We start from the raw sequence: 144,179 nt of genomic DNA, 5'->3' as shown, positions 1-144,179 counted from the left end.
AGTCCTGATGTCTGGCCTGGGAGGTTGCTGAGCATGGCGAACCTGTCCCCAATACCTACGAGGGGGTGCATAGTTCACCACGCTCTGCTTCTTAACCTACCTGGCTTTTGAAGGACTGGGGAGAGGCTGGGTGGCTGACGGCCCCTCCCTTTGAGTGTGGCGCGGAAGGAACTGAACGAACGCTTCTTCTTGATTCTTCACCTCCCTAAACCTGTTGACAACCATATTAACCGAATCGCCAAACAGGCCCAATGGAGAAATAGGACAGTCTAAAAGAAACAAACGTTCCCTCTCCTTAATGCCTGTCAAATTAAGCCACAGATGCCTCTCCATGCTGACTATAGCTGACATCGATCGGCCAATGGCACAAGCTGTCTGCTTGGTCGCACGGAGGGACAAATCTGCCATTCATTCAGGCCATTACTAGGTAGCAGAAACCGTTCTGTGCTGATATTGTTTTAATTTAATTCCCTCCTTCACTACCACATTTCCTGTATCTCTCCTACACTCTGAATAGGTTGAGGTGAATAACATTGATGGACAGCATTGGGAAATCTTGTCGTACATCAGCTATGTAGGCTGCGGTCTGTCTGCGTTCTTTTCTGCCTGTACTGTCTTGTTGTTTATTTTCAGCAGGTGCTGTTCCTTCTGTTTTCATATAAATGGTTATATAATCTGCACTTTGATTCAGATTCATTTTTACACTAATCCAAAAATTGGTTGTTTAAATTTATCAAGACAGTCACAATGGATGACATAAAAAAAACAAAAAAAACATTAAAACTGATATACAGTTTGTGTGTTTTTGCAGTAACGCGAGGGCAGAAGTGTCCAATAGCATCCACGTGTCTCTGAGCGCTGCTCTGTTTCTCCTCAACCTGAGCTTCATGTTCAGCAAGTGGGCCACCACACTGACAGAGAATGAAGTGTGTGTGTTTATTGCTGTGATGATACACTACAGCCTGCTGTGTTCTTTCACCTGGATGGCAATTGAAACCTTGCACCTCTACCTTCTTCGCATCAGAGTGTTCAACATTCACATCAGACACTAGATGGTCAAGTTGTCCCTGATCGGATGGGGTGAGCATCAAATTTAACATTAACTTTTAAACTTTTTAACATTTAACATTAAGTAACATTACAAAAAGTGAAGGTGACATGTGGCTGCTGGTATGATACTCAAACCTGCAACCTTTTGGTTACGAGTCTGACTCTGTAACAATTGTGCCACGACTTCCCTTGATAATGATTTATTGAACAACTTGTAAAGTAAGTCAGTGGCAGTAAAGTAAGGCAGTGTTTGTAACATATTTAGATGTTCAAGTGCAAAGTGCAAACACTATTGTAATTGTAAGGATGTGTATTATTATTCCACTATAAAACGGTAAAACGGGGGGGGGGGTGCAAATATGTTTAAGTCATATTTCATTTCCGTCATGAACCCCGAACCGCAAGATATGAACTTGCAATTTCTGAGAAAAAAAAAAAAACATCAGAATTCTACGAAAAGTCGGAATTGTGACATATAAACTCGCAGTTTTGTGAAAAATGTCAGATATGTGAAATAAAAAGTAACAATAACAGTGTGCTTTTAATTATTTTGTATTTCTGTTATGCATACTGTGACAGTTTCGTAAAAAAAAAAAAAAAAAAAAAAAAACAGATTTACAAGATGTCAGAAGTCAGAATTGAAAATTGTAAAATCACAATTGCAAGTTTATAAGGTTGATATCACTGATAATTGACTTAAGATTTTGTTTGGGCGTAGTACCAAACTTTTCCATTTGATGATGTCTACAAAGCCCAAACTCCAATAGTGATCCATAAGAACACCAATGCACATTAAATCGATGAGAACCATGTATTTCCATACTATTCACAGTATTTATGAAGCTGAATTCAGTAATAGTATGGCCAGTATTGCAGTATTTTATTTTTACATTTACATTTAATCATTTAGCAGACGCTTTTATCCAAAGCGACTTACAAATGAGAACAATAGAAGCAGTCAGGTCAACAAGAGAACAACAACAGTATACAAGTGCCATGACAAGTCTCAGTTAATCTAGTATAGAATGCATAGCCACGTTTTTTATATATATATATATATATATATATATATATATATATATATATATATATATATATATATATATATATATATAAATGAAAAGACAAGAAAAGGAAAAGTGCTAGTATTAGTTGGTTAAGTGCAGGCGAAAAAGATGAGTCTTTAGATGTTTCTTGAAAATGAGTAAAGACTCAGCTGTACGAATTGAGATTGGGAGGTCATTCCACCAGCTGGGCACAGTCCAGGAAAAAGTCAGTGAGAGTGATTTTGAACATCTTTGGGATGGCACCACAAGGCGTCGTTCACTTGCAGAGCGCAAATTTCTGGAGGGCACATAAGATTTAACCAGTGAGTTTACTGATTGGTCACTGATGGATCTTGTCTTATTTGTGAAGAAAACTGCAAAGTCGTCCACTGTAAGAGTCAATGGAGGAGGTGGTGGTGGCAGATTTAGAAGAGAAGAGAAAGTCTTGAAGAGTGTCCGAGCGTCACAACAGCTGTTAATTTTGTTGTGGTAGTAGGATGTTTTAGCCGTGAAGACATTTGCAGAGAAGGAAGAGAGGAGAGATTGATACACACTGAGGTTGGTAGAGTTTTTATTTCAATGTTTTTATTTGTTACCAAAAAGAAAAGAAAAAAACAAACACACCTAAAGAACATGAAAGCAAATGGACATTCCTTAGTTTGTGTTAAAGATATGATCGGTCATAAATGAATATTCTGCTGATTTTTATTTTCTTTTCTTTTTTTACACTTTTTAGCTACAAAACTAGATTGAAAATAATCTTTAAACTCTTGGTATGCAAACTAACTTTTTTTTTTGCAAGTATATCTCATAATAAAGTATTGCAAGTATATTTCATAATAAAGGTCCAAACTTGCTTTATGAGTCTGATACATCCTATATCATGTCTTTTGAGTCTCATGAAAAAAAAAAGGTTAAACAATGACAGTTTGCATGTTAAGTATTACAAAAATTGTAATAAGTGTAGAAGTGTAGATTTGCTCATCCTGCATTCTCTTCCTCTTAACAGGTGTCCCTGCTGTTCTTGTTGGAAGTTTGCTATCGGTTCAGCAACTCACACATACATTCTATGGTGCCAGAAATGTGACCTTATTAAATTCGAAGGCAACAAATCCAGTGTGAGTCCTAATATTATAACAATACCTTTTCATCGTTACCTTGCTTTTAGCTCTTCTTTACTTTTAGCATTTTTTATTATATGTTCTACAGTTGCTGGATCACAGAGCCTCTCATCCTGTATGGCGTGAACCTTTCCTACTTCACCATCATATTTGTGTTCAACACAGTGGTTCTAATCACAGTGTCCAGGCAGATCTTTAAGCTAAAGAAACTGGACAACAAGAATAAGAAAATACCAGTGAAGGATACCAGCACAGTTCTGGGCCTCATGTGTCTGTATGCTGGGTAGATCATGGGGGTTGGTTTTTCTTGGCTATGGATATACCAGCTACCTGATACTCTACATATTCTGCATTTCAAATACAATTCAAGGTAGGTTTATTCTTAGACACAGAATCAGAAGAGGAAAGTATGTCTGAATACATACTGTTTTATAATATGATAATACAGTTACTTTGCACATCAACTTTATTGTTGACAGGGTTTTCTATCTTTCTGCGGATGTGTTGGGCAGCAAGGCCAGAAAAACAGAAAGAAGCTCATTCCAAGTCTTTGTCCATGGATACCTTCATCATTGAAAAACAATAGGAATAACCTATGCATAACTTTTCATTTTATAATTTTATTCATTTTATCAACCAAAATGACCAAAACTCATTAATGACATGAGTTTAAATTGTTTTATGGCTATATATATATATATATATATATATATATATATATATATATATATATATATTAAACAGGTTTAAAAACTTCTTCTTTTTAATTCGAGTTAAAATAATAACGGAGTGAATAACACCGGAAGCCTCACAAATTCAAGTTAGAAATTACCGCACTTGCACAGTAAAAAGAATTCAGTGAAATTTACGTAAAAAAAATAAAGCAGCTGTGGGTGCCAGATTTTTACCATAAAAGAAATATGGTATAAACATTTTAGGTTCAACGGTTTTAACTTGATTTACAATTAAATACCATAATTTAATTAACGGATATACTGTAATGTTAATATACCAACCTATTGAACTACTGAAATATGTTTTGTACCTTTGTAATACACTAATAACCACAATATGCAGGTGGTGAAGAGAAAGTCAGATGATGATCCAAAGCCCATCACAAGCAGCTTATAAATAATAACATTTATAGAAGGTGCACAGTGTAATTCACACAGACACTAAACACCATCATGGTAACAAACAACCCTAATAATGCACAAGTACGCTCCAGTCTACATGCTCGCTCTATGGCTTTTAAATCCGGGAACTCTGAAGCATGCAAAAAATCAAGTTATGATGTTTGCAAAAGCATTAAATCTGCCAAAGCATCCAACAGTCAACTTACTATCCTCCTCATGACAGACAGTATATTGACAGTAAATACAAAGAAAGTAGTAAGTAAGGCCAATCAAAGAATGTACTTCCTGGAGGCTAAGGAAATATGGCATGTCATCACAGATTCTCCATAACTTCTACAGAAGCACTGTGGAGAGTGTGTTAACTTGCTGCATTGCTGTGTGGTTTGGCAACAGCACAACACAGGATTGAAAGGCTTTACAGACGGTGATAAATCTGGCCTGGAAAATCACAAGAACTGATCTCCCCTCACTACAGGACATACAAAAAAAAGGATCTGCAAATGGGCTTGCAACATCATCAAGGACACCACCCATCCCGTCCACAATTTCTTCACCCTCATGAAGCCTGGCAAGTGGTACCAGAGCACTGTGGCCAGAACATCCAGACTCCAGTTTATATCCCCAGGTCATTAGACTGATAAATAGTCAAAACCCACTGCCACTTCCACCTGTATCATCAGGATAAACTCTGCACTACACCTGCTGGACCTTCATACACTCATAACGCATACACTCTTTACACTGACACTTTATCACCACATGACACAATTTGTCACTTTATTGCTACTTGCACTGCACATTTATTCTGTGAAGAATTTTTTTGTTGACAGTTTTTTTTTAATTAGCATACAGTTTTCTTTTCTTTCTCTTTCATCACTTTCTAAGCTATTATTTATATGTTTAATTTACTGTATTTTCTATATTTTTTACATACTTTGTATTGCCTGTGTAAGTTATATTTGTTCCCATTATACCCCGTCATTCTATTATGACCCATGTCATTTAGAGGAGCATGCAAAGGAAGAATCTTAATATACAAAACTGATAAAAAAAAAACAAAGAAGAAACATGGTTATTCCAACCAAAAATCATCAAATATGAAATGCAACACAGGGAATTCTGGGAATGTCAGTTTACTGTTATTCACTGTATGTCAGGAAAAGGAACAGGATCCAACTGCGGTTGAATGAATGACACGTTTATTGATAAAACTCAGAGGACTTAATCAGCTGGAGCAAAAGGCAGTCAGCACTCTGCAAGAAAGGCCAGCTTGGTGATCTATTCGACGACAGCCACACAGCAGCGGGGAACAGGTGGCGGATCATCACTGGAAGCAGTAGCCGGAGTCCGAAGGCAATGCAAAGGTAAGTAGAGTCAGCCGCCTGGTAGATGTGGGCTACTGAGTAACGAGAGGCAAGGCAGAAAAAAAAAAAAAAAGCAGGTACAGCAGATCGACTAGACAGAGGGAAAAAATACAAAAACAGAGTCAGCAAGCTATGGCTAGCAACGATAAAGCTTACATTAACAATGCTTACGTACTGACACAAGCCAGCAAACACAAGGGCATGATAAAGGGAAGATAATCAGCGTAAGACAGGGTGCAGGTGAGGGAGAAAACGTTTACAGGGATAACAAGAGGGGTGGAGAAAACATAGCGGGAATAGTGAAACACCTGGTGAGCCAGCAAAACCTAAATCATGTGCTCCAGGACAGAAAAGGCCTCAGACCCCAGTGCGATCATGACAGTACACCCTCCCCCAAGGATGCCACCAGGCGACTTAAGGGAAGGGCTTACCATGTTTACGGCGGAAGTCATCGATCAGCGACCGATCCAGAATATCCCGAGCCGGGACCCAACTCCTCTCCTCCGGACCGTAACCCTCCCAGTCCACCAGGTATTGAAAACCCCTGCCGCGACGACGAACATCTAGTAATCTCCTAACAGAATAGACAGGAGAACCATCCACTAGACGAGGGGGGGCAAGGGAAGAACTATTGGTATTAAGGGGGGACCTTAAAACTGGTTTAACCCTGGATACATGGAAAACAGGGTGAACCCGACCAAGAGAGGAGGGCAACTTGAGCCGTATCACAGCCGGATTAAAGACCTTGATGATCTGGTATGGGCCAATGAACCTGGGTGCCAATTTGCGAGAGACAGCCCTGAGAGGCAGGTCCTTGGTAGACAGCCATACCTTCTGACCACAGACATAACGGGGCACTGGAATCCGGTGGCGATCAGCCGCTGCCTTGGTCCGTCTAGAGGCCTGGGCCAGGGCCTTCCTAGCCTTCTCCAGACGCTACGACATCTTTGAACAAAGGCTAGGCAGACGGAACTGCAGCTTTGGGTTCCTGAGAGGGAAATAAGGGAGAAGAGTAACCAACAGAACATTCAAAGGGTGACATACCTGTGGATGCTTCTGGAAGAATATTATGGGAATACTCAATCCAAGTGAGCTGTTGGCTCCAGGAGGCAGGGTTACGGAATGCCATGCAGCGGAGGACTCTCTCTCGAGATCCTGATTGGCCTATTCACACTGACCGTTGGTCTGGGGATGAAACCCTGATGACAGACTTGTAGAGGCCCCAATCTGTCCACAAAATTCTTGCCAAAAGCGGGAGACAAACTGGGGACCCCTGTCAGAGACTACATCCACCGGAAGGCCATGGATACGGAAGACGTGGTCAATTACCAGTTGGGCTGTCTCCTTGGCAGAGGGGAGTTTGGGTGGGGGCACAAAATTAACCGCCTTAGAAAAGCGATCCACCACTGTGAGAATAACAGTGTAACCATTCGAGACAGGCAAGCCAGAGACAAAATCTAAGGCAATGTGTGACCAGGGATGAGAAGGAATGGGCAGGGGTTTAAGTCAATGTAGGGATGGTTAGAGACCTTGTTCTGGGCACAAACAGAACAAACCAATACAAACAGCCTGACATCATGGCGCATTGAGGGTCATCAAAATCAATGACGGATGGCAGCCAGAGATCTCCTGATTGCTGGATGGCAGGTGACCTTAGATTCATTACCCTACTGAAGGACCTCAGGGCATAACACTGCCGGCACGAACAACCGACCCACCGGACACTCAACTGGTACTTCCACCTCTCGTCCGGCATCCTCCACCCGCCGCTTGATGTCCCAGGACAGAACCCCCACCACTACTCCATCCGGGAGTATAGTCTCGGTAGGTACCACCTCTCCCGGCCCCGCTCAAACTGACGGGATAGAGTATCAGGTTTGACGTTCTTAGCCCCAGGCCAGTACGAAAGGGTGAAGTTAAAATGGTCAAAGAAGAGTGCCCAGTGGGCCTGGTGCGGACTCAGCCTCTTGGCCGAATGGATATATTCTAATTTCTTATGATCCATCCAGACTAAGAAGGGTAGCGCCGACCCCTCCAATCAGTGGCGCCACTCACCCAAGGCCAACCTCACCGCCAGCAGCTCACGATTGTCGTAGTTTCGTTCTGCAGGGTTAAGGCAAAGGGATAAATATGCACAGGGGTGCACCTTCCCATCCTTACTGGAGTGCTGGGATAAGACCGTGCCTACCCCAACTTCCGACGCGTCCACCTCAACAATGAATTGCCATTCAGGATCTGGAACAGAGAGAACAGGAGCAGAGATAAACCGGGACTTTAAATTATCAAGGCCTCCTGAGCCCGAGTACTACAGGTGAACAGTACCTTAATGGAGGTGAGCACCATTAGGGGTGCAGCTACCTGGCCAAAATTCCTGATGAATCGCCAATAAAAATTGGCAAAGCCCAAGAAACGCTGCAGAGCCCTCCTGGAGTTTGGGACTGGCCACTTGGCGACAGCCTTGACCTTGGCCTGATCAGGCTTGATCTCCCCTGCTGAGACTATAAATCCCAGAAATGAAACAGACTTGGCGTGGAACTCGCACTTCTCCGCTTTGACATAAAGCTGGTTCTCCAGAAGCCGTTGGAGGACCTGGCGCACATGCTGAGTGTGTACCTGAGAGGATGGAGAAAAGATGAGAATATCATCAAGGTACACAATGACAAATCTATTAATCATGTCTCCCAACATGCTATTGACCATGCCCTGGAAGACAGCCGGAGCATTAGTAAGCCCAAACGGAAGGACTAGGTATTCATAGCGTCCCATGGGGGTATTGAAGGCTGTCTTCCACTCATCGCCCTCACGAATACGGATGAGATGATAGGCGTTGGCATAATTGAGTGAAGACATTGGCTCCCTTCAAAAGTTCAAAGGCAGATGACATTAATGGCAAGGGGTACCTGTTCTTTATAGTTATGTCATTTAACCCTCGATAATCAATGCAAGGACGCAGAGAGTCATCCTTCTTCTTAACGAAGAAGAACCCAGCGCCAGCAGGGGAAGATGAGGGGCGGATGAGTCCGACTTTAAAGGATTCCTGAATGTACACATCCATGGCCTCTCGTTCAGGACCTGACAGGGAAAAAAGGCAACCCCGGGGTGGAAAAGTGCCTGGGAGGAGATCGGGCACAATCAAACGGCCGGTGAGGAGGCAGCGAGGTGGCCCGGTACTTGTTGAAAATCAGTCGCAGATCGAAGTACTCTGCCGGTACCCCAGTAAGGTCAGCAGCCTCCACCTGCAACAATGGAGATACAGACACAAGAGAAGAGGCAGGACCAAGGCAACATGCATGACATGACTGACTCCATGAAACAATCTGACTGCGGGACCAATCCACATGAGGGCTGTGCTGAGCCAACCAAGGATGCCCCAGAACAAGTCTGGCATGAGGGGACTTCAGAAGGTACAGCACAACTGACTCATGATGATTGCCCGAAACAACAAGACTTACACGTGGGGTGGTGTGGGTGATGGTGGCTACCGGCTGACCAGAAAGACTCCAGACCGTGACAGGAGAAGGAAGAGAAATGGCTGGAAGGAAGGAAGAGAGATGGCCCAATTCTTAGCCATGCAGTAGTCCAGGAAACTGGCTTCAGCGCCAGAATCAATAAGGGCCTTGCAGGAGTGAGCTGAGCCCTGGTACTTGGTGGCAGAGAGCTGGATACGTGACTGAGGGGAGATAAGAGGAGATATCACTCTGGGCAATCTTTGAATCACCCCTCTCACCAGCTCTTATCTCTGAAGCGGAATTACTACCTGTCAGGGGACACCTATGACCGCTGTGGCAGGGCTGGATTACTGCGGCCCAAGCGGTATATTCATTGGAGCACAGGACAAAGCTACATCTCTTCCTCGTCATCCTCCATCCCAGTTTTGAACTGCCGACGAAGGACTACAAGACTGTCATCCTCCGGGGCTGATCTTACTAACTTTTCTGCTCTGCCGTATGAGCAGCAGTTCTGTGATGCGGCGTCTAAAAGCCCTTTAAAAGCCGCATTATTGAACGCGTGCTCTGTGAATAACAAAGCTCTATTACTGGCGGATTTTATTATCGACAAGAAGATGGACTTGTTTTTCATCACGGAAACATGGCACAAACAGGACGATGGTTTTCTTTTTAATCAGCTGACTCCAGCGGGCTTTGGACTTATTGACGTTTCACGAACTACAGGTAGAGGTGGTGGAATTATAGTTCTTTACAAACTGCAATACAAGATTCACCCTGTGTCCGTTCCTCCTTTTAAAACTTTTGAATGTCTTGTTTTAAATGTGTCTGATACTCACTCTGCTCTCCATTCTGCCATGGTCATTATCTACGACCTCCTAAACTGAATAATGACTTTCTGTCTGAGTTTGCTGATCTTCTTTCTATATTGTCCGTCAGATTTAAGAGAATTTTGATTCTGGGTGATTTTAACTTGCATGTAGATCAGAAAGCCTGTCTCTTGGCCAATTAGAGTGATAGATTTTCTATCACTCTTGGACTGTTTTAATTTTTCTCAGTTTGTAAATGTCCCCACTCACTGTAAAGGACACACGTTAGATTTAATTATTGCAAATGACTCATCTCTGTCTAATCTCTCTGTTGTGGATGCTGGACTTTCTGATCATCTAGCAATCTGTTTTAATATTGAGACATTTCATTCTAGTAGAGAGACTTCACAAATTATTTCTTTCCGTAAATGGCAATCAATTGATCATGTTACCTTTGCAAACTCGATTGTCTCTTTAGTTGGCATGTCTTCTGCTCCTCTTGAGGATAAAATCTCAGCATTCAATAATGTCCTCATAGCCAACTTGGACATCTTTGCACCCATAAAAACACGTAATGTTTCATTTGCACAGTCAGCCCCCTGGTATAATGGTGACTTGCGTAGACAGAAGGCTGTGTGTCGGAAATTAGAGCGAAAATGGCGTCACTATGGTTTAAATGTGTTCCACCAGGCATGGAAAGATTGCTTGTCAAGCTACAGAAACTGCCATTGAAACTGCAAGATCTGCCTATTTCTCAGACATTATTGATAATAATCAAAGCAATCCCAGGAAGCTCTTTCATACAATTAGCAGTCTGCTTAATGCAGATGGGGTCAGTTCTCTGACTTTATCTGACGGGCTGTGTAATGAGTTTCTCAAATCTTTCAGCAAAAAAATTTACAATATTTGCACAAATATCCATTCTTTGCAGTCTGCAGATCTAGCAGTTAATACTCCTAGGTTCTCTGGCATTCCTTTATCCAAATTTACTTTATTACAACCTGAGATGCTCTGCATCCAGGTTTCTGGTATGAAAGCTACCACTTGCATACTTGATCCCATGCCTGGTAGCCTGTTTAAATCCTGTTTTGGTCCTTTATGTCTCTCAGTTCTTGCAATAATAAATGACTCTTTGTCAACTGGGGAGGTGCCAGCAGCACTTAAAACTGCTGCGGTTACTCCCGTTTAAAAAAAAGCAAAATTCTGATGTGAAAAATCTGTCAAATTATTGTCCAATCTCAAATCTATCATTTCTGTCTATAATCTTGGAGGGTGTGGTTGCAGCTCAATTAAACAAACACTTAATTGAAAATAAACTATTTGAGCCACATCAATCAGGATTTCCAAAATTACACAGCACTGAGACTGCGTTGGTGAAAGTCGCTAATGACTTACTAATTGCCTCCGACTCCGGCTCCACGTCCATTCTTATTCTCTTTGATCTCAGTTCAGCCTTCGATACTATTGACCATGCCCTACTACTTAATCGCCTCCAACATGCATTTGGCTTGTCAGAGACTGTTCTTGACTGGTTCAAGTCCTATTTCACTGACCGTAGTCAATTTGTTTTTATGAGTGGTCATAGGTCCAAGGTTGGTTCTGTTCATACGGGTGTTCCACAAGGGTCAGTCTTGGGTCCTCTGCTCTTTAGTATGTACATCTTTCCACTTGGTCAATTATTACAATCTTTCAACCTTAACTATCACTTTTATGCTGATGATACACAGATTTATATCCATACTAGATCGGGTCAGCAAGTGAACGTTGGGCATCTTTCTAACTGTATTGCTGAGATAAAGATTTGGATGTCCAATAATTTTCTATCTCTAAACGGCTCAAAAACAGAAGTCATGCTCCTTGGATCTTCACATCAACCGTGAAAGGTTGGGTCTCCAACTCTGTCTGTTGATGGCGTTGCACTGGAGTTTAAGTCCAAATTAAAAAATGTGGGTGTCATATTTGACGCCACACTGTCATTTGAGCCTTTTGTCCAGAATACAGTTAAGACATCATTTTATCACCTCAGAAATATAGCCTGGCTACGTCCTGTGTTATCCTTTTCGGTAGCTGAAAATTTGATTAACTCTTTTGTCTTTTCACGCATTGACTACTGCAATGGTCTTCTAGCTGGGATATCTAAATCATCACTGGATAAATTGCAATATCTTCAAAATTCAGCTGCTAGAGTACTTTCTGGGGTCATGGCCAGGGACCATATAACTCTGGTCGTGGAGTCCCTGCACTGGCTACCTGTTAGGTACCGTATTGATTTTAAAATCCTTATGCTGGCCCATAAATCTTTACACAATCTGGCACCTGAGTATTAAACTGACTTATTAATCCCCTACATACCACGTCGCAATCTGCGCTCCTCTCAGAGTGGTCTTTTGGTTGTTCCAAAGACGCTTCATACGTGGGGTGACTGAGCATTTTCTGTCTATGCTCCTAAGCTCTGGAATTCTCTCCCTGCCGACATCAGGGAAGCAAATTCATTAGTGAAAGTGAAGTGAAAGTGACATTCAGCCAAGTTTGGTGGCCCATACTCAGAATTTGTGCTCTGCATTTAACCCATCCGAAGTGCACACACACAGAGCAGTGAACACACACACACACACACACTGTGAACACACACCCAGAGCAGTGGGCAGCCATTTATGCTGCAGTGCCCGGGGAGCAGTTGGGGGTTCGATGCCTTGCTCAAGGGCACCTAAGTCATGGTATTGAAGGTGGAGAGAGAACTGTACATGCACTCCCCCCACCCACAATTCCTGCCGGCCCAGGACTCGAACACTCACAACCTTTCGATTGGGAGTCCGACTCTCTAACCACTAGGCCACGACTTCCCACACTAGTGACTTTTAAATCTCTAAAACATTTTATTTTAGGATTGCTTTTACAAGAACTTGATTTTATTTGTTTATTTTCTTGTACTTACATTGTGTTTATTCATTTGCTGTTATGCTTGTCTGTAAAGTGCTTTGAGAAAGCTGCTTTTAAAGGCACTATACAAAATAAATATATTATTATTATTATTATTATTATTATTATTATTATTATTAGAAATGCCCACTAGGACTCTCTGGTTGACTAGTGAGCTCTGGCTTTTAATGGGCAGCGCCAGAATTAATAAGGGCCTTGCAGGAGTGAGCTGAGCCCTAGTACTTGATGGTGGCAGAGAGCTGGATACGTGACTGAGGGGAGATAAGAGGAAAAACGCCCACTAGGACTCCCCGGTTGACTAGTGGACTCTGGCTTTTAATGGGCACGACTGAAAAAAATGACCTGACCCTCCACAATACAGACAGAGGCCCTTCACCAGCCTATGTTGTCTCTCCTGGGCAGACAAACGCAGTCGCCCCAACTGCATGGGTTCAGAATCCATCTGGGGTGATTGAGGCAGTTGTTGGGTCTTGAATGGCTGGGTATCTTCTAGCCCCCACGATGGACGGGAAGTCAAGCATCGTTGACGCAAATGAAGACGGCTCTCGACACGAATGGCCAGATCAATAAAGCCCTCCAGGGTCTTGGGTAACTCATGTGTCGCACTCTCGTCCTAAGTTCTGCCCCTCCCGAAAACATAGCCCACAGCGCCCCCTCATTCCAATCACAAGAGGCCGCTAGAGTCTTAAACTGAATGGCATTCTCAGTAACAGAACGTCCATCTTGACGGAGCCGTGCGAGTTTAGAAGCAGCCTCATCCCCCTTCACGGAGCGATCAAACAACTTCATAATTTCACCGGGAAATTCCTCAAAGTTCGAGCAAAAATGGGCCCTCGCATCCCAAACGGCCGTTCCCCATTCGCAAGCTTTTCCTGTCAGCAGTGTGATGACATAAGCAATCTTCAAAAGCTCTGAGCGGTGTACGAAAGCTGGCTGGCTTGGTGGCCAAGGAGAGCTCCTTGATGTGCGATAGCCGATCGAAGAAACTCTTCGCCCACTGGATACATTTCTGGTCAGTCCGTGCTGTCAGGAAAAGGAACAGGATCCAACTGCGGTTGAATGAATGACACGTTTATTGATAAAACTCAGAGAACTTAATCAGCTGGAGCACGAGACAGTCAGCACTCTGCAAGAAAGGCCAGCTTGGTGATCTCTTCGGCCACAGCCGCACAGCAGCGGGGAACAGGTGGCGGATCAGCACTGGAAAGCCGTAGCCGGAGTCCGAAGGCAATGCACAGGTAAGTAGAGACAGTCGCCTGGTAGATGTGGGCAACTGAGTAACGAGAGTCAAGGCAGGGAAAAAAACAGCAGGAACAGCAGATCGACTAGACAGAGGGGAAAAAACAAACACGGAGTCAGCAAGCTATGGCTAGCAAGGATAAAGCTTACATTAACAATGCTTATGGACTGACACAAGACAGCAAACACAAGTGCATGATAAAGGGAAGATAATCAGTGTAAAACAGGGTGCAGGTGAGGGAGAAAACGTTAACAGGGATAACAAGATGGGCGGAGAAAACATAGCGGGAATAGTGAAACACCTGGCGAGCCAGCAAAACCTATCATGTGCTCCAGGACCGAAAAAGCCTCAGACCCCACTGAGATCATGACACTTAAATTAAGCAGTCTTTTTCCACTTACAAAAATTGTATTCTTCCTTATAATTACAAATGTAATTTCCAATACAGTTTTTCACCGTATATAGTAGGGGAATTAACTGTAAAACATTTAACTGATTTTTACTGTAACTTTTTTACTGTCTTTTACCATTAAATTCACAGTTATTTTTTACAATGTGCTCTTATGATAAAAATAGGGTGTATGAAGTGTTCCATTTCAAAGGGAAAAGCCATTTGTATTGGTTTCTGTAACTAGAATGCTCATTCAATCCCAAAACGCACCACAATAACAAGTGTACCACTGATATACACTCAATGGCTAGAGAATACCTGTAATGCATTGGGAAAGCCCCAAAATATTTCAAGCAAGATAAAACATCCAAATACTTTGCATATTATATAGTACATACTACATATTTGAATAAAACGTGACTGTCTGAATTCACTACTCATTTTTATTTACTCATCAGACTAATGTTGGAATTAGGGAATGGGGAGATTTTGGATACTTTGCCATTATTTCCTTTTTTCAAAATCTTTCTTCTGCATACCTCAAATGCTAATATTTTTGGAACAATTATCAGACAACTGTCTATATAATATAAAATAATATAATATAAAAATGAGTGGTGTTCAAAAATAACATTTCAGTCTTGAACTTTAGAAACTTTCACTACATTTATGTGCAATGCTAAGTATTTTCTCCATGCTATTTATTGTAAATAAGAAGACAGGTAATGTGTAACCTACCTATTTTCTATACTGTACATTTATTTAAATTGTATTTTTAATTGAGTGTTTAATTAAAATTATTATTTTTTATTTAAATTTAGCAATAAAGCCAAGGTTACAAAGCTGAGTTGATGTGTGGGTCTGTTGAATCCAGTAGCAACACAAAAATATTGCCATTCCATATTTAAATAGGTTTCCTTTAGCTCAAACAGTACAACATGGCACTTGCAATGGCATCAACATGAGTTTGATTGCAGTCAATGTGTAAACTGATCAAATGTATACCATTAATGCAATTTAAGTTGCTTTTTACAATAAACAAGAACGTAAAATGCAATCATAAAATATTCAGACCACTTAATTTTTTAAACACATTTTCTTATGATGCCTAGTGCTGGAATGTTTTAAACTAGAGTTTTTGTTTTTTGTTTCTGTCTATATTCCATACCTCATTATATGGAAAGGAGTGTAGAATTATGTTGATTGGTGAGGACAATAAAGAATTTTAGAATGAATCTGCAAAGGGGGGAAAAAATCAAGAGGTCTGATTGCATTCTTGGCACAAGCTGTGGCACAATACAGTGTTCTGTGGTAAATTTTTAATTTAATGACATGATTTTATAACTGTATGTACACAAGAAACATGTCTACCACATTTAAGCAGGTTTTGGTAACACTACAACTGGTGAGAAGAACCTCGAGATCATCACACAACAGATATGTTAGTATGCAAATGTACAACTTTTAGTTCAGAATATTTGCATATAAGGAAAACAAGAGATATTTAAATGTCAAAACACTAACATGCAAACAGAGATGATATTCCATTTCTTCACTATGTTTGAACTCAAATTTTGTGACACATTTTGTTATATGTCCCAACTAAAAAAAAAAAATTAATAAGTGGAAATTATAAATAAGTGGACTCGTCCACGCCCACCAAAAATGGCTTGTTCTAACGCCCCCACATATCTACATCAGTATGTAGGAAGATTTGCATAACGCCGCCCAGATGTTCACACAAAGAAAGAAGGCGTACCTTTTATTCTCCTTGTAGTATTGTTGTAGCTGCCGCCGCCAACTCAAATGGCATAAACACATTTCATTACACCAAATACACAAAATAACGTTCTTTTTAGCAGCATCATATGACTTTAAACAGATCTCTTTAGATGATGTCGAGATTTCAGGATTACCTCTTGGCTCTGCAAATAGAAAGTGTCACCTTACCAGCAGCAAGAATATTATAGAATAAAGATAACATCAAGCCATAAATACACATCAAAACAGTGAATATGTTCACATAAACAGAAAACTTTCCTTAAAGGAACAGTTCAAAAAGAAAAGAAAAGAAAAGAAAAGAAAAGAAAAGAAAAGAAAAGAAAAAGCCATGGCTGATAGTTAATAGGTTGAAAATGTGCCTATTTTTCAGACCTACCTTTTTGTTTCTCAAGACTTTGATGTCTCATAACTGGGCTCTTTTATTACATCACGATTGGCATGTGTGTGTTTTTTGGAGCATCATCATTTCGAGACCTATAATCACTTACAATACTGTATATAGATGAACATAAATGGATTATTTTCAGTTTATTTGAATAAGGAAGTCATACACATCTGGGATGGCATTAGGAGTATTTGCATATTAGGGGTGTTGCGATATACCGGTATGACGATAACCATAATATTCAAAACAACAATTATCGATATCATGTTAATTTAGTGTGTGGCGATATACCAGTATTAAAATGAACAGTTCTCTTATCATAACAGCACATGTAAACACTCGTCGTCAGTACCTGGTTGAGCTCCCAGGTGGCAGTATTGCACTTTAACGCTGACACCTGACCTGTCACACAAGAAGAACATGGCTTGCTGTTATTTTCAAGGGGCAAGGAACTCGACCGGAAGTTGAAGTCTGGTGGGGGCTGCCATCTTTTAGCAGAACTTCACTTGCGTTAGCATTCCCATTGACTCCCATTCATTTTGGCGTCATTTTGACAGCGAATAACTGTACATCTGAGGCGTTTAAAGACTCCGTTTGTCCATTATTTATTTCTAAAGATACACAACAATGTATAAAGGGCTACATTACCTTCTATGTTACATTATGGCCTTGTATAAACAGTTTTTGTAAAAAATAGGCTAACGATTGCGTCATAACCACTCGTCTCTCTGTCGCATTACCGTACAGACAGGAGGAGAAGCTCGCAGGCAATTAACTTAATATGGCGTACTGGCGTTACATTTTAAAATACTATACAAAATAATTAATCAGAGTACTTACTCCTGCTCACTCACGACAAAGAACTCCCCGCTCAAGCTCGCCGTCTCTGCAAGATTAACGATGGCAGTTTACACACACAGCCACTTAGAAGATTTACATCTGTCAGACAGGTCGCTGACGTCGTCAAGCTTCGTTTGAGTCTGCGCGTTGGAGTGCTAAAAAACGCTAAAAATGGGCTTCACTTGTCTCAATTGAGTTCCAATGGGGTCGCTGTGTCCATTTATTTTACTGTCTATGGTTATTTTACTAGTCATGTAATGGGAAATGTTATATTAACTTGTTAACAGCGGATTTCTGTGTTCATATTTAACCCATTTGTGCCCAAATTTTTCTGAATGGTTTCATACATATATTACATATACCCACATTTTTCTGAATGGTTTCATACATATATTACATATATCCATGTTAATAGTGTCCAATGTGAACATGTTCTGCATTTATTTTTCCCAGATATTCAAAAATTATTATTTTTTTTTTTTTTGAAAATCTTATTTGAATGTGTGGCAACTATAGTTGCCGGTGGGCAGATATGTTGTATTCACCCCTTCTATGTCATATTTGAATAGGAGGAGAGCATTAAGATGACCCAACAGGGTATTGTGTATCAATAAGTTAAATGAAAATAAATAAATAAGAATAAATAGAATTAAGAAAATATTACATCTGTATAATAAAAAGGGTATACCCGAAAGAAATGTATACTTTGTGATATAAAAATGTAAAATCTCATATATTTAATGAATAGGCACATATTGATTAGGTCAAATGGATTAACCCTGACAAAAGTCCTTGATATTCATGAAATTAATGATATTCTTTTAAAGATATATGATTATTTAAATAAGCATCATTTGTAAGCTTCACCCATGATTGATTGTTTATTTACTTATTATTGAACATGCAGGCATTTTAATTCTTAAAAGTGTGTTAAATAAAAATAAATAAATAAAAATGAATAGAATGAACAAAATATTACATCTATATAATAAAAAAGGTATAGCCTACCTGAAAGAAAATTACGCATTTTTTAGTCACATAATATTCAATGGCTGACTGTAGGTGATGTCATATAATAATGGAAATATAAACTCATTACTAGTCTGAATTTCAACATTATTATGGAATCATAATCTACTAGTCATAAAATGTTTTAGGGTCCTTGACCAATTAGAATGAAATGCATTTAAACTGGATAAAGGGGCCTTACAAGATACAATGTCATAAAAGGGAGAAAAAGATGATCTACATCAGTTCAGCAGTGGAAAGATTGCTCTCTCATCTTCTTCTTTTGACAGATTTATCAAATTAAGGTCTACTGTACAGTATATGTTTTATGTGGGATATTATGTAAACAAAAAGCACTAAACAAGACAAATAACCTTGATTTATGAACACCAATGGTATAAACCATTTCCCCATGATATGTACTTACAAGTTATTTGCCCACCGGAAACTATAGTTGCCACTTGGACTTTTGACTAAGTTTACAAAAAACGTTCCCGGTTACTTAACTGCAACCTTGTTCCCTGGGAAAGCTTCAGTCGATGCTGCACTGCTCAGCGCATTGGGAAACGTCTTATTCGTGACCAGCTGTGAATAATGTGTCTAACACGTCGATAGAATTGACCCGGTGGTAATATAGCCTCGGTTGATGATGTCATCGGGGCATTCGCCCGCAACACGGGGCTATAAATAGTTACGCTTTCTCAGGGAACAAGGTTAAAGTTAAGTAACCGGTAACATTCCCTTTCGAAAGCTTCAGTCGATGCTGGGCTGCTCAGTGCATTGGGAATGAGAATACCCAACGCGCCGTGCTTAAAAAATGTCTGGACCCCTAAGGTTGTGCAAGTGTGCTATCAAACCACAAGAAGGCCTCAGACATTAGCTTGTGATGTTGATTCAAGGACATGAGAGCCCGGAGTAGCATGGACATCCAAATTATAAAATCTTATGAATGTGTGCAGAGAGGACCAACCTGCCGCATCACAAACTTGTTGTAAGGGGGCACCTCCTATTGCCATGAGAAAAAACATTTTAGAGTCAGAAGTCTAAACGGACGCTGATTCTAACGTTTCAAAGGGGGTTTCAACCAGACCCTCGATAACTCTGTCTGGTGGAGGAAGCCCTAGCACTAAGAATGGTATTAATAACATCCAGCGAAAGCCCTGTGTTACTCAATTGGTACCCTTCAGGGGCCAAACAAGAAGATTCCATAGGTCGGGCCTGGGATGGAATATCGTGCCCCCTGCCTGAGACAGAAGGTCCCTCCTCTCCAGAATCACCCATGGTGAGCCGTCGAGGAGAGATATTATCCCCGAGAACCATGCTCTGCTCGGCCAACATGGTGCTATCAGCAAGAGGCAAGACTTTTGTTGGCAAAATCTGGCTAGAACTCCCAGGATCAGGGAGACTGGAGGAAATGCATACAGGTGCATTTTGGGCCATGTGTGCACCATCGCATCCAGACCCGGGGGGTGACCTGGGTGACTCAGAGAGAAGTAGAGGGGACATTGCTCTGTCTGATGGGAGGTGAAGAGGTCCACCTCTGCTTCATTCAAAAAAAAATTCTAAATTTGTTTCACTACCTCTGGATGGAGTTTCAATTCCCCAATTGGTAGTGTCTGTTCAAACGCCCTGGAATGTAACCTGGTGTTGTCCACCTGTACTAGGACATGACAGCCCCTGAAATGATGGAGGAACTATTTCAGAGCCAGAAATAGGGCCACCAGCTCAAGGCAATTGATGTACCAATCGAGCTGATGATCCCCCCCCCCCCCCATTCCCCCTGAGCTGGGTGGCCATCCAAGACTGCTCCCCAGCCCATCAGGGAGGCATCTGCTCGAAGACCAAAGATTGGGCACACTCTCCCACCATTTTTGGGAACCAGGAAGTATCTGCTGCAATAGCCTGACTCTCTCCTTGGATGAGGAACATGTTCTATGGCCTCTTTGCCCAGAAGAGTCTGTAGATCTCGAGACAGTACCAGCATCAGCTCCGGTTTAACATAAGTGGAGACCCCGCCGTTGAAATGTGGAGGCTGACGAATAAATTGGATCCTGTATCCTATCCGTACTGTGCTCAATACCTCCGCAGAAATGCCCACCAGAAGTTCCTGAACGGGCAGACCAGCATGGGATGACTGTACTAGCTGCTCTACAGACCTCCATAGAGGTCTTAGCAGCGCCAGTTTCCAGGCGGTAACTGAGGAATTGCTCGCCGGAGATTGCTGCGCCCTGAAACACCAACAGGGTTGGCAGAACGATCTCCTGAAGGGACTGAGAAGAGACGGGCACCATGGAGTGCGATGACGGGAGGAAATGATGAATGCCTCTTCAATGCCCATCAAATAAAGCCACAGATGCCTTCCCGTGCTGACTAAAGCTGACATAGACTGGCCGAAGACACCAGCCGTTCGCCTAGTTGCACAGGGAAACAAATCTGTGGCTCGACGAAGCTCAGTGCGCCTAGAGCAACTAGCTCAGTGCCCTGAAGCAGCACACTGGCAGGGGACGACCGTACTAGCTGCTCTAGAGACCTCCGTATAGGTAGCAAGCCTAGCACTGCTAGTTTCCAGGCGGTAACTGAGAGAATCACTCGCCGGACATTACTGCGCCCTGAAACACCGATAGGGTTGGCAGAATTATCTCCTGTTTTTATCTAATACCTCGCTGGAAACCACCTCTCCCAGAATCACACAAAGTTGTGGGGATGGAGGAGTTTTGTGAGGGTAACGGGGCGGGGCAAAAAGCTCTCGAGCGCGCACCATCTCGTGAGGGATTACCCCCACCAGCAAGGACGACAGAGTGTCAGGACTTCCTCTTCTTATCAAGGACAGTCCTGATGTCTGGCCTGGGAGGTTGCTGAGCATGGCGAACCTGTCCCCAATCCCTACGAGGGGGAGCACGGTTCACCACGCTCTGCTTCTTAACCTCCCTGGCTTTTGAAGGACCAGGGCGAGGCTGGGTGGCTGACGGCCCCTCCCTTTGAGTGTGGCGTGGAAGGAACTGAACGAATGCTTCTTCTTGATTCTTCACCTCCCTAAACCTGTTGACAACCGTATTAACTGAATCGCCAAACAGGCCCGATGGAGAAATAGGACAGTCTAAAAGAAACAAATGTTCCCTCTTCTTAATGCCTGTCAAATTAAGCCACAGATGCCTCTCCAACATGTAATTGTTTTAATAAGTACCACGTTTTCTTTACTCTTCTTGTTTTTGTATTTGCAATTAATATGGCCTGTGCATAGTAACAGTTTATTTCTTTGTTCAAATCTATTAACAGTTACATGATTAAAACTGAAAAACTTGAAAAACTGAGCGACCACATTGCTACATTAAACTGTAAAATGTTAAGTTGGTCGCAGTGCCATGCATTTAATGCCTCATCTGCGGTTATTCTTCAATAAGGATAATTAGTTAACATTAGTTAATTACATTAGTTAACATTAGTTAATTACATTAGTTAACATATATAATAACAATTAATAATTAACAATATTTCCATAGCATTTATTCATTTTAGATCATGTTAATTTCAGCATTTACTTATACATTATTAAAATCACAAGTTGTGTTTGTAAACATTAATACACTGTGAACTAACATGGACAATGAATGACTCATGTATTTATTAACATTAACAGAGATTAATACATTGTGTTATGTATTGTTCATTCATGTTAGTTAATAAATGAATGTTAACAAATGACATCTTATTGTAAAGTGTTACCATTAATATTTATCCATCATACTATTGAACTTGACAGCATTTTCTCTCTTGTTATTTCATAGGAGCTTTAAAGAAGACGGAGAAAGCCAGAGTCTTGTGCCCTTCATTTATCAGTATCCTTATGTTCGTTGGGTCAAAAAGAAAAACTCAATAAACAAAGTAAAAAATTATTTTACTGATATCTTTTTTTTTTCCTCCAAGGTTTCTATAGTGTGACAGCCCTATTGCATATCAAATATCTACAGAAAAGAAAGCCATATTTGGAATGATACAAGGGTAGTTACAATGGCATGACATAATTATATTGTGAAACCAAAAGGCCTTAGGCAAATTTATTCAAATGTTGACGTTAACATTTTGCATTGGATGCATTCTAATCAATAATTACCAACATATTTTTTCCTGGAAGGAAAAAAATTCAAATGATTTATTTTGACCATCAAGATGGGATGCCAGAAACATCACCTCCCATTACAATAATTATACTGACTTCAGAACAGCATTCTTGTACACATCCTCCAGCTGCTCACAGTTTGGGTACTTAATGTCTAATTTTGCATACAAAACTGGAAGTACTTAAAAGTCCTGTCTAGTGGTTATTTGTTAGCCAGAATAACCAGCAGTTTGCAAGTAACTGCAGGCGGTACAGTCTCACTGCAGAAAGTGTTTTTATGGATTATGGACTGGTATTGTTCCAATGGCTTAATATAAAATGCCTTAATGTTTGATTTATTTCCATACCTTTTGAACATCATAGGATGTTGATTGAAGGACTAGTCAGTAAAAGTCAAACATCATAATATGGTCACGATAGTCATATACAAAGCGCTGACAAGGCTCATCATTGTGCTCTGCTGTCATTGGAGCTCACTAGATATATCCGAAGCCATAAAATTTGAGTATGACTGATGATCAACTGTCAGTTTGAGTTCTGAACCCTTTATACAGAGCTGTCACCACTTCAACCTGCCAGGAAGAACAGAAAGGTAAGTACGTTCTTTTAGGATCATTTTGGAGTGTTCTTCTAATTTAAGTATTTAAAAGTTAATGTATTGTATTGTATTAACATAGTTAAAAAGGTTTTATTTTTTATTTTTTTATTTTTTTTTGGATATGTTTCAAAATGAACAAAATATTATTCTTAAAAAATGTATTCTTACCTCCATAAATCCTAAGATGTCCCAGAAAGCTGGAGATATTATACTACTTCTACTTCTGATCATGATTTATGGCATGAATCCTGGAGAATTTAACAGGGGTAACTATTAAAACCACTTTTCTTCTTGTAAAAATAAAATGTATGTGAAATTGAGTCCCATTGCTAGTTTAACTACAATTAATTACTAAATATCAAAGAGGTAATAAAGGTTTTAAATCCCTCTTCCTGAAATAAGAAATGTTTCATTTATCATAAATATGCACTTTGGAATGTTTTTTTTTTTTTTTTTTTTCTAATAAGGACAATATTTGCATACAATTTCCATGAACATTCTCATAAAGTAAATCGGTTTATATATATTTTTAAATAAATACTGGGGAGACCGACGCTGGTCCTCAGGCTTCTGACTTCACTGAATAGTAGGAAACTTTAATTTTGAAACTATTTTTTAATTGAGCCTGCCATTTAACAGTCTATTATAGAATTTTCATCAAAATTAAGAAAGGGGGAATATATAATATATATATATAAAAATGTTTTATAAAATTACATTCTGTTACAACCTGTGACCCATGCCCATCCTGACATTTATGAGTGATACTCTTACCAGTGTGATATTCAGTGAATGCATAATTAGGCAAGTCGATATTTTGCTTATATATTTTTTAATCAATTTCCATTTATATCCAATTACGAATCACATTAAACAGTCATTTCGAAGTCATATAATTTTTAATGAAAGTTGAAAGTTAAAAACGTCTTATATTTAGTTTTATATTTTTATCATATTTAAGTAGATAAAAAAAAAAATTACAAAAATAAAAAGAGCGTTTACACACTGAAAAGTCTAAAATTATTAAATGCCCATGAGAAGGATGCAATACTATAGACATAGCAAAATTTAAGTCTGGTCATTGGATAAAAGATGCTCATTGGGACCAAAAAAAAAAAAAAAAAAACCTGGACCAAAATGAGAAGAAAGGAAATTAACTGCAAAAATACTTTAAGAATTTAGGTGAAGAATTAAGTGTTAAAACCAAAAATTAAACCATCAGGAACCCATTAGTGTCAAGAGCCACTATTTTCTAAACCACAAACTTCCTGGAGTCTATAAAAGTACAAAATGTCAGACTATCAGAGACTGAAACTGAAACATGACCCACCACTTCATAAAAATCACATGCTGAGGTGTTGTGAAATACATACGTAACCCCCCTTTACAGACAGAGAAGTTTAATGACAAATTCCCCATGTGACAACTAGCCCCGGTCTCCCCTACAACAGAACTAATCTCTTTTAACTAAACAACAAAACTTAAAGCTCTATTAAACACTTACTTTTCACTGTGTAATTGTGTATTTTCCTTTTGTCAGGTCAAGCACATCTAACATGGAACAATGGCGAAATGGAGATAAGAATCTCATTTGAAAGTAGACACAACGTTACAGTTTGTGACAAAGCGAAACAGTTAGTTTGTGATTCAACAAACAGTTCATGTTATATTGAGTGCTCCTCTAATGAATTATTTGAAAACAAAACCTTCATACAAAAAGAACAATTCACAATGAACCTGACAATAAATGATCAGAACAAGACGAGAGTTGACTTCAGTATAGGTAAGTAAGGCTTATTTTCTTCCATTAAATAGAACTAGTTACACAACAGCTTTATAAGAAATGTGCATTGAGTATGATAACTTGGTTGTTCTCAGAACATTAACTCTTCCTTTCATCTCTTACTGTAGATAACACAACAAGCAGCTGTATTCTGGTAGACTGCTTGTCTGATGACATAAAGGATCTCCTGAATGTGAAAGCGAAAAAAATGAAAATGCCACATGACATGAGAAACATTCTCAATATTAAAAGAATGTGCAAAGATGTGGTCTTCAGTGACCCTGTTGTGACTACCTACATTGGGTAAATATAGATCTTAAAATGTACAAGTCTTTTAGTGGACATTCAGTGGTTCCAAACTCAGTTTCTGTTAGCTCTAACAATATATCAGGTGTGTTTGCTTAGGGAATGTGGACCTTTTTCCTTTTTTCTGTTATGTTTATCTCCCCTTTGTGCAGAGTGGAAAAGAAAGCCATCCAAAACATTATAAATATGAGTATTCCGGAGCAATCCAAGAGCTACAATCAGGAGGATCTTTCCATCACTGTGGTTAAGATGAATCTTAGCAAGACAGAAGATTTTTTTTCAATCGCCGCTCCAAGTGTAAGACTCTTGCCCCATATTATATATGCCAAAAGTCCAGGCTGACATAACTCTGTAAGCTACTAAACTGCTGTAAGTGATTTCTGCAACACTAGTAGCGCCCTTGAAAAATTCTTCCTTTTCAATTTTGTCCATAGAGACTTTCAAGCATTAAGCAAAGCAGCTGTGAAGTTAATCAAATCATTACAAAATCTGGTTTTAAAAAAAGAAGATAAAAAAAACATTTTAAAACCTCACCAAAATAAATTTCTACTTGGCCAATATAGTTGCTGTAATGCTGGGAAGCAGAAGTGACAAGAGAAGGAAATGCGCATCTAGTTGCAGGATGATTTATTAAACAAATCAAGCAAATACCAGGAGACAAACTAGGCAGGATCACAGGTGCCGTCTACACTCATTTTAGAACAACTGAATCACAGAAGTTATACACACGACTGACACGATTATAAGATAACAAAACACACTTGAGGGAGACTAATCATGGGAAACTGACTACAAAGAGAGCACAAGAAACACTTCAGTATACAAGTTCAGAGAAATCACAGGGAACATGTGACAGCTTTGGAGTTGAAGCCATGACTTCCTTTACAAGACTTGCCATGTTGTGCAATTGGTTATGAACATTTGAACATTGCTTGATATTACACTGTTCAAGTCTGGAACCACAAAGTATGGTTACCACCTCATAACCCCAGGTAAAATACGTTGCTAACCCCATTTCTAAATTGCAAGTGTGAAACATTCCCTTACCAGGGGATAAAAGCAGGCTTAGAACAATGATCACCTGTGGTGTGAAAAGCCCTATAGTACTAACACTGTCTTGCTACATAAGTCTTTGGAAGTATTCTTGCATACTGGCAGCTCTCGTAAATTGCTGGTTGCTTTACAGTTTGCCTGTCTATTTGAACAATGTTTCATAAGCATGTAAATGATGGTGACTCTTTATTAATTTTGTAACTTTTAATTGTATTAATTTATTTTGCTTTCAAGGTATTAAATATGTCTCAAGTAGCTGATATACAGATCCCGCTTGAGCCTTTCAAAAATGAGAACCAGACAATTGGCGTAGTCACCTACGATTCTGATCAGCATTTTAAGGTTTGAATCACACCCACTTTTAATGTTTCTATTATCCTGTGTTATAGCGAAAATTGTGATTATTGTCACACAGTTTCTTAGGTTTACAGTAAACAAAAAGGCCTACGATCTTTTTTACAGCTTAAAGTTGTAAATAAAACATTTTTCTCCAAAGTCATACGGATTGAAGTCCCTGGACGTGACATTTCAAATTTGAATAATCCACTTAAAATGAGGTTCAAACTTAACAAACCTGTAAGTGTAACTTGGAATACATCTTTAAATATCTGCAAATTGCCTAAAAGCGTCCTGCTAATTCTTTATTTCTGTTTTGTATTTATATCTAAAGGACGACAATGTGTCCTGTCAGTTCTACATTGAAAAGGGTTCTGTTACAGACGGATTCTGGAGTACAGCTGGCTGTCTTACCAACAAAACCAGCGATGATGTTGTGGAGTGCTCCTGTGACCATATGACCCCCTTTGCTGTGCTTCTAGTGAGTACTGAGCCATTCATTCAGGCCTTTAATAAAAGTGTAAGGTAGCAGAACCTATTCTGTGCTGATTCTGTTTTAATTTACACTACAACATTTCCTTTATCTCTCCCAAACTCTAGGCTGATGTGAAAAACATTGATGGACCGCATTGGGAAATCTTGTCGTACATCAGCTATGTAGGCTGCGGTCTGTCTGCGTTCTTTTCTGCCTGTACTGTCTTGTCATTCATTTTCAGCAGGTGCTGTTCCTTCTGTTTTCATATAAATCAGTCTATACTCTGTGCTTTGATTCGCAATATTTCTGATATAAAAATTGTGAAATGTGATAGATCAAAGCCAAAGATGCTTTTTTGCATCCATTAATGCCCAGAGTTTTCAATAAAGATTATGTGTGTTTTTGCAGTAACGCGAGGGCAGAAGTGTCCAACAGCATCCACGTGTCTCTGAGTGCTGCTCTGTTTCTCCTCAACCTGAGCTTCATGTTCAGCGAGTGGGCCGCCACACTGACAGTGAATGAAGTGTGTGTGTTTATTGCTGTGATGATACACTACAGCCTGCTGTGCTCTTTCACCTGGATGGCTATCGAAGCCATGCACCTCTACCTTCTTCTCATCAGAGTGTTCAACATTCACATCAGACACTACATGGTCAAGTTGTCCCTGATCGGATGGGGTGAGCATCAAGACTAAATGCATAACAACATAAAAAACCATAGCAGCCAAAATAGACATGCTGACTTGAACCTTTAAATCTAAAAATTACATTTAAAGGGTTAGATCACCCTAAGGTGCTGAAAATGTATTAATCCTCAGGCCATCCAAGATGTAGATGAGTTTAGAATGACATCACTTGATGCTCTGCAGTGAATGGGTGCCATCAGAATGATAGTCCAAACAGCTGATAAAACATCTCAATAATACACCAGTAATCCACACCACTCCAGTCCATTAACAAACACAGTGTGAAACAAAAAGCTGCGCGTTTCTATAAACAAAATCCATTATTAAGGTGTTTAATGCATAGTTTTGATCCAAAATAACAGTCTATAAACCATAATAATGCTTCTTCTGTGAAAAAATCTATCCCCTGTTGTCGTCTCCCATCAAAATGAAACAAAATATTTGTTTAGAACTGTTTTGTCTAATGATATTTGATCTGTGTACATTTCTCTCCTAAATCATATGAGAACACATTTTTTCTGGAGAAAGAAATATTATGGATAGAGAGAATTATAATGTGCAGCTTTTTGCACAAGACGTTTACTGACGGGCTGGATCTGTGTTGATTACTTGTGTTCAGCTAACTTTTTGTTGTGATTCCTGAAATGTATTTCTACTCAAAAATAAACATTTTGTCATGATTTATTCACATTCATGTTTTTCCAAACCTTTCTTTACTTTTCAGAGCACAAAAGAAGATATTTTGAAAAATGTCTCACTTTTAAGTCCATATAATGAAAGTCATACATTCATTGAGTCTGTAAACTGCTCAGTTCACAATGTTTCAAAGTATGTATCATATGTACATGCTTTTTTACAATGATGATCAATACGGGTCCAGTGTTGCTCATTAAAAGGAAAAATTCTTCAAAATATATTTGCATGTCATACAGGTTTGGAACAACAACAACAAAAAAAAAAGTAAAAAAAAAAAAAAAACGTGTGATCTTGTCCTCTTGACAGGAGTCCCTGCTGTTATTGCTGGAGGCTTGCTGTCAGCTAGTAACATTTATGGGATGCAGGAAACGGCATTATCTGATACGAATACAAGAAATCAATTGTAAGTATTCACACTGTAACTTTGCATTAGATACAGACAAATATTGTTCAATAATGTAGCAATCTTTTAATCGCAGTCAAATATAGATAAGGTGCAGGCTGCTCACGTTGTAAAACCTTTCGTCCAATACAGTTGCTGGATCAAAGAACGTGCCGTCCTGTATGGCGTGAATATTTCCTACTTCTCCATCATATTCATGTTCAACTTAGGAATCCTAGTCACGGTGTCCAGACAGATCTTTAAGCTACGACGTGTGGGCAGAAGGCATAACAAGATGCCAATTTGGAAGGATACTGGGACAGTGCTGGGCCTCATGTGTCTGCAGGGTACAACATGGGGTTTGATCTTCTTCAGCTCTGGATATATCAACTACCCAATACTCTACCTATTCTGCATCTTAAACTCAATGCAAGGTAGGTTTACTCGGCACAAGAGAGAATATGTGGGTTGGTGACTTGATGGGTTGAGTTTATGATAAAATCCATGCCAATTTCTCAGAAATGTACAGTACTCCTAATGTTTATGTTGGTTTCCAAAAGTTGAAATTTAAATTTGACTTTGGGTGCAATGTATAAACTATTAGCCTCACATCTTAAATAGATGTGAATGTACAGGTTGACAACAACAATTTTTCAAAGTAAAATGCATTTGTAGAGATTTCATTAATTATAAATTAATATTCAATTATAAGTCTTCGGAGAGTCCTATGATATAATTTCCAGATGTATTTTTATTTTTCCTGCATGTTGGTTCTACCACATGATCTTGTTTGTCAAACCACATGACTTGGATTTGACTTGTCAAATATTAATAAGAAGTTTTGCTAAAATATTACACCAAACTACTTAATATTGTCTTTTCAAGAGTTTCATCTTATATATTTAGGCATTTTTCGTTATTATTATTATATTACCCTGTTGACATTATAATAAAAAATAATAATTTTAATGTTCATCATAAAAGAGGGGTGTTCAAGTCATGAACGTCATGGAAGATAGCGTGATGTGATCTTGCTTGGTTTGTTCTGGTCAGGTGAACAAGACCAAGCAAAAAAATTATACAGAAATATTAGTCACATCACAAAGATACGTCATTATGGGAAACTCTATCATATTTTACTGCTACCGAAGTCAACACAAGTCTGATTATGAGGCCACAACTCTTGTCTAGGATTGTTTCCCTGTTAAACCACAAGTAGAAGAACACAGTGACGTAAAGACTAAAGAAAAGGGGAATGGAAACTTTTTGAAAACTAAAAAATGATAGACTGAAACCTCATGTTTGTCTGTTAACAGGGTTTTACATCTTTGTGTGGATGTGTGCTTCAGCGAGGAAAAACAGAGCACAAGCACCTAATTCCAAGTCTAAATCCACTCAGGACACCTCCAAATAAGCTCTTCCCGTGCGGTTTTCTTACTAAAACTTTTAAAACCAACACACACCACAACATGCAACCAAAAAAAAAAAAACATTCAAGAATTCAGGTCATCATGGGCTGTTCGGTTAAAATGTTATTTGCCAGAGAACTTCCTTTACATCTAATAACAGTACATGAAAAAAAAAACACATGATAAAACCTGTATCTATGATCTAACATATCTAATCTGAAAACTTTTTTTTTTATTAATTAATAATCATATATTAAAAATTGTGATTTGTAAATAAAAATGGTAAATGCTATTAAAAGAGTTTTTATGAATTTAATAAAAATGTAATAATATATCTGTGAGTCTGAGATATGTTTAAGCCTATTGAAAACATATTACAATAATGCCATTTTATATATGTCCATTTAAAAGTTTTATTGCGTTTTTTTTCTGTAATTAGTTATTCATTTAGATATGCCTGGTTTCTTTTCACGGTGATACACTTATGTGTTTGGTGTTGGTAAGCAAAAGGCGACCAGTTAAACATGCGGTGGTTCTTTATGAAGAGATGTTAAAAACTGTTAGACAGGAAGCCACAGCCATCACATGAGACCAGCTTGAGTGGCTGACGGTGTCTACACGCACTACACGAATAGAGCATTCACAGAGAAATGAGAGGCTTGTTCTATTTTGTTCTTTGGATATTTCCAATTTTTCCCTCCACAACACAGAATGAAACCCGTGAGTATGAATATGCTCTAAAATTTTAGATTTTAGCTCTGAGATGAGTATAGTCATATAATTTTAATTTGAAAAGAGTGACGGTTGATTATAATCACATTTACTCTGTTGTGACACAGTTATATTGAAATGAATGTTTTTATAAATAGGTGAATAAGTGTTGTGATAAAGATTTAATAATTGATTACAATATTTACCTCCCATGATATTGATGTGTTTCCAGCTGTGCCTTGTTATAAGGTTCCACAAACCTGTATGGACCAGGCTAACGTTCTATCGTGAGTTTTATCTTGTTAATCTTGTAACAACCCAGCTAACAAAATACTTTCTAAGAACATTTTGCTAACTGACTTGGTGAACATTAGAGAAATCACTTAGGGAACATTCCATTTTACCATTTTTTTACCTATTAAAGACCAGATAACTTTGAAGTCAAAGTTCTATTAATGTTACTAGAAAAGGCTTGATCATAACTTTGAAATAATCTTTTTAGAATGTTAGCCAAAGATCTGAGAACGTTCCCTATTAGAAGTGAAAAGAAAGAAAGTTTGATTTTTTTTTACTTTTTTTTTTTAGAAGTCAGATGTATGAAATGGACAGGTTGTTTTACAGTCATGTAATATTTTATAATGTTTTATAATATTTTCGAACAGGTGTATTGAAGAAGGAATGAGAACTTGCATATCTAAAACCCCTAGGATTCCAATTCCAAATTTTTTCTCCAGACCAGTTTCCTCAGAGGTAAGGTTCAAGACAGTGGTTACTGTCTGATTGACTAACTTTAAGACTAAAAAATAAAAACCCATGAAGCAAGAAGTAAAGTTCAAGTGTCAGCAACATAGCAGTACAGGAAGATCATTAGGTCACACGCTGGATTGTGTGTCTTCACCTTTTTAACAGGAAATGGTTGATACAAAAAGAGGATATAAAATCCATGTCTCTGAAGAAGCATTAGAGAGGAGCAGCAGTAGACGGGGGGAAACTTCTAAGGAAGTGGAATTGATTGTGTCTATTCTCAACGAGACTCTCTTCAAGGTCAGCAGCAGTTCAGACACCAAAGTACATCAAATTAATAATGTCCCTCAAAGCCTTGTTATGTGTGTCTAAATGTTATTTTGTCTTCTTTGGGCAACATATTCATTTCATAACTCTGTGGTTTCTTCTTCGGTCTATTTGCTATTGTGGTGTTGACACAGAAGGGAAATGACTCACATGAGTCAAGCTCAATATTGCATGGGAAAAGTGTGTTAGGAGTTTGGCTTGGTGTGACAGAAATTCGCAACCTTTCTCAGCCCATTCAACTCAGATTCATAAACACTAATCAGGTAAAATGCTTTCTCATCACACTATAATTGTAATTATAAACAGTCTGTGGCTCTTGTGGACTTGTGCTGACGTCTTGCCTATTTTCACTTCTGTAAAATTGTGCTTTTATTATTACAGAGTGCAAACGGAGTCTGTGTCTACTGGCATCTTGATAAAAATGGCAAAGGTCAGTATGGTTTTCACACCATCAAAAATAAACCTATATATTAACAAATGTACCATCTTCTAGAATGGAGTTTGTTCTCAGATGTTCTCAGTTACTTCTTGCAGAAACTGAAGTTAACATCTACTGCTGTAATTGGCTAACTTCATGGCACAGTACCCGTGCCCTTCTTTACCTCATGTTGTGTGTTTTGATAGTTGAAATGGCATTCACTGTCTTAGAATCATACATTTAGATGTTCCATGTCATGACCCCTTTAAAATATTACGCTTTAATATTGGTTTAGGTCTTTAAGCCTAGAACCAACTGCTCCATTATTTTAATTCTGTCACAGTACTTTTTTCAGCAAATGTTACAAGGTTGATCAACAAGCTCTTTTGTCAGGGACCATTTGCTTAAAAACAACTTTTGGGGGTTTGAGATTAGGATCTGTCTGCAGACATGCACTTGCACTCTGAGGCTTGCACTCTAAGACACCTGTGCTTCCTAAAAGTGACGTCACTTGAATTATTTAATTATTCATTTTTACTGAATCTCTGATCATTTTACAAAGGTAGCAAGGGGGTGAAGACAATAAAAAAAATGAGTGTCACTACGCCACATTCACTCTCCGCTACCTGTGACATCACTTCACGATCGACACAGAATCGTGCATGCTTCCAATGGAGACGAGACGTTTTATTGGTTATTAAAAAATTATTTAGTACCATAACGTATAGGGTCCTGCAAGGCACCTGTAGGACAAAAAGATAACAAATCTATGGCCACAGAACAGCAGAATATGAACACAACGTGCAGTCTCTCATTAAGTGTTTTCCTTCCTTAAAAACAATAAACACTCAATATGGCTTAATGTATACTTAGTTAATACACTATAAACCATATTATGTGTTTATGATTTTCAGAAGAAAAAAAAATAATAATAAAAAAAAGATTGCAAGTAAAGTCATTTGCAGAAGCAAAGGTGACTGAGAGTGCAAGTCTGAGAGTGCAAGTGCATGTCCACAGCCTGACCATCGGGGTTTTGATAGGAAAGGAAGAACAGACTCATTTTCAACCAATAAATGGTTATTAGTTTTTTTTTTTTTTTTTTTTTTTTTTTTTTTTTTGAGCAATGAGGTTACCCAAGTCTGGTTATTCATGGAATGAAAGTTGTAAGTGTTGTGTTGTTGATGTCAGTGAGAACTAATGGCCATGGGAACAACTCATATATTGTAACTGTCATGAGTGTGAGAACTGATGTCATATATTACAGTTTTCATTTGAATTGTTTATTTTTATATTTTATTTGCATTGACTTGTTGCATTAGTAAATGTATATTTGTCTGTTTGTCAGGTAACTGGAGTACTGATGGCTGTAATACTATCATCGACAGAGGAGACTTTTTGTGCAGTTGTAATCATCTGAGCTTTTTTGCAGTGCTCATTGTAAGCATATTTTACATGTGATTCTCTTCAGTCAACTTTTTTTGTTTTAAAATGTTCATTTAACATCTAACTTGGCTGTTTATTTGAATGTCCTCTTTTGTCCTTGGTGTTTCTGAAAGAATCCTGAAATTCCTGAAGAGTCCCACATTGTCTCTCTCAACTACATCTCATACATCGGCTCTGTCCTTTCAATAGTATTTACAGCCCTAATGATTGTTATGTTTCTTTGCATGAGGTAGGTTTATTTTTTAATCAGATTTGATGCACTTTTTACCATTTCGGAATAAGGTTTGTGGTACAGATATAAACAGAGAATATATCTCACCATGTTCCCCACAGAAAAAAACAAGGTGACCATTCAGCCATCATTCACGTGCAGCTCTCAGGATCCCTTTTCTTGTTGCACACCTCATTCTTGTGCAGTGTGTGGTTTTCAGGCCAGAGAGACATTGATTCAGTGTGTCAAGCTCTAGGACTTCTTCTACACTGGTGTCTTTTAGCCACCTTCACTTGGACAGCCATTGAGGGCTTCCACCTGTACCTGCTGCTGGTGCGGGTCTTCAACATCTACATCAAGAGATACTTGCTAAAATTAAGTCTTGTGGGATGGGGTGAGTTTAAAATCACATTTTTGTGTCAACTGTCACTATACACTATTTCAACAGCACTCAGCTAGGGCCCAATGATTGTGGTAAATGCGGATGAAATTGAGAAATTCAGTTTCAAAAATGTAATTTACTGTGTAACACGGAATGTCTCGAAATTTGGCAAAATTTGAATGAAAAAATCAAAACGATTGTGATGTGAATATTAATCCTCAGAAGGACTATTTAAAGATTGAGTTCAGTTGATTAGACAGTAAACCATGCCTTAAAATGGAATAAGAAAACAGATAAAACAGATTTCATCCTGGACTCTCATTCCCAAAAAAGACAAACCTTTGCTAAATTTTGTAGGGTTTATTAACTCAAAACATTCATTAACCCTCATGTCATGCTTATGCTTTTGCACATGCCAAAATCTGGATAATTTGCTTAAATTAATATTAATATCAATCCAATAATTTTTTTAAATAATGAAAACAGAAAAATAAGAAAACATTATTAATAATGTTTCAATGAATATTGGATCTCTGCATGTGGGCGGGAATTAAACGCAACTTTCCCGCTGATTGGTCAACCAAACATGCCATGACCTTGACATCATCAGTTGCTCTCGAGTTCTGTACAACAGAATAATAGTCCTCCACTGCTACATTTGTACTTTTTCTTAAAATGTTTGCTTCAACTCTATTTAATCTCTTTCTCTTCAAATAACCATGCTAACGAACCGCTTGAAACAAACCGTACCTGGGCAGAGCCTTACAAGGCTTCTGTGTAGGCATAAATTCATCAACCTACGCAAGAATATATTATGTCATAAATATTAATCTGCACTAAAGACAATAATCTGACAATAATCTGGCTAAAGATGAAGATGACCTTTTAATATAAATACGCAGCAATCATAACTTTTGTTGTAGACAATCTCTCTGTTTATTATTGAATATTACCTGATATCACACAAAATGGTGTTTTATTTTCTTTGCCAGCTAAACTTCCAAAGCAAAGTCACAGAACGTTCCTGGTTACTTAACTGTAACCTTGTTCACTGAGAAAGCGGAACAAGATGCTGCGCTGCTCAGCGCATTGGGAAACGTCTTAGTCGTGACCAGCTGTGAATAATGTGTGTAACACGTCGATAGAATTGACCCGGCAGTGATATATCCTCAGTTGATGACTTCATCGGGGCGCGCGCCCGCAACACGGGGCTATAAATAGATACACCACAGGGGCATCAACAGGATATTTTGTCTGAAGAGCAGTCCTGGGACATATTCAGTACGGCAATGCAGTGCAGCAACTCGTTCCGCTTTCTCAAGGAACAAGGTTACAGTTAAGTAACTGGTAACATTCCCTTTCGAAAGCTTCAGTTGATGCTGCTCTGCTCAGTGCACTGGGAACGAGAATACCCATGCCACCGTGCTTGAAAAATGTCTGGACCCCGAAGGTTGTGCAAGTGTGCTATCAAACCACAAGAAGGCCTCAGACATTAGCTTGTGATGTTGACTCAAGGACATGAGAGCCCGGAGTAGCATGGACATCCAAACTATAAAATCTTATGAATGTGTGCAGAGAGGACCAACCTGCCGCATCACAAACCTGTTGTAAGGGGGCACCCCTTGCTAAAGCACTAGAGGAAGCGACCCCCCTTGTGGAGTGAGTTCTAAGACCTATAGGCGAAGCTTGACCGCACGCCTCATAAGCCAAAGCAATAGCAATCCCGACCCAGTGAGACATGGTCTGCCTGGCGGCAGCTGCTCCTCTGTTAACACCACCATACCAGATGAACAGCTGCTCTGACTAAGCCACTGGCTAGTGCGGTGGACGTAAGCCTGAAGAGCACGGACTGGACACAGTCTATAAGATTTCTCCTGCTCCGGCATTGTGAATGGGCAGAATGCCTCTAGAATGACCGGATGTACAGCCGAAAATGGAGCCTTAGGCAGATATTCATAATGAGAATGCAAAATCACTTTTTCCCAAAGTCTAAGCATGATGGTCAGACAGACAGAGCCTGCATATCCCCAATTCTCTTCAAAGAAGTTATTGCCATGAGAAAAAACATTTTCAAAGTTAGAAGTTTATCAGACGCTGACTCTAAAGGTTCGAAGGGGGTTTCAACCAGACCCTCGACAACTATAGCTAATTCCCAAGAAGGCATCCTGGTTTTCAGTGCAGACCTCAGCTGTCTGGCCCCACGAAGGAAGCGAGAAAGCAAAAGGTGTCTCCCGAGTGGCATCCCATCAATCAAGGCATGGCAAGCCGAAATAGCGGCCACATAAATCTTAAGAGTAGCAGGCCATGTGCCTGTTGACAATTTATCTTCCATGAAGTCCAGAACTGAAGCAATGTGGCAGTTGACTGGATCAACATTGTGTACAACACACCACCTGTCAAAGACACCCCATTTACCGGCATAACTCTGTCTGGTAGATGGAGCCCTAGCACTAAGAATGGTCTCAATAACCTCCGGCGACAGTCCTGTGTTCCTCAGTTGGTACCCTTCAGGGGCCAAACGTGAAGATTCCACAGGTCGGCCCTGGGATGGAATATCGTGCCCCCTGCCTGAGACAGAATCTCCTAGAACCATACTCTGTTCGGCCAACGTGGCGCTATCAGCAAGAGGCAAGACCTTTGTTGGCGAACTCTGGCTAGGACTCCCGGGAGAGCAGAGAGACTGAAGGAAACGCATACATTCACATTTTGGGCCATTAGTGCGCCATCGCATCCAGACCCAGGGGGGCTGGGTGACTCAGAGAGAAGTAGAGGGGACATTGCGCTGTCTGATGGGAGGCGGAGAGGTCCAACTCTGCTTCGTAAAATTTTCTCCAAATTTGTTTCATTACCTCCGGGTGGAGTTTCCATTCCCCCTCTGGTAGTGCCTGTCTGAACAGTAAATCTGCTTCCATAAATGATGGTCCATCAGCTCGAGGCAATTGATGTGACAATCAAGCTGATGATCCTCCCATTCCCCTTGAGCTGGGTGGCCATCCAAGACTGCTCCCCAGCCCATCAGGGAGGCATCTGTCATTAGCAATCTGCGACGACACAGTGCCCCTAGAGTGAGACCCAAGGCAAGGAACCTTGGTCTGATCCACAGAGAGGATTGGCTCTTGGATGAAATCCTCTGGCTTTTAGCCACAACTGAAATGGTCTCATGTGCAACAGCCTCAAAAGAATCACTGGATACTAAAGCCATGAAACTTAACATCTTTTGATACTGACGAACAGTGTGATCCTGGCCTAGCATGACCTTGCTCATGGTCTGCTGAATGGTCTCGATCCGAGCTGTTGCCCGCATCATGATCGAATCCCAAACGATCCCGAGACAGAGAACACTTTTCTCGGTGTTGAGTCTCAACCCCAGAGAAACTAGATGACCTAACAAGATGTCTCTGTGTTGTAGTGCCATCTCCTGTGATTGTTCTAGTATTAGCCAATCGTCAATGTAATTCAAAATGCGAATGCCCTGGAGTTGTAATGGAGCAAGTGCTGCATCCATGCATTTTGTGTACGTGCGGGGTGATAAGGCTATGCCAAATGAAAGAACCCGAAACTGGTAATCTTCACCCTCGAAAGCGAACCTCAGGAATTTCCTGTGTTGTGGCAAAATTTCTATATGAAAGTATGCGTACTTCAGATCGATCGTGATGAACCAATCGTAATGGCGAATTTGCGAGACGACCGTCTTGACGGTTAACATCTTGAACTTGAGTACTTTCACTGTACGGTTCAAGCCTCGAAGATCCAAGATTGGACGCAGTCCCCCACCCTTTTTGGGAACCAAGATGTATCTGCTGTAATAGCCCGACTCTCTCCTTGGAAGAGGAACATGTTCTATGGCCTCTTTGCCCAGAAGAGTTTGTAGATCCTGAGACAGTACCTGCATCAGCTCCGGTTTCACGGAAGTGGAGAGCATGCTGATGAAATGTGGAGGATGACAAATAAATTGGATCCTGTATCCTTTCCGTACTGTGCTCAGCACCCATGCAGAAATGCCCAGCAGAAGTTTCCAAGCTGCCAGACTCTCTGAGAGTGGTACCAATTTTAATACTTCCTTTTTGAGGGGATGTTAGATGTTCCGTGTTCTGAATGATGACAGGAAACACTGTAACATCTAATACCTCGCTGGAAACCGCCTCCCCCCAAATCACACAAAGTAGCGGGGATGGAGGAGTTTTGTGAGGGTAACAGGGCAGGGTGAAAAGCTCTCAAGCGCGCACCATCCCGTGAGGGACTATCCGCACCAGCAAGGGCACCAGATCGTCAGGACTTCCTCTTCTTATCAAGGACAGTCCTGATGTCTGGCCTGGGAGGTTGCTGAGCACGGTGAACCTGTCCCCAATCCCTACGAGGGGGAGCACAGTTCGCCACGCTCTGCTTCTTAACCTCCCTGGCTTTTGAAGGACCGGGGCGAGGCTGGGTGGCTGACGGCCCCTCCCTTTGAGTGCAGTGAGGAAGGAACTGAACAAATGCTTTTTTCATGTTTCTTAACCTCCTTAAACCTGTTGACAACCGTATTAAACGAGTCGCCAAAAGGCCCGATGGAGAAATAGGAGAGTCTAAAAGAAACAAACTTTCCCTCTCTTTAATGCCCATCAAATTAAACCACAGATGTCTCTCAGTGCTGTCTAAAGCTGACATCAATCAGTCAATGGCATGAGCCATCTGCTTGGTCACACGGAGAGACAAATCTGTACCCGACGAAGCTCAGAAAACGCTCCCTCGTCGATTGTACCGCCAAGTTAGACTAAAGACTCAAGTCCTTCAACAGGTAAGCCTGGTACACCTGTAACACTGCCATAGTGTGCAGTGCAGCCCCAGCCTGACCTGCAGCTTGGTAAGCCTTACCCACTAGCGATGATGTTATTTTACAAGGCTTAGTAGGGAGAGTAGGTTTTCGTGATCGAGGATGCAGACTCGGGCGAGAGATAGCTTGCAAGCGTCTCTTCAACCCACGGTATCTCCGAATACCCCCGCGACTTCGCTTCCACGATAGTTGAAAAAGTCAATGTCGATGGCACAAAAACGCGGGAAGTATTCGGTCCTCGAAAAAGGGGAGAGAGTGATGTTGTGGTCTCTCGCTCCTACCACCCAACAGAAACCTATCCTCTAGCTTTCTACATTTTCGGGGTCTCTTATTCGCGTGCAGAGATGTATAGTAACGAAGTAGAACTACTTCACTACTGTACTTAAGTACTAAAAGGCGGTATCTGTACTTTACTAGAGTATTATTTTTTCCCCCTACTTCCACTTTTACTTCAGTACATATTTTTGATGAGTTTAATACTTTTACTCCGTTATTTTTTTTATGTGCTGCATCGTTACTCGTTACCCACATTACCACTGCCAGAACTGTAGATGGCAGGTTTGATGAAACTGGCCTGGCACATCATTGAGCGAATCAAGTGATTAAGAAGACTGTGCATGCTGACTGAACTGCTGTGAAGAGAGAGATGAACACCGAGCTGAGCCAGATAATGACTCGTTCACGAGTCAAGAACCGGTTGCATCTGTTTCCGGATCACCAGTAGTTCTTTCTGACAGTTAGATTCAATAAACCGGTTGAAGAAAACAGTTCACCGGTTCTTTTGCGCTCGACGTAATGACGTCATTGGCGATGATTGCAAGCCTTCGGTTTGCCCGCGCTCATAACATAAGCACATAATCAGTTCAGAATCAATCACCAAAAGATTCAGTTCAGTCCAGCACTGTGTCAGTTTGCTTCACGCTGAATCACACATGCACAGTATCATCAGCTCCTCGGTTCTCGAATCGGACACGAATTCGTAAACGGTTCTTGACTCGTGAACGAGTCAGTCTTTTGTTCATTATCTGGCACTGCTCGGTGTTCATCTTCAGTTCTCTCTTCACATCAGTTCAGTCAGTCTACTGTTTGAGTAAATGAATTACTCCGGGATATTGGCTTGTTTTAACTCAGAGGGAGTGCCAGCCACATTAAAAAAAGGTAACAGCTTAAGTCATTTGTGGATTAATGCATATTGGAGACGCGAACCGTTTAAAACGATACAGTTCGATTTGGTGAACTGTTTCAAAAAGATCCGGTTACATCTAATGATTCGTTCACGAAACGGATATCACAAACTGCTTTGTTTTGAACTGTCTAACAACAGACACGGAAGAGAAGACAATGCTGAATAAGTAGTTTTTGCTATTTTTTATATTTAACTGACCCTCTGATGTCACATGGACTACTTTGAAGATGTTTTTCTTACCTTTCTGGACATGGACAGTATACCATACACACAGCTTCAATGGAGGGACTGAGAGCTTTCAGACTAAATCTAAAATATCTTAAACTGTGTTACAAAGATAAACGGAGGTCTTACATGTTTGAAACAACATGAGGGTAAGTTATTAATTACATAATTTTGCAAATTGGGCGAAATAACCCTTTAATCTGCTTTTTTTTTTTTTTTTTTTTTAATAAAAAGTTACAGTCAAAGGAATTGTGATTGTCCTTTAGGTTAATCATTTGAAATAGTAAAAACAATATGTTCAAACTTTTGACTACTTTCTTTAATAACTACATAACACAATACTTGTACTTTTACTTTCAGTACTTGAGTAGTAAATTTTAAAATAGACTACTTGCAATACTTAAGTAAAAAAATGTTGAATACTTTAGTACTTCTACTTAAGTGTGGTGCTTAGAGAGCACTTCAACTTCTACTCAAGTCACTTTTTTGATAGAGCACTTGTACTTTTACTCAAGTATGGGTCTCTAGTACTTTATACATCTCTGTTCGCGTGGCCAGTCAAGCTGCAACCTGTCCACCGCGTGAGTAACCACCTCGAGCAGTTCCTTGAATGATTTCCTCTCGCGAGAGGAATGCTCAGAGGCAGGTTGCTCATGGCCCAAAGACCCAAGAGATATATCATCCTCCTCATGAACCTAAGAAGCACCAGAGCGTGCTTCGAGATCACGAGAGAGAATGCACAGATCTGGTGACACCGCAAGCAAACGGGACGAGCCCGTCGCTTGTTCGTCACGCAAATCAGCACGAGAGCCCTCCGATGAAAAGGTGGGTGCAGTCTGAAAATAGTTCTGACGAGCCAAAGCATCTTCACTGAGAGCAGTTCACAATGCTTGCACTCGCCTGTCTCTAAAGCCAGAACCGCGTGCTCTTCCCCCAAACAAACTAAACAGTAAACATGTGTATCCAGCTCATACATAGGATGAAAGCATGGATGAACACAACACTTACCATTTCGTTGACTCATCCTACGAATATCTGTAGCTGATGAGAAGAATCTTCCAGAATGATCTGAAGACAAAAGACCTGTTGACGCCCCGATGACGTCATTAACCGAGGCTTTATCACCACCGGGTCATTTCTATCGACTTGTTACACACATTATTCACAGCTGGACATGAATAAGTCGTTTCCCAATGCACTGAGCAGCGCAGTATCGACTGAAGCTTTTGAAAGGGAACTGCTGTGCAACTAACTCTCATCATAGCATGCATATTGGTGTTTTGTTCCCGAATCAATGAATACTTTTGTCTTTAAACAGCATAAGTGTGCATCAAGGGTGCATAGTTATTTTAGGGTTTTGGTATCTTTTTATAACTGAGAGTAGTTATATCATTTTAATGTCTATTTAACATTAACCCCTAAAATTTTACAATTAAAAAATAATAATAGATTTTACTGTAAACGACATTGATATTAAATAATCTCATATCTTTAAATATCCACATCATTTCAACTTCATCCCTTGTCCAGAAAACAGAGAATTGTCTGAAACAAAAGTTATGCATTTACACTTAAATCGATACTGGTCTGCACTCCACTATAGTGCAATATGCAATCGCTCTGTGCTGTCCAGTGAGTCATGCAGCTTTGCCACACAGATTTTGATAGTTGGTCAGCTGAATAAAACGGGAGATGTGCCAGGGATGTAGGCTAGGACAGTGGTTCCCAACCTTTTTCAACTCGCGGCCCACACAACCAAACACATATGTTTGCGCGGCCCACTTCAAAAAAATTAACTGACCCCGCTATTGTTGGGTTAATAACTTAGTACTCAGAAGCTAGATGTTAAACTATATTTATTGAATAAACTAGGGCTGTGCGATATGGAAAAAAAAAAAAACTATCGCGATTTTTTTTATCAATTTTGCAATTGTGCTTTTACAGTCATAAATGCATTCAGGATTAATTTGAAACATATTTCCAAAAGAAAACCAATCAGAGCTTTATCAAAAAGTTGTAACATCTCTAGAACAGACATAAGTCAAAATTATCACTACAGTGAAGATGTAAAAAAATGTATAGACTTGTGGCAAAAAAAAAATAAATAAAAAAAAATCCTGTATACAGGGACTTTTTTTTTCTTTTTTGCCATGCATTGTTCATAGAGCTCATTAATTGTAGCGGTGCCTCAGGTGTTTGCAGTGTGTATACAGTATGTATGCGGTCAACAGTGAGAACGCATAAATATAACGCGAAAGCACATTAAAATAATGCACGAGTGCGAATCTCTCTGTTCGCAGCAGATTTCCTTTGCTCTCTCACAAAACCGGACGTGCTTGCTCAGATACACGCTGCTTTGCGAGGAGAGAGTGTGCACACTTAAAACGTGTCTCCTCTCACTTAAACTGCATCCTGTTCACTAACAAATTCACTCTATGCTCATGTGTTAGACATGAATTATTTTCGCACGTTTTTATTTCTAGCCTTTTACCGCAGTGAGAACGCTCTGATCCGTCAACATTGGCTCAGAAAAAAGGCGCATCACAGACAGTGTGTGAACCTGGAGTTAGGCATATGCGCACGCTCAAATCGTGATTTTAGGACGTTTTCTTGTAATCGCACAGCCCTAGAATGGACTGGAAATGAACAGAAAATAATTGGCGGCCCACCTGCAATACCAGTGGGCCGCGGACCACAGGTTGAAAACCACTGGGCTAGGAGGTAGTTGTGGGTACAAATGCTTAGTAAATTAATATTTATGATTAATATTTATAATTTTTAGGTAGGTTGCTTAATGTAAAGGCTCTGCCCCAGTCTGGTTTGTGCCAAGCCTTTCGTTAGCCTGGTTGTTTGAAAATAAAGAGATTAAATATAGTTTAATTAAATGCACTAAAAAAAACGTAGAAGTGTAGCAATGAAGGACTATTATTCTGTTGTGCAGAACTGGGAATGAACTGATGAGTGCACGGTTTAATGTTTGGTTGACCAATCAGCTGGAAGGGACGTTTAATTCATGCCCACATGCAGCGATTGTATATTCAAGCTGTTTATTTATTTATTTCATTTATTCTATCCCTAAACTTAAAAAATCAACGCAAGTAAATGATGACAGTTTTGGGGTGAAATTAACTTTATATTTAATTACATTTAAGTTATAAACATATATACGCTTGTTTTATTGTATTAATCTTTTCCTTTAGGTGTACCCACCATTACAGTGATGATATGCGGTGTGACTAAAGTGTATGGCAAATATAAATTTTACAGGGATAAAGAAGGCTCAACTGATACACCTCTGTAAGTTCAACCTATTCAAAAATTGCACTGCACTTTCACTTCATCATCTCTCAGGCCTGTAACAGGAGTGTTTTCATTGACTTCTTCTCGTTTAGATGCTGGATAAGCACACAGATAGTGAGCTACATTACTGTGAATGGTTATCTCGTGCTGGTGATGCTCTTTAACATGGTTATGCTGGGGGTGGTGCTGGTTAAGATGCACAAATTGAGATCACGAACTCTTCAGATTAAAGACCATCAGAGGAGGGCATGGAAAGAATGGGTGTCTATTCTCGGGCTCAGCTGTGTTCTGGGAGTGCCCTGGCTACTGGCTTTCTCCTCCCATGGCCCCATGAGTCTCCTTTCGCTCTATGTTTTCACAATTCTCAACAGTTTTCAGGGTAAGAATTTGTTTCAGTGTTATTTGAATTAAAAGCAAGTGTTAATTAACAATCATGCATAACTGTCACTTTCATTAACAGGGTACATACTGCTGTCCCATGACTTAAAAATTTTTTGGAGTGAAATATGTTAGATATGTGAGACAAAACTAAGTATAGCAGCATTACAACATAATGTTTTAATAATGGAAATACGTTTTTACAGAGATTTATTTACACATTTTGTACATGTGTGTAATATTTCACACTTTAATATAAACTTCAAAATTTCTGTTTAGAAGTCCCTATACATGAGAATTTAGTGGTGCTTTTAAGTAAGTGATAAAAAGTAATATGCCTTTTACAAAATACACATAAAAAGTAGGGGTCGGCGATATGACCAAAATCTAATTTCATGGTGTGAGAAATTGTATTTTACGATAATGATATGTACCTCAATATAGCTTTTTTTATTTTTGTTATTAAAAATTAAAACATGATTAACATTAATGACAGACAGCAGCAGGTAAATAAGGCTGCTGTTCCTTTAAGACTGACTGCACAGATCCAATATACTGAATCACATCCGGTTTTCACTCAACTGTTTTACAATTATTAAACATATAACCGACTGTGTTGACCTGAATACTGTAGTATCTACTCTACTCCTAAAGTACTTAAAACATTTGAAAGTAGTGCAAAAACCCAAATAAGTAAGCTGAGTATTGATGTGACCACCCCTAATTATGAATGACTGGACATGTTTTGCATGATACGATTTTTTAATACAATAGTGAATTATTAAAGTTACATGTTTTTAAACAATTACATTTCATGTGTTTTCTCATTAACTAGTATTCTAAACAATTAGAGTTCTAAGCATGTACTGAGATGTGTGCTACACTGTAAAACTCTATAACAACAGGACACAGTGTGCTGTCTACTGTATCAATCTTTCACATGAGTTTTACCTGGATTTTTAATAATGCACTGCATTTTGTTGTGTTTAAGAGATATGAAGAGAGTATATCTAACTGATCAACAATTATAGGTTCAATATGATAACAAGGTGACAAGGCCTAAAATGAATAGTTACTATTGATAAATTGCAAACTAGCAGCCTAATACACATGTAAAGAGAGGATTTCTAGTAAGTACACACCTCTAACCAGGCCAGATTCCTGTTCAGTGGTTTCCTCTTGTTGTATAATTTAGAGGGAAAATCTGTGCTTTTTTGAATGGCTTTTTCTTGTTTTTTTTGTTGTTGTTTTTTTTTAAACGTATTTTACAAATATCTACATTTCTTCCTATGTGCTTTTTGGGGGGAAGTTGCTGAATCTAACTACAAAAATGTAATTAAATGATTAAAATATTACTGCTCAAAACACGACACGCTGGCGGCACCTGCTGGTCAAAATCATGTAAATGCAACTAAAACTCAGACCTAATAGTCATAATGACACCTTTTACAGAAAATATGCAAATCTTTTCATTAAAGTGTAACCTATTAATTGTACTCTACTTATGTTTAATCTGACTTTTAAACCAGTAGACACTCAAAAGATTCACAATGTTTCTGCCATGTCATTTTACTGATGATACTTAGCTTTCCTTTACAACTAAAACTGAAGCGACTTGGGCTTCACTAATTATTTCCACGACTAGATATTTTTGAAGGAATATATTTAATTATTTTATTCTATGTCCTTTGACATAGGTACATTATTATTCATATTAATATTAATATTATTTCTTCTCTTGTTAGGTTTCATGGTATTTTTAACCTCACCATTATGAAAGATATAACAGAATGATTTGATATTTTACTTTATGCATTATATGCCAAATGTCCACAAATAGGTATTCCCATTCTGTATATATATATATATATATATATATATATATATATATATATATATATATATATATATACAGCGAATCTAATTTGCATATGAATGTTTTCTTTTTGCAAACCATAATGAAAAAAGAAGTGTTATAATGGGAGTAATAACTTGGCAACATTTTCATAAGAATATATCATATTTAATAGGAATATTGATCTATAATTTCTGCCTGATCACTGCCGTGTGAGATGAACAAACATCCTTTTCTGATAATAAAGCATGTCTTTTAAATAACCATTTGTAAAAAAAAAAAAAAAATTGACGTCATTTATTATTGTTATTATTATTATTGTTGTTATTATTATTATTAACTTCAATGCATATTTTAATACCAGTAGTTTATTTATTGGATTTGTGTTTTTTGGCCGAAGCAGAAGCTCCTAATGAAAATGGCTCATCTGACATTAATCCTGTCCATTTCATCCTCTAGGTGTCTTTATTTTCGCGTGGTTTTTGACTCTCACATGTCAAGCACGTAAAGAGGAACACATCTCATCAAAAGGCACCATTCAGGTCAGCTTCAACAGTAATGAATATGTGACTACAAGATAACCAACAGCTGTTCGGTCACATCACACAGTGGACTTCGAATGTGGACCCTCCATTCTACATCATAACTTCAGTCTAGTTCTTTTTATTAATAATTAAGTCGTTCAGTGTCTGCAGAACCCCAGGGATCACAAGGCAATCTAAAGGGAATCTGCATAGTATTATGGGGGTGGGGGTAGGGTATTTATTTCTAAATGCTTTGATCTTTGCTTTGTAATTACCTCCTACTGGTAGTTATGTGTAAAGCACATTGTGAAAGATACTAATAAAATTTCCAAAACCGTTTTTATATCTGGTGGGGGAAAAACCCCTGTGGACTCTACAAAGTATATATATTTGAGATCATATTTAGTGCAATGAAAAAAGTAAATAAATTTAATAAACATTTATTTTGTGCTTTTTTCTTCAAACAATCTAATAAATGGGTCTTTATGCAATCAATAAATATTGCTTTATTTTTTAAAGAGTTTCATTATATATAGGGTTCTTTTCTGTTACTGTGTGAAAGTCTCTGTCCTAAGAGGGCCCTCTATGAGTCTATGTGCATTCAGAGATGCAATCTTGGCAACACCTAGGGTTCAGAAAACACAATTCATGATAGGTAATGTCCTTATTATAAGAATAGAATCTATTTTTCCATTATTTTACCCCTAATTAAAAAATAAATACATAAAAATGTAACCTTGTACTAAAAGCAATGACAAACAAGACAAATTTACTTTAAAAAATTTATGAAAATACCAATGTGAAAATTGAGATACAAAATCTTATCAATGGTAATATTATAAAAAGTATATAAAAAAAAGAAAGTGCACAAAAACTTCTTTACAGCATTAATTGTACAGACAGCTTTGAATAAATAGCATAAGTTAAAAATGACAAATTAACTTAATGAAATGATCCGCTAAATCCCCGGTAAGGCACATTGACTGAGAATGTGCCACATTAATAGTTTAAAAAACATTTTTCCCTGAAATTTATCGACATCTTGTATTTGCTCTCATGCATTTTAAGAAGAGCTTGAAGTCAACAGTAATGCTGACGCAAAATATTGCTGGTGAATAAAAACAAACATTCATTCAAATAAGACAGAAATACAACTGAACATCTAAATCCAATTGCAAACTCCATAATATCGCTAAAATTCTGAGCCTAAACCATTTTTTTTTCTCAAAAGAAAAAGACAATTCTGTCACATTTCAATTAATCCAAACTGCAAAGAAAAAGAAAAAAAAAACTTACAAAAGGCTGCGGTCAATACATCAAGACTGAAAGACTATATACAATTTCATCTTTGATTACCTTTAGTGTACAATATTGAAATATGTGGCAAAAAAAAAAAAACAGTGTAAATCTCTTACTTTCTGTATAATAACACTTTCATACAACAACAAATAAAATACAAACAATCACCAACAGCCATAAAACTGATCATGCCTACAAATACATTATGCATGCTCTCATATGCCATTGTGTAAGTGATAACCGTTTAAATACTCTTGAGATAATGTATTTTTGCATCTTGTTTTTAAAAAAGATTTACAAACCCGTAACCGTTTTTAAATATTGAGCAACATCTTTATGCCAAACCAGAATGAAAACGAGATTTTACAAGCACATGTCCATATCATAGACCACAGCTGAGGTGAATTCACATTGTGAATATTGTGCCCAAGAACCCGAGACAGAAAATGCATGCGTGTGATATAACTTGAATCAGAGCAGAAGACTGCAAGGCTGAGTAAAATATTATATTTGCTTAAAAGTACACCCATCTCATTAATGCCTCGGCCGTAATGTTAGATACAGCACTTTACATTATTCATCTGTAACCCGTCAAACTAAATGCCAAATAGAAGTCTTTTGGTGCACTGGTATGGAAAATAAGATTATATTTACAAAACACTGGTAACTCCAATAAAAAAAAATTACAGTAATAAAAAATGGATTACATTTAATTTCCTAACTCAGACCTATAAATATGTCCTAATGCCCACATTTTCTCCTTTTCTGTTATATATAAAAAAGTTACAAAACTTACATTTTACAAAAGAGTCATAAAAGAAATAAAAATACAAAAGCAAGGGAAAACTCAACTCATACGCAGTAATCTAACAAAGGGAAGATATCAGAGTCTACCACTGGAGACAAAGCTATGAGGGCCTCAACGAGACAGATTGGAGGGGGTTTTAGTTGGATCACCATGCCTCCTTCAGGTCCTCTGGAAGAGGGGAAGGATGTGTTTGTGAGATCTGAGAGTCCGAGGAGGATGCCAGAGCTGGACGCTTCTTGTTACAGCAGGGCTTGAAGAGACGAGGATCGATGATCACCTCACCGAAACGCCCTTTGTAGACGATCCCACAGCACACCTTTTGCCTGAGGCATATTAAGTGCAGTGTTATTCATTTATCAGCTCAACAACTAGCAGGGAACTCTTAATTAAGCATTAGTAAAACGGAAAGGAATACCTCTTCCAGTAGGACAGGTCGAGAAAGGAGAATCCCGCTGGGTTTGGACGCCTCTGCTTGGTCTCGATGTCTGACCCGTCGTCAGACTGATTACTGTGGCTGGGAGACTGAGAGGGAGACATACTGGATGTGGTGCTGTGGGCATCTGAATCTGAAAAGACATGCCAGCAAACATTAACATGCTATCTGCAAAAGAGGCCAAATGCATTTGTTTTCCACTTCCAAAAACTGTAAATTTAACATTATTTAATTACATGAAAGGTCTCATTCAGTATTATGGAACTTACCCTTAACTGATTAACAGGTTTTTAAACATACCACTGTTACAATTATTTTTTTATGTCTATACAGTTTTTTATAATATTACCTTCACACTTCATAACAAAAATGATCTGCAACACTGAAATATAAAATACAATAAACGCATTAAAAAAAAAAAAAAAAAAAAAAAAAGTAAAATGTATGCAAATGTATACATTTTTTTTTAGAATTCAGTTACATCTCATTTCCGTAAAAAAAATTGATGGATTAATCAAAAGTACAAAAATAATAAAAACGTTTTATAGAAAACGAATGAATAAAAAAAAAAACAAAGAAAGAAAAGAAAAACACCCAACATTAAAGTGCACATGCAGTGTTTAAATAAATAAATAATGTATAAAATGTTTAACAAAAGTGCAACTCACTTTGTCTTTTAAATTTATGAAGCTTTTTCAGTTTACTTTTCTTCTTTCCATCACCATTTTTGACTTTCTTGGGTTTGGTTAGCTTGAAGCCAGGTCCTGCCCTTGCATCCACCACCTTGGGGGGAAACAATGAATAAAATATATTATTCTCAAAATGGCTGTAAGCAAACGGATGTTTCCATTAAAAAAAAAAAAAAAAAACATAACGGTCTCCTACATGGTTCCAGTTCTTCTTTGATCCATGTGGTAATTTCTTCCAGCGTTTTACCAGCAGCACACAAGCATTGCAGATGTCTCCAACTCGATCCTCTAACAGACTGTCAATTACATCCCAATATGTTAAACAGAAAATGATTTATAGCCAGGACAGAAACGATTACTCAGACTAAGGAATAAAATGTGTAAACAAATATCTTTCAACCCATCATAATATATATTTTTTAAACCAATCTCAATGGTATTATTCGGTACATGATTCTAAGAAGATTCTCAGTTGATCTCATTAGGACTGGCTCCAAATTTTGAAAGACATTCCACTAGCATTCCTGATGGAATATTTGGAATTCTAGCGGTATCAGAGGAAAACAGAACACTCACCCGAAGCAGAGCCTGAAGTTCTCCTCATATCTGCCGCTGTCCGTGAACCGAGAACTGGATGACTTGGTTTTGCAAATACAACAGCCGTCGTTGCTGCGGTAAATCTTGGACTTGTGGAAGCCGAACATCTTGTCGGGCTCTAGACATGAATGGAGAGCGTCATTAAGACAAAGATCTCCTGCACGTTTCGCGCGCGGGATCGAAGGGGGCGGTCACAGGAACCCATCTCCTGCACTCTTTCACCCTGTTCATTCATTAATGTTGTAGAAGTTACGCAAAAAACGCAGAATCACAAGCGAGTCTGTCTGTCGCGTCTGCTGCAATGACCTACTTCTGATCTTTGACAAAAGCCCTTCGCTGCAGCCACCTTCAACACATGACTTTAGTCTTGTAATGGAAAAATAAAGAGCAGCGTGCGTTTACTGAAATTGTTTATTTGGAAAATCCTAAGAATTATAATAATGGAATTTGTACAATAATTAGGAACCAATATTGAAAAGGAAGTTCATATGTCCTAGTTGATATATATATATATATATATTATTTACAATCGGTTGCATTGGTTTCAAATTATGATCAGACATCGACTTTGACCAGAGGCGATGCTGTCACAGCAGAAGCGGTTATAAAATCGAAAGTGCAATTAAATGGGCGCCTCTTCTCAGAGTTTAAAACACGGAAAAGCCCAAACGCATGTTTGGAACACAAATAGTACGGTAATAATATTTTTAAAAACGCCTCTTAAACGCACATCATAACGCACGCTGCGCGCTTGATGCATCAATGCAAACGCGTGAACGTCTGAAAACCACATCAAACCTGACCCATTCACGAAGACCCAAGACATTACTAAATAATCATTCCGTCTTATTTGACGCACGATGTTTTTTTCTCCTTTTTTATTATTATTAACTTAACGTTAGTTCATTCGCAGCACGTTTGTATCTATGGAAACCAAAAGAGAAAGGGTAACGTTACGCGAAGGTCTGTCGTAAATTAACATTTGCGTGCGTTCTTCAAATCAAATGTTCGCGAAGTTGCTTCTAAACCACACGCGAATGATATTTCCGTTAAAACACGAGTTGAACGCTACCGTCGCGTCCGTCTAAACTTCCACACAGCGCGAGAGCGCCAAAACGCGCGTCCCGGTAACAATAACAGCTAGCCCGTTAGCACGCGACCATGCCACGCTCCACATCCACGCGCGCAAACCCTGTTGTTGATGTAAATAACCGAGCTATAAAACCACTAACACCATACATTCAACACGTTACTCGCTCCGACACTGACAGTACGTAGAATTAAAACGAAGTCCTACATTCGTACTCCTAGTTCGTAATAATAACAAAGGACTTACCGTCAGAAACTTTGAATTCCGTCCGTTTTACTCGTCGTCTGCACTGCGCATGCCTTACTACGGCCACACACAGATACAGATGAATGGTGGGGGCGGGGCCTGCGTACAAACATTGAGTGAAGGGGTATGTCAGAGGAAGACCATATAAGGAGTGTAGACGCCAGTTTAAACATTATTTCACCCAATCACTGCACTCCGCTCTTGAATCTTGCATCCGGGGAAGTACAGAAGCGTCCCGTCCAGTAAGATAGCCCCTCACGCCAAAACAAAACAAGATCCAGGGGGCGTGGTCGGATCCACATCTAGGGGTGGAGATGGGTGGGTTTCGGGGAACAGGGGTGGAGACGGCCCCGTGGATCTTGTGTTCTGCAGTGAGGAGCATTTCGTCCCGTCCTGCACGTATTCTTCTTCTTGTTCTGGTTTGAATGTGAGTGAATGGACTCATTTTCCAACAATATTGTCGCTCGAATGCTTGGAATACGCTACAGTTACTGCATCTTTTATATTAGCCTATATTGCATGATATTTAATGATCGAACACGCCGAGATGTGATGTTTCTGATAATGTTCTTATATTGTGATTGAGTCGCAGTCGCTTATATGTAAGCGGTATTAATATACTGTATTTAGTTAAATAATACACTTTTTATTTGCGATATTAGTCTTAAAATGGATACTTAACACATCAATTGTCCACGAACTTTGAACATCTTTCATATTATATATATATATATATATATATATATATATATATATATATATATATATATATATATAGTAATGTGTGTGTGTGTATATATATATATATATATATATATATATATATATATATATATATATATATATATATATATATATATATATATATATATAATATGTATATATACATTACTAGAGTTCAAGTTGTTGGTTTAAAAGAAAGCAATACGTTTAAGGTCCAGCAATAAGACATCTGAAATGCATATTAATATTATAAAAGTCTATTTTGTCTGCACTCAATGTTTCCTTATTTTTAACCACCTTTTTGCTTCCACTTGTTCCTTTTAAAATGGTGTTATTACATTAATTTTTATAATATAAATATAATTTCTTTATATGGCTATATTAAACAATAAGGCTTGACACATAAGTTACTAAAATGCTGTTTAAACTATTAAAAACAAATAAATGTAACTGATTGTAGGCTAATGCAAAAAATGAATCAATTTGCAAACCGATTTTGCTCTTGAAAGTCAAGACTTCATAATCATATTTAATTTCCACCTTTAATACATTTTATACACTGTACACAGTTGTTCAATATTTAATACTACATTACACTGCTTTGTCTATAAATGTATCAAGAGATGAAACACAAGAAAAAATAACTCCCAGAATGCTCCTCCAGCTGTGTTTGGACAGGTACCAGAACAGTCATGATGAAATTGGCACATGAATATCAGCCTTTGATGTGCTTCTCCCAGTTATGTCCTACAAATTATGCTACACTCTAAAACAGGTGAATTATATTTCGTCAATATTCAAAAACAAAAATTTGGAGCTGTAAATATTGCATAGCAGAAATTAGAGGGGATGTTGGCGTTTAACTAAAGAGAGGGACACAAACACAGCAACTGTGCTGCAATTGAATTCTACTTCAGATAGCAATTGTAGTTGGCCACAGTCGAGACCTGAGGGCTGAAGAGACGGGGAATGTGACGGTAATTTGAAAGGATTAAGTGAAACATTAATGTTATCCTTTCTGCATTGATTGTTTTTTGTTTTTACAGTCCATCTCGTAAAATATGCTTGAGCATCACTTTCATTTCATTTTAAGGGATCACAATAAGGTCAAGAAGACAGTTCACCCATTTTCTGTGTGGAAAGCAAAATGAGACACTTAGAAAAAGGTCCAAGCTGCTCTTTTCCCATTTATTGAAAGTGGAAAGGACAAGAGACATTCACTTTAAATGGGGAAGAAAAACAAAGAGAAAAAAACTGTGATTATGGAATAACATGAGGAGTAAATGATGACCAACTTTTTAGACCAACACTTTTAAGTGTCTTACGCTCACTAAGGCCACTTTGATTTGATCAAAAATAGTTTTTAGAAAAGTTCTCTCTCTCTCTTTTTTTAAGTAATTTATTCTTGTCACGCCACATCAGTCATTACTTCAGTCTTCAGTGTCATTTGAATATGATCCTTCAGAAATCTTTCTAATATGCTGATTTAGTTTTCAGTTATTATCAAGTATTATTGGTTCTCAATTCTATAAAATGGTTCTTATTATTAACTATTTTGGATTTTTTGTTTTGCTGCTTAATATTTTTGTGGAAACAGAAATTTCAAAAGAACAGCATTTATTTGAAATAGATTTTTCAGAATAATAAAAATCTTTACAGTCATTTACAATCAATTTAATGCATATGTGCTGAATAAAACTACACACACACACACACACACACACACACACACACATATATATATATATATATCAATAATTGATAAATGAGAAAAATATTAGCTTATTAGAATTTCTGAAGGATCATGTGACACTCACTGAAAACTGAAGTAATGATTGCTGAAAATTCAGCTTTTAACAGAAATAAATTACTTTTTTAATATATTCAATTAGCCTTGATAAGCATAAGACATCTTTTTTTTTTTTTTTTTTTTAATTAATTTAAACTTTTGACCGGTAGTGTCATTTTTGGGTGAACTGTGCCTTTAATCTGATTTGCATTTAGAGGAAAATTACACAAGTCCCTGGCATTGTTACAAAAAAAAAGAGCCTTTTCTCATCTTTCCTTTCTTATTTTAAGTAAAAATATGATTTCCCCACAAGTCGTACTTATAAAGCATACTTCTAAATCCTTTGCTTCGAACTCTGCATTGTGAAAGTATGGATTAGATTAGAGCACAGAGCAAGCAACCTGACATATCAAAATAACACAGCTCTTCTTTGAAAATATAATAACAGCTTTTCTTACATGTTTTCCTTTTAAATATAGCCATTGTCAGCAGTCCTCAACAACAACGAAAAATATTGAGCTTTTAATAAAATGGTTTAGCACAGGTGGGGGTTTTCACCTTCCGTGAAAAGTATAGATGAAAATAAAGGACGTATTTGAATGTCAGTAACGTCGTTGATGAAAATTATGAAACGTCTGAAAAGGCTCATTGCACTTGATATATGGCAAACATGACAGTAGCTTTAACATAAGCACATTTAGTCATTTGTTCAAGTCTCTCCATATAAAAAAGTTAGTCCATGGTCCCACTGATCTGTGTTAGCTCTATATTCAGGCTTTATATCCCGATCCCTTTGACGAGAGAGGCCTCCAGAGTGATGTTGAATTCCTGCAGAGTCTGTAGCACTCGAATCAGAGAGTTCACCAGAGAATGGTCCTTTAAGAGCGCCATGTCCTCGTACATCTGTGCTGTGATTGGACACTCGGCAAGAAGCGCAATCCAGTGGTGCAGCAGGTGATCTCTGCAAGACAAGATTGATATGAAAAATGAGTATAAAAAAAAAAAAAAAAGATTCTCCAATGCATCGTGATTATCTTTTCAATAATTACGAAAAGATCTGAATCAGTTCTAAGGTTTGTTTTTTCCATATACCGTATTTTTTGGACTATAAGTCGCACCTGAGTATAAGTCGCATCAGTCCAAAAAATGATGAGGAAAAAAACATATATAAGTCGCACCGGACTAAAAGTCGCATTTATTTAGAACTAAGAACCAAGTGAAAACATGACCGTCTCCAGCCGCGAGAGGGCACTCTGTTTTCAGTGGTAGGCTACAGGAGCAATGATTAGTATATCTCGCGGCTGTAGACGGTAATGTTTTCTATTGGTTCATTTCTCTTGGTTCATGTCAAATTAATTTTGATAAATAAGTCGCACCTGACTATAAGTCGCAGGACCAGCCAAACTATGAAAAAAAGTGCGACTTATAGTCCGGAAAATATGGTATGTGTGATGGAATCGTGTACTAGAGAAAATCATATTCTGCTTACTGACATTTACAAGAACACACACAAAACCATGAAACAAGGATATAAAATAGCCTAAGGATTCGTGTTTGAAGTGAAATACAAGGGCAATTGTGGTCTCCACTGCACAGGATATATGCTGTGAGATATCTGATTTGCTTGACAATTGCGAATTCACCCACTGATATTTCCGTGTTTTACCTTTCAAATGCTTTACCAACACATCCTTCATGCCAAATTTATTTCAAATGCTCAAGTTTGCTTTGTGTGTGCTTGTTTTGAAGTGGGCATGCAGCACTGTGCTATGCTATTGAATCACCAAACGCTTTAATGATGCAATGTAAACACAGTCAGTTGTCTCAAGATCTGTGATCTGTGCACCATTGTGAATGCAGATTATTAGACCTGCAGCTGTCTATGATTTCATCATTTATAACTTATAATAATGTAAAAAAAAAAAAATGCCTCACTGCCTTTCCTTAGAAAACTTTCAGATTCACTTATTCATTCTCAGGCTACATTTACACGACAACGATGTAGTCAAAAACAAAAAATAAATAAATTCCTTCCATTTTTTTAACAATGTTTTCAAGATGATTCACGTTTATACATAAACGCGAAAATGACCAAAAGCGCTGTATTACATATGTCATATGATTCATCTCCGGTGTTGGTTGTAGTATTGGTGAAGTAAATCCACACTTTGCTGAACAAGCATTAGCAAACTCTTGAGCAGCAACAACAGTACCATGTACTCCGCCATTGTTGTGTATGTTTGTTCACACTTGCCTTTAAAATTGACACATACTTCACATGTCTGCATACCTAACATGGCCTACACACGTGCACGATGTCACCGTTTTCAAAGATTCCCGTTTCGGGTGTTTACACTGAAACATCAACAGTGGCGGTTTCAAAAACTTGCACTTTGAAAACTGTTTTCAAAAATATGCATTTTCAGTCCCAAAAATGCTGTTGTCGTGTAAACGAACAGGCAAAACGCATAAAAAGTTGTCCAGTTTTTAGCTGAAAATGTTGGCATGTGCAGGTATTCGGTAATGCCATATCACGGTAATGAATATGCACGATATTGTTATCGTAGGCACTTCTAAATACCGCAAATAATTACATTACAAATTATTCTGAATTTGGAATGCATTTTAAGAATACTATCACCATCAACAGGTCAAAATGCACAACACCGCTGTATGCTGCTTGAAAGACTCTGTGCGCTCTGATGTATATAAGCAGGCATGAGAAGCACATGGAGGAACACATAAGGGACGAGCTGAATGAAAGCACATTCACTCTCTGACAGCAGATGGCGCTAAACTGCAGAAAATGCAACTGTATTGCAACTCTATTATTCAATGAGCTAACATTAACTATTTTTTTTTTACAAAGATTAATAATTTCTGTAGCAAATGTAGCTACAGTGAATGTTAATGGTTAACTAATGAGATTGTAAAGTGATACCTATGGGTCTTTATAAGTCTTTTGCACTTTAATCGGTGCAAAACTTTTAACTTTATTTTTCTTTATTGTTTTATTTTATTTAAATGTTTAAATGTTATTAAAAAGTTATTTAACCTATTATATTATACTATATTTTGAGCACTTTTTAAAATGAAATTTCAATACCGTGATAATACCGTTTAACGTGATAAAAGCATGAGCAATTAATCGCAACAGGAAAATTTGATACCGGCATATCTCTACATGTAACATTACATTATTGCTTGTAATGTGTTTTCTAATCACCTTTATTACTTACAAAAAAATGTAATACTTCAAGTCAGTAAACTCCTTAATTAATAAGAAAAACATAGATTGAGGAAAAATTTTTAATCGGATTGTGAATTCTAGAGTCGGAAAGATTCCTATGCATGTTGGTTCTCAAAACTCAGTTCAAACAGCCAACAGTTTAATGTAAATAATGACCAACCTGGCTCCGAGACACACAAGCATCTGAAACTTCCCGTCTTTGCCAATGTTTCTGGGTGTGTTGTTGATGGCACGCATGAAATTACAGAAATGACGCACCCTCATCTTCCAGTTCTCATCCTGGGTCATCTGACTCTGTTCTGTACTCTCAAAGTACACCTGCGCTTTTTCTGTGGAACAGATATGAGAGGATTTACAGGTATCATGCATGTTCCTGAAAAGATTTAGGTTTGAACAAACTCCTAGCTTCCACTTCAAACTACGAACAGTCCGATGCACTTCTCAGTGTACTAAGATAAAATCTGATTGGCTGTTTTAGTAAGGACACACAGGTGTTTCTAATCAGTCTGGAAACACGCTATTTTTCAGTGAGCCCTTTTGAAAATACACCTGCGAAATATACAAATCTTTGTAATCTTTTAATAAAATTAGCTTTTTTCCCCACTAGTGTGGTATATAAAGTTAGGAATAATTAATGCTTTTCAGTGTTTTATGCTCACCAAGGCTGGATTTATTTGTGAAATTCAAAAATAAAGTAAAAACCATGGAAGCCCGTTCATAAATGCATAAATGAATGTGACTTTTTTCTCAAGATTCTAAGTTTATATCTCACAGGTGTTGTTTTTTTGTTCCCCCACCATGAAAAAATAAAAATAAAAGCACTAATTGTGACTTTTATTTCACAATTAAGATCTTTTTTCATGCGACTGCAAGTTTATATGTCACAATTTGGACTGTTCTTCTCAGAGCTACAAGCTTATATCTTGCTATATGACTTTTTTCTTAGAAATGCAAGTCATATAGCAAAGTCAGTGCTGTGAGGAAAAAATGACAGAATTGTAAGATTTTTTTTTTTTTTTTATCCCATGGTGGAAACGAGCTTTCATAAAAAAAACTGTAATATTGTGAAACATTATTACAATTTGAAATAAATGTTTTATATTTTATTTTATTATAAACTTTAATTTATTCTTGAGATGGCATAGCTGAATGTTTAGCAGTCACATGATCCTTCAGAAATCATTCTAATAAAGTGGGCGGTTTCCTGACCAAAACGAGCAATTAACAAACACACTTTTACTTATAAGAAAAAAAATATATTTTATGGAATGTAATAGCATTTGTTACCTAGAAAGTCCCAAATGAAGACGTTCTTGAAAAGGCGCGGTGACTTGAAGCCATGCTGAAACACCTGCTCCAGAGCCCATACTAAACCATACTCTCCACACAGAAGCAATGTGAGGCTTCCTCTCTACAACAGAAGAACGACGAAAGATCATCCATATGTGTCGTTTTCATTCACATTTGTCCTCTGCAAAGGTTTCACAGATAAAAAAATACTTTACCTCTTTTTCTGGCTTATGGAAGTGTTTGACGATACCGTTGATGGCCTCTCCCACTCCTTCCTGGATCTGGCCCGTGTTTAACTCTAGTGGGCACACAATGGGAAATGTGCTTGAGACTACAGCAATACGTGCGCTTAGAAAATCTATGAGATATGACTTTGATGAGATTTCCAAGTACATACTTGGTTTGCTGTTTGGCGAAATGGTGACAAATCTTCGCATCATCCCGGGGGATTGCTGCATTGGAGGAGTCCGGCACATTCTGTCGTCAGTCTCAGTCGTGTTAGTCGCCAGTTCGCCCACCAGTATCCTCTCCAAGCTGCCATCATCTACTCCCTTCCCGAGCCAACGGCCGCATGGAAACCTACGCAACAACAGCCCCGCAGTCAGTTAATGAATAATGTGATTATGGTGCTCCTAAAATCTTAGTACTCACTTGTAGGTGTGCCCTGTGATCCCGTTGCGGACCATTACACACTCCACTAGCCACTTAGCATACAGTCCTGAGTTATCATGGCCCATCTGTACTGTGGTCAGCTTCCCCAGGTTCTGGCACTGTGCAAAGTACAGACAGAAATATTCAACAAACCTTAGGACAACTTTGATGAAAGGTTTTGATCCACTTCATATGTTGACTACTATATATATATATATATATATATATATATATATATATTGAGATGATTTCACTCTCATTCAGTTCAATATTAATTCATTTGGATATGTAAGCAATCAGCAATCTCTCTCAGCTAATGCTGTAAACTATACAATAAACCATGCCATTTAGTAAATTACCAGTACTATATTAAAGTCATTTTTAATCAAACTTTTAAATTGCACATAAGAGTTATTTTTCTAATAAAAAAAGTGTATTATATAATACAAAATTATTATAATATCTATTATAATACAAACAAATATATATGTGGCGAGTGGGGCGGGGCCGAGAGGCGTGGGAACGAGGAGTGAGGCCAGGTGTAGTGATTGGAGATGAGCTACACCTGAGCCCCACCGCTAGTATCGAGTCCCACGTAGGAGATGGAAGGATATAAAACTGGAGCGACGACCGTGAAGGACGAGAGAGGACCAGGCCTGGGACATTATTTTATGTTTTGGCTTTTATTTGTGCGCACCAGTCGTCCGTGAGGGGCTGGTGCGCCGTTTTGTATTTATTTATGAATTATTAAAATGCTTTTTGATTGTGCGCCGGTTCCCGCCTCCTTCTTCCCGATGAATATGGAGATTTGTCTGTTACAATATAATTTACATGTCACTGCAGGCTATGCATTCTCTATATGACTGTACAGTATGTGACAAATAAAAATCTTGAATCGTGTTGAAATTTAAACATTGAATGATGACTGATTTAATCAAACTGAAAAACAGGTTTATTAAAAATATAATGAATATTATGTAATATAGTACATCTATATTTAGCAAAACACTCCTCTCTAGAGTTTATTCTTCTAGCTAACTATTGAGTTTAGGGTTACCGAATGGCCAAAATGTATTATTTGAATTTTGTAAAAGAATCGACAGAATTTTAAAGCTGAGACTTTTTTTTGTAGCAAAAGAAATAAAGCACAATGCTCAATCTATTGGATGGGAGGCACACTAAAAATGTTTTTAGTAAGTTTTGTTCACGCATCAACTGAAGAGCACAGCACAGATTCTTTGGATTAAAGAATAATTGTTAATCAAAATCAGAATCTAATAAAATCAAGAAATTTTTTCACCCCAGTTGTAACATATACCGTAGTGAATCCAGTTTAATAGGTAAAAATATGTAGGTGTGTTGATATATATTGGTTCACCTCAAATGTAATCTCCAGAGTGTTTTTGGGGACCTGCAGGACCCCGGTCTCAGCTAGCTCCCCTGACACACACACCCAGGGGTTGGCCGTAAACATGGAGCCACCTAGTTTCTTGCTGGGAATGATGACCACATGGTATTGTATCACTGCGAACAACAACAACAAGGACAAGGTCAAAAGAAGAAAATGCAGAGTGCAGAGTTTTTTAATACCAGAGTTAAATGTGTACCCAAAAATGATAATTCTCTCATCATTACTCTCCCTTATGCTGTCCCAGATGTATACGACTTTTCTTCTTCAGATGAACACTAACAGATTTTTTTGAAAATAATAAATCTATGTGAGTCTATATAATACAAGTAGATGGGTCCATCAAAACCATACATAACGAACACGACATTAAGCCATATGACTCCAGTTGGTTACAGTCACGTTGGTTAAGTGTGGTTTTTAAAGTATCAGCTTTGAGGGACCCGTCCATTACATGGACTCACAAAGATGGATGGTTTTTCCTAAAATTTCTGTTCCATAGAAAAAAGGGGTGAGTAGATGATGACAGAGGTTTGGTTTTTGGGTGGAGTATCCCTTTAATTTATTTAATATACACGATAACAGTAGTCACAATCAATAAGCTAGTGTTATATTAGTAAGTAACCTCATTAATATTTTAATAATTTAATGCAACATTCATAAATCACAAATTTGAAAGTATTAAAGGCATTGAAAATGCCTTATGAAAATATGCCTTTGAAAATATAAAATATATATATTGATTATCACCAAGGTTGCAAAAAAACATTCTTCTGTGAAATGCAAAAGATGGTATTTTGTTGGTAAACAACCGTTCAAGTTCCCATTGACTTCCACTGTATGGTCAAAACATATAATGGAATACAATGGGAACAAATCTGTTTGGTTACCAACATAACGTTATTTCATTTTTAGGTGGACTTTCCCTTTAATGGTACACTGTGTTTGTAAGTGAGAGTTTGGTGACTCTTACTAATCGTGGTGAAGACGTTGGTAAAGCAGAAGTAGTCCACAGCGTTGAAAGAGAGGAGATGGTAGAGGAACTGCTCCTTCTCATCATCACAGCGCAGGAAAGCGTAGCGCTTATAGAGTTTCCTTCAAACAAATACAACCAAACACATGAAACCATACAGTACAAATCTAAACACAAAAGCTTTTAAAGGAAAACAGTTGAAAGATAAGTGCATGAGGAAAAATGAGTTCAAATGCATTTCAATTCAGAAGAGGATACAACAAAGAATTCTTTAATGAGGATGAGCCACTTTAATATATCTATTTTTAATGGTGCTTTATTCTTTGCGATGCTACATCTCCTGCATTTTAACTGTCTGATATAAACAGTACATTTGATTCATAACGCCGCCTTTTATGTCTCTAGACACTAGACACTAGGTCTTACTTGGTGAGCTCATGGTCAGACAGAAGTTGCTTCAGGTGTCTGGACAACAGTTTCTTCTCCATGGAAAGACGCACCCATGCCCTGGCCTTCCCAACGTCTGTCTTGATCTCACTGATGTTCTGGATGTGCCTGAAGAACGACAGACAGGGAATTACAGTCACGAAATGGGACTTCAAATGCAAGGTATTGTCCTAACTAGCCAAAATCTCAACTCTCAACTCAACTTTTATTTATAAAGCACTTTCAAAACCATTAGAATGGACCAAAGTGCTGTCCATAAGTATGCTGATCAATAACTCTAAAATACATTCAAACATTAATCACATTAAAACAAGACAGAAGAGAATCAAACAACAAGTCACTCACAGTTCTCAGACCTAATCAAACGCCAATAGCTTGATTAAATAAATAAGTCTTCAACTCCTTTTTAAAAATATTCATGCCTGATGAGGTTTGAAGGGGTAGTGGCAACACATTCCAAAGTGCAGGAGAAAAAGCACGATGCAGCATTCTGGACACACTGAAGACGAGTAACTAGTGATTCATTTATGCCCAGATAAAGAGCTTTACAATAGTCAAGCCGCTTTGAAACAAAGGCATGCACAACAATCTCCAAGTCCTAGTATGAAAGAATTGGTTTAATTTTAGACAATTTTCTTAACTGAAAGAAAGATGATTTCACAACGCTGTTAACTTGACGATCAAAGCGTAAGTCAGAATCGAAAAATACTCCAAGGTTCTTTACATAACTTTGCATATTGCTGGACAGTAGTCTATTATTTCCAGCCGGAGCATTCCCAAGCTCCTTGTTCCCAAATATAATGAACTCAGTCTTATCCTCATTTAATTATAAAAAATTATTTGCTAGCCATCCCTTTACCTCAGTCAAGCACTTATAAAAATTAGAAAAATATGCACAACCATCAAACTCCAAAAGAAGGTACTATTGTTAATCATCAGCATACAAGTGATAGTTAATATTATGCTGCTTAAAAATACACCCCAGGGGTAACATATACAGAAAGAACAGAGTCGGACCAAGGATTGATCCCTGAGGAACCCCCCAAGAAATAGCAGGGTCCCAAAATATGATATGGTATGAGCAACAGGGAACAGAGTTCATCATTTTTGCTTGACTGTAATATTCATTGTCAAAGTGACGGCTGAATAATTAACCTCACAAAAAAAAAAAAAATAAGAAAGTTCAAACTGTGAACAAGCAAATGTATTTTAATGGCAAACACTGTATCAGTCACTGGGTTTGTAATTCGAACAATGTTAATATGGTTTATTTGAATCTGAATTTCAATACAGAAGTGCACTTGCAAAGAAAGGCTGTCCAAATACTCTTCTGATCGGCATATTGAATTGTGATTGATTTTATTGTAATTTATGTTCGTGTCATGTCTAGTGTGGACAGATATTGCCTGACACTGGAATCTAAGCGCATCATGTCTGGTTGTATGCAGTGGAAGTTTGCCAGCGTTCTCAGGAGCCGTTTCAGAAGAGAGAATGGGGGCAAGAGAAATGGTTCACAGACTCCCTGGAGCATCAGCCAGCCTGCTTTTATCTATCGCTCGCAGACGCTATCATGCATGCCACGTCCAGACGCATTCTCTTCCACTCCACCTCTGGTAGTCAACGCTGTCTGATCTTCCATTACATAAATGCATTATAGCGTTTAATGCTGCCCTCCAGATTCTACAAACCTCAGACTTCAATATGCAAACCTGCAGCCATAACCTTAATGTACTAAACCATGCCATTGTCTTGCTATATTATGCTGACATCAGAAAACAAGCTTCTTTCACAAATGCTATTACTGAAATGGTATGTTTATCAGTTAGTATCTTCAGTAGGAAGCGAGGGATGTCATGCTAAGGCTTTCCCGCACTGCTATGTCACGGCACAGCTCAGCAGGGGTCTGGTGCTAATTAGGCTGGAAATAATGTGGCGACATGAAACGTCTCTATGCTTTCTTCACGCAATCTGAGGAGTCGACCCCCTTTCCATACACTCACTGCACAATTTGTATCACAAACTAACATGCCATCTCATATTTGGCCTTAGATTGCAGGGTATATTTTCACAGGAAGATTCCTGTTTGTTTTAGACTTAAAATAGTTTTCTACTACTTTTTTTTTTGACACAAAACAAGTTTATTTTGATATTAATAGCGAACACTTTAAATGACTAATGTAGTGATTTAATGTACTGAGTTAACTTGACAGTCATCCTGTTCCTGTTTTTTGCATCGTTGCATTAACGGTTGCAGCCACTATTTTTTACTTTCTTGTGTGAAAGTAATGTGCCCATGATACTTTGGTGTCAATATTGGATATCCATACAACCAGTTTTTTTTTTTTTTTTTTTGGCCTTGCATCATTAACTTAGCAAAATCTAAGGCAAGAACCAGCACCATTTTGGTGGAACTGTGATAATCAAACATAATATGTAAGGCCCACTCGTAACATACTGCCAGAGTACAAGCGAAGGCATCCGCACTTCTCTGTGTATTGTGATTGTTTTCTCTTCACTATAATGGTTTAATTCTCACCTCATGTCCTGTATCAAAGACACCTTGAGAGGAGGCATCGCACAGCCAGCATCTGACTTCCGTCTCTCTGTGTTATGAATGATACCTGAGACACAAAACAGGGAAAATATGCTGAAAAATCAAACCTATTCAGCATGTTTTCAAAGAAAGCCAGCTAGCCAAGCACTGTACAGGCTCTGATCCAAACACTAGAGAGCTGCCTACCTAAAAAGCATTTTTGGCATCATCCTTTTTTACTAATTTTTGCAAAATTCTAAGGCAATACATATACCCCAGAATGCACTGCAACAAAATTAAAAACATATTTATATTGTAGTCAATATTTAAAATGTACATGTATGTTAATGTAAGATGTACACGTGTGTGCTTTGTGCTTTATAGAATGAGTATCATTTATATACAGTGATGGGAATAACGGCGTTATAAATAACGGCGTTACTAACGGCATTACTTTTTCCAGTAACGAGTAATCTAATTGATTACTCTTCTCATCTTAATAACGCCGTTACCGTTACTGCCAAAAAATGCGGCGCGTTACTATAACTGATGATGAAGCTGTTTTTTTTTTCATCAGACCAACTAGATCTCTGAGCGAGAGGCAAATACTTTTTTTTACTGTTCTTCCTTGGTTAGTGGGCAGAGCACGAGACAAGCGCATAAATGCTGACGATTGGCTGAGGTAGAGTAAAATTTCATTGTAAGCCAATCAGAGGTAGAGTTGGGCGGGTTTTCGAAAGCACGCATAGTAGTGATGGGAATTCGGCTCTTTTGACTCAGCTCACTGAAAAGAGCCGGCTCTTTGGCTCACAAACGGCTCTTTAAATTACTTTGACTATAATATTTCAATTTTTATTACATAATTATTTAATTTCTATAGGCTAAATTTGAAAAAATAGAGTTGGCTCTTCAGATATGCGAGCAAAGCGGAGCGCTCCCGAAGTTCAACTAAAAAAGCCGGCTCTTAGAGTCGGCTCATTCGCGAATCGCGAACGACTCATCAAAAGCTCATTCGCGAACGAGTCGATCCATCATCACTAACGCTCATTCGCGAACGACCCATCATCGGACAGGACAGGACACACAACGAACAACACAAGCCAGTCAGTCAACCAGAGACAGGTATGGCGACGAGCCCAAATAATCCAAAAGTAACCTTCTCTAAATAGAAGTATATACATTACTTTTTCCTTCAAGAAATTAAAGAAACAATAAAAGGAAATATCAAAAGTTCCAAAAAATCTATCGAGTTATTTGCATTGATCCACTATATAAACATAATATCTACATACATGCCATTTGATTGGAGGCTAGTCTCACTTTGTCCCACAGCAACTTTTTTTTTTAGATGTGTGTACAATGTTTCATGTTTCTGTTAATAATGTATTGTATTAAGTGTCCATTTCATTATAATATTCAGATTTATCATAAATAATTGAGGGGTAGAGGTGGGGTCACGTTTGAGCATTTAAAATTTAATTTTACTTGAAACTAACGCAATAGTTACTTTCTTAAGTAACTAGTTACTTTAAAAATTTGTAACTGAGTTACTAATTTAGTTACTTTTTGGAAGAAGTAACTAGTAACTGTAACTAATTACTTTTTAAAAGTAACTTGCCCAACACTGTTTATATACTATTATAGTATTTACTATTATTGAATAGTTTTCATTTTATAATGTTTTCAGCCGTCAACGTTGAGTTGCTGCCTATGTAGAGATTTTCAAATCAGTCACTGTTCTGTTTTGACTAGAATGCCACCTCAGAAGAAGAATTCTATGTAGATGTATGGAATTACAATGTGCAAATGTTGTATCATCTAAGTATTTTACCAGGAGGGCCGAGGCCTGCTGGAGTAGCGTCTCTCTTCTCTTTACTCTCCTGATAATGTAAGAGGTGCGACCACAAGGCAGATTTTCCCTGGCAAACACACAGAGCAGGACCAGGTCAAACAAGCTTGACCATATTACACAGTACCACACACATAAGAGATGCCCATTATAAGCCCAGTCTGTGTTGTGTATGTACCTGCTTGACCTGCAGACCGTGGCTCCAGATTCTTTCCAGCAGATCGCACAAGCTGGCGATGAGTGTGTTCTCCTCCACTCCAGTGATGCTGACCTCCCCGTGGCCCAGCTCCACCGCTTCCCGTCCCATCTTCTCCACCAGCATGCGTTTGGTCTAAGTCAGATCAAATGGGGTTGTTATTACAGCTGATATCCTGATCTACCCGGATCACCCAGATGGATCAATACCAGTTTTATGAATTAAAATATAGAGGAGGATCAAAACACACACCTTATTTCTGCACTCTTTTAACAGTCCCTCTACAAACTTCCAGTTGGTCTGTGCGATGACTGAAGGTGACAGGTTGGAGAGTTTGGGCTGGCGGAGAGTGGTGCCCAGGTTCCTGGCCTCCTGGATGTACTTCTGCATTGACAATATCCAAAAGTCACATGATGCCCAACAAAAGACTTTGATTTTTTTTTTGAGTTACTTCAAATTTAGAGCTCTGGTGGCCTTAAAAACCCAAAGTCCACAGTAAGCACAGGAGGCTTACAACATATACAGAACACCTACAATACCCACACTTCTGAACTTTAAATCTCGGTATTTTGTTAAATTTAATTTACCACAAAATTATAACTTAACTCATTAAGAAATTCATTAAAAATAAATTAAAAATTATGATATATGTGTACCATAAATTTAAAATAAATAAAATATGAAACCGATTTTTGGGACCATTAAGATTTCATGAAATGCATTGTATACACACACATATATACACATAAATAAATGAGGACTGGCACTGTCTTAAGTCACACATAAGCAAAATAAAAAGATCCTAAAATAATATAAAAATGGTCAATGAGACCACGAAGGAGAGGGGTTTAAATTAGTCTAATTGTAATAAAAATGATATGACAATACAAAAAAAAAAAAATCTCAATTTAATAAAAGTCTTTATATATTACTTTATTTATTAATTTTTGTTTTTTTGGAGCAACATAAGACCCAGACCTAGTTTCTTTCTGCAGTATACATAAATGACATTCACATCTTGGCTGTATTCACTGGCCAAATAAAACACATAAGGGGAGAGATTTAATTTTGAATTAGACAAATGTGTCAAAAACAAGAAGCTACAGACACTGATGGGGATGAGGGCTCAAACTTTCGAGATGGGAAAAGCAGTGGGGAATTGTGGGTAGATTGAGCGTGGCCTGATCTCTCATCTAGAACATACCACATCCACCTTGACAGACTTTAGACAGGGCCTGAAGGACTGCGAGAACCAGTAGTAGTCCAGAGCCAGCAGAAGCTGAAGCTCAGAAAACAGACACTCCACATGCTGAGAGTGTGTGTGTGTGTGTGTGTGTGTGACAGAGGAAGACAAGAGAGACAGACAAGTGTGAAAAAAGAGGAGTGAAGAAAAGAGATCCAAGAAGAGAAAGTTAAAGAACAAAAACAAAAGAAACACATAAATCATGCTATGAAAGGAAATAATAACAATGGACAATAAAGTAACAGAGTGTATTAAGAAAAATAAAGAATAGGAGAAAACATTCAGAAACTAACAAGAAAAACGTACAAAACTAACAAACCAGTCAAAAATTTGGAAACAGAGGGTAATAATAAATGATAATAGTAATAATATTAGATTGTGAAATAACGCAAATAGATTATGTTGTGAACAAAATATTGTCCTGTATATAATATTGTAAACCAAAAAAATATAGTGCTAAAGGAATTTATATGTATGGTGATCACTTTGCTGCTTACATACACATAACACATATTTATTATTTACTATCAGCCAAAAGTTTGGAAGTTAATGTTTTGAAGGAAGTGTCTTATGTTCACCAAGGCTGCATTTTATGAAATATTATTACAATGACAGAAAAATGGTTCTCTATGTGAATATATATTAAAATGTGATTTATTCCTATGATGACAAAGCTAAATTCTCAGCATCATTACTCCAGTCTTCACTGTCACATGATCCTTCAGAAATCATGCTAATATATACTGATTTGGTACTCAAATATTATCAATGTTAAAAACAGTTTTGCTGCTTAATATTGTTGAAAATATTTAGTTTTTCAGGATTCTTTGATTAATAGAAAAATAAATTAACAGAATTTGATTTGATTTGATTGAGTTTTTTTTATAATATAAATGTCTTTTTTGCCACTTTTGATAAACTTAATGTATCCTTGCTGAAAATAAAGTATTAATATATATATATATATATATATATATATATATATATATATATATATATATATATATATATATATATATATATATATATGTTTTAATCATAGTTACCCCAAACATTTGAATGGTAGTTTATTACAGTTTTCATGAAAATATTAATCAGCAAAATCTGTTTTCAACATTGCTAATAAGCAGAAAAGTTTCTTGAGCATCAAGAACACGATTTTTGACGCTAAAGCCTGGAATAATGGCTGCTGAAAATTCATCACAGAAATAAACTGTATTTAAAATATATATTCAAATAGAACATTATTTTAAATTGTAATAATATTATGTAATGTTAGTATTTTTAGTGTATTGTTCTAGGCTTGGTGAGAATAAAAAAGACATCTTTGAAAAATGGTAAATATACATATAAATATAATCAATAAATAAATTGTATAAATACAAATTTAATTCATATATAGCCACAACTAATATTTCATTTTGCATTCTGTCCGTACCTCTCTCTGGTCATTGTCCAGATAGAGATGTTCAGAGTGTTGTTTCTGTCTGTCCTTCCTCCGCCATTGTGCCGGTGCGCTGCGCTTTGCCCATCTAACACACCACAACAGTAACATTAGACTGAAACTGAAATCACAAACTGGCCAGCAAAGTTTGCATTTGGATGACGCGAACCAGTCTCAATGCTCGATTTACCCAAGCAAGGAAACTTCTTGGATCAGCATCCTTGCTGGTCTCCAAACAACCTTAATATGATGTAATATGATCAAATATTTTTAATCCTTCTAAATATATTAGATATATATCTCCGTATTTTTTCCTCTGAATTAGCTTTTGATGAACCATTTTGAGTTGATACCATCATTTAAATAAATGAGCCATTGCGGCAGATTCATAATATTTAAAGCAGTAAGTAAGAGTCTCTCTACTATGGAAGCCTGTTTCCGCCATTGAATAAAAAAATAATACAAGGAAATTGTGACTTTTTCTGCACTGAATCTCCAAATACGTCTTGCAGAAGAATCCCAGGAAATCCCTATAGTGGTTGCTGAATAAACAGAAGGTTTAAATGCTTTTATTGATTCAACGTGAATTATTAACACACGACTATGACAATATATGCTTTATCGGAGTTCTTATGATTTGAATTTTCATTATAATAAAGTATATCTATAATACAAGGCTAATCGACATAGCCTATTTTGCCGCTTAGAATACTATGAAATATGTTGTGTGTCTTATTCTGTGTAAGAAGCCACATCATCTCACAGAAGGATTTATTTTAAACACTCGACTGACGTTATGAAGTGAGTTTGGAGTAAAAACATGTTATTAAATGTGGTACTTTCAAGTGCTTTCAGATGGAGCAGCATTTACTACAAATAGCCGTAGTTTACCGTGAAGCTACGCAAACAGCTATTATTATCATTAAATATTTTTTGCGTAGCTTGTCAGTGAACTAGGGCTCTGTGTAGTAAATGCAGCTCTATCTGAAAGCAGGTGATGGAGTTACTACTAATCACAGAACTGGTTTACTGACAAGATGTGCATGATAATCGCATATGATTAATTGTGCAGGTCTACGATATAATGAGATCATCATATAAACTTGCGATTTTTTCTCAGAATTGCAACACATGCAATTGCAAGTTATAAAGTCAAATTAAAATTGCGACTCAAAATTGTGTTATTAAGTCAGAATTACAAGATATAAACTCACAATTGTGATTTATAACGTTAGAATTTTGAGATATAGAGTCAAAATTGTGAGTTAAAATTGTGAGTTATAAAGTCAAAATTACGAGATATAAAGTCGCAATTCTGATTTTTTTTTTTTTTTTTGCGCAATTCCAAGTTTACATCTGGCAATTCTGACTTTAATACTCACAATTTTGACTTTATAACTCGCAATTGCGAGTTTATATCACGCAGTTCTGACTTTATAAGATGCAATTGCGAGTTATAAAGTCAGAATGGTGAGATATGAACTCGAAATTCTGAGGAAAAATTCAGAATTGTGAGATAAAAAGCAGCAATTACCTTGTTTTATTTTTTATTCAGTAGCGGAAACTGGCTTCCATATTCTATATACCAATAAACAGTCATACATATAATTACTTTCCTACATATATTTTTAATAAAATATTTTAAAGCATATAAAATGCCACCCAGGGCAAAATTGGATCAGTTCACTGAAATGGGAAGTTCAGAAGCACAGTGACTCACAGGACTGAATCCATCCAGACTTACTAGACTCGCGTCATATTTTATGAGAGTTAACAAATGATGCTGATCCTGGAACATGAACAATTTAATCCCGTCGTGCCAGTGTCACAGTAACTGAGAGCCTTTGTGCACTAATTACTTAACTAATTGGTGTCTCAATACATCTAGGAAGAGCCAAGCGATTTATTCTCACTTGTTGCTGGTGGGTCCAGTAGAGAGAACATCAGACTGTAAGCGGGGGAAAAAGCCAGGCTCATAGCGGCCCTGACCGATCTTCATGTCCAGCAGGTGGGGATGCAGAGCCGTGTGGTCGATCTTACACAGCCTCATCTCAATGGCCTTTTCTAAAGTGGCAAGAGATGAACACATCACACACATATTATTGATGAATCACAAAAACCCTGTATGGTGTCATCAAAAAAAATGTTGAACCCGTCACAGAGACAAAAACCCCACATGGTGGGAGGATTGTGAGTTAGTGATGTGGTAGAATGAAAGACTGCTGTGAACCCACATGCCACACTCAAAATATCTCTTACGCAACACAAAATCTATCAGCCATTAGAGATCATACTGCGAGAGCTGTGAACAATGTCTGGAACAATCTGCTGGAATTATTCAACATTTAACAATATTTATTTAAAAATGTAAAATGAAATATTAAATTAAATTCATTTTCAGATACTAATGCAACAGCCTGATATGGCTAGAAATATTTCAGCAAGTTTCATGCAAAGTATCATACTTCGATTCAGGGGTTTACATGTTAGCAAACACCGCCAATAAAAAATGATTCTTCAAAATAAATGAGATGCAATAAACTAACTTTCTAATGAGTTTAAAATGGACATCTTTTAATCAATCATTATTCATGTTAATAATAAATAACATTTCCATTTGGCTCTCTATGCTTGAACTGTCTCATTTCATCAGTTGAGCTAATGGAAGACATTTGCATGTAATGCACGTGATTCAAGAATACTATCCATAATGCATTGCAGGAAGAGGAATTCAGCATGACCGTTGCATGGAGTGAGCCGTCTGAAACATATAGATTTTCTTATTAATGAGGCGCCATGAGGAACACAGATCAACTTCCCGGTAACATTTTAAAAGCAAGGTGTCTGGCTCCATATTTATCAGTGGCCAAGTGCAAAATGCAACCAACTGGCTTTGGCGAGTAAACTAAGGTGAGATCTCAGTTGCTATAAATATGCAATGGTAAAAAGCTTGATTATTAATTTGGAAGGACAACACTATTTTTATAATAATAACAACATTTTATATAGTAGATTTTCTAAATATATGCAATTTTAAAATCAAAGACAACCTTTTATTTAATTTAAACCTCCAGATATAAGAAAATATTTTGAAGAATGTTGGTAACCAAATAGTATTTTTTCCTTCACATTTTATTACCCACATTTTTTTTTTTAAATACCTTCTTTTGTGTTGAATGGAAGAAAAAAAGATGGGTTTGGAACAACTTGAAGGTGAGTAAATCATGACAATTTTCAGTTTTGTTAACTATGGCCGTAACATTTTTTATGCATTAATGCAAAATAGTTCCAGTAAACCAGTAAAATATGTTAAATTTGTTACATTTCAGTTGCATGCATACAAGTATCCCAAATTGTTTCATTTCTAAAATAGATTAGTCACTAGTTTTAAACCGTCTCACCGGCTTCATCGATGTTGGTGCATTTCTGGTACATGGAGGTCCGCAGGGTGGGTGTCCTGACATTTAACATGCGGATCTTGTCAACACGGGAATCAAACACTCTCAGCGTGTGCTCTTTGTCCTCATCATCGTGGCACAGGATCTTACTGTCGATGAAAGAGGCAAACATCTGCGTCTCCAGGAAGCGAGAGAGGAATGGCAGGTAAGGTTCGGGCTGATCCGACAGGAAAGAGGCCTGCAGAGGGCAGAATTCAGAAATGGCAAACACATGAAGCAGTTTCAGAAACCTTCCAAACCTTCTTAGTTACTCTAAACTTACGACGCTATAAGAGTAGTTTTTTTTTTTTTTTCTGTATTATTTCTTTTAGGTACATTTTAATAATAAAAAATAAAAACTTTAGCGATCTAACTTGTTGGTTGTAACATAGGAGGTCATCAAACTGGTCCGAACTGGTTGACCACCTTGCACTGGAAATAAACTAACCTAATAAGTTTTTCTAGCAGGCAAGTTCATAAATGGATAGTGAAGCATCACCTTGTCGAAGTTCTGCATCTGGTCTCGGTTGCTGAACCAGGACTCCTTGTCTTGGCTGGACTGAATGACAAACACCTCATAGTCAGAGAACATCTGCGTGAAGCGGTTGGCGAAGACCTCTCGCACATGAATGTTCAACTGATGCTTTTTCAACTCTTCTTCATCACACTGCACTTTTGAATCCTTATCAGTGATTGTATCCTCCTTCACATCCAGCTGTCAAACACACCAAAAGAAGCACACACTTATAATCTGCACAGAGATGCAGGACAAAAAAAGGTGTTTTTTAATTAAAAACTATTACTGTCATAAGAACTAGAGGGACTGCTTGTTGAAATGACATGACAAGGCAAAGATGTAGCTCATCATGAATATTAGTCAGAACTGAAATGTAACAAACTTATTATGATTAAAAATACTAAATAATAAGTGGGACTATGTCCCCATCCTAAATGATACTTCTCTATAATTCTGTTAACGCAAAACACAATACAAAAAGCAGCAAACAATCTAACAACATTTTTTTTCTCAAAAAATTTCAGCAAAGTTTGTGTTTCTGTCCAGCAGTCATTTTCTTTCATTTTAGGAGATGTTTTAGTAATTTTGTAGTTATTTTAGCACATAATGACTTAACAAAATGAGAAATGCTTGGCATTTTGTTTGGTTTCAGTTAACATTTATCATATTTTTTTTTTATGGTTTTAGTTAACCCTCTGGAGTCGATTAACGCGGATACGTGTCATGAGTCATTTTCTCCTGATAACCACAAAAAGAAATTAAATTACACTTTCAGTTTTAATCGTACAGATAAGGGCAATACATCAATCGAATCTGTAAAGGGTCAACCTTTTTTTTTTTTTATTCTTTTTTTTTTTATTGTGTCTGTATTTTAATTTAATACAGACATAATAACAAAACTTTGTGCATTTATGAAATAAAGATAACAAACAAGGTGTGCTGTCTGCAGCCTTTGTCTGCGCTGATCTTCATTTACAAACACGTCATTAAAATGAACTGTAACTCTGTGAATACTCAACAAAGAGACATGAGAGAGAGATCTATAGAAAGCTTGACATGTCTACTTTTGCTACAGAAAACAAATATTAGGTTTTAGGTTTCACATGATGTGTAAACGTTTTACTAGTTAGACTTTTTCCTAACTATAATTCTTGACTAAATGTTTAATCATGTGAAACATTATGAAGTTTCAATAAGAATATACACTACTATACCATTCAAAAGCTTGATGTAAATAATATAAAAATAACAAATAAATGTAAATGTAACAAATATAACAAACAATGTTGTTCTTTCAATTTATCAAAAAAAAAAACCTGAAAATATTCTCAGCTCTTTTCCACATCAATAATAATAATAATAATAATAATAATAATAATACATGTTTTTTTTTGTAGAAAATCAGTGTGTGACTGGAGCAATGATGCTAAAAATTTAGCTTTGAAAGACAGCTTTGATTGTTCCTAATAAACTGTTTAACTGCACTCGCAAGTGAATATTAAATTATTTTGTGGGATAATTCTATATATTCAAAATAAACTACAAACATAAAATTATATAGATTTATTTTGTTCTCACATTCTTTCTTGTAACTCCTCCCTCTCAGTGACACAGCTGACAGAACGGCTCATTATGCAGCTCCCACATAGTGCATGATAGTTCACGCCCTCTCTCTTTCTACACAAAAAGTGTCTTAGAAAATTTAAATCAATATATTGTTTTCTGTGAGTGAGTAAAAAAGATAATTTTCACATAATTTAGAAAGAAAGATTCTAGGCTACAAGCTCCAGTTCTCAAAAGTCCCAGGAACCAATGTTCTGTAGGTGTTTCATGGCCTTATTCAAGTTTTTTAACATTTTTAGTTTTTCACTAACCACGCATAAACATTGTTTTCTCAAAAACACAATCATGTACATACATGCTGCTCACATATTATTATAGCCCAGTTTGTGCTGATTACAGTGAGACTAGACGTTAGCCATTTAGATGTTTATAAGAATCTGAAAAAAAGCACAAATGTCAGAGCATGACAAAACTTCTCCAGGCCACAAAAATACCCTTAGGCCTCAGAGGGTTAATGATAATAACTCAGTTTCTGTCACATCACATTTCATATTTGCCAAAATTGTTATTTCATTCCTTAGATTTCAGTGTTGGCAGATCTACTTCATCCTTGAAACTTTGGTTTGGACACAATGTCATCCTAGTATTATATAAGGATTAAAGAATCATCATTCTGTATGTTCCTAATACTAAATTACACTGTAGAATTTTCTTCTGAACTCACAATGAAAAAGCAACAGATTGCAAAATAAATAATAATAAATTGCAAAATAAATAATTGTAAGGCAGAACTTAGTTCTGTCGATCAGATGGAGGCAGATGAAAAAGGGGCAGGGTTTAAGCAGCCTGAATGATTGGAGGAGCCCAGCGTACATTACCAGAGAGGATTCTGACGTTTCAAGAGTTAACACATTTTATTAAAAGGTATAAGCTCAATTTCTGTATTTGTATTTTTTGAAGGAAACTAATTGTTCAGAATTAGATCAATAACAGTCATTTAGAAAATAGGGTGAGTTTCCATTTCATGTCAACTCTAACAGTGAAGGAATGAGTTAAAAGAGAGGAGGAAAAAGAGAGTGGGAAAATTTGGCAGCAAATATCAGCACACAGCTTTCAGAGCTGATCTGAGTTATCTATTCTCCATGGTAACACCCTGAATGGAGAGCAGGGAGTGCTGGGAAGGGAAGTCTACAAATCTGCCTTGATTTATGAAGCAAGTGAGGCTCGTTCCCAAGAGAATATAATCATACAGAGCAAGCGGCAGTACACAGAAAGCAAGAAAATCAAACAAGTGCCTGACAGCTCATTCTATACATGGGAATCACTGAATATGATGGAATTTAACTAGTACAGCTTCAAGGCTGTGGCAAACTCTCTCTGGGAGCTATATTAAGAGTAAAGGGTCAATCCCTGGTCTTTAGACAGAGTGTGTTCTTAAGCTGCTTATGTCACTGAGAGAGACCTCAAGCTTTCTGAGAACAGAGCGTGCTCAGTCTTAACAGCCATTTGTTCATCTTTTCATTGCCCACACAATCATTATAATTACTGCAGACACTGAAAAGATCTGTTTTCAATAAAGCAGCTGTCATCACTGCTCAAGTCACTGTACAGTAAAAAAAAAAAAAGACTGAAATCACAGCAAACCCCCAGAGAAACCAGATGGACTTAAAAATGTCTGAGTGAGTGAGAAAAGGTCTTTGTCTGAGAGAATTGACAGCATCAGGAAATCAACTGTGGAAAAAATGTGAAATATTCTGGAGGGAATTCAATTTGTATCACATTTTACCATGTTTATGAAATCTAATAACATAAAATACATTTTCTACCATTTTCTCTATTATATATATATATATATATATATATATATATATATATATATATATATATATATATATATATATATTTTAATAGATTTTGTTATATTCATAAATAAATAAATAATAGCTTGTTAAAAAAAATAGCTTGCTCAGTAAAAAAAAGTTTATTGTTTTGCATAAATATCATTCAAGGTAAGAATTGATGTGTCCCAAATGATATTAAAATAATAAAATGAATGGGGGGGGGTTGTTATTGGCATAACTTACATTAATACATTCATGTTAAACATTACTAACATGAATGCATTATTGTAATAAATTAATAATATAAAATTTTGTAACAACTTATTTTAGGGTGTCCTTGTTACACGTTACATGTACTTAATAGTATAATAACAATTAATTATGTGTAATTCCATGCAAGTAACCCTAAACCAAACCCTAATCCTGGTCATAAAGTAAGCACATTTAGTTTATTAATATTACTCAGTACTTAAATGTAAAATTACATGGTAACAAGGACACCTTAAAATAAAGTGTAATACATCATTTTACGGTGGTACTGGCATTATTACATACTTTCCTATTGCAAGCAAATTACATAAATTTAGTATGTGACTTGGTTAGGGCTGCACGATGTGTCGTTTAAGCATCAATATGGCGATGTACGATAGTCCACGATAGTCACATCGCAGGATGTGCGATGTAGGCTGTCGTAGTTGATCTGTACAGGCCAGCTGCACCCCAGCCCTGGACGGATGTGATTCGCGGATTAATTGCACAGCTTAACCATCATAAAATGAAAGTTTTGACAGGGCAGAGAGATAGAGCGCGCGCGAGAGAGAGATAGAGAGAGAGCGCGACAGAGAGCGCGAGAGAGAGCACGCACGCGCGAGAGAGATAGGGAAAGCGTGAGAGAGAGCACGCACGCGCGAGAGAGATAGAGAGAGCACGAGAGAGATAGAGAGAGAGCGTGACCGAGAGAGAGCGAGCCCCGGCCGCACGCTCACCGTCTTCAAATAAACGCGAGCGCTGTCTTGCTCTCTCTCCCTTGCGCATTTTAATCAATTGACACGATGGTGTCGATGTTTAAATCATTTAAAATGAGAATGTAAGTGTGCTCACCTCATTTTGTTTGTAAGAAAATTTTTTATTCGATTTCATATCGCAATATATATAACAGAAAAATAAAATATTGCAATGTAATTTTTTCCCAATATCGTGCAGCCCTACTTGGGATGCATCCAGAATTTGGTGGATTTTTAAGGAAGTATGTGGATACCTATCAGTGACTACGTTTAAATGCAGCCAATAACCCGTTCAAAACCGGGATATTAGCAATAACCCGGTCGCGCACGGCCATGTAAACACCGGCAAAAACCTGGATATGCTCATATCCCAGTTTTTAAAAACCGGGATATTATACATGGGGTACCCCTTTTCTAACCCGAATATTTGGTCTAGTAAATGCGTTTCGGAATATCCCCATCAAAATGTGTGTTCTGCGCATGTTCTATTCGCAAGGAATCTTGGTCTTTTGAGTCTTTGGATACAGGAAGAAGAATCGGAAATGACGCATATTGCGTCTTACGTCCAGACGCTAAACGTGCGTCGCCGTTTACATCGGGATATTGGCGACTGATTACACATTCCATGTATACAGGAGTAACTCTCTCTGCTCACGCATGTAAACGGGTTATCCCAAATGTTTCAGAAACCCAAATAGTGACCTCAACCCGACCATAACCCGAATTTTAACAGCATGTAAACGTAGTCACTGTGATAATCAATCAGCTAAAAACATGTTTTTCATAAATTTGTGATAACAAAGGGACAAGTTGGAATTGGCACCTGTGCCTTGTTGTCGATTACCCCATAAAATCTATGTATATATTACAGATCATTGCTTTAAAAAACCATACCAAACTTTTCACGAACATTGTCTGAGTCAATTATGTGTGTGTTAGGTATACATTGTGTCCTCATTGCCATGCTCACCTTCTCCAGACTGACTCCAGTCCTCTTGACCAGCGCTTGCAGACGAGCTATGGTTTGGTTTTCTCTCAGCAAGTACGAGTTGAGCGGTGAGCCAGCCAGGTTGCCGTTGCGCTTGTCAGAAGCCATGTCACCCGAGCGGAAGCCCCTGAGCCTGCCCTGGCCCTCGCTGCACTGTGGGTTTGCCTCTGAAGATACGCCGAATGCCAACAGAACCTCAGAGATCTCCTGGATGAACTCCAGCTTGTTGGGGAACTGAGGCAGGTCCTCAGGAAGCTCAATAAAGTGGTTGTCAATATCGACAAAACAAAGGTTGGCCTGAAGAGTACAAGAGTCATTTCATCAAATTATGCAAAGGAGTAATTTCTGAAAAAGATTATGAACTTCCAAGACAAACTAACAAACCAAAGACAAAGTACGTTTTTCTAAAAGGACACATTGAGGTGATCCATCAGAGATTGCTTTCCCTGCACGTTGGTGATTTCTTTCATAAGCACTAAAAAAAGAAAAGTGCCAGTATACCTGACAAGCAGGAAAAAGTTGACGCATGAGCAAAAGAGATGTAAGCATTAGTCTTTTCTTTAACTGAGATTCATGTGAGGCCAAACAGACCATTATGATCACAACCTATAAGGCTGCAGCACTAATTCTTTAGGAAAACCACATGACATTGTGAACATGAATTCATCATCCTGTACTAAACTGCAGGATGAGTCGGTTCCCTGGGAGAGCGAGTGTGTGTCATGCACCTCTTGGGGAAGCTCCAGCTTGGTGCGGTCATCCTGGCCGTTGGAGTGCAGACCCATGAGGTAGGGCACAGGAGCGTCCAGGAAGTGGAGCAGTGAAGCGGGCAGGATGGGCACGTACACATGCTGCCATTGGAAGGGGAACATTAAAGCTGTGATGCTCTCCGCTACCGTCATCAGCCGCTGGTAATCTGGAAAGAGACACATTCAGACACGTCATCCTCAAAGCAGGGTTACTCTACACAGAGCATCAGACGACATGCTGATGGACCGTCCACAGTCTGCTCATTCACCAAATGCTGTATATTACTCACAAAAATGGCAAGAGCTGTTTGAAATCACCATCTATCTTCATCATCACATATGCCATCATTTTCACACTCTCATATTGTTCCAATTTCTTTTCTGGAACATAAAAAAATGTCTTTTGAAGAACGTTGGTGACAAAACGGTTCCGATTCCCATTAACTTCCATTGCATTGCTTATCCATACAATAGAAGCCAAAGGGAACCGAAATTGTTTGGTTACCAACTTATCTTCTTTCAAGTTCCACAGAAGAAAGAAAGTCATACAGGTTTGGAACAAAGTGAGAGTGAGTAAACAATGACAGAATTTGGATGTATTTGTAAAAATGTATGATATTCCAGTTTATGATTTTTTTGTACTGTCATTTGTGTGTGTGTGTGTGTGATAGAGATCTTGACATTCTTGTTCTTGACATTCACTCATTCGGTTTTTGTAGAAATGCTTAAATTAAGTGCTTCTTAAGCACACATGCATTCTCAAGTGGGCATTTAAAACTATAAATACCACAATATAGAGGATAATTATTCTGTATTGTTCTCATACAGACAAAACCAAAACAAAACGGGATTTTTTGCACCCTGTAGTCACGACTGTCAGAGAGACAGGAATACTAAACCAGTCTCTAAGCACCCTGAGTAACAACAACAGGCCTATTCACACACACACACACACACACACACACAGAATCCTCAAATACTGACAAAAACTGATGTAGAAAAGCTTTAAGTAAACAATTTTCATTTCACAAATGTCACACATAATTACAAAGAAATGGCAAGAACCATTCAGAATTACTTCTGAAATTTTTAAGCAGAAAGTGATTCGTCAAATGATTCAATAATTTGTAAACAAAAACAGTACATTTTACAAAAAATATATTATTTCAGTCTTTCAAAATTGCATGCTTAATTCAATGTGCTGCCATTTCTTTGTAATTATCTGTGACACTTACAAGCAATTTCAGTTTCAATGCTTTTAATGATAAATATCAGCAAGAGTCAGAGGTACACTTACAAACCTGCATTATTCATTTCTACATTAATAACATGATTTAATTTAATTTTAGGTTTACTTCATTTTGCCTAAAGAAAATGTGTTTTCATAAATATAAATAATTTAAACATTAAGTTCATTAAATTATAATAATATATAAATTTAAGTAAGAATCTTTACATTAGATCAGATTACACATAAATCTAATTGACTAAGGTATAGTTAAAGTCTATATAATAGGAAAGATATATTCTATATAGGAAAATGAGCAGTAACTGCTAAACATCTATTGATCTAGCAGTAGATGCCTGTCTAAAAGGGCTAGGGTATTCATATATGCTATAAATGTGCCTGTTATTTATAGAGCAACGTAGGCTATCTTGAGTTTTAGAGCTCACATCCTGCTGTGTGTGTGTGTGTGAGTGTGTGTGAGTGTGTATGAGTGCAGCTCTATCTAATGACATCAAGTCCTTTTCTTTCTGGACTCTCACTGTCCATAGATATTACACCATAAGCATGAGCCTTCTGGATACAGAAAAGGATGATGTAATTTCTAGCCAATCATATTTATGCTGCATCACCACCATCCTCCTTATCCGGAGAACGGTTGCTAAGCAACACCACAGCAATGCATCCTCCCAGCCCCCGGTGGTTTTGTAGTTACCTCCCGTAATTCACTCTTCCTTGTTAAGAGTAATTGATCCAATCAGCACATCTGCCACTGAATCACAAAACAATCTTCTCATGCTGCTTCAAATTCAATCTAAAATGGCCTGCCGAGAATTTCCAGCAGGAAACTGCCAATTATATTGCGTTTAACATGTGAATCAAACAAAGTACATTTAAGTGACAATTTCATAAATATAGTGACGATAATTTGACATATTGTGAGACGTATTACGAGATTTTATGAAACCTTCAAACATATAACATATGCAATGCTAAACACAAAAGACTAAGCAATTTATTAAATTTCAATTAACTCCTAAATGCATTCACCTCAATACTCCACAGAAAGCTTTGAGTTTCATTTGCAAACTACCAGGTGATTCTGAGAAAAGGGTGGGCTGTGAGTTTGACAAGAATTAGAGAGAACAAAGCGCTGAGATGAGCTCACGCGGACACTGAGATGGAGAGAGAGTGTGAAAAGAGAGAAGGAGCATGTCGCAGTCCACTGCAATATAACCGCCTGTTTATTCTCTTGTCTCTAACCAGCCTGTACTGAACAGAACAAGCCAAAAATCCAGAAAATGAGCTAAAATCAATGTTTGCATGACATTTATTTATTCACGTATCTGTCAGATTAAGGCCGTCAGATTTAAATTGGCTTTCATTTGAAAAAGCTAAGTTGTAGTTGGCAGCAAAAAAGCAATAGGCCTACTAATTAATGTAAAAAAAAAAAAGAAGCATTAACTAAATTAAAACGTCACTGCATTTACTCAATTTGGACTATTAAGAACAATGATTTATGACTTTGAGCAAATTACAGCCCAGAATCTTGATATTTCCCATTTAAACAGCAAGCTAGTATGGGACATATGGAAGGGCTCATCTTTTTTAATAAAACAGCCAATGGCCTTTAGCTTACATTACAGCCATAGACCATAATTTGTTGTTCTAGTTAGCTGGTAGAATGCAGGGGGTCGAGGTTTGCTTAATTAGCATTACCTGTCAGCTAATGCTAGTAAATGCCATAACTAAACCATTACAAATAGATTCTTTTGTTTAAAGTAGCCAGGTGTAATATGTAAGGTTGCAAAGAGATGGTAAATTTCCTGAAACTTTCCAAAGAATCATAGAAAGTTTCTAAAATGTAATGTTTTCAGCCAAAAACGGGAAACGTTTTATACATTTTGTCTGTTAGTTTAGATGACAACACCATTTTTGGGACTGAAAATGCATATTTTTTGAAAACGGGTTTTCGAAAACGTTACTGTTGACGTTTCCTTGTAAAAACCCAAAACTGGAATCTTTGAAAATGTGGACATCATGCACACGTGCGTAGTACGTTTAAGGTATGTAGACATGCGCAGTATGTGACGATTTTAAAAGGCACGCATGAACAAACAAACACAACAATGGTGGAGTGCATGGTACTGTTGTTGCCGTTTAAGAGTTTGCTAATGCTTGTTCAGCAAAATGTGGATTTACTTACAACTAACAGCAGAGACGCATCATATACACAGGGCACAGGGCATTTTTGGCCATTTTCACAGATATGTGTAAACGCAAATTGTTTTGAAAATATCGTTGTGTATACGTGAAACTTTTTAAATATGCATGGGAAAAACGTTTCTGTTTTTGAGTACATCGTTGTCCTTTAAATGTAGACTTAAATCTTCAATTTAATATGGGAATATTTTTTCAGTCAACTGTTAGGAACAGATTTCACATCAGCATGCCTTAAATGTCTATGTCTATGTAGGCAGCTTACTAGGTTTTGTAAACAAATAACCACAACCACTGCATCTTTGATGATGTTTCTATTAATAAACTAATCTCATGTACACTTCACACTTCCGCCCAAGAATGACTTGTTTAAACAGGAAGGGGCCATCTGACTGACATGAAAGGACCCGAACATTTGATAACAGGCGTTTACATGTGAGCTACTAAGTGTCAAAACTTTAAAAGGCGCCACAAATCTTGGTAACTTTGTCAAATCCAATTTCTCCGTACAAGAACTCGTAGGAACAGTCTGGCAACACAGATTTCCTGCAGAAACTTTAACTCCTAGAAACTGTGTAAAACAGACAATCAGATTAGAGCTTGCCATTTAGAGAAACCCCTTGCTGTTTTTGTGTGGAATTTCTCTGAAGCTGAGATAAATCATACGCAGGCACTAGGTCCACAGAAGTATGAGTGATAGTTACTCACGTTGCGAGTACAGAAGGATCTGGATCTCCAGTAGTGCACAGGTGAAGAGCTGTAGCACGTTCTCCACTCCTAGCAGCTCAAACACCTCCTGCAGGGGGAAGTCAAAGAGGGGCAGCTCAGATGTGCTGGGTCTCTGACACACCACTGGCCCGTATACGCCCGAGAACTTCAAGGAACGCCCGGCCGGTGGCAGCGGGACCTCGTAGAGGACGTTGTAGACGTAGCTCTCCAGCGGCAGCGGCGGGGGCTGAGGCGAGGTGACAGCCTGGTGCAGCTGTTCCAGGACACTTCTGCAGGCGTGGGCGAAGGCCATGGGTGTGATCAGACAGATGCATTTGGACACGTAGAGAGTGTCTCGACTGATGTCGTAGGAGTTGAAACGCTGCAGTCGAGACAAGGAGGGAGCAGCGAGCAGATGTTGAGGGGTGGGACGGGTGTCTTCTGGACTGCGAGGTGTGGGTGGTGTGTGCAGTATGTCGTATTGTTCTGCATTGTGCATGTGGTAGAGCGTCTGCATGGCACTGCAGATCTGCTTGCTGGTCACCTCCTCGAAGAAGGTGAGGGCAAAGCCGTAGGTTCGGGAGCCGTCCTCTCTCGTGATAATGAAAGAGTGGAACTGGGGCCCGCGGATGTCTGTCTGGGTGCGGAAGGACAAGCCCTTTGGCATACAGAGCTATGGGGGAAACAAACAAAAGGTCTAAGGATGTACAAATATAAAAAATACTCTTTTTGACCTTCAACAAGTTCAATTAACTTGAGCCACTTCATATATAATTTCATAGATCATTATAGCAGTGGTTCCAACCACGTTCCCTTGAAGCCCCCCAACGCTGCACATTTAGTAGCCCTGTAATGTGTGTGTCTGACAAAAACTTTGCAAGATATGCCTTTAGGAACCTGTTTGGGAAACACTTCTATATAGCACCCATGCATATTAAATGTATGATATGGCCATTTCAAGACTGTCGAGAAGCATGCATGTTTGGACAATTAACAGATGGCTGGAGAGTGCATATGTTCTATTTTCGTTGCAGTTAGCTGTGCTATATTCTAAATACAGACTGGGCAAAAGGGCGTTGTTAGGCATGACCAGCAGCACCACCTCAAGTGCCTTCCTGCTTTATGACAGGGTAAAGATACAGGACGGGTTGGTGTGTATCCCAAAAAAATCACATTTTTGCAATTCTGAGGAATCAGGAATTGTTAGTCGACTCTAAAGCTGAAAATATACTTGTTCGTTGCTGTCTGTGTGACGTAATTGTTTTAATCAGCACAGTTCGCTGTTGTCCATAAAAAATACTTAACTGTGCATGAGACGAAACGAAAAACAAAATATGAAGTAACCTGGGCCTTAAAGAGATAGTTCACCCAAAAATTTAAATTACTCAACTTCAAGCCATCCTAGTTTTATATGACTTTCTTATTTCAGATGAATAAAAGCTCTGGTGAGAATATGCTAGTCTTGTGAGAACCAAGTTTTGTGTGCAGCAAAGGAAAACCAGTATACACTTGGCTTATATCACATCATTTTTTTTTTTTCAAATCCTAATTTTTTATTTTTTATTTGTGACCGGTGTCTTGTTTTTCTCTCTCCTCTGCGCTTTCGCTTTCATTACTTCTCAACAGAGCTTATGCTACGCCTACATCCTACATCATCGACTGGAACACCACTAACTCATATACACATGTAAGACAGTTAATAGAAGCTAAAAATTATAGTTATAAAGTTTAAAATATGTATATTTTTCTTACACAAACACAACAGTTCCCTTCAGAAGGCCTTTATTAACTCCCCAGTGCTGTGTGGAGTGCTTTTTAAAATGGATTGATGCACTTTATTGGCCTTCAAAACCTCAACACCCACTCATTGCCAATATAAAGCTCAGAAAAGCCAGGGAATTTTTTAATATAACTCAGACTGTATTCATCTTGGATAAGAAAGTCATATACACCAAGGATGGTAATTTTATTTTTTGGGTGAACTATCCCTTTAAAGGTTGGCGTGGAATCGACAACTTGTTCATTCACTGATTAATTTGATGACTCCAGGTTTGATGACTCCAAGTTACTTTATTTTTGTAGTATGTGGCAACTAGTGAGTGTCTTTTTGAATATTATGAGTGAGTCTTTAAATCATTCAATCAAAAGATTGGCTGGCAGTTGTTCAGCTTCCCTCAGAAAATGCACTGAACTGCATCAAAGCTGTTATGTTGTAGAACTATCACAAATTTTCATTGCATTTCCTGGTGGCCACCTTGCTTTCTAGAAACTAGAATTAGTTTTTGAAAAGCCCATATTGGTAGACCTCAATGTGTGTCACTCACCATGCCCACAGCATCCTGGTCAAAAGGGTTCCACTCCACATTGTCGGGATAGTGCGCTAGAACTTTAGATTTAAAAGTTCTCCGCAGTGGACTCTGCTCAAAATTCTCACCTGAGATGCAAACAGAAAGAGAAAAAGAAAAGAAAAAGATCAACTCAGAAAGCTCTTTTCCAGCAATCATCCTCAAACCTTCATGGCAATTCAAGCAAACCACATCACAAATGTGATGCAGTGGTGTATATCTTAACATTAAATATATACAACAATCTTCTACAAGACATTTGTTTAGAAATTTGCGAAAAACATAAGAAAACAGAAATCAAACCCAGTCAAAGCCAAAAGTGCTAGAACAGATGAAGCAGAGAAGTGTTGCAACGCGTGGAAAAAGACATGCCTCGAAAATCATTCCAAGTGAAGGAGTTACAGCCCACCAAGCAAACCTTGGCAAAATCTCACCAAGCAGTGACTGACAAACAGTTTGAAGTGCTAATAAGTTGCTGCTGCTGAGAGAGGAAGAGGAAATGGAGTTGAAGTGATAAAGGACAGGAAGACAGGTGATCCCACGCTACCCGACCACGCAGCCGTCTCACACAAGAGCAAACAGCGGTGCTATGAAAGAAGTGTGTGGAAAGGTTAAAGGTTAGCGGGCACAGGCCGAGCTGTGGTTGACTGTGATACAAACAGGAGCACTGACTGCAGGAGTGAAGAGCATAGTGGGGGACGGGGAGGGGGGTTACCTTCTTTTGCACCCGCCAACTGTCCGGCAACATCTCTGAATTTAGTAGCCTGTATATACTGGCAAAGAGCTACACAACAGATAAAACAGTTAATCACTTACATGAGGAGGGTGTGTAATCTTCACTTATTACTTAATATAGACAACACCATTAGTGCACTTCTGGAAGTCCATTAAGGAGAACAAGCAGTGTCGCTTAAAAAAAACAAATGAAGAAATAAATGGTCAAAAAAATATTAGGTACAAAATAAAGTAATAGGCTAATTATATTGTAGTTAAATGTCACAAAACAATAACTTTTAAAATAATAAATATACATATAAAAGTATTTGATTTCATGATTAAAATATTGTTAAAATGCACAATTAAAACAATACAACAATACAAATTTAAAATAAACAAATAACAAATACATTTGACATTGATTGCTTTATACAATAGTTCACCCAAAAATTCAAATGTATCCACCCTCCGGCTATACAAGATGCAGATGAGTTTGTTTCTTTATATGAACAGATTTGGCGAAATTTGCCATTTTATCACTTGCTCACCAATGGCTCCTCTGCAGTGAATGGGTGCCATCAGAATGAGAGTCCAAACAATCTATCATTGATGTTTTATCTCAAAACTGTTGCATCTAGGCCAAAATATGAGTCCATAATACATACATAATCCATAATACAGCTTCCTCAAGTGAAAAAGTCAATCCCCTGTTGTCCTTGCACATCAAAATCCACCGACATATTTGATTCTATTAATTTTTGCTTAGAAACGGTACTTGATCTACGCATATTTCTCTCTCAATTCAGATTAATCAACTTTATCAATGGAGAATGCAATATTATAGATACAGATAGAGGACTCGTAGGTTAGCTGGAAGCAGTAAATTGATGGACTTGACTTGTGCGTATTATTCTTATATTTTTATCATCTGTTTGAACTCTCATTCTGACGGCACCCATTCACTGCAGAGGATCCATTAGTGAACAAATGATGTAACGCTAAATTTCTGCTGAGTTCTGATGAAGAAACAAACTCACCTACATCTTGGATGGTCTGAGGGGGAGTAAACATTCATTTTGGGTGAACTATTGATTTAAAAATGTCTTGAAACCCATCTGTTCTATTCCATTGCATTCTGTCCATTGTTTTGGAGATGTTAACTCCTTCTGGTCACAGATTCTACCGATTCAGTGTGTGTAATTTTGTTTTTGAGAAGTTCTGCTCACCGTCACACACACATTAGACACACGGCATGTTAAAACAACAGAGACTGAAGGCGGTGTGCGCACGCATTAATGTCACAGGTGTTTTCCTCTCCTCTGCTGCCCACACATTAAAAACTGACTAATGTAAAGCTCTTCTGCTTCCTTATCAGAGACAGTTTAAGATATTCAACTAATCTGCCATAGACAATGAACAATACAGCCTTGATGAAACAAGAACAGACTAGTCTCTGAGGGATATGTCCCTGAGGAATATGTTCAGGTTTAAGTGGCGGGTAAGAACGTGTTTATTTGTCACCAATCTTCAGAGACAGGGTGCGTTCTGGCCAGGAATGTGTGGAATTACCCAACACAAACACTAGGGCCTCCTGGGCCGGTGTCAAGCTACAAGAACCCACCAGAGACACCTCCACAATCATTATATGTCAACATGCTACTATATTTAGTATGTTGATAAATTAGGGATTTTTCTGTTCTTTATTAAAGTTTCTAATCTGCCATTTTCCATGAAAATCTTGTCCCCATACAGGTTATTGTCCTTTTTCTTCTCAACTTCTTTATAATAATGTGTAAAATACTAAAATATGAGATTCAGTTTGAAATAAAACTAGTTAAAGATAGTGTGTAAACACTAGAAACTCTTGGGGGAATGTTACATAACGCCCGAGAAGCAAACACCAAGGTGGATGGTAAAATCTTTATGTGTGAAGAGCCAAATGATTCTATTATTAAAATATTATTCATCTTTTAACTCTCACTACAATAGATATCTAAAGGAAAAATTATTTATTTAATAATAGATTCTTACACTTTTTATTCATCATGACCTTTTAGAAAATATTCTGGCATTAGCTGAGATGTGTTGTGTAATATAATATTAAGGCCTCGCAAAATCGCTAGCCCGACATCCTGGGGCTATTGTGTCTTCCAGTCGGGCTACCAAAATATCTCACCACCCTGCCGTTTACACTTGTCCTTAAAAAGTGTTCAGTTTAGTTGTATCAAATTTAACGACTCCAAGTCAAAACACAGTGCGGGTGTTTTTATATGAATGAGTCTCTGAAGGGTACCAACTGCCTTAAAAAAACTTTCCATGCCATTTTCATTTCATTTTACAATACCTGATAAAGCAGTGCCTTTTTTGTACAGTATACATTCGTTATGAGGGAAACCTAATTTCTGCTGTTTCAAAAGCCCCTCCTGCTTGGTAGAGAATGAATGTGCATTTTCAATCGTCCAGTCTGCTGCTTTAGTTCAGACCAATCCGAAAATCGACCAGTTTTTATGTAGCAAACAAGCAAGTGAATAAAAGATAAGATATATATTTATTAGTTTTAAATTATATAATTATATAATAATTATATAATAATTATTTATATGTTTGATTCATCCCTTTTCTTAAAATGGTTTAAAGGCTGAAATGAGATCATGAAATGTGTATCACTTTATGGTTTAATAGGTCACCATTGTGCTACCCTGCTCTGTGTTAATTTTATTTGTGCAGGCCTTAAAAATGGTAATAAAAAGCCTTAAATTGATTTTCAAAAACCCAGCGGATAACGTGTAAATAGTAAAATAAAATTCATTCCTCGATATTTGTGTTTTGAAACTGTTTTTGATTGGCTTTTTTCTATATTTAATAAAACTATCCTTTTTTAAAAATCTGGGCTAATTAAATTAATTTATATTAATATAATATCCATTAATATAATATCTAATATCTAAGACTAATATCTCATGCATTGTGTATGCAAAAATTTAATTGTAAAAATGTTAACGTTTATCCAATACACCAATGTCAGCCATAAAATATTTTGTTATTATATAGACATAAAATATATAGATATATGCATTATAAAATTATATCTAACTCAGAATGTTAACCATATTAAGCTCAACTTATTTCACTTACACAAATCCCTAAATAATAGGTTCCGCAAGCAAATTGTGGTCACCAGTATTCATGAGATGTCCACATGAGACTCACAACCACACCAGAATCATCTCATTATGATTCATGGGAATGCCTTCCATGTTCTTTCTATTAACCGAAACATGAATTCAGAGGCAGACCCACACGCAGAGGCGGACAGACTGGAGAAAGCAATCAGCTCTGATGAATGAAAAGACTTCGTCATGGTTCATCTGCCTTGTTATTTCTCTGCCAGCCCCTCACATATGATTTGTTTCGGTCATGGGACTGTCAGCACAAAAGGCCTGAGTTCAAGTGAGAATGAGCTAGCAGCAATGAAGCCAATGAAAAACTAAACACTCATCATTTTGTCAACAGCAAACAAGCATTAGATATTATGAACTGCAAACAGATCAATAAGGCCAAGGTGAAAAGCCCCGCTGCTGTAAACAAACCAACCAAAAAGAACTCAACAAGAGGCGAAGGGGCCAGATTCAAACCACAACAAACAGCAGGGCCCAAAATATATTTTAAATATTTCTTAGTGGTTCTACCATTCTATATGTTTATTTCTATTTTTCTATATATAAATGATTTGCTGCTGATTAGAGCCCATGCACCATGATTTAATTTATTGTAAAACAGCTGTAAAATTGTGTGTAAAAAAAAAAAAAAAAAAAGTGAGATATCATTCTCTTTGGAATTTTTTTTCAAAAGTTGATTGCTCATGAAAGACCCCTGAAAACCACTTTGGTACTTTTACAAAGAGCATCAGAGCCATAAGAAACCATGAAATAATGCCAAGGGGGAAAACACACCACGAGATGTGGTTTTCAGAAAGGTCAGTGCTTTAGAAAACACAAATAAACCTTATTTCTGACTGCATTACATTAAAATAAGTGGTTCAACAAACCATAAAGTCCTTTACACTGGAAACACCCACAATGCATGTTTTGGCTATTACAAGCTATATCTGTTCCCATTTTTCTATCAGCCACACAGTAATTATACTAAGCCTATCAATATTTAATGTTAAAGTCTGCATTAAATGGAAGTCTTATTTCATTGTGACATATATCAAAGTAAAAATGTTTCTTGAATGAAATTAAATGTAGGATGGGACTTGATCATTGGATAGATGCACTTACTGCCTGCTGCAATTTTCTGCAATGCATGGTGACTGTCTACATTTATGAATATGGTGATATTCATGGAGGCTTTAACTATTGGTTTCTTTTAACAAAAGAAAATACCTCAATTTTATATAAATGTAGGGAAAGGCTGGAGTGTAAAAAGGATTCCTTTTAGTATCCAAACTGTTTCCATGCTTCTAGGCTAAGAGCAAGAGATAAACCTTATCTTATAAAGTACTTCTGTATGGTGGCTGAAAGCTTTGCGTCTGCTGACCAGAGAACAGCCAGAGGCCACGGGCCTGATGGGAATGCATGAGCTCTGCGGAGGAGGAGAGCTCGTTAGTGATGCCCACTTTAGACACGAAAGAACAAAATTAACCCTATAAAGTCTTCTGTATCACATTTGCAGGCAAATTTCTAACTCCTCTAAATTACCAACAAAAAAAAAAAAAACCTTCCTGAAAAACCTGTTGCCTTTTGTCATCTGATTGATAGTTCATCCTTTTTTTAGCAAATAAAAAGCCTTTTAGTAAAACTCTGGAACACGTCTTCTTGATGTGAAATCTCTAATGAGTTTTATAAAATACGTTTATTTTGTTAGTAATATTTCAAGATTAATCCTTATTGGACTGAAGTAACATAAGCCAAATTTACTTGATTATCCACACATCATTTTTAGAAAATCATGTTAAAATATGAGTATCTTCAGGCTTTCGAGAAATGTTTATTTGTTCATCTCACAATTATCATATCATTGTACTGTATTGCATTATAAGAAAAACATAAAAATAAATGAAGAGCTTTGATCATAAAACTAAGAATTAAAACATAATCTTCCAAAGACATATTATTGGCATATTTAAGCTAAAAACTCATATTTATATGCATTTAATGTAAGTAGTCTGTTATAATGTTATAAAGATCACATCGATTTACCAGTGCTGCCCACAGAAATACTTTACCTGGTCACCCGAGTATATCTGGTAACACCGTTTTGCGTTTTCTTTATTATTATCCTCCTATACTTTCTTATCTGAGATGATGAAACCATCCGCAATTGATTTAGAGACCATCTTGACTAAGCTTTCGAACTCTGTTTGAGTTTTAGGCCATAATAATATCAGTAACCGCACCAAATTCACAAAAAAAAAAAAAAGTATGAGCTCCATGTTCTCATATAATACTACATGAGCCATAAAAACCTGATATCAAATATGCAAATTTAAGAATTTTGTGTAAAGGATCAATAAACTGTTCCCAGAAAAAGTACATATTTCATATGTGAGGCTTTTCAGAGTTAGTTCTTCTAAATCTGCAGTGACAGGCCCCTGAAGTTCCAGCAGTTCCTGATAGCATGATTTCAAAGGCATACAGCTTTGACTACTAATTGACGCAGCTGCAGGAAAATACTGAAAAGAACCCCAAAACCTGAGCATTTAAGAATGAGAAATGACAGATTGATTATGGATTTGATATTTTGTGAAGTGAGGCTTTGCTTAGTGAGTAACTGCTAATTGATGTGATGACACAATGTTGATCCTTGCAGCGTTGATGCTGTCAGATGAATGTGAAGCCCAGACACAGAGAGATCGTGGGTAGCCTACATCTATGTGTGAGCAAAGAAAAGGGCACAAAGAGAGCAAATTCATTTCAGAGGAGTAACAGATGGCAGATGACGTTTTCCTGTGAAAATTATCCCCCGCATATCTTAAAAAGTTCACCAAGTCCAAACCAAACCCAGAGAGCTTTCTGCTCTCTGTGCTCCAAATCTACTCATTTGTTACCATTATGTAATTTCAGGGTAATATGCAATTTGTTGCAAATGTTTTTATTAAACTATTCTCCTATTTTACTCATTAACTTCACTGAAATATTGGCTTATTTTTTATTTCAACAAATGGAAACAAACAATTACTTAATATTGAATCATCTTATATTAGAAAATATAGAACAATTACAGTGTCACTTTGGTTGCATTTACACTGCAGGTCTTGATGTCCAATTCTGATTTGTTGATAATACCCAATTCTTTTTTACGATCAGCTTACATCTTCTGTTAAAAGTGATCCATAGCATTTACACGATACACTTGGTAAAACAATCCAAGTTAGACATACTGACCAAAAAACAGAGTTGCCAGGTCTGTGAAACAGCACAAGTGCTAATCAAAACTCGCCAAATTGCATCTTTACCATGTTTTTTCAGGAGTTGCTAGAGTTGTAGCAATAGCGAAAAATACACTGTATGTGTCAAAATTATTGAATTTTCTTTTATGCCAAAAGTCATTAGGATATTAAGTAAAGATCATGCTCCATGAAGATATTTTGTAAATTTCCTAAATATATCAAAACTTAATTTGTGATTAGGAATATGCATTGCTAAGAACTTAATTTGGACAACTTTAAAGGCGATTTTCTCAATAATTATTATTTATTTTGCACCCTCAGATTTCAGATTTTCAAATAGTTGTATCTCTGTCAAATATTGTCCGATCCTATCAAACCATACATCAACGGAAAGCTTTTCAGCTTTTCAATTTCGAAAAATGTACCCTTAAGAGTGGTGTTGTGGTCCAGGGTCAACATATTTTATGTATATTGTAAAAAAAAAAAAAAAAATATCATGATAAAACATTTTGACCAAGACATTCAACCTCAAATGTACCATTTGGACCAGATTACATCGAACAGCATGCTATAATTGTTTTTCTTTTCAGGCAACTTCTGTTTTTGGGACTGTTTAAAGGTATAGTTCTCCCAAATATGTCAATCGTGTCATCATTTACTAACCCTTAACATTGTTTCAAAACTGTAAGACTTTACTTTTATTTTAAATCAGAAAAAAATTTCTTCAATCAGGAAGTTGACTTTACATGCATGTTTTGTTATTGTGCTCTCAACGCAGCAGAAAGCTTAAAAATATCCAATAATGGCAGTCTTAAAAACGTCTTTATCATGCATGGTAGATTAATGACTAATCAGAGTCCAAGGAGCTCAAAGGAGAACTCTTTCATAGTGATGTCATTGAGAAAGCGCTCAAGAAACGGGGTGCATGGGAACCCCTGGGGGACAGTGTTTAACTCGGTGTGTGTGCGAGTGTGTGTCCAGCCCAGCTGCCTGTCCTCAGTGTACTGAGGGCCTGACGGTGCACCCAGGCTGTGAGCCAGCCAATCAAAACGCTCTGCTAGCAGGGCCTCTCATGCATATGCTAATGAAGCCCTCACCCTGTGCCCTGTCATTGGGGATAAAAGAGGGTTTTGTCACCAACTTTGCAGCATTCTGGAACTACTGCTGTTTTGTGCATAAACAACAGGACAGAGGATGAGAAACCTAATTAAAAAATAATAATGAGTTTCACAGGTAATTTAAGGTTATGTGTGGAAGATAAGTCAAAAGTTAGTTAGTCTGCAGCCCCATTAACAGCATTAATTTGATCAGTCACATTACAAAAAGTTTTTTTTTATTTTTTACAAGGTTTATGCACAGCCTGACTCTGAGAATGTGCAAATATTAAATGCCTTCTTCACACATACGGTTTTGGCACTCTAAGAATGTGTTATGAGTTTTGTTGCCCCCTTGGTTTCCTGTTGGTTAAAATTAAAGCACGTTTTTAATAACTTCCTTGTTTGAGTAGTTGCTAAAGGGATTTCTTTGACATTTCAAAGTGATGAAAGTGTCTATAAGAAACTTTGTTATGTTTTTGTGGTGGCTTGACATCTATATACAAGATGGAGTTTTTATTACAAATAGCAATACTATGAATTAAACCAACATATGCTCATTGGGGGAAACATACAATGAATTTCAAGCTGAAATTAACACTATAGTTTTTGTAAAACAACAACTTTTATTCAACTTTTACACAAAAATGGTATGGTTGATTCAGCAAACATGTGTTAACTATCGGTTAGGCCACAAAGAAAAACACCAGCGTTTACTGCTGAGTAACTCTGGGAGTTCCAAGGGAAGGAAGAACCACAAGTGAACCTCATTTAACCAGAATCATTTAAAGTTTCAGTTCCAAAAAACTGGCCCACAAACCCACGTGAAAAAAGAAAAGCACTTAACTGTATTGAATCTGCACTTCTCACTTCTGTCATCATTTATTCAGTCTCAAGTGGTTCCAAAACTGTCGAAATTTCTATCTGCTTAACATGTAAGAAGATTTGAGTAAATGATGACAGAACTTTTCCCTTCAAGTCAGTCAAAAAAGCACTCTTTAAGTTCAACTAATTGCATTTAATATAAATGTAAACTGTAATACATTTTCTTTTAATTGCAATTAAGTTTTCCGAAAACATTAAAAAGAATATACTTAAGTGCTATCTTAAAGTAAAGTACATTTGTTCTGTACTTGCTTTATTTTTAATAAGAATGCTAAATTATATAATTGAATAAGGGAACAAACTATGAAAAACCAGTATGTTAGCAATGTCGATGTTTAAAATAATCCATCCATGGTAACATGCTAGAGGTACAGGAAGCGGGAGGAGCGTAAAATCAAGAGTTTCTTAAGGCCCTAGAAAGCACTTCTTTCAGGACAGGATCAGTGTCCTTTAAAACAGTCCCAGTAGGAAATTATATGAAATTAACAGTTATTTTACACATTTGTATCCAAATAAATACAGTTCAGTGTTTCCTCCACTGCTTTTCCGAATCTCAAGCACAATGCAAGGATTAATAATTTACCCGATCTGTGAGCTTGCTGTGAGAATTGAACATGATGAGAGAAAAATTGTGCCACAAAAAATAAAAGGATAACGTAAATGTCTATTAAGTTGTCTTCAGGGTGCACAAAAATGTATTAGTGAGTCACAAACATATAACTCATATTACATACATATTATAAGCCAGTTTCTTCATCAAATGACTCATTACCTCACATATTATCAGTTTCAATAAGTCTTAAATTAGTCTTATGAATCCTTTATTGAATTATTTATCTCACTCACTTACTAAACTGTAAAGTTGTCATTACTTTCAGTGATGTTCGCTCAAAATTAAGCAAATTTTATATACTTAGGCATCACTGCTGACTGGTTGTTCATACGATAACTAATTAAAGGTACATATTGTAGTAAGGTTTGTTCCCCACCTGGGACAAATATTTATTCTGTTTTGTCTTCATTTAACCTTAAAATTAGGGAGGGCAACATATCAGGCTATCACTGGAAAACTGACGTGCTCTTTCTTAAACATGCTGGAGTGCAATTGTGACCCACTTTCAATGGTCTAAAGGATGTTTTTCATTACTGCTAAATCGAGCACAACTGTCTGACCCAACAGCGAAATGCAAGGAATGACAATGGCTCTTATTTTCTCTCTCTTTGCCAAGAGATATGCTAACATCGGCAATGGGAAGAAGAGCGTATCGGAAAGCATCATGGGACGCTCACATGGCTATGCTGAAGAGCTTTTCTAAAGTGTCTATATCAAAATCCATTCACTAAAACTCTGTTCTATGGCTAAAATAAAAATTCAACAATACAGTGCATTAAACAGATAGTTCACCTAAAAACATTCCATTCTGTCATAATTTACATGCCCTCATGTACTTCTAAAACTGTGTTAACTTCTTTCATCAGTGCAACATAAAAGAAGATATTTTAAGAAATGGCTCTGTTTTGTTTTTTTGTTGGTCCATACAATGGAAGTCAATGGTCTTATCATATTATATTGTATATTATATCGATAAAAAATGTACGTTATCGTGTGTGTGTATCTATCTATCTATCTATCTATCTATCTATCTATCTATCTATCTATCTATCTATCTATCTTCTTTAAAGAATTACTATAAAGTGTAACTTTTATTTGTAAATAAGCAACATAGTAAAATATATTTTTCCATTTAATTCTTATAGCCATTCATATATTTATTATACACTGTAAAATGTAATTAGTTGACTTTACTTAGAAAAATTGAGGAAACCGATTGCCTTAAAATTTCCAAGTAAAGTATTTTATAAATTTTTAGTTGGCACAACTTAATAACATTTGTATACCAAACTTTTTAATCAAGTATACTTGAGTAAAGCTGACTCAAAATCATTAGTTGTGTTAACTTCTTATTAGAGTCCACATTACTAGGAAAAACTTTGGAAACTGATTGCCTTAAAAAATTTAAGTAAGCTGAACTAAAAAAATTAAGTAAAGACAAAAAACAACACCTGATCTCAGGTAAAACATTATTTATTATCAATTGTAAAATACAGTGTACCAAGCAATCATTTAGACACTCCTAAATATAAAACAGTTTTTACTTAAAAAAAATGTGCAGCGCAAGTGCAACCAAAATAAACTGATGAATGAATTTCGAATTTGACAATCTGTGACCTGAAATGAACTGAGAACAGTTGACCTTTTAAAAGCATCAACGTTAGCTTAATGCAGGACAATTTATTACACTTCCAAAAAAAAAAAAAAAAAAATGAATAAAAAAATAAATAACCTTGCAGTGTAAAAATATTTTAAACAAAAACATTTAACAATAAAACCAATATACGATTCAAAACTTTTTTGTGTATTTTAGAAAGTCTGTGCATTAAGTTTAAAGGTATAGTAAAGGGATAGCCCAAAACTGAAAATTCTGTCATAATTTACTCTCCCACATCTCATATCAAACCTTGTAAGTAGTCTTTGAAACACACATGAAAATATTTTAAATGAACCCTGAGCAGTTTATGTCCCTCTATTAAAAGTCCAGGTAACCAAAACTAAAAAAGATCCAAAAAGATTATCAAGATGTCTTTGTGACTTGTTGTAAGACTAGACCCTTTCACTTACAGTTTCGGAAAGAGATGAGGGAGTGTAAATAATGACAGAACGTTCAGATTTGGGCGGACCATCACTTTAAAACAATCTGAAAAAGCCTTCACTTACATGAGCAGCATGTTTTTAAGGGACTGTAGTTTTGGTTTCAGGGATTTGTGTCCCAGAGAAAGAAACACTCTTTGAATAAAATCAAAAGTGTTCTTGAGCTGCGGAGGGTACTCCAAATTGAGCGCATATATCAGCCCAAAAAGTAGCCACATGGCATCCGGGAGGTTTTCAATATTGTCCATCACAATGGCACCTTCAAGGATAATTGCAGTGTGTGAATCCTCTAAATGCAGTGCTTTTGAAGAATCCTGGCTGCCTTCTGTTATCACAGTCAGAATCCTGATGGAAATCTGGGGTATGTCACAATCAGAGTCCTAATTAAAGAACAAAAAAAAGAACAGCAATATTAAAATTCTGGTAACATTAGAAATAGTAAATCTCACAAATGTAAAAGTATCTTAAAGAATCAGGACCATCACTTTCTGTTCGACATACAACTAACAGAGATAAACAACAGTTAAAATATTGTGTGAAAATTAGACACTGTAAAACAGAATGAACAGTACAATGATGGCAGAACATACACAAGAAAATGTACAATTACATTTAAAAAGTTTTGTGTCTGGTCTGTTTCTGGGACTGAATGCCTATTTGTGATGTATGTGTCGGGGATTAGAGTTTAGAATGAAATATACAAAGAATGGTACTTGCCAATGTTGCTTTGAAAAAGTCAGAGGTTTCTTGTCCAAGAAGGAGAGGAAGTCCATGAAGAACTGCTGTGTGATTAGCAGTGATGTCAGTGCCCTGGAAAAAGAAGTTAAAATTAGTCAGAAAGAAACCCATTTTAAAATTAAGTGATGACATTGCCCTGAAAAAAAAAAACTTACATAGAATGAAGTTTTACAGAATTTAGTTTAAGAAAGAAGTAATGACAAGCTTACCTTCAACTTAATTTGATCAAGAAACTCTGAAAGCCTTTTTCCAGCTGCCCCTTTTTTGGTTTCAAAAATGTTCAGAAATCGAGCTGTATGTTGATCAAGTGCTGTGAAAAAATCTGGCTTGAGGTTTTTGCTTGTGATGCGAACAAACTCTGCATTGATCTGTAAAAGGAAAAAGAACAATGCTTTATCTATTAGGCTTTTGGTTACTCTGTTAAAGAGATATTTGAAAATTGCCACAATTACCCTCATGGTGTCCCAAATGTAACAGATATTCTTTAGAAAAAGAGAGTTAATATATGGTCATATGGATTGATGTCACGATCAATGTATATATGCTTTTAAGAGCTTTCACATTCTTCACACTCTGAGATGGACGACTTTAAGAATTTGTATCTGAAGAAATTCATATAAATCTGGAATGGCATGGGGGTAAGTAAATGTTGTTAGGTTGTGTGATTTAATTGTTACTTACTTGTCGTTCTGTGAAGAGTGATGGCCATCTTTGGCGTCTCTTTTACTGGAGACTCAATCTCAACAATTTCCTTTCTCCTCAAGTAAAAAGTGGAATGTAAAAGTGGAAAAAACGTAACCATTATTTTATCATTGTTAATAAAAAAATAGGAACAAAGATACACATTACATAATATGCAAATTAAATAAAATACTACATTGGCTTGAGTGTATACATTATAACTTTACTCTTATTAAAGTTACTCTATTTAAGTTCTTCACTGAGAACCTACTGACAAAAAAACAACAAAAAAAAAAAACATAAAAATGTTCCTTGATTGAAAGGATGTACCTAACAATTAGAGACTTGCAATGCTAAACTTCTCATTTCGATTAACACAATCCAACACAATCCAAGAATTTGATTAAAATAAAAACGCATCCAATGTTCATGTGTAACACTAGTTAGTTTAATATGATTATTACACGATTAATTATGTATACAAAGCAATTCAGACATTAAAAATAAGTCAATCAAGCACTGCCTCACCTTTCCATGTGCTCTTCACCAGAAAAAATGGTATTCCGTTTCCGTTTCAAATCGGCTCCACCTACTGGTAGCACTGCGCATGACCACTCGAACATTTTCAAAATACTTATTATTTTAAGTAGAGGGTAATTGAATATTTTGAGTTTATTAACTTTCCGCGCTAAAAAGTTGTCCTTACTTTATTAAACTTAGTAAGGTCAACAAACTTATTCAAAATAAGTTAGATTCACTTAATTTTATTAGTAAGATCATCAGTTACATTTTACAGTGTATTTGTGTTGCAAAAAAATGTCAAAAGTCTAATTTTATTACCATTTGATAGCATCATTGTAACATGGTTCTCCTATAGTCTCTTTTTTGTTAAAGGTTTCAACCCAAAAATTAAAACAGCAAACTGGCCCAAAATGATCAAAGTTCAATAAAAAGATCATAACATTGCAAATGCATGACAAAGAAAAAACCTGACTGACTCGTTTCCTCTAAAAACGACATGTTAGCACTTTCATTCCCCAGCTAAACTAGGCCAACACAGGCTCAAAGAATGTCACCCAATCACGTGCTTAAAACATGACACGTTAAAACATTTTAAATGACATTTTAAAACAAGGAAATCTTTGAAATTGTACATCTCCTTTAAAAAAAAAAAAAATTAAAATTGTATCGAGTCACTAAAATCCTGCTACAACGATGTGACTGGATGCTGCATTAGGAATTGATGGCTTTTTGTTCTCCACAGAGAATCTCATTGACCTCTCTTTGTCTTTAGGGTACGTGTGGGACACGCTCCAATGATCGGGCTCTTCCCAAGGGGGCATGTCCTGGTCACTTTCACTAACGCTATCTCTAAATGTTTCATTTATTGCTCATCAATATATTCCACACAACGTATTCTCAACAGACATTAGTGATTGCAAGCTACTCCAAAACTCAAAGTCGCCCAACACAAATAATCACACTCTCTAACAAAATACACAAGAGTAAGGAGGATGATTCAATGGCCTGAGGCCAGTGTGAGGGCATTGACTTACTACTTGTTATCTTGCACATGGTGTACAAGTCAGAGAGAGCTTAATTGCCAAGCGTGCAATTCGTCTTGGTGTTTTAGGCACAATTCTAATTGGATTTCTGTTATGCACTAAACATTGTTAATACAGATTTAAATGTCAAAAATGATGTGCCAAAACTGTAATTAGTATATGTTATTATTAACTGCTAATTAAGCAGTTAATAATAATCCTGACCAACAGAAACTTCCCTTGTTGTGCTCTGCATCCATAAACAGAATTTCCTGGAGTTTAAATTCAACAAACAAAATCCATGGGCTGATTCACAATGTTTCACCTTTAACATACGATTTAAAACACCACGGGTGCAGTTCACAGAGCAGCACAACCGACTCAGATGCAACAGAATCCTTGTGAAATGAAACAGCCTTTTCACACAAAAATCCATGAACATTTGAGAGGGAACGGAGGCTCTGATTACAGCAGTGGAAATGCACCGAAACTGAAGATGCAAACTTGAGGAAGCCTGAAACCACAGGAAATCTGCACTCTTGCCCAACAACTCTTCACGGGCTGGTTCAAAGAGCCTTTTACATGAGACGACATAGCAAACGATCCACAGTAAACACTAAAACATGCTACGGCCGGATTATGTTATGTCCAATTACAGTGAGTGAACGCTGGAGATGAAGGAGTAGATCAATAAGATGTTAGGTCGGAATAGTCTGAACAGATTATATAACAATAACACCATGTTTTGGTTAATGCTGAAGATGAACAGTTTATGAAGTCAACACAAGATTATATTAAACCACTTGATTATATGAAGACTATTACAGAATATAGATTCATTATGACTTTCACTGCTACTGGTCCTTAGTCTTTTTGCCTTACATAAGTAAATAATGTCAGTCTCCCTGCTTTGAGTTACTGTATGTTTTATGGCTTGTATAGAGGATATAAATGGAGGAGCTATTATTAAATGACAGATGCTTTATCTTCTGCTGGGTTTACTTCATTTGAGTACGCTTTTTCCCAATAAAAGTCAGTAGAATGTTGAAATATTTCCTTTAAGACAAATCAAAGGGTCTTGTAACTAACGTTATCTATTTTTGTTTGCACGTCCAGTGTATGTGAATAGAATATAATAACATAAATCTCAGCACTCGCGTGTTGAATATTACGCACGTCCACCATGCTGAATATATTTTCGCGTATTTTCAGCTGTTTTGTTGGTGTTATCATCACAGTACTCACTATGTATTGTAGCACAATGATTGATAAATCAAAGAACTAAAAAAAAGTATAAGCATAAATACAATAAAACCACATAAATCTGTCGAAATCTGAGTCCTAACCAGCCTCAATCTTGCTCGGGTCTTACCGGACAGCTCGTCTGGTTCTAAGCCGCTCTCGGTGTCCAGACCGCAGGTCACGAAATAATCCGCGAAGCGGCACGAGCTCGAGCTGAATCCGGTGCTCATTTTGAGTCGGCTCCGCTTGTGCTCTTCTGTATGTGGGTCTAGAGGAGCGCATAGTACGAGCTCTCTGGATCACTCTGAGCAGCCATTGCGGATGCAGACCAAGTCAGGAGCCCCAAGCGCCAGTCGCGTTGTGGCCTCCGGTACAGCTGTTTTCCGTCCTCTGCGCGCGCTTGTGCGCACGCGCATCGCTCTGCTCGGGATGCCGCTATGCGTTAAAGCCCCGAAGCATCATCGCCGGAGACCCAAGGAACTTCATCACGCATCACGCATCACACTTTTGGTGCGGATACATAACCTCTTTAACAGCCATGAAAGCCAGGTAACATGATAACCAATAATTAGCTTTAAATGTAAAACTTTAAAAATGTGTCGTATAGCAGAATAGAAATATGTTGTTTGATGTTGTCCTCTGGTGGTGAATTTGGAAATCACATGCATGCAACTTTTTATTGTCTCCTGAATAAAGAGCATGATGGCATTGACCAGCCTTCAGTTGGATTTTGGCATGATGTGTAATAATGATATGGATAGGCTAGGCTATATTGTGAGTGATGGAGTGACATTTTTCCTTACTGGATAAAATTGGAGCAGTCAATTAACTTAGCCGAAGTTCTAAACATAAATGAATTAGGAATTATGTAAACAATAAAGATACTGTGTCCGATCGGGGAAAAAAAAATGTATACATTTCAACTTGTTTCTTGGCTGTCCTGGAAGAAAAGCGATCTTATGTACATTCATTCGTTCAATTTATTCATATTTTTCAAATCTCTAAAATTAATAACGTTTGGTAGGCTAATATGGTAATGACAGCAGTATTGAGTATTTCAGTTATGTATCACTTTTTCAATTATGTTTTAAATGCCAAAAAAAAATTAAATGTGTTTTATAAGTTTTTTTTTTGCTCATGATACTATTATAAAATATTTATTCAGACATTAACATTTATAAGGTCTGTGTTGTAGACAAGATCCAGAGCCATAACAGCAAAATGCCAGGCAATTTTTTCTTAAAAAATATATGTCTCTTAACTTATATATATATATATACACACACAGGTGCTGGTTAGAATATCATCAAAAAGTTGATTTCACTAATTCTATTCAAAGAGTGAAACTTTAATATTCATTCATTACACACAGACTGATGTATTTCAATTGTTTAACTGACAACTAAGGAAAACCACAAATTCAGTATCTCAGAAAATTAGAATTTTGTGAAAATGTTCAATATTGAAGACACCTGGTGCCACACTCTAATCAGCTAATTAACTCAAAACACCTGCAAAGCCTATAAATGGTCTCTCAGTCTAGTTCCGTAGGCTACACAATCATAGGGAAGACTGCTGACTTGACAGTTGTCCAAAAGACAGCCATTGACACCTTGCACAAGGAGGGCAAGACACAAAAGGTCATTGCAAAAGAGGCTGGCTGTTCACAGAGCTCTGTGTCCAAGCACATTAATAGAGAGGGTCGAAGAGAAAGGAAAAGATGTGGTAGAAAAAAAAGTGTACAAGCAACAGGGATAACCACACCCTACAGAGGATTGTGAAACAAAACCCATTCACAAATGTGGGGGAGATTCACAAAGAGTGGACTGCAGCTGGAGTCAGTGCTTCAAGAACCACTACACACAGACGTATGCAAGCCATGGGTTTCAGCTGTCGCATTACTTGTGTCAAGCTCAAGCCACTCTTGAACAACAGACAGCATCAGAAGTGTCTAGCTTCAAAAAGGACTGGACTGCTGCTGAGTGGTCCAAAGTTATGTTCTCTGATGAAAGTAAATTTTGCATTTCCTTTGAAAGTCAGGTTCCCAGAGTCTAGAGGAAGAGAGGAGAGGCACACAATCCACGTTGCTTGAGGTCCAGTGTAAAGTTTCCACAGTCAGTGATGGTTTGGGGTGCCATGTCATCTGCTGATGTTGGTCTACTGTGTTTTCTGAAGTCAAAGATCAACACAGCCGTATACCAGGAAGTTTTAGAGCACTTCATGCTTCCTGCTGCTGACCAACTTTATAGAGATGCAGATTTCATTTTCCAACAGGACTTGGCACCTTCACACAGTGCCAAAGCTACCAGTACCTGGTTTAAGGACCATGGTATCGCTGTTCTTAATTGGCCAGCAAACTCACCTGACTTTAACCCCATAGAAAATCTATTGGTTATTGTGAAGGGGAAGATGCGATATGCCAGACCCAACAATGCAGAAGAGCTGAAGGCCACTATCAGAGAATCCTGGGCTCTCATTACACCTGAGCAGTGCCACAGACTCCATGCCACGCCGCATTTCTGCAGTAATTCAGGCAAAAGGAGCCCCAACTAAGTATTAAGTGCTGTACATGCTCATACTATTTTTTTTTATTCTTTTTAGTTGGCCAAGACTTCTAAAAATCCTTTCTTTGTATTGGTCTTAAGTTATATTCTAATTTTCTGAGAGACTGAATTTGGGATTTTTCTTAGTTGTCAGTTATAATCATCAAAATTAAAAGAAATAAACAATTGAAATATATTTCAGTCTGTGTGTAATGAATGAATATAATATACAAGTTTAACTTTTTGAATGGAATTAGTGAAATAAATCAACTTTTTGATGATATTCTTATTATATAACCAGCACCTGTATGTAAATATGTGTGTGTGTGATTTAATTAAAAGTGTGAGTCATAGCCCTATAAAAATGTATAATTAAAATAATTACATTTTAAAATAACTTGTCAAAAGGTCTACACTACATGCAGTGATTTGTCTATTAACATTATTGCGATAGACACGGGTTGTCCTTACAAAAAAAAAAAATGCATTATGAGAGCTCTTTAAGGAAATTCATATATCATTTAAGACAATTGTTAGCAGATCCTATGGCTTCTTTTTAGGTTACTTCATTTAAAACAGCCTTAATTTCAAGATGTTATTATAAAACACACACACAGACACCGCAATTCAGTTAAAATGATGAAAAGGCAAATTCAGAAGAGGTAAATGTTACTCGTATTTAATTATGTCATCATAAATATATTATGTTTCAAGAAGACAGACAGATATGAATGAATAGATTTTAAAAAATAAAGGACACAACAATACATTGTCAATTAAATCTTACGTAATACTGGAATCAGTAGCCTTAATTTATTGAGGAGTTCTGTAAAAAAAAAAAAAAAAAAAAAATTGCTGGAGAAAAATCAGGATGAGTACAACTTGGTAATTATAAATGGGTCCGAGAGCGTACATCAACACACTACTCATCATCATAACAAATACAGCTTGCTGAGGCTTGAAACTGTTGCAGAACAACTGAATAACTCCGTCACATCCGCTCCCTCGGCTTAGTGCCATGTAACATCAAAAGCTGATGGGAAAATTTAGACATTTACAGATGACAAAAACTAAATGTTAGGTTTGACATTCAGACAGAAACTGCTAAAATAAATTAATGCAACATGAGAGAACAATTCAAAAGAGGTAACCGGGTAATGAAATCTGGAATAAGAACCGTCCCTCATCACACCATACCAAGTAAGAGAAATTACAGTGCAGGTGGTTTATTTATCCCATTGCACACATTGTTGATTTCATTTTCAGTCAAGAAACTAATATATTGAGGGTTTAATGACTATTATATTCAGAAAAAAAGGAAAACAATATTATAGTCATTTTTTTAAGACTGATTTGATTTACTGAAAGGCAAATTTAACTGCAGAGAGTTTAACAGCATAAAGTTGTGTCAATTAAATGAAAAGTTCACCCACACATGAAAATGCCTCACCCTCAGTACATCCAAGGTTTAGCATTAAATTACTTGCTCACCAATGGATCCTTCTGCAGTGAATGGGTGCCGTCAGAATGAGAGTCCGAACACCTGATAAAAACATCACAATAATCCACAAGTAATCCGCACAAGTCCAGTCCATCAATTAACGTCTTGTGAAGCGAAAAGCTGTGTTTGTAAGAAACAAATTCAGCATTAAATTTAAACATTCGCTTCTAGCCAAAATACCAGTCCATAATTCACAGTAATGCTTCCTCCATTTACAAAGTCCATCCCCTGTTGTCCTCTCACATTAAAATCCTTCAACATACAACTGTTTTGGACTGTTTTCACTTGGAAACAGTGCTTGATCGGAGCATATTTCTCTCTCAATTCAGACAATACAGGATTTTCACAGAAAAAAAAGCAATATCATGGACAGAGGGAGTAAAATAACATTTTAGCCGGAAGCAACGGTTTGAAATTAAAAATTTCTTAATGGTGGATTTGTTTCTTATAAACATGCAGCTTTTCACTCCACAAGACATTCACTGATGGACTGGAGTCGTATGGATTACTTTCAGATTATTGTTGTGTTTTTATCAGCTGTTTGGACTCTCATTCTGACGGCACCCATTCATTCACTGCAGAGGATCAGTTGGTAAGCAAGTAAAGTAATGCTACATTTCTCCAAATCTGCTCGGATAAAGAAAAAAACTCATCTACTCATCTCTGATGGCCTGAGGGTGAATGAATTTTCAGCAAATTTACATTTTCGGGTGAATTATTCCATAAAATAGACATGCGCTTGATTAAACCGACTGTAACAGTTACAAATCTCCTATATTTCCAGAATTTAATACTTCCCTCTGTCACGTGGCTAAACGGAAAACAAACAAAACCCAATATTATTTTACTTAAATTATAAAATATTTGATAAAAACAAAAAAAACAAAATAATTTGGCATTTTGACTACTTCAAAAACCTCCGTCCAAATATAAAGAATTAAAATTAGTTTGAATTGCTAAAATAGGTGTTAATGGTTCAGTATGCGTGACATCAGGATATTCGTGCCATTTCTTTTACTTCAATTAACTTAACTAGTTATATTAAGGCAGAACCTATCAATATGCTATCTACAGTTTTGATCTGTAATACTAATGTGGCATCATCCATATTTATCAGTTTTGGGGGAAAATAAAGTCTATAACAACAGCTAAGCACTATCGTCTACAGTTAGCAGCAGTACACAGGGAACTGTCAGGAGATCGTCCATTCAGATCCCTACCGCAGTTTTAGCTGGCATGAGAAATAAGAAAAAGAAGTAGTAAACCCACAAAGCTCGCCCGCAAAAGGTTTCTGATGCATGTAATACCTCATTCTCAAACACATTTGAACCTTAAATCAACAGTAAAAAAAAAGTTGAAATTGGCACTTTCCATTTTAGCTCGGCAACTTCAGAGGGAGTGAAAATATGCCTCTTCCAGTGTATCTCACATAAATCATTGTGAAAAATATTGAGAAACTGAAAATCCACTGAAGACATCAATATCGAAAATATTGCTTAAATGGAAAATGTTTCATTCCATGGAAGTACTGTCGAATCAGTGGAAGGCCAGTCCTGACAGCCACTGGCTGTCCGTAATATGATGAAATGAGGGTTTGTTGTACATGCATAAAAGAGGAGAAGAAAGCAAGGAGAAGTTTAGAGGACCAGTATCATTCCTGAGTTGAATCAAGCAGGGGGTGATGATGATCTCTACTCAAGTTTCTGCTGGATTTTCTTCTGAAAGCAGACGGGAAGGATGGAGACCACAGCTAAAAGCCCCAACACGAGAAGAGAGTTCCAGGACACGGCCTCGCCAGCTGTGGTCAGTTTGTACAAAGTCGTCCCTGCGTTAATCGCCACGAAGGATGGAGGAGCCACTCCTATAGAAGAGATCAGATAACAGCTATCGGATGATTTACTTATACAAGCATGCAATGTTGTAGTTATTTCATCAGTTAAGTCATGTTACCAAAAAGGCAATTAAAGCTGCCTTAAAACTGTGCATGTATGTAAGTATTTGTTATATGTATATAAGTCACATTTAAGAACATGTCTCTGAAATGCAGCGGTTTGCAAAACTGTCCTGGAGCCTCCTCTAACACACTCAATTCAGCTCGTCAGCTCATTAGTAAAGACTGAGGTGGGTCAGAACAGGTAAAGAGATGAGTGTCAAATCGGTGTCATGAGCACCAGCAGCAGCTCTTAAAGTAATTGCAGCCAAAAAAAACAAAACAAATAATCTAGCTGCTGTGATGCCTGTTAATCAAACAGCAAAAAAATTTGGTGTTTGAGAATTTTATTCAATTTCAGCATATTTCTTACTTGCTGAAGGGCACATGTAGCTGAAAATATTACGATGTGATTACACAAATACTGAAAATATATTGTCTTTATGTTGTTTGTACATTCATTTGAAGACTGAACGTGAAATTATTGTTAGTATTTTTAAAAACTTTAATGTCAGGTGGGATTAATCACGATTAATTTCTGAAAAAATTTGCAATTAATTTTTTTTTTTTTCGATTGACAGCATAAATACCTTTGTATATAATAAGATATACATGGGCTGCCAAATGGTGGACTTGTGAGATGCGTGCATCCTGACCACGAAGCCTTTTGACATAATGAAATAAATACTGTAGATGCCAGACGCTATTTTATAACAAAATCAAATTTATATCAAGTACATCAAGGTAAGCTTTTTTTAAAGGGTTAGTTCACCCCCCCAAAAAAATTATGTCATTAATAACTCATGTCGTTCCAAACCCATGAGACCTCCGATCATCTTCGGAACACAGTTTAAGATATTTTAGATTTAGTCCGAGAGGTCTACTGTCCATGTCCAGAAAGGTAAGAAAAACATAATCAAAGTAGTCCATGTGACATCATAGATTCGCGAACGAATCACTCAATGTAACTGGATCTTTTTGAACCAGTTCACAAAATTGAACTGAATCATTTGAAACGGTTCACGTCTCTAATACGCATTAATCCACAAATGACTTAAGCTGTTAACTTTTTTAATATGGCTGACACTCCCTCTGAGTTCAAACAAACCAATATCCTGGAGTAATTAATTTACTAAAACAATACACTGACTGAACTACTGTGAAGAGAGAACTGAAGATGAACACAGAGATATTGGTTTGTTATCAGATATCACAAACTACTTTGTTTTAAACTCTCTCTCACAAAAGACCCGGAAGAGAAGAAAACGCTGAATAAAGTTGTAGTTTTTGCTTTTTTTGGACCAAAATGTATTTTCAATGCTTCAAAATATTCTAACTGGCCCTCTGATGTCACATGGACTACTCTGATGATGTTTTTCTTACCTTTCTGGACATGGACAGTATACCGTACACACAGCTTCAATGGAGGGACTGAGAGCTCTCGGACTAAATCTAAAATATCTTAAACTGTGTTCCAAAGATATAAATAGAGGTCTTACTGGGTTTGGAACAACATGAGGGCAAGTTGTTAATGACATAATTTTGCTATTTGGGAGAACTATGCCTTTAACTATTTCTATGGTCAGACATGAGGTTGTGCGTGCAGTGAAGAGAGCAGAAAGCAGAGCACAGAGAAGTAAAAGAGAAATAAAAAAAGACAATGGCATTCTAAAAAATTAGGAAAGTTCGCGAGTCTTAAATTTAGTTGTATCAAACTGAAGTCCATAAAAAGGCTTAAAAAGGTACAAGAAATTCTTTATAATTTCAGGAGGTCTTAAATTTGGGGACGGAAAGACAAGAATTACGATATGGCTGAATATGACAATTAAGCTTGAAAAGGCTGTGATTTAATTAAATAAACATGAGTGCTGCACATTTCAAAGTCCAGTGCTGTGCTGCTTTGTTTACAGCCGTTACCAGGGAAACATATTTCTATGGATCTTAAAATATGAAAAAACTATTTGAATTTGAACTGTGTAAATTTGAATTATTGACAAGTTTAATTTAACAAAACTGAATATTATGTGGCATTTAACCGTTTTGAATTAGATTTTTTTTTTTTTACTTGAATATTGAACATTTGAAATTTAACACAATTTGATTTATTTTTCATGGTAGGGTTTTATTTAGTCATTTAGAAGACTTACAAATGAGGACAATGGAAGCAATCAAAATCAACAAGAGAGCAAAGATATGTAGAAGACAGAAGCGCGGTGTGTTTTCAAAAAAGTGCTGGTGCACTAAATGCTAAAATATAGAAGTGCTGGTACTGCATACTGGTCCATACAGGCCCACTTCAACCACTGTTGTTCCCTCAACCTATTACCATATTCCCAAGTTAATATGTAGTGGCCATGACAAACTAAATTAAACAAATATGTCCTCTCCCTGTCACCTTAGTAACTGGCCAATTGAATCGTTCCACTATTCGACGATCTACTCTTCCTTGTGTATGACCTCTGACCTACTTTCTATGCAATCTGTTTTTAAACGATTTAAAAAACTTAAAAAAAAAAACATTTTTTAAATATATATATATATATATATACACACACAAGTCAAAAATTTGTTAAATGCCACATAATACTCAGTTTAGTTAAATGCCACTTGTCAAAAATTCAATTTTACACAACTCAAATAGTTTCGTCCTATTTTAAGCTCCACATATTTCTGCCATTCCAAAAGCACCTCCTGCTGGCAGAGAATGAGATTTCAATAAACCCATCTGCTGTTTCTGGTCAGACCAATGTGAAAATCAACTGAAGTTTGTACGCTACAAATACGCAGCAGAGTTGTAAATGTGAACTGGTGGAACGACAAGAAGAATATGTATCAGAATGGTTTTAACAATACAGCATCATATATTTATGTCTTTTACCAGATATAATAATCGATTGCTGAAATATTTAGAAAAAAAAATGTTTATAGGCTGAAATGTGAAGTATAAAACTTTTAGTTTTTTATGAAAACCTGAATCTGAACTACAAATCGTAATTTTTGCAGTCATTTTCTCTTAGGTCTTAAGAATTTTACAATTTTAGCTTATATATATACTGCAGATTCCCTGGTCTGGTAAAAACTATCAACTCATGTTTTTAAGTCAATATTTTTCTGGACCTCAGCTGGTGAGGAGTGTTCATTAATGGACCTCAAGCAATTTTAGTTACTCCATAGTATTACAGTACATATGACTGCAGCGCTACCAACAAACTTCAATTATCTTACCAAGAAAGGTCCCCAGGAAGAAGACACCCAGTGGCACATTAATGACCGGCGAGGTGATGTTGATGAACCAGTTTGGAAGGAAAGGAGTTATTCTCAAAAAAATGATGTAATTAATGAGGTGCTCTCTGTGCTTGTCCACCTGCAGTGACATTAAACGACATTGGCTCAACATTATAACCAGTCAATTTACATACAAAAATGAAAGCTATTCATATGAAAACCTCACCTGTTGTGACCATTTCTGAGCTCTCTCTGTGAGGTACTTGTACACCATCGGCCTCCCGACTAAATAAGACAACATATAGCAAAAAGACGCTCCAAGGCCAGAACACTGTTAACCACAAAACACAACAACATATTTACAGAACAAAGACTCACTTTTTTTTGTACTAGAAGAGAATGTTTGGCAGACAGACTGTTTTGAAATGAATTTGACTACAAACAAGGAACATACCAGACAGACCAGGAACAGAGCTAATGGAAAAGGGTAGAGATAACCAGAGAGTATACTGAGAAATATGGAGCCTGGGATGGCAAACGTCTGAAGGCTGAGGAAGGCTTAGTTAAGGCTTTAACTCAATAGTGAATAAACATGCAAGTCTGGCCAAATGTTTTACGTAGCTTATACGAAGATGAAAAATAGATACTTCAAGCAAACTGTCTGCTAACAGGGGTCTAATCTGACCCATTTAAAAAAATAAAGTTCTGAAAAAGGTTAATTTTATAATTAATCATGGCTCAAAGGATACAAGATGTATGTTGCAAAGTATGCTAAAAGCACTTGAGTATAATATGTGTCCTTGTATTTGGACAGCACTATGCCCAATGCCTTGGCATCATCCATGTCTTTAGGGATTTTGATTTTTTCTCTCTCGTCTCTGCATGGGAGAAAGAAAGACGTCAAACCTCTGTCGAGTCACCGTGAAACACTCTTTATGTTCAGTACACAAATCTAAGGGGTGGTAGACTTACTCGCTCAGTTCTGGGAAATTTCTGAACAGCAGATACATGACACAAGCCGAACAGGCAAAGATAGTGATGAGGAGGAGGATTGACATGCGTGCGGAGGCTCCTCCTGACGACTGGGGTCCTGAGGGAATAATTCAAAAACACTTCATGAATAACCTCTATCAACAATCATGCAACATACCGCATATATTTGCATCACTTGTTCACAATCCTCGGGGAGATCCAGGCCCATGAGAGCTTTCGTGCGTGGTGAGCAAGAGAACTACAAAGCCAAAAATCACATATGATAATGTGACATCATCTTAAAGGAGCAGTGTGTAAATTCTGTCCTATTAGCAACACAAAACTGATTTACAAAAACAGCCAGATGTTTAAACACAGGAAAATCTGAGGGGCTCTTTCACATGCAAACATGTTTACAGGCTTCATCATCAGTGTGATCTTAGGTTAACATTAATACAATTAATTGAAAATAAATTATCTTTAGGCTGAAGAGGTTTATTTTTTTTCATTTGCATTCTTTGCATCATACAATCAAGGCATAAATCTAGAAGGTTTAATCTGGGGATGTTTCTGCTGTATTAAAAGACAATCGGTTCACTCAGAATCATTATGACAGAAAAATACAATGTTAATTTAGATCAATTCAGTCCGACTCCTAAATGAAAAAACAAAAAAAAAAAAAAATCACACGCAGTGTTTTTAATATGCCCTGTGACGTTCACATGATGTTGAAAGGTTTTGGCCAGTCTACTGGGACAAATTATGAAACATTCAAAACTAATTTTGTACCAACAGCAAAATTAATAAAGTATCCTACAAACATACAACTCTGCACTTAAGCATGTTTTGGAAAGATTTCAGCTGAACATATACCCATTTAATTTTGAGTACTGGAAAAAGAAACATTTTTGCATTCGTTTTAACATTGTATTTACTCAAGATTATTTTGGAAGGATTAAGAAACACATTAAGTGAAAGTGAAAGTGAAGTGACATTCAGCAAAGTATGGTGACCCATACTCAGAATTTGTGCTCTGCATTTAACCCATCCGAAATGCACACACACAGAGCAGTGAACACACACACACACACTGTGAGCACACACCCGGAGCAGTGGGCAGCCATTTATGCTGCGGCGCCCGGGGAGCAGTTGGGGGTTCGATGCCTTGCTCAAGGGCACCTAAGTCATGGTATTGTTCATGCACTCCCCCCACCCACAATTCCGTCCAGCCCGAGACTAGAACTCACAACCCTTTGATTGGGAGTCCTACCCTCTAACCATTAGGCCACGACTTCCCTAAACAGAAAACTGTCATGTATGACAGAAATGTATGTATTTGGATGTGCTTTTTTGTTTTAAGAATGTTATTTTGAAATGTAAAGAACAACATAATATTATATATTTTAAGTAAATAAAATTCATAAGTAGTTTTTACATTTTAAAGCAATATTTGATTTACATTTTATATATTTTAAATGACTTCAAATTCTAAATATACCTTTTGTTACAAGCTCTGTCATTTATCAACTGTATTTTTTTTCCCACTGGGAGCTAATGTAATTAATAATGTGACTAAGCAGGCCCGAAGCCAGCTATGAGGTAAATTTTTAATTTTCGAAAATAAAAATTGTTCTCTGATTGACTAATTTGCTGCCAAACTCTTCATATTAATGTCTGCATGTATAATTCAGAATGTTTAGCGTCCGTGGTATAAAAATGATCATTGCGAGACACTTCCGAAGTGATCAAGTCTGTGAAAAGTTGTGTACGAGACGCAGCCTCCGTGTCGCCTGATCCAGCTATTATAAGCAGTTTTTGACTTATAATAAAATAAAAAGTAATAACAAAAAAGGCAACGGCTATTTACACTAAGGGCAAATAGCAGCATTTTTTATTGATATGCTACTTACACTAAGTGCAAGTAGCTATAGATTCTATTTATACTATGTTAATTACATTATAATTACATTTTAAAACTAAATTATAAAACAATGCAATGCAATATTAACTTATTGAGTGTAATTAAATGGATGCCACCTTATTGGGTCAATAAAGCCCTCCCTACACCTTCCCACCCAATACCTTATTTTCAACTTTTTGATTATTTACTTCATTTTCATTGAAAATAAATTATTTTCTGATGTGATTTGAAATTTGAAAAGGGAGAAAAAAAGTTCGCCAAAAGGCAGATTCGAACACGGGTTGATCACGTGAAAATACGTATATGACATACGTTTGACCTTGACATTTGGTGGGCAGAATGTATCGTTACATGAATAATAAACTACTGATAAAATTATCCACCCCATAAATATAGTATAAATAAATAATAAATAGGGTATGATTTAAAAATGAGCATCCCTCCAAAAACATCTACATGTCTCTCTCTTTTCAAGAGTTAGTGTATACAATTATTTGTATTCATAGGGGTTATTATAGCACTATTCTATAATAATGGGGTTATTTTAGAAACCCCCTGGACCTCACTAATTTTCAAAGCCTGGCTACGGCCATGTGACTAAGTAATAGCTCTTGTTCATGTGGCATTGAACAAAAAGATCAGTTTAAAGGTTGAATGCTGAAAGCATGAGTAATGCGAATTAAACCAAGCAGATATCACTGCATTACACAATCCTTCACTCCATTTGACTAGCCAAATAAGTCAAAACATGTCATAAATCAAAACAAGTCACATTTAGATCCATTTCCGATGAAGGTTTGCTGTAGATTGTGTTGATTTCTATCATTGTAAGCCACACTTCAGAGTCTATTATTAACCGACAAAAGCTTTGATCGTTCAACTGAAGCGCTAATCAATATTACATTAACCTTAGTCCTGGATGTTCAAGCTCCAGCTGCCAGGTTGTCTGGTCTTCGTAAACAACAATTTCTCAGTGAATATCTATTATTCCGCCTCCGGATAATCGTGGAAAGCTACAACTGTGTGAGACTGATATTATATATAAAATCACCTTTGAGGACCGGAGTTTGTTTGGAGGGCCTCGGCTCCGGCTCTACCAGCGGACTGCTCTCTGTCTCGCGGTTTCCGCTTCTCTTCTTGGCCATGATGATCTGTTTTGACAAAAGAAAATAATGAAGTTCGATCTCAGATGTCAACCGAGAACATATGTCAATGTAAAAGCTGAACGCAAGGCTTCAGCCGGCTTTCTCCTCCTACTTCTAGATATACCGGTGACCTGTGACTGTTTTCTTCTTCTTCGGTGCTGTTTCAGTTCTGATCAACGTAGTTGTTGTGGCGCTACTGCCACCTAGTAAAGATATCGAGACATTGGATGAATGGATAATAAAAAGTACCATTGTATTTCTGAAGCAATTTTAGGAATACAAAACTTTTATTTTCAGCTATTCGTACAGTATGTCGCCTGATGTTTATTATCGATCATTTTGGACTTTCTTGTGAATTGTCTGGTAGGCTATAGTATAATTCAAGTGTCAAATGATGAGTTGACTCATCTGTCCCTAATATATTATACCAAACTATCATGCTTTGTGGAAAAAATGAGATTAACTACTCTTTATGATGTGCAGTGGTTTTTGACTTGCATAGGGAAGTCCACGTCACAATTATAATGATAACAACACAGAGGAATTATATCATTGGAGTCACTTTCAGAAGATTAATTTTAGCTAATGAATGATACAAATGTTGACAACCAATCAGTATCTACCCAACTTCAAAGCACTTGAGTATTTTAAGCAGCAGTTGACAGAACTACAGTGTATGCTTCAGATTAACAGAATGCTTTTTATCTGTTGATGTAAATGTTAATGTAGATATTATTATAGTAATCATAATACTTATCGTTCTTGGCACGAACAGGCCTTAAAGGGTCATATAATGGTGCTAAAAAGAACATTATTTTTTGTAATGAAATCTATGCGGTTTAAGGTTACAAAAATATTATTTTCCACATACTGTACAGTATTGTACATGGTCCCTACACAGTGTTCATTGCTCCCTACTCCCTGAGCAGGGGAAATATGTTTAAATCTGTACTTCACTTCCGAACCTTCATACACGGATGTGCTCTGCATAATGTCTTCACACACGGGCAAGTGTGAATCATATACCCCTGTAAATAAATAAAATTAAAATTCACGTCTCACACACTTCAATGCTCGCTTCAAACTGGAATCATGGATGTATATATCCATTGATGTCCACATCCCAGGGCTATTACATTCAAATAGAAGAAGTGCCTGAAGCCATATGACAGGTAAAAATTGATAGCCTGAATGCACTGTAAGTCACTTTGGATAAAAGCGTCTGCTAAATGCATACATTTAATTTTTAATTTAATTTAATTTTATAAGAGAAACATACAAAATGTGCAGAACACAGGACTGGAATTGAGCTACTCTACATTGTTCAAAACATGCGTTCATGCATCAGTGGCAAATCCTTTACATATGTAAACGTACTTAAAGAGTGTCAGAACAGAGTCAGAGTCAGAACAGCCGGCATTGTAGTCTTCTCTCCCAGGATCAGGAAACAGTCCTCCATGAAATGAGTAGGCTGAATTTCTGGGTTAAATTGTTCTGGAAACGTGTTGTAAATACAATTTAAGCACTGATTTCTAGTTGTGTCCAATTTTGGAAGGCCAAACAAAGTAGTTTCCCTTTTACAATGAAACAGCGTCTCCTCAATATGGCGCCAGTGGCAACACCGAGAATTAAAGTTATGCATTCTTTCTTTGCATTAACTCTTGGGCGGTGTAATGCAAATCTTCCCACATTGTGACATAGACATGTGGGGGCGTGTTTAAATGAGGTATTTTAGGAGGGGGTGGATGAGTCTTAACATTTATAAAGAATTTGAGGGAATGAGATTTTAGTTTTTGCTACTTTAGGGATCTAATCTATTCACAAACAGCTTGTAACCCTCCAAATAGAAAGGAAAACTTGAAATCGTATCATATGACCCCTTTAAGCCAGGGAGAATGAAAGAAGAATGAGAGAAGAACCTAAGCCTGCTTCTTGCCATTGTGAGAAGAAGATACATGCAGCAGAAGAAGCCAGAAGCCTTCCCTTGTGGCCATCCCATGCCTATTAGAGCAAATGTCTGAGCAAATTCACCAGCGACGTTGTTCCAATTGTTGTGCCGTGATTGTGGTCTCATGCAGGGAACCTCTGCATAATGCAGCACCCACAGCGAGGCTGAACTCACTGGGATAGAATATTCGCACTGCAAGAGCATGAGTCTCACCCTTCTCTGCTCACATATTGTATTCTTCCACAAAAGCGGTCCTCCCCGGCCCACAATTCCATTTCCTCTCATCTTTGGGAGGAAGAAATGTCAGAGCAGTGAGGCTCAAACACCGGACTCGAGTGAACTCATGCCGGCACAGGTCCCACGTGCTTCACTCTCTCTACAATGACTCAACTCGCCTGTGCCCACCCATCTAAGCACTGCAGGATTACTTTTCAGTGACTGGCCAGGCTAGCTCAGTGCTTCACACGATGGCAGTGCTCCAAGTGTTCCAGGCCAAACTTCTCAACACCATGGACTTATCGTGCTAGAGATCTGATGTCTTCAGAGTGCTGTGCAGAGTGACTGTCTTGGCTCTGTGCACTACTAAGGCTACAGCGCAGACGATCTGCAAGGCCATTGCCAACTTGGTGGTGCTGGAGTGCCACCTTTGGCTAAATCTAATGGAGATCAGGGATGCTGACAAGGTCACCTTACCAGTTTTTCCCTAAAGACTGTTTGGCCCAGCCGTGGATGGCATTGCTGAGTAGTTTACAGCGACACAGAAGTCATCGCAAGCAATGTGTCTCTAAGCCAAAGTGCTCCAGTGTGGTTGCTGTTTCAATTTACCAGAAGGCTCCATCCTTTCAGCAGCCTCCTAAGCCAGTGCCACCTCAGCCCCAGCCTAAATCAGAGCTTGGGCTTCAGCAGTGCCCCCAGATGACAAAAAACTACTTGTTTCCTACCTTGGTGATTGGTTGATTTTAGCCCATTCAGAACAGGAACCTGGAGTGGCTGGGGTTGAGAATCAATTTAGCCAAGAGCTTTTTGTCTCCCAGCCAGAGAGTAGTATTCCTATGCACAGTAATTGATTCTGCCTGAATGCTGCATGGATTACGCAAGAACGCTCCCTGACATTCAAACTGAGGACTTCACAACCTCTCTGAGCTTTCCAGAGGATGCTCAGCCTCATGTCGGTCACTTCCTCTGGGCCTGCTTCACATGCAGCCACTCCATTATTGGCTCAAAGCCCATGTCTCATCCCATGCTTGGGAGCCTGGGACGTTTTCATTTCAGGTTAACCCACCGCTGCATCAGAGCTGTGGCCCCTTGGAAAAAACTGCCTCCAACTCGGGTTGGGGAGATCTGTATTAGGGAAGACCTGTGTTCGGCTCCTGGTCAAACCTGGAGCAATGCTTTCACATCAACTGTCTTGAGATGATGGTGGTTTTTCTAGCCCTGAATTTCCAGCTGGCCTTAAATGGGCACCCTGGTCCATTCAGACAAAAAGATGGTGGTAGGCTTTATCAATCAGCAAGGCGGTCTCAGGTCATGCTCCCTTCACAGGTTGGCTCTATGCCTCCTTTTATTGGCACAATGCAAACTCCTCTCACTGAGAGCAGTTCATGTGCAGGGCGGACTGTGATGTCTAGGGGCAATGTGGCTCCAGGAGAATGGAAACAACATCCCCAAATGATTCAAATTATCTGGTCTGACTTTGATAAGGAAGATGTCAAACTCTTTGGCTCAAAAGACAACTTTCACATCCCAATTTACTTATCAAAGTAAACTTATTAAAGATGCCCTGGCCCTTGATTGGCCCAGCACTCACCTGTATGCCTTCCCCCAACTGCACTATACTCCCTCAGGTCATCAGACAGGTCAAGAAAATTTAGTGGTTCCCCGAGTTGATACATGCCGCGTTTCCACCTAAATTACCCGGAAAATTTGTACCAGGAACTTTTTTCCCCAGGAACTATTTTCCCCCCAGACCTGTTGCTTTCTGCGTTTCCACCACGGTCTAAAGTACCGGGAAGGTACCGGCGTTTCTCAATACAAAATACGCTGATTTTGGACCTGGATCCTCGGTAGTTCTGACTGCGCATTCGACTCGGGAGTGTGGTGTCTGCGATGATGCAAATCCGGTAAATCAGTCGGCTGACCATGGCTACTGCAATTTTTACTCACTGTACATTTACAATAAAACAAAATAGGATATCAAATACCACTGCCTCCTTTCGTTTTCATTTAAACATAATAACAGCTGCAGAAATGTACTTAGTTCAGGGAAATGTATATATATAGCCATTACAATGAAAAGAAATATTATATGAATTGCGTCTTTTTATTTTCATTTTAACATATAGATAAATTGAATACAGACCAAAGAAAACCTGTTAGATTTACGAATTTTATGAATTATATTTTTTGTTTAACCGTAAAGAAACATCAGACCCAGCGGCACATACCAGAAGGTCTAGCCGAGGCGAGGCTGCTCTTGGCGGATACATAAACACTGAGCTCCCGCTGATCGCGATAGGCGCTGTCTTTATAAATAAACCACAGATTTGAGTTTTAAACAACTACATTCTCACATGAAATACTTTTAAAATTACATTTCATGACACAATAACAGTAATATTTTGAAAATTATCCAAATAAATGGTGGTTGAACCAATGCTGCGTGAACTCAACCAATCAGGATGTTTAGCTCCCAAGTCCTCCATCTGAAAGTTCCAAACTTTGAAAAAGTACTACCTGGCCAGCAGGGATATTCTGAGCACACCCCTTCCACACTCAAAGTATATTAGGGTGACCATATGAGCCATTTTCCCAGGACGTGTCCTTGCCAGGATTTCTATATTGCCTAAAACATCCAAAGTAGTTTGCCCTTTAACATGCAAGTATGTTACATAATCAACCAATGATGGCGTGTGAGAAGGTAAGATCTACAGAGAATGATCAAAGCAATGCAAATACACGTACATGTTAATTGTCTGTTCGTTCATTCAACTTGAAGCGTCGCTCCGCACCGATCATTGTATGACATCAAAGTACCAAGAGAGTGATTTGAATGCATAAGGAGCCGTCTGCTCTGCTCTCTATAGCTCTTATGAATGTCATACAATGATCGAACTGCACAACACAAACAGCCAAAATCTGGATATTTTATTTCCTGGCAAGGATGCGTCCTGGGAAAATGGCTCATACTGTATGGTCACCCTAAACTATATGTGGCAGCCATCGTCCTGGCACGTCCTGATTTTGCCAAGTCCGATGTGTTCCTAGGTCAACATATTTTGTTGACCCTGGAACAACATTTTACTCCAAAAATATATTCTTAACCATATCCCTACACCTAAACCTAACCTTAACCATGAGTAATCCCTAAAATCAGAGGAAATGATAGATGAATGACACTGATGTACAAGCACCAAACACTGATTTTAAGCATAAACTTCACAAAATCTATAAACTGGTTCTTCAAATCTGATTGGTTAATCACAATGTTGTTCCAGGGTCAACAACGATGTTGTCCCAGGAACATGTCTCACTTGGTAAAATCAGTTTAGGCATCGTCCTGAATCATTCTCTCGTGGCTGCCCAGTCAATCGGCAGAAGCAACCTAGTCATTACATTTTTGAAGGGAGCTCGAAGATTGAATCTGCCTTACCCTCATACCGTGCCAACTTATCTATAGTCCAAGGAGAGACTGTTCGAAAGGCAATGCTCTGGTTACTAAAGTAACCTTGGTTCCCTGAGTTGAGGGAATGAGTATTGTGTAGGTTGCCTTGCCATAAGGTTGCTTGCAAATCTATAACTGTCGCTTTTGTTAAAAGATTCTGAAAGATGCCACTCAGATCTTATGTAGTGGACCCCTTTTGGCGGATTGAAGCTAAATTGGTTCGTGCAGCTACAAGAACATGAAAAAAATCAGGTGTCAGTATCAGAGTAAACAGAAGTTTCCCCATAAGTGTCAGCAACACACTGCTTGTTTCCTTATCTCAGGGAAGCGAGGTTACATTAGTAACTGGAGCGTTTCAATAAATTTTCATGCCAAGTCTTGCATGGAAAAAGGGTCTTAGTATTCTTGGCCAATTGATCAAATTTCCAACATTTTGACACAACTTAATTCATAACATGCGTCAGACTGATACACTAGAATATAGTGTACCAGTAGTACACTAATAGTAGTGTTTTTTTAATTGACCAAATAAAATGTGGAATGTATATGAGAGTGTTACCTATGAAAGGATGAGAAGATGAAAAATTACCTAAAACCAATTTCACAACTTAAATGCTGAATGTCTGATTTTATCTGTGACAGGATGATTGACAAGTCAGTCACAGCTAACTTTGAGACAAGCCATAGAGGTTTAGTATTCTCGTCTGAATTTTTCTTGTAAGTCAAGTTGAAGAGGGGGTTGAGAAGCATCCATAATTATCGGAACTACTTTGTGTTATGTAAATTGTCTATGCAAAGGAGGGTGGAGTTAGTGAAAATATCCTTTATTAGCCCATTTAAATAGACCCCCCCCCCCAAGTGTGTTGTAGAGTGGTTTTTGAATTGTTACTCTTCCATGAATTCCATTTGACTCTTTCATATTGCCATTAAAGGCCGACTGAGCAAAACAGGTTTAATTCTGAGAAGGTACAGGACCGAAAAAAAAAAAAAAAGACATGAGTTTTAGTCACAAAGAAAAAGTATGTCTCATAAGTAGTTCACATTCAAATAAACATTCCTTGTCCCAAAAAGTTAATTATGAGCTGCAGACTAGTTTCTGTCAAAGCTAATGTCAAATGATATTGTAGAGGGGGCAAAGGAGAAAAAAAATAATGTAAGAAATATGTAACCTGTATGCCCACCAACAAACATGCTAATTACATTTAATAGCTTTTTCGTCATAATGCACAACTATTTTAACACATATGATGAAAGCTTATGTTTATATATATATATAGTTTAAACTGGCTGTTACACTGTAAACTGTCTAAAGTTGTTACTGTACAAAGCACAGTAAACTATTTCTATGAAATATCATTGCACTACTGTTATTTTTGCATAGAATACATTGTTTAACAATACTATTGCACACTCATCCAACTGTATTTATTACCACTGTTCATAATGTATATATAATCCTTCATTGCTGCTGTTCATGTACATATAACCCCTACATGGCATTCCTATTCCTATTTATATTCTGTACATATTCTGCTTAATACTGTACATAGTAACTCCACTGCACATTCCGTAAATCATACATTCACTTACTCTGCACTTATATGTATATAAAACACTATATTCTTGCACTTCTGGTTAGATGCTAACTGCATTTAAGTAGCTCTGTACTTGTATACTATATATATTTTTTTTATGTATCTTTTTTATACGTTTTTCGCATTAAATCCAACATATTAACACATTTATGATAGGGATACGAAAACAAAATGCATAAAAAATATTGTTATTGTTTACGCAACTACAGTGCAGTCGCCATAGTAACATTTGTTTTTGTTTTGCATGAGGTGTTTTGGACCACTAGTGACACTAACCAGCGCTAACGCAGATTCAACGACAAAAACTACAACTCCCTGCACGCTCTACCGTGGAGCGGAAGCTCGCTGTGGAGAAATTGGCGCTGATCTGTTCGGCCCATCTCCACTGTTCTTCCTTTCGCGCCGGTAGCCGAAGAACCGAGCGTCCATGTGCGCAGCGCCCGGGACTTCATAGATCACCGAGCCTTCCGCATCCGAGCCAGACCGCGACCTTGTGATGGATCTCAACTCTTTGATCGAGGCCCTTCGGGGCACGATGGACGCAAATCTGCGTGAGGCCGCAGAGAGACAACTGAACGAGGTGAAGTGAAGTGATCTGATGATAATGATGGTGGTGGCGCGCCTCGGGCCTTCCGAAGCAGGGTGGCTGTAGCCGCTAGTAAATCTGTAAAAAATGTACTTTTGAAACCATTTTTGTTGGTGTGTAGCACTTCAGTAACACATTATATGAGTTGACACTCTATTAAAAGGCGAAGATAACGTATTTTTTTAACGTTCTGTAACGCGCGCTGGCAGCTCGTGTCCGTGTACTACGTCACCGCGATAATCGTTCACGCAAATGTGATAGTGTTAAACAGACGATACGGCGCTTAAATGTCACATAAATTAGACAAGGTGATAAGAACAGACACCGTTTGATGCGTCTCTATGTTCTGAGGTCCAATTCTGATGCGTCTGAGCGTGTTATAGCGGTTTATTTGGACTGCGCGAAAGTGCTAGCGCCTGAGATGCTAGGCGCTAGTCTCTCACGTGTCAACATGAGGCAGGAGGCTTGTTGTCATTTCTCTCTCTTCGTAAACCATTTAACCAATTTAACTCGCCAGGATATCCAATGAACACGCTAAACCTTTAAACCAACGTGACGATAGATTTCGATAGCTACTCATGTGTAAAATCGATGTTTTGACACTGTTTGGGCCCGTTACGTTACAATAGCGACCTGCGTCAGTTTTAAAAGTATTGACGATGTGATGTGTACCATGTTTTTTTTTTGTTTTTTTTTTTTAAATGGATTTCTTCGAAGTAGGGATGTCAAATTTCGATTATTTCCATGATCGATCGTCGTTTAAATTAACGATCAATTAATCGATTAATCGTTAACCATAATACTGCAAAATGTGTCTATTGCAGGCACGCAGTCAGCGGTATGACAGGATGTGCAAAAGCCACACACAAAACGCTTTCTCGCTTGAATTAAAGAGGTTTTAGTCTGAATAAAATGCTAGTAGCAGGATTATAAAATGAATAGATGCGATTATGATCATTTGATAAAATGAAGCGCGCCATACTTTTGAGGTCATTTTACTTTGTTGACAGTTTCCAATCCCGCACGGAGAACGCTGAACGCGCCTCTTTAAATGGTTTTGTGGTGCTCGTTGTTGTATTTTAAAGCACATTTGCAATGTTTTCAACTGACATTATTGTATAAAATTATCCGAAATGTGGAGCGCGTGTGACTGCGCTGCACATTAAGGGAACTACATCGGCGCTGCTGCACCAAAACACAGTTGCTCACATTAATTTGATCCTGCTGGATTCTGTCCTAGAAAATGTCAGATTTTTAAAAATCCGGCATACAGCGCATTAGATCGTGACAGTGCATGCGTGCACACGAGGATGAGCGAGCGCGGCTTCGCTAGATTTATTTGGGGGTTATTGCTCATGTCTCATTCGGCACAAATCGAAATGTTTCCATATTCGCAATGTATTTGAATGTTAAACTATTATTTATAATGTAAACTAGGCTTGTACTTAACACGCATTCGCATATAGACGGAAAAGATGATCCTCTTCATATGAGCAAAAACGCGCCCACACTTCTGTTTTAAATCCGTTAATCTTAATTAGCCTATTTAAGTCGGATATATTTCGCATAGCCGATTTAAAAAAAAAAACAAAAAAAAAAACATGAAAACAAATTGTTATTTTTATTTTGGGCCTATTACTTAGTAGGCTATAAATTTTCCTTAAAGCATCCCATTTTGTCCCAGGGCTTAGAACCTGTGCCCTAGTCGGGTCCACGCAGAAACTTGTGAACGATGCTCGGCGTCACCGTTTAGTGACAGCAGTGAATGCTCCAGGAATGTGTCGGTCACAGCGCCTATTAATCGCTGTTTTGAATCCAGCAATTATTTATTTAGAAATGATAAGATCTGATTATGACAAGTGTGGTATAAAAGCTTTGTTTATAAGAAGAATAATAGGTTAACTGGAAAATGTTACATCGCGACCATGCTTTTGGACCCCATAGTCTTCATTTACGCGGCTTTGTTCTGGTTTGCCGGTTGGTCACGAATTTCCACAAATTCAGTATATTTAGGCATTGTTTCTTTTCCTAAATCTTCATAGTCTAACCCTCTAATTTCCCAGGTTTATTTTATTATCTTTCGCTTTTAATAACTGTTTTTGCGTCTCTTACTGTGGTAAACATGGGAAGGGAAATTAAAGATTTCATGAATTAAGAATTCGTTCGATTAATTAATTTGTTCCCTTATTTCACTTAAATCATGGGTTATTTAGGGAACAAAATTAATGAAACATGGACAATTGCCACATTAATAATTCGTAGGAATGAATTAACAAGTTGTAGGAATGAATAGACTACCTGTCCTGTCACTGTGTCCCGCAGCCCTGCAAAGCGCACGATATAAAACAGTTATCTGATGAAATGATTAGTAACTACATTTCTATTGCATTTAATGTTGAAGAACTTTTGTTGTTTCTATTTTAATGTACTTTAAAGTTTAAATCACATTAAAAGCTTAATTTGTACATTGTGAATGAATGATGATGCTTTTATATATCGTCACCGTCACTCACAGCCGCTCGCACGTGTTGAGTGCGCATGAGCCGCACGCAGCCCAACATTGAATCGGTTAACCGACCATCGATAGCCTTAATCGATTACATCTCTTATCGACAATTAATCGATCATCGATTAATCGTTGACATCCCTACTTCGAAGTGTCAATACACAAAGGTCATATTATGCCATCGCTGTATCGGCACAGTACTAGTTTGTAAATGGCCAATAACTTTGGTTTTTGGTTAAAACCAAAATGTATGATGTAAGTTAAGTGTATTTTTAATGCTGAGTTTGTCATGGCCAAATTTGTCATGAAATGTAATTTATTACAAAGCAGATACAAAAGTGATGACTTTCCAAGGACAGGGTTGTCTACTATGAAGATTTAATTTGTTTTTTTATTCACTGAAATTGATTGTCATGTGTTCCTTTCTAAAGTAATAGCTGAGCTGGTGCTCTTGATTTCTGTGATATGTGTTAGTTTGAGACCAGACATTTTTGGTATTTATGAGAGCGCGAGCATGTTTATTTAACCTTTATTTATTGAAGAACATGAAGTATATAATTAATCAGAAGTGTTTATACTTCTAGTGTAACAACAATTTTTTAAGGGCCTAGCATGAATTATTTAGAGCAATCAAAAAATAAAATAAAGTTATATTAATTTAATTGTCATGCAGTTTGGGGGTCTATGAGTCAAAAAAGGTTGATAACTCCTGAGGTCCAGGATCGATGCCTGCTGCGAGCTCCTGTGACACAGTCACTGTCTGGCCCGGCTCCAGGCGTCCCATGTGGACGGCAGGCTCAGATTCCTGTGTGCTGACGCTTTGGTGGTCGGGTGAGAATGCTGTCATGGCATTTCAAGCTCTGTCCATTTATTCAGAGCTTGTTACAATGGAGTCACCACAGGACATGTTAATCTCGGGACACGCTGTATTTAAAAGAACATATTCGAAGGAGAGAAAACGCACTGAGATGGCCATAAATGGTGACGCTTCAAGTTGGCTAGATGTCAGCGATTCTTTCCACAGAAATCTTTGCTGACTAGTTCATTTTGTATGTTTATGGGGTTTGGTATCAGAGGCCAGAAGCAGATGTGGTGTTTATTTGAAAGAGAACTGTCAAGGAGTTCCCTGAAACGCCGTTTCGTTTCATCCAGTGTAGCAGTACAGCTCTGTTTGCAAACCATCCACCCTAGCAGTTAATATAAAGTCTGTGTTATGCCACACACTGAAGAACAAAAGCTGTATTTACACAATGGAATATATATATATATATATATATATATATATATATATATATATATATATATATATATATATATATATATTTTTTTTTTTTTTTTTTTTATTATTATCCAGGTATCATAAACTTAATTTTCATGCAACCTGAACCACTTTTGCACATGATTGGTATTAAATGTTTACAGAACCCAAACCCCAAACTGTCCTTTAAATGATCAGCATTCAGTCAAATGCTGCATTGTACATTTCTCACATTTGTGATTTGTTTTCTGCTCCACAGGGCCATACCCAGGTGCGCTTCATGTCTACACTACTGCAGGTGACCATGTCTGATCAGTTGGATTTGCCTGTGCGGCAAGCAGGTACGGTTAATGGCTCTTTAACATCCTTACATCCTCGTCCTCTCCTCAGCAGAAACCAGTGTTACACTCAATGCTGCTGTCATATTTAGCATATTCAGTGGTTGAACTGCACACACAGACATCCTCCTGTCAGTCTCTCTCTGTCCCGGTTCCATATTTAGTATCAGATGTCATATGTTGACACAGAGCTGAGACATTCTGTCACCGTGTTTGAATACAGATTCAAGGGTGGAGTTGTTACATTGGGTCTTGACAATTTCTCTTTTTCTATTTATATGCATGTCAAATGTTTGTTAGTGATCTTTCGGTTCTGTTTGTATGTGTACCGAACAAATAAGGCATTGTTTTTACGTAGCATTTCATTTACCTCGAGAAGTCATCCGTGTGCACTGCTCATTAGTGCGCTATAAATAAAGTCTAGAGAAGCGCGTGTTGCAAAATATTAGATTATGCTCATTACATTTTACTTTACCTGTTATTGAAGTCTTAGTTATTTAATGTAGGTTTAAATATATTTGTTACAAAACATGTTATGAGAGCCACTGTGTAAATCAAAATATTTCAAATAACAAATATAATTTTTATAATATAGAAATAAAAAAAAAACGATTAAAAACTGCATTCTGTGCAATTGAAATGATTGAATAAATTTTTATACGTGTTTATTATATTTAAAAATAGTAATTGGGTTTGGGATCTATTGTTAATTGTAACCTTATAGTAATATAAAAGGCAATCCTATAGTTTAGAGTATAAGCTGAGGTTGATTTTTACCCCTAAGAAAATGTAATTATAATTTAATTTAAAGAGAACAGTTTAACAAAAAAGTTGTACAGTTAATCAAATTGACATCTGATGTCTTCTTTAGCGGTTAATTTTTTTTATAAACTTATAAAATGATAAAAAAAAGTAAATTACATTCTTTTTGTGAAATATAGCAGCAGTTTATTTGATGAAAGATGGTATAACCTAAAGGAATTGTCATTTTCATTTAAGTACATTTTAAAGATTGATTAGATTCCTTAAGTTTAAATTAATTTGATTGCCAGTGTTTGGGAAGATAAATGTTCAAGCATTTAAAAAAATAAAATAAAACCGAATTTGATGCGTGAAATTAAATGGAATTTTGAAAAAATAAAACCGCTCTTGGAGTCTTTTAAATAAATTAGTAATTGGTGAATTGTATGATGTTCAGGTGGTTAGTTGGTTCGTATTAAATTTAAAAATTGAAACTGAACCCAGAATAAGTATGGAAAGCACAGAATGTGGGAAATATTGCAGTTATATTATTTGCTAGGAATCTTTAGTTACCTCACAAAGAAAACTTCTAACTGTGAACAGACCTGTAACAGTCCTTTAGAAAAAAATCTCAAGTATATTTGTTAACTGGTTTTAAAAGAAAATTTACGAAAAGAAAGAATCATCTTTGCATTCTCTAAGTTCTTTTATTTATTGCATTATGCTGCATTTGAGACAGTTATACATCATGTGACTTAAATTTACACCAAGTATGTGTTGAAGTTGCTCTATTTAGTTAAAATGCCATTTAAAATGAAGTATCACCTGACTGCTATTTGACAGTTTGGCGGTCACATTCCCAATTGCGGTTCACACCATTAGATTCGGGATAGAGGGAGGCATGAGAAGAGCTGCTGATTCAGCAGCATCAGGCAGGATTACTGGTTTCCGCTTTATAAACCTGTATTTCATCAGTCTGCTGTTTGATTGTCTCTAGTCTAACTCGACCTCCCTGTCAACTAATGCTGGTTATATATTCAGCACTTCTGCTGGCAACCTTTGTGTACTGAAACAGTTTATGGTCTGGTTGACTGTGATGACTCTTTATTTAATTTTTTTTTATAAACCAAAGGAAAAGACTGTTGCTCCAGATGCTGAGTGTTTCTAAATATGTGAGCGTTTGTAGTGAAACTGAGTGAATATAATTGAAAAAGCTGCTCTCTGGAGAGGCCTGAAGTGCACCTGCTGGGATTTTTCAACAGCTGCATTGAGTGCCTGACATAGTTCAGGCTTCCTTGACATCACATGGGTATTCAAACAAAGCATGTTAACCTCAACCTTTCTTTGCACGAACTGGGATTGGTTTCAGGGCCAACAAGTTTTCAAATATGTTCAGAATAGCAGGCATTCATGCCACTCATACTAAATGTATTGTACAAAAAACATTATACTAATATTCCAATGTTAGAGATCCATTTAACTTTTTTTTTCTGGATTCCATTTTGATGGATTAATAATTTTTGTAATTTTAATTTAATCATTAAAAAATGCAAATTCTGTGACTTTCTGCAAATTACGATTTTATGACTGGATTTCGCAATTGACCCTGCAATCGAAGCATAGCCTTTAGAACTCTAGGATCTCTGACCTCTTTTGTTGTTGTTCAGGTGTGATCTACCTGAAGAATATGGTGACACAGCACTGGAGCGAAGGAGATAATGCAAACACAGAAGGCCCTACCAGTAACATCCCAGAAGAGGACAAGCAGTTCATTCGAGACCACATAGTGGAGGCCATCATCCAGTCCCCAGAGCGCCTCAGGTAACACAGCGGTACACAGAGTCGGGGCGGGGGTGTGTGGTGAAAGACCACTTTCTTTTATAACCTCTTTTCTCTTCTCACTTTCATAGAGTGCAACTCACAACTTGCATTCACCACATGATCAAGCATGACTACCCCGCTAGATGGACTGCTATCGTGGAGAAGATCGGCTTTTACCTGCAGTCTGATAACAGTGGCTGCTGGCTGGGCATCCTGCTGTGCCTCTACCAGCTGGTCAAGAATTACGAGTAAGAGAGCGGTGAAACACTCACAGGTGGTGTTCAAACTGAGCATTATTTCTGAATGGATTTGAGAAACCAGGATTGGCACTGAGTGTCTGATTTAGATTTTTTGCAGTTACTTAAATTGGATAAATTCAGACAGTGCATTTAGTTTGTTATGTGAAAAAAAGTGTAGCCATCAACATGATGCTAAGTGACATTGTTCTAAAATGGAAATCTGGAAATTTTGCTCTGCCAATACCCATCGTAGCATAGATAAAGACTGTTTACTTGTTGCATATTATGAGATGAAAATCATTCTGGATTTGTTTAATCGGAACTTTGACACATTGGAGCTGCACAATTATGACAAAAATCATAATTTCCACTGAATGTTTATACCATTCTTTGAAGCAAATGCATGCCATATTGTTATATGAAAATAAACAAGCTGAAAACATTTTAGCTGAAGAACTTTAATTGCTTTTATATAGTATTACCGGTAAGCGTCAAATGTCAACTATACATTGGATTGGTTTCTTCAAAAAAAAAAAAAAAAGTAAAACTGAATGGTATTATAATGTTATAATGGGAAAAAACCCCACATCTTAAGCATGCAGAATAACATTCTGAAATTCGATTCAATGTGCAGCCCTATGACACATACACTTTAAATAAGCAAATAATGTATTGTATTATCTTTTCTGTCATTGCAAAATTAAGGTAATAAGCCATACTATATACCACCAATGTGGAGTCCTGATAGATGTCCTTTTTTTTTTTTTTTTTTTTTTTTTAAAGGTACAAGAAACCTGAGGAGCGCCAGCCATTGGTCGCTGCCATGCAGATCTTTATGCCCATGTTGAAGGACCGATTCATACAGCTTTTGCCGGACCAATCCAGTGACTCTGCCCTGGTGCAGAAACAGATCTTCAAGATCCTTTACGCTCTCTTCCAGGTGTTCCCATCACTTCTGATGCCTATACTAAAGGAGCTTGCAACTTTTTCACAATGAAGCTTTTGTGGTTTGGTCTCATGTATTGATTGGTCTGTTTTTACAGTATAACCTCCCTCTGGAACTGATCAATCGCCAGATTCTGACCGACTGGATGGATATTCTGAAGACTGTCGTGGACCGAGATGTTCCTCCAGTAAGATGTTTTGTTTATAATGCCTGTTTTTTTTGGGCTCACATGAGTTTAGCATAACGGAAGGGTTGGCTTTAATGGGCTCATAGTGTGTGTAGATTGGCTGTGGGTGGACGGTGTGCGTAGTGTCAATCTACGTCTAGAGCCGTCTCCAGTCTGTGTCTTACAGGCTATGAAATGGTTCTCACACCACACTCACAGCCACAGAGCCAATGGAGATCATAGTACTGGCCCAGTGACGTCTAAACGACTACCCACCACTGGCCAGCCTCCATAGTCTCCTACAAGATCCAGTAAACTACTTAAAGATCAAAAATCAATGGCTATGATCAGGAAAACATACTACTATACAACTGCATTATGTGTATTGTGAACAAAATACCTGGGTGTGGCATACTAGAGTTTGGAAAGTTTGTATAATTTCATGCATTGTTCAGTTTTGTGTCTCTAATCTTCTGAAGTGCTTGTGTGTGTGGTTTTGCAGGAGGCCCTTCAGGTAGATGAAGACGAGAGGCCCGAGCTGCCCTGGTGGAAGTGCAAGAAGTGGGCGCTTCACATCCTCGCCCGGCTCTTTGAAAGGTGCAGTACTAACATAACATCACTTCCTCCCAGGAGCACTACAGATAAAGCGTTTACAGATGACTTGTGGTCCATTTGAATCCCGGCCCACGCTCAGCAGTTGGAAACACTTTAGTTATTTTCAGCACAAGGTCTTGTGTGTTTGCTGGATTTTCATGCATGTTTTTGCCTTAAGGTATGGAAGCCCTGGCAACACAACCAAAGAGTACACAGAGTTTGCAGAGCTTTTCCTCAAGGGTTATGCTGTGGCTGCACAGCAGGTAAACGGGAGACGCCAGTATGTTGTTCAGTGGGTTTTTGACATGTTTTGAGATAATTGATGACCTTTGACTGTTTGGTTCTGATAGGTACTGTTGAAGGTGTTGTATCAGTATAAGGAAAAGCAATACGTGGCTCCCAGAGTCTTGCAGCAGACACTCAATTACATCAACCAGGGAATCGCACATGCCGTCACCTGGAAGAACCTAAAGCCACACATCCAAGTATGTAGATGTTCTTTTACATGTTTGCTTTTCATAATGAAATTAAGTAATTTTAGGGTCAGTATAGTAAAGTTGCAAATTAATGGAAGTAGCAATGCATCTTTTCTTCTGCATTGTCATGCATATTAAAAAAGAAAAACAAATATATGTTGGCAGATTAGAATGAGAGTGTGTAGCTGATCGTAAAAAGAGTGTGGGGGTTTGAATAGATTGGGGAAGTGCGGCTTACGTTGTCTGTTTTCTTGACTTTTTACTGGACATTTTTGATTTAAAAAAAAATTGTTTGGTTTCAGGGAATCATTCAGGACGTGGTGTTCCCCCTCATGTGCTACACAGACAGCGATGAAGAGCTCTGGCAGGAAGACCCTTATGAGTACATCCGCATGAAGTTTGGTTAGAACACCACCTTATTTTTCTGAACCACCAAAAGTTTGAGTAGAAGTCTAAAGCCAGATAAATGTACTAATTCTTTTTTTTCCCTCTGTTTTCTCTTAGATGTTTTTGAAGACTTCATCTCCCCCTCCACTGCAGCTCAGACGCTCCTCTTCACCGCTTGCAACAAAAGGAAGGAGGTGGGTGTTTGGAGGCGCCATCTGGCATGAGTCCTATGATGTGATTGTGTTTGGCTGAGTTTTGTGTATCTCTTACTGCCAACCCTCATGTATCCAATCAGCACCCCGTGGCTCCTTCAACAGAACTGTTGGATGCTTCTGACGCCAGGTGGAAAGAGTTTCTCCGTCATCTCAAAGAGCTGTGTCTCTTGTTCAAATTAAGCAGTTTTTTCCATTGTAGTTCTTTGTAGTACTCTAATCTGATTATTTTTTCAAAGCCTTTTTTACTCCCCTAATATCGGTCATGCACTAATCGTTACACCCTTACAAATTAATTGTTGGATTTCATCGATAAGTTGTTGCAGCCCTAGTTTTTATGATTGGTAGGAATTACCCGATTCCGCACTAATTTAGGGTTACTATGCTTGATTTGAAAGTGTCCCACCTTTAAATTGGACATTGCATATTTGTGCACATGCTCTGTCAGAGCTTTCTCAGGTGTGCAAGTAACTTGAGAGTTCCAGCCTGTGCTTTGAAAGAGTCCATTGATTGGCTGTGGGTGGACGGTGTGCGTGGTGTCCATCTGCGTCTAGTGCGGTCTCCATTCTGTGTCTTACAGGCTGTGAGACTGCTCTCATGCCACATTCACAGCCACAGAGCCAATGGAGATCATAGTACTGGCCCAGTGACGTCTGAACGACTATCCACCACTGGCCAGCCTCCATAGTCTCCTACAAACGCTACACAACATGAATCATGAGGTGCTTTGGTATTTTGAGTCCTATGTTAACCACCTTTGTTGTATAACAGGTACTGCAGAAGTCCATGGGCTTCTGTTATCAGATCCTCACAGACCCTGCCTGTGACCCCAGGAAAAAAGATGGCGCTCTTCATATGATTGGCTCACTGGCTGAGATTCTTCTCAAGGTGATTTTTTTTTTAAATGAATATTAATTACAATAAAATATAATTTAATAATAAGACAATAAATAGTTTGTTTTGGTTTGTTTTTGAACTGTTTAACCTTGAATTCTAATAGCGTATGACCAAAATGGTAAAGCTTATGACACCAAAATGTTTCAATACTACAGCAAAAACTACTAGCACAATTAATATTAAAGACAAATGAATGGTCTGTGAAAAACAAAAAACAAAAACAAGAACCAGTGTTAGTGCAAAGAAATACAAAAAACAAATTTATTAAATATCAAATAAATTTTTCAGGTAGTTCTAACCGTAGAATTCAGTTGCAAAAAATGAATGATTAATGAAGCAGATGGCAGCATATAGGGCTGCTGTCACTTTAAGACACAATATTATGATACACAGCTGTTCACTTGAGACATAACCGACTGTGTTTAAGAATATTTTCATGTGCTTAAATGGTCTAAAATCACTTGAATGTTTAGATTGACGAGACTTAAAAAGCAGCATTGGTTATTCTAGTATTGAACATTCTGAAAAGTTGTATGGATTATTTTTTTTATTAGAGGAAGATCTACAAAGACCAGATGGAGTTCATGTTGCAGAATCATGTCTTCCCTCTGTTCCGCAGTGAGCTGGGTTACATGAGAGCCCGGGTGAGAGATGTGCTCAGTGCAGCCATTAATCTTTTGTTATTACACAATCATTCGGCCTCTGGATAAAAGCATTGTGAGTCCTGCAAACTGTCCACTTGTCTCAGTTCATGGTAATTCTGCCTCTAGGCCTGCTGGGTTCTTCATTACTTCTGTGAGGTCAAGTTCAAGATTGACCAGAACTTGCAGACAGCCCTCGAGCTTACCCGCCTGTGTCTGATCAATGACAACGAGATGCCTGTTAAAGTGGAGGCTGCCATCGCCCTCCAGGTCCTCATCAGCAATCAGGACAAAGGTAAGATTTCACTCATTTGTCTTCCTTTTTCTGTTTAATGCCTTCGTCTTGCATCTGCTGAATTTGAGATGACTTTGTGTGGTTTTGCCATCAGCCAAAGATTACATCACCCCCCACATCCGGCCCGTGATGCAAGCCCTCCTCCACATTGTGCGTGTGACCGAGAATGACGATCTTACCAACGTCATCCAGAAGATGATCTGCGAGTACAGTGAGGAGGTCACACCAATCGCTGTAGAGATGACCCAGCATTTGGTGAGAGCCATTTAAATATTCGTTTGTAACCCTGTTAAAGCCTGACATGAAATAACAGTTCTAATGTTATGATCTCTGTCCACTGGAACGCTATCGCTTTTAATTTAAAACTGATTATTTAAAACAATTACTTATCAAACAGATATATATATATATATATATATATATATATATATATATATATATATATATATATATATATATATATATATAATATATGGGGTGTAACGATACGCGTATTCGTATTGAACCGTTCGGTACGAGGCTTTCGGTGCGGTACGCATTATGTATAACGAACGGTTCGTTGGACTAATTAATTATATTTTTATAATATTTTTATTATAGAAATATAATATGCGTTCAACAAGGTAGCCCAATAACCCAAACGACGTAACAGGCAACACCCCTGAGACTCCCGAAGAAGAAAAAAACACCAACTTATAGTTATGTTTATGTTATGCTACTCAGTCAGGCGCTCGCTCACTCAGCACGCGCTGAAGGCTCATTGCAAAATAGCCAATGCGTTTAACAGACCAGAAATAGAAGATCCTCCAATAACCAACAGGTCTGGTGTTTGGGTGCACTTTGGATTCCCTTTAAGCTATAATGGTGATGGCAAGAGAGTGGTGGATAAAAAAAACAACAACGGTATGTCGCATCTGCTACACCAGCGGGAATACAAAAAAAAAAAAAAAAACACCAGCGGGAATACTTGAAACATGTCAACTCATTTACGCCGACATCACCTTATTGTGTCAGTATCTGGGAAAAGACGAAAAAGAGAAGACACATACATGCAACAAACTATCCCCTCAGCATTTAGACACCCCGGTACACCATTATAGCTTACAGGGAATCCAAAGTGCACCCAAACACCAGACCTGTTGGTTATTGGAGGATCTTCTATTTCTGGTCTGTTAAATGCATTAGTCATTTTGCAACGAGCCTTCAGCGCGTGCTGAGTGAGCGAGCGCTTTAGGGGGCCATTCACATATCGTGCCTAAAAACGCGTGGAAAACACTAGTCGCGCCGCTTTCTCCTCCTTTCCTAAATTTATTTCAAAATTGCAATCCATGTTCAACTATGATCAGCTGTTCCTTCATCTTGGCTGAGCTTTCAACGTTGTTATGGGAAAGGATGAAGCTGATTGGTTAGTTCTTGTCACATGACCCGCAGTGCGCTTGCGGCATTCTGAAAAGTTAAGATGTTTTTACATTTTGCTGTATCTAAAATGTACCGAACCGTGACATCAGTGTATCGAACCGAACCATGAATTTTGTCAACCATTACACCCCTAATATGAAAAAAAGGAGAATATGGAGGAGGGAGGGAAAAAAACCCCTAAAATTTTATTAATTAGACCAATCTGCATAAAATAAACTGCATATAAATGATTTGTAGGTAGACAAATAAAAATTCCTTAAAAAACCTAATGTTTTGTTGTCATTTGATACATTTTACCATGCTTTTTCTGAAAATGTGAAATAATCAAGTGAAAGTTACTTCAGTCCAGTAAGTGTTCATCTTGAAATATTACTAACAATATAATGTTTAATTTATGAAAATCAGAAAAGATTTCACAGCAAATGCGGAAGTATTTACTTAAAGACCTTTTACTTGCCAAAAGTATTAACAATCAATCAAACGACAATGCATGTAGTTGATTGCTGGAAAACCTGTTGTACACAATGTTTTGATATCATTTAGAGGTCTTAGAAATGTATCGGATATTATAAGTTGTCATGTCAACATTCCATGTCCATAATTGTGGAACTCATGAGACGCAACAAAAACACAGCTCTGTTCACAGCGTCCTCCATCCTCCTGTTGTTAACCGGATTCTTATTTGTTAACATTGTTGATTGCCGCACACAAATGACACCACTGTCGACTGGCTTCAGCAAGTCCTAGTACACACTGACGGTGTAAATGCAGCAATTTAAATGGTACTGGGACATAGTTCGCAGAAAATCATCATCCTAGTACTGTACATTTAGTTCTGGACCTAAAGCGATGTGAAAGGCCCTATAGTTTAGGTTTTATAGGGTTCCGATAATATGCACAAAGAGCTGTGGTGAATCATCTTGGAAGTAAACATGCTTGATTCCTCTCTCCCAGGCCTTGACCTTCAACCAGGTGATCCAGACAGGGCCTGATGAGGAAGGAGGTGATGATAAAGCAGTGACGGCCATGGGCATCCTTAACACCATTGACACACTGCTGAGTGTAGTGGAGGACCATAAAGAGGTGAGAAAACAGAAACGTGGGCGGCAGAAGTTATTCATGTCTCTCTAGCCTGTAGCACCCTGCTGAATTACTTCCAGCTGCCCACAAATGCAAAAAAAAAAATATATATATATATATATATATATATATAAATAAATGTACGCCAACTTCTGACAAAGTGCCTCAATTGCTGGAGAGCAGAACTGCCTTTTTAAATAGCCTTTTGGAAATCTATAATTTTTCTTTATGTGCTTTGCACTGTATGTGATTTCATGCTAATCCCTTGTGCTATGAATTTGATCTGAATGCTTCTTTAAAAATGTATGAATGTCATTTATTTATGGAATATATTGAACCATGTGGAATTTAAGTAGAGATGGCACAAGCACAGTTTGAAGTAGGACATTAGATATGAAATTAGCGCTTTATTTACATGCTGAATGTTAAAGTGCATTGGTTTTTGCCTATACAGTTGAAACTCAGTTATATCTGAGCAGAGATGCCACTGTGCATTAACACTGCTGATTGATTGATTTCAGATTACCCAGCAGTTAGAGGGCATCTGCCTGCAGGTGATTGGCACAGTTCTCCAGCAGCATGTCCTGGGTGAGTTTCGTACGCTAATGGACAAACCCATTTTATATGACCGTATATTCATGCATTGATGGTTTTGGGTTAATTTTCCCAGAGTTCTACGAGGAGATCCTGTCCCTGGCCCACAGTCTGACGTGTCAGCAGGTGTCCCCTCAGATGTGGCAGCTGCTCCCTCTGGTCTATGAGGTCTTCCAACAAGACGGATTTGACTATTTCACAGGTCGTGCAGAGGCCGGCATTTGCTTCGCATGTTCACCTTTTTAAATTGCAAACAATCTCAGATGATTGTGCAGATTTTCTTTGGTTGAGAAAAGTGACCGCTGTTTACTTCAACTGATAGATATTAAAATATTTGAGTGTAACTTCCTCATGCTACTTTTTTTCAGATATGATGCCACTTCTCCATAACTACGTCACCATTGACACAGAAACACTCTTGTCTGACACCAAATACCTTGAAATAATCTACAGTATGTGCAAAAAGGTACAACTAATTTCATGCAAACCAAAACTGAAATCTGTTGAATTTTTTGGTAACACTTTATTTTATGGTGTCCTTGTTACACATTACATGTACTTACTATTATAATAACAATTAATTGTGCATGATAACATGCAAGTAATGTGTTCCTGTGGCTCGGTGGTAGAACATTGCGTTAGCAGCACAAAAGGTTGTGGGTTCGATTCCCAGAGTGTTACGAATGCACTGTAAGTTGCTTTGGATAAAAGTGTCTGCTTAATGCATAAATATAATTATTTAATTTAAAGTAATCCTGAACCAAACTCAAATCCTAATCCTTACCATATAGTAAGATTACCCCCATCACACTTCTCTTTTTTTATTTTTTACATTTTAAATTTTTTTTGTAAACAGTGTATGTACAAAGAAAGTCATTAATAATAAAAGGTCACTACTTAATATGGGTTAAGGTTAGGTTTTGGGATAGTACCTTGTTGCTCTAGAACGTACATTGTACATGCATTTAGAACAGGACTGTAAATTAAAGTGCTGCCGTAAAGTTTCTACCTTTGACTTGAAGACACTGAGGCGATATGACTTTGTATTAATAAGACTGTGCGCCCAATCAGATTTTGTCAGGAGACCCAGGGGAGGACCCAGAATGCCATGCTGCCAAGCTGCTGGAGGTCATCATTCTACAGTGCAAAGGTCGTGGTATTGACCAGGTGTGTTTAGAATGCTAATTAAGTTTCTAGGTTTTAACCACTGTATTGTGAAAACTTGACGGGAATAATGAAATGTAATGAGAAAGTTGATCTTGGTGCCCGTTCCTGCAGGTGGTGACCTACTTTGTAACAACTGCTTTGGAGCGTTTGACGCGTGAAGTGAAGACCAGCGAGTTGAGGACCATGTGTCTGCAGGTGGCCATCGCTGCGCTCTATTACAGTCCTCCTCTGCTCCTCAGCGCACTGGAAAATATGCGTTTCCCCAACAACACCGAGCCCATCACCAACCACTTCATCTCCCAGTGGCTCAAAGACATCGACTGCTTCCTCGGGTACACCCTTCATACCATTTTCTGGGATGAGATCTAAAGAGTAGCTTGCTCAAACATTTCTCATTGCAACATGCAATTGGTGTTTATTGCAGGCTCCACGACCGAAAGATGTCCGTGTTGGGACTGTGTGCTCTAATGGATCTGGATCAGCGGCCACAGGCTGTCAATCAGGTCGCAGGTCAGCTCCTGCCCGCAGCCATCCTCCTGTTTAACGGCCTGAAGAGGGCCTACGCCTGCAGGGCTGAACATGAAAAGGAAGATGAGGACGAAGAAGAGGATGGAGAGGAGGAAGAGGAGAATGGTAAATGAGATTTACTAAATCATAAGTCTTATCTACGTAACAGCAGTATTTAAGTCTTCAGTCAGAGTAGTTGCAGTAATATTTAGTTATACATTGCATTTTTCACCTTTTTTTTATACTATGTAGAACAAATACTACAAATAAAGAAACATTTCAAACATTAGTGACATCTTTTTATTTCTCTCTTTATACAATACAGATTTTTTGAAGGCAACATTAGCTTAGTAACAGGGAAATAAATTGTTGAAATTCTTAATCTTGTTTTTTAAACAATTTTTATTTATTCCTTTTGGAGCAAAATAAAGAGTCAAGCTTGTATTCTTTCTATTTAATTGAAACAACAGCAGGAAATGGAGCTATTTAATCAAATGCACCAATTCACTCATTTTGATGTTCTGTTTTCAAAGTAATGAACTGTAATTTTGACGTGACTCATTGTGTTTCCATGCAGTCGAGTTAGGCAGTGATGAAGACGACATAGATGATGAAGGCCAGGAATACCTTGAAATGCTCGCTAAACAAGCTGGAGAGGACGGTGACGATGAAGACTGGGAGGAAGATGACGCAGAGGAGACCGCTCTTGAGAGTTATACGACCTCAGTTGATGACGAGGACAACCTTGTTGATGAATACCAGATCTTCAAAGCCATAATACAGAGTATGGCTTTCACATATAGTATGAATTAAACAAGCTACTTTAAAGGGTGTTTTACTGACAGACTGCTCTCTTTCCTCTAGATGTCCAGGCCCGTGACCCAGTGTGGTACCAGGCGCTCACACAGTGCCTCGATGAGGAACAAAGAAAACAACTTCAGGATATTGCAACACTTGCAGATCAGCGACGAGCAGCACATGGTGAGGCAACAAAACAAAAAAAATCTGTTAGGAAAGTGATTGCGCAGCACTTTATCTGACTTGATGATCAATATTTTATGTAATATTTTATCTGGCTGAAATTGGACCCAAAACCTACTTTAAGCTAGTCTGTAAAAAAAAAATATGTACACATTAATCCAGATACATTTGAAAAAGTTCCTCACTAGTGTTTTGTAAATTAGTTTACAATTAGTTAGTTACTAGTCCACGCTGACTCTTAAATCACTGTGCATGTGTAAATCATTAATATTGAGATAATACAGAGAGGCTAGATGTTATTCTTCCTGAAAACATCATTTCAAAATCAAAAACTTTCTATGCACGGTCAAAGGACAGCAATTCTGAGTTAATACTTTTAAGGTTATACAAAGTACTTGTGCATTTTTACATTATGCATAAAATTCTTGCCATGATTAAAAATGCAATGTTTTTGAATACCCCAGTTTTCAGTCTACTCTTAAAGCGCAAAAACTGATATTTCAAATTTAGCAACTTTGTTCCATTTTTGCTGTACAAAAATACACTTCAGTGTGAGCGAAAGGCCAACATGTAGAGAAAATAAAAGATGTTTCCGGAAGTTTTGCCTTGATATGCTACCAAAATGTTACTACTTTTTTCACCCTGCTGATTTCTTTCCCAATTTTTGCTTATGTTTCTGATTGATTTTTAGAATCAAAAATGATTGAGAAGCATGGAGGATACAAGTTTGCAGATCCGGTGGTGCCATCCAATTTCAACTTTGGTGGCAGCGCCCCTGGGATGAATTGAGTTCTCTTTTTCCCTTCCCCTTTCTAACTGTGACTGAATGTAGTGAAATGAAAACACTTGTGTGGCTCCCTGAAGTAGTGGTTCCAGAACTGGTTCTTCTCTCTCACTCTTCAATCGGACTATCAAATTCAAACAGCACCAGAAGATGTGGGAAGGCAACCAAACGCAACCAATGCCTGGGAAAACAAACCAAGAACTTGAACGCTAAGCAAGAGGGGGGGGGGGAGGGAGCTCTGAACAACGTTGTCTTATGGAATCCAAAAATAAGAGGGATACCAGAATGGCAGCTCCCACACACATACTATGGGGGCTAATGAATTGAAATTGAGACATAATGTTAAATCGTTGTCACTGTATGGGCCAAAGGGCCTTTTCAAGATTATACCTCTGGCAGTAGTGTGTCAACGTTTTTCTTCATCAAAAAAAAAAAAAAACACAAAAAAACAAATCTCATATTGTACATAACTAGCCAAGGCACTTGATTTTTAAGTTGCCTGGTCAAACAACCAGAGGCATTTGTAAGGTTTCAACGTGTATTCAAATGTAGCATATTGGATACTTGTGATAGCACTATGTGATGCCTGATCTCTGTAAATTAATGACTAGCACTTTCATATTGTTCAGGTCTCTTAGCCTTCTGTATCAGACTGCAAATTTTTTAACTCAGTTGAAAACTATTTAAGAATTGGAACATTGTTACCTGGACGGTGACTTCTCCTCCTATAATGGTTGGTGTTCAGAGGGCTTCAATAGTAGTGTGTGGCAATCATTTGCTGCTTGTAATGATAATGTTTTAGGCTCCAAAAGAAATGCACTTGGTGTTCGATCCGGATGAAGATATTGTTACAAGCACTGTAAGTCATTGGAGCATGATTTAAGGATGTCTCAAGCATTTGGTTGATGTATGGATGAACCATCAGTATACACAACATTAAAAAAAACAAACAGCTTTAATTTTGATATTTTTTTTTTATCAGTTCACCTGGAATTTGTTAATTTGCCTTTAATGCGATTTGCCAGGCATTTCTTTACTACCTTGGCTGCACTTCCCAAAAGCTTCGTTAGCGAACTATGGTCGCAGTTTCTGTCATTACTAACAGAGGTCAACAATTCTGTTTTACGAATCTGACGTTCCAACAAACATTAATTTGCAAACGTGTGGATGGAACTACAGCATGTTCTAATCTCTTGCATTTCATCTAAATATACATTTTAATCTATATATTCTAGCGTGCAAACAATCAGGCCTTGTTTTAAGAGTCAATAGATGTCAGCGACGGGGGAAACTGCGATGAATCGAACATCAAGTAATGAAGCAATACAAATAGTGCGGTAGTGTTGAGAAGCTTCGTAATGGCAGCTTCTCTGCAAAGTTGCTGACTGAATGAACCATGTTAGCAATTAAATGTGTTAAAGTGTTAAAAAAAATGAACTGTTTTCTGTTTGTGTAATTGACATTGATCTGACGTCACTTTCTGGTCTGTCATTAATCTGACTTTAATTGTAATTTCTAGTCGGTTGGAGTTTATTACTTCACCTATGTGACATCATTAACGTAAGTCCTTGTTGAACCAATATTGTGCAAATGACGGAGGTGTGACCCTGTTAAGGAAAACAGTTTTAAGCAGCTAATTAGTTTCTCCAAGAATGCTTTATACCGTTTTAGTTTGAGTTGGACCCCATGTGGTTAAGAACTGAATCAAACAGAAAACATAGCAGCAAGCAGCAATAATGGGGCCTATAAATAGTCCCTTAAGCCATGAGCTTAATTTACGTGAAAATATGTGTCATGTTTTTTACTTTGTCTTAATCTGATCCAATATTTTTCGAACTATTCTTGGACATTTTGGATGTTTCCATTATTTTACACACTGTGACATGACTGGGTATGTCCAATAAAGGAGACATCCGAAAGGTTTTATAGGTTCTACTAACAGTTTGAAAACTCCTGATCTTACCAAACTTTGTTCAGTTTGGACAGTTCTTGTAAGATTAGCAAAAAGCTATGAAAGAGTTTATGCCATTGTTTGGAACATGTGATGCATTGTTTTGCATGTACGTGGGGTTATATGGTGATAAGCAACATGATTTAAGGACAATTTATTCTACATTTGTCATGGTCCTGTTTACTTAAGTACACCAAAGCTTTCAAATATATCCTCACTTCCTGATTTCCATTCCTGTAGCTCTTCAAGATCAGAAATTAGTATCCCTTTGTTACACGCGTTATTTGGTGTATCAAAAAGCTTTGATAACTATAGATGTTATCTGACCCAAATGTGAAGCAAAATAAAAGCTGTAGGATAAGTTCTCATAGTGATGTACAGACTCCATCTTTATTAGTATCAGAGGCCACCTATTTCCTCTTCCTTCTATTCTAAGTGTTTGTGCAGGTCAGCTCTTTAATGGATAACTGAAATCGGATGGTGCATCAGTGAAGCCTATAATGCGCAATATCATCTGGATTTCATCTGATGAAATGGCACTTTCAGAAAGTGGCTCTCCAGCATTAGAAACGAGGATCCAAGCAGTACACAAAAATTATTTGGTGTATCAAAATGATCCAACCCAAATGTGGAGAAAATCAGAGTGTTTTAAAATGTGTGGTTTGTTCAAAATGGCA

At 37.6% G+C, this 144,179-nt stretch overlaps 8 protein-coding genes, 1 long non-coding RNA gene and 2 other non-coding genes across 15 annotated transcripts; 7 read left to right on the top strand and 4 right to left on the bottom strand.

Moving 5' to 3' along the window:
* Positions 1 to 1,001: 1,001 nt before the first annotated feature.
* Positions 1,002 to 3,504, top strand: LOC113052397 (adhesion G-protein coupled receptor G1-like). Its single transcript, XM_026216843.1, has 3 exons — positions 1,002 to 1,080; positions 3,106 to 3,214; positions 3,306 to 3,504. Exons 1-3 carry the CDS (start codon positions 1,053 to 1,055, stop codon positions 3,502 to 3,504), a joined length of 336 nt encoding a protein of 111 aa, XP_026072628.1. The 5' UTR covers positions 1,002 to 1,052.
* A 19,403-nt stretch (positions 3,505 to 22,907) lies between these two features.
* On the top strand, positions 22,908 to 25,811 carry LOC113051784 (uncharacterized). Its single transcript, XM_026215851.1, has 5 exons — positions 22,908 to 23,267; positions 23,458 to 23,539; positions 24,814 to 25,056; positions 25,185 to 25,359; positions 25,515 to 25,811. Exons 2-5 carry the CDS (start codon positions 23,458 to 23,460, stop codon positions 25,702 to 25,704), a joined length of 690 nt encoding a protein of 229 aa, XP_026071636.1. The 5' UTR covers positions 22,908 to 23,267; the 3' UTR covers positions 25,705 to 25,811.
* A 78-nt stretch (positions 25,812 to 25,889) lies between these two features.
* LOC113051782 (adhesion G-protein coupled receptor G6-like) lies at positions 25,890 to 30,541 on the top strand. The gene is made up of 8 exons (XM_026215850.1): positions 25,890 to 26,757; positions 26,878 to 26,991; positions 27,086 to 27,232; positions 27,352 to 27,470; positions 27,635 to 27,903; positions 28,914 to 29,010; positions 29,143 to 29,423; positions 30,306 to 30,541. The coding sequence occupies exons 1-8, from the start codon at positions 26,659 to 26,661 to the stop codon at positions 30,401 to 30,403; spliced, it is 1,224 nt and encodes a 407-aa protein (XP_026071635.1). The 5' UTR covers positions 25,890 to 26,658; the 3' UTR covers positions 30,404 to 30,541.
* A 197-nt stretch (positions 30,542 to 30,738) lies between these two features.
* On the top strand, positions 30,739 to 48,897 carry LOC113051781 (adhesion G protein-coupled receptor G3-like). 2 transcript variants are annotated; one of them, XM_026215849.1, is made up of 12 exons: positions 30,739 to 31,118; positions 31,342 to 31,396; positions 31,772 to 31,859; positions 32,019 to 32,153; positions 32,318 to 32,443; positions 32,562 to 32,610; positions 33,944 to 34,035; positions 34,155 to 34,270; positions 34,375 to 34,646; positions 44,059 to 44,155; positions 44,251 to 44,537; positions 46,851 to 48,897. In XM_026215849.1, exons 1-12 carry the CDS (start codon positions 31,049 to 31,051, stop codon positions 46,970 to 46,972), a joined length of 1,509 nt encoding a protein of 502 aa, XP_026071634.1. In that variant the 5' UTR covers positions 30,739 to 31,048; the 3' UTR covers positions 46,973 to 48,897. The 2 variants fall into 2 exon arrangements, with proteins under 2 accessions (XP_026071634.1, XP_026071633.1); XM_026215848.1 differs by having other exon boundaries at positions 30,743 to 31,118; positions 32,315 to 32,443.
* A 265-nt stretch (positions 48,898 to 49,162) lies between these two features.
* LOC113051785 (SIN3-HDAC complex-associated factor-like) lies at positions 49,163 to 52,218 on the bottom strand. The gene is made up of 6 exons (XM_026215852.1): positions 52,078 to 52,218; positions 50,721 to 50,859; positions 50,341 to 50,440; positions 50,124 to 50,238; positions 49,438 to 49,588; positions 49,163 to 49,345 (listed from the first exon to the last, which is right to left on the bottom strand). Exons 2-6 carry the CDS (start codon positions 50,846 to 50,848, stop codon positions 49,168 to 49,170), a joined length of 672 nt encoding a protein of 223 aa, XP_026071637.1. The 5' UTR covers positions 50,849 to 50,859; positions 52,078 to 52,218; the 3' UTR covers positions 49,163 to 49,167.
* A 2,516-nt stretch (positions 52,219 to 54,734) lies between these two features.
* LOC113051778 (DENN domain-containing protein 5A-like) lies at positions 54,735 to 102,881 on the bottom strand. Of its 3 annotated transcripts, XM_026215846.1 has the most exons (24): positions 102,606 to 102,881; positions 87,186 to 87,254; positions 86,450 to 86,559; positions 84,126 to 84,798; positions 79,952 to 80,139; positions 79,206 to 79,520; positions 73,810 to 74,025; positions 73,275 to 73,509; positions 71,787 to 71,937; positions 69,868 to 69,961; positions 68,391 to 68,495; positions 67,439 to 67,570; positions 67,169 to 67,321; positions 66,973 to 67,060; positions 65,145 to 65,229; positions 62,588 to 62,716; positions 62,162 to 62,283; positions 61,159 to 61,304; positions 59,781 to 59,899; positions 59,527 to 59,708; positions 59,345 to 59,427; positions 59,127 to 59,250; positions 58,000 to 58,168; positions 54,735 to 55,550 (listed from the first exon to the last, which is right to left on the bottom strand). In XM_026215846.1, exons 1-24 carry the CDS (start codon positions 102,703 to 102,705, stop codon positions 55,367 to 55,369), a joined length of 3,972 nt encoding a protein of 1,323 aa, XP_026071631.1. In that variant the 5' UTR covers positions 102,706 to 102,881; the 3' UTR covers positions 54,735 to 55,366. The 3 variants fall into 3 exon arrangements, with proteins under 3 accessions (XP_026071631.1, XP_026071629.1, XP_026071630.1); XM_026215844.1 differs by lacking the exon at positions 68,391 to 68,495; XM_026215845.1 differs by lacking the exons at positions 68,391 to 68,495; positions 87,186 to 87,254.
* LOC113051779 (uncharacterized) lies at positions 98,992 to 99,970 on the bottom strand. The gene is made up of 3 exons (XR_003276946.1): positions 99,690 to 99,970; positions 99,218 to 99,376; positions 98,992 to 99,080 (listed from the first exon to the last, which is right to left on the bottom strand). It is a non-coding gene; the product is annotated as an uncharacterized LOC113051779 (long non-coding RNA).
* Positions 102,882 to 108,186: 5,305 nt separating the features above from the next.
* Positions 108,187 to 115,906, bottom strand: LOC113051777 (transmembrane protein 41B-like). 2 transcript variants are annotated; one of them, XM_026215842.1, is made up of 8 exons: positions 115,825 to 115,906; positions 115,619 to 115,718; positions 112,647 to 112,764; positions 112,424 to 112,552; positions 112,129 to 112,222; positions 111,901 to 112,005; positions 111,675 to 111,813; positions 108,187 to 108,380 (listed from the first exon to the last, which is right to left on the bottom strand). In XM_026215842.1, the coding sequence occupies exons 2-8, from the start codon at positions 115,710 to 115,712 to the stop codon at positions 108,211 to 108,213; spliced, it is 849 nt and encodes a 282-aa protein (XP_026071627.1). In that variant the 5' UTR covers positions 115,713 to 115,718; positions 115,825 to 115,906; the 3' UTR covers positions 108,187 to 108,210. The 2 variants fall into 2 exon arrangements, with proteins under 2 accessions (XP_026071627.1, XP_026071626.1); XM_026215841.1 differs by having other exon boundaries at positions 115,619 to 115,859.
* A 7,345-nt stretch (positions 115,907 to 123,251) lies between these two features.
* On the top strand, positions 123,252 to 142,510 carry LOC113051776 (importin-7-like). Its single transcript, XM_026215840.1, has 25 exons — positions 123,252 to 123,496; positions 127,526 to 127,607; positions 130,013 to 130,166; positions 130,256 to 130,414; positions 131,189 to 131,345; positions 131,449 to 131,538; positions 132,020 to 132,114; positions 132,290 to 132,374; positions 132,462 to 132,596; positions 132,890 to 132,989; positions 133,092 to 133,168; positions 133,958 to 134,074; positions 134,638 to 134,727; positions 134,854 to 135,019; positions 135,114 to 135,274; positions 137,393 to 137,521; positions 138,040 to 138,106; positions 138,189 to 138,314; positions 138,481 to 138,578; positions 139,184 to 139,279; positions 139,391 to 139,611; positions 139,704 to 139,912; positions 140,364 to 140,570; positions 140,651 to 140,767; positions 141,459 to 142,510. The coding sequence occupies exons 1-25, from the start codon at positions 123,413 to 123,415 to the stop codon at positions 141,554 to 141,556; spliced, it is 3,120 nt and encodes a 1,039-aa protein (XP_026071625.1). The 5' UTR covers positions 123,252 to 123,412; the 3' UTR covers positions 141,557 to 142,510.
* Positions 131,644 to 131,824, top strand: LOC113052593 (small nucleolar RNA SNORA23). Its single transcript, XR_003277095.1, has one exon. It is a non-coding gene; the product is annotated as a small nucleolar RNA SNORA23 (small nucleolar RNA).
* LOC113052594 (small nucleolar RNA SNORA23) lies at positions 133,706 to 133,886 on the top strand. Its single transcript, XR_003277096.1, has one exon. It is a non-coding gene; the product is annotated as a small nucleolar RNA SNORA23 (small nucleolar RNA).
* Positions 142,511 to 144,179: the final 1,669 nt, after the last annotated feature.

Source organism: Carassius auratus, chromosome 32, assembly GCF_003368295.1.
Source record: "Carassius auratus strain Wakin chromosome 32, ASM336829v1, whole genome shotgun sequence".
In the NCBI taxonomy this organism is placed as follows: domain Eukaryota; kingdom Metazoa; phylum Chordata; class Actinopteri; order Cypriniformes; family Cyprinidae; genus Carassius; species Carassius auratus.
This window is presented reverse-complemented; position numbering and strand designations above follow the sequence as displayed.

What these genes read in the sequence shown, in the direction of transcription:
- LOC113052397 (XM_026216843.1), top strand. Translation starts at nt 1,053, where the DNA reads ATGGTCAAGTTGTCCCTGATCGGATGGG. An exon ending in GTTGTCCCTGATCGGATGGG is followed by an intron (nt 1,081 to 3,105) that starts GTGAGCATCAAA and finishes TCCTCTTAACAG; the next exon opens with GTGTCCCTGCTGTTCTTGTT. An exon ending in TCGAAGGCAACAAATCCAGT is followed by an intron (nt 3,215 to 3,305) that starts GTGAGTCCTAAT and finishes TATGTTCTACAG; the next exon opens with TTGCTGGATCACAGAGCCTC.
- LOC113051784 (XM_026215851.1), top strand. Translation starts at nt 23,458, where the DNA reads ATGTCCCAGAAAGCTGGAGATATTATACTACTTCTACTTCTGATCATG. An exon ending in GAGAGTTGACTTCAGTATAG is followed by an intron (nt 25,057 to 25,184) that starts GTAAGTAAGGCT and finishes CTCTTACTGTAG; the next exon opens with ATAACACAACAAGCAGCTGT. An exon ending in GTTGTGACTACCTACATTGG is followed by an intron (nt 25,360 to 25,514) that starts GTAAATATAGAT and finishes CCCTTTGTGCAG; the next exon opens with AGTGGAAAAGAAAGCCATCC.
- LOC113051782 (XM_026215850.1), top strand. Translation starts at nt 26,659, where the DNA reads ATGTCTCAAGTAGCTGATATACAGATCCCGCTTGAGCCTTTCAAAAAT. An exon ending in GGTTCAAACTTAACAAACCT is followed by an intron (nt 26,992 to 27,085) that starts GTAAGTGTAACT and finishes TTATATCTAAAG; the next exon opens with GACGACAATGTGTCCTGTCA. An exon ending in GTTGTCCCTGATCGGATGGG is followed by an intron (nt 27,904 to 28,913) that starts GTGAGCATCAAG and finishes TCCTCTTGACAG; the next exon opens with GAGTCCCTGCTGTTATTGCT.
- LOC113051781 (XM_026215848.1), top strand. Translation starts at nt 31,049, where the DNA reads ATGAGAGGCTTGTTCTATTTTGTTCTTTGGATATTTCCAATTTTTCCC. An exon ending in TCTTGATAAAAATGGCAAAG is followed by an intron (nt 32,611 to 33,943) that starts GTCAGTATGGTT and finishes TCTGTTTGTCAG; the next exon opens with GTAACTGGAGTACTGATGGC. An exon ending in AATTCTCAACAGTTTTCAGG is followed by an intron (nt 44,538 to 46,850) that starts GTAAGAATTTGT and finishes TTCATCCTCTAG; the next exon opens with GTGTCTTTATTTTCGCGTGG.
- LOC113051785 (XM_026215852.1), bottom strand. Translation starts at nt 50,848, where the DNA reads ATGTTCGGCTTCCACAAGTCCAAGATTTACCGCAGCAACGACGGCTGT. An exon ending in AACTTCAGGCTCTGCTTCGG is followed by an intron (nt 50,441 to 50,720) that starts GTGAGTGTTCTG and finishes TGTAATTGACAG; the next exon opens with TCTGTTAGAGGATCGAGTTG. An exon ending in GACCTGTCCTACTGGAAGAG is followed by an intron (nt 49,346 to 49,437) that starts GTATTCCTTTCC and finishes AATATGCCTCAG; the next exon opens with GCAAAAGGTGTGCTGTGGGA.
- LOC113051778 (XM_026215846.1), bottom strand. Translation starts at nt 102,705, where the DNA reads ATGAGCACCGGATTCAGCTCGAGCTCGTGCCGCTTCGCGGATTATTTC. An exon ending in CTGGAGTCAGTCTGGAGAAG is followed by an intron (nt 74,026 to 79,205) that starts GTGAGCATGGCA and finishes TGTGTTTGACAG; the next exon opens with CTGGATGTGAAGGAGGATAC. An exon ending in TTCGCCAAACAGCAAACCAA is followed by an intron (nt 59,428 to 59,526) that starts GTATGTACTTGG and finishes TGTGCCCACTAG; the next exon opens with AGTTAAACACGGGCCAGATC.
- LOC113051777 (XM_026215842.1), bottom strand. Translation starts at nt 115,712, where the DNA reads ATGGCCAAGAAGAGAAGCGGAAACCGCGAGACAGAGAGCAGTCCGCTG. An exon ending in ACAAACTCCGGTCCTCAAAG is followed by an intron (nt 112,765 to 115,618) that starts GTGATTTTATAT and finishes TTATTCCCTCAG; the next exon opens with GACCCCAGTCGTCAGGAGGA. An exon ending in CTCTGTTCCTGGTCTGTCTG is followed by an intron (nt 112,006 to 112,128) that starts GTATGTTCCTTG and finishes TGTGGTTAACAG; the next exon opens with TGTTCTGGCCTTGGAGCGTC.
- LOC113051776 (XM_026215840.1), top strand. Translation starts at nt 123,413, where the DNA reads ATGGATCTCAACTCTTTGATCGAGGCCCTTCGGGGCACGATGGACGCA. An exon ending in TCTCCAGCAGCATGTCCTGG is followed by an intron (nt 138,107 to 138,188) that starts GTGAGTTTCGTA and finishes TAATTTTCCCAG; the next exon opens with AGTTCTACGAGGAGATCCTG. An exon ending in TCTACAGTATGTGCAAAAAG is followed by an intron (nt 138,579 to 139,183) that starts GTACAACTAATT and finishes GCGCCCAATCAG; the next exon opens with ATTTTGTCAGGAGACCCAGG.